The 129,382-nt window shown below is 43.6% G+C and overlaps 3 protein-coding genes across 10 annotated transcripts; 1 reads left to right on the forward strand and 2 right to left on the reverse strand.

Annotated features, from left to right (window-relative positions):
• The first annotated feature begins 36,756 nt into the window (after nt 1-36,756).
• mterf2 (mitochondrial transcription termination factor 2) lies at nt 36,757-43,610 on the forward strand. Of its 7 annotated transcripts, none has more exons than XM_060839706.1 (3): nt 36,757-36,901; nt 38,544-38,717; nt 41,366-43,610. In XM_060839706.1, exon 3 carries the CDS (start codon nt 41,410-41,412, stop codon nt 42,559-42,561), a length of 1,152 nt encoding a protein of 383 aa, XP_060695689.1. In that variant the 5' UTR covers nt 36,757-36,901; nt 38,544-38,717; nt 41,366-41,409; the 3' UTR covers nt 42,562-43,610. The 7 variants fall into 7 exon arrangements, with proteins under 7 accessions (XP_060695689.1, XP_060695686.1, XP_060695688.1 ...); XM_060839705.1 differs by lacking the exon at nt 36,757-36,901 and adding an exon at nt 37,659-38,019 and having other exon boundaries at nt 38,138-38,717; XM_060839703.1 differs by lacking the exon at nt 38,544-38,717.
• A 1,579-nt stretch (nt 43,611-45,189) lies between these two features.
• Nucleotides 45,190-61,254, reverse strand: zgc:153031. The gene is made up of 6 exons (XM_060839711.1): nt 61,033-61,254; nt 56,860-56,909; nt 50,915-51,011; nt 48,760-48,886; nt 46,935-47,050; nt 45,190-45,288 (listed from the first exon to the last, which is right to left on the reverse strand). The coding sequence occupies exons 1-6, from the start codon at nt 61,116-61,118 to the stop codon at nt 45,204-45,206; spliced, it is 561 nt and encodes a 186-aa protein (XP_060695694.1). The 5' UTR covers nt 61,119-61,254; the 3' UTR covers nt 45,190-45,203.
• A 2,353-nt stretch (nt 61,255-63,607) lies between these two features.
• On the reverse strand, nt 63,608-92,959 carry cry1b (cryptochrome circadian regulator 1b). Of its 2 annotated transcripts, XM_060839712.1 has the most exons (12): nt 92,658-92,957; nt 88,874-88,982; nt 86,974-87,116; nt 85,815-85,999; nt 82,163-82,251; nt 81,463-81,603; nt 79,666-79,977; nt 78,638-78,789; nt 75,448-75,650; nt 68,290-68,388; nt 65,725-65,828; nt 63,608-65,428 (listed from the first exon to the last, which is right to left on the reverse strand). In XM_060839712.1, exons 1-11 carry the CDS (start codon nt 92,813-92,815, stop codon nt 65,725-65,727), a joined length of 1,695 nt encoding a protein of 564 aa, XP_060695695.1. In that variant the 5' UTR covers nt 92,816-92,957; the 3' UTR covers nt 63,608-65,428. The 2 variants fall into 2 exon arrangements, with proteins under 2 accessions (XP_060695695.1, XP_060695696.1); XM_060839713.1 differs by lacking the exons at nt 65,725-65,828; nt 68,290-68,388 and having other exon boundaries at nt 92,658-92,959.
• Between the last annotated feature and the right edge of the window lie 36,423 nt (nt 92,960-129,382).

A 129,382-nucleotide genomic window follows, 5' to 3' on the forward strand; every position in this document is an offset into this window, starting at 1 on the left:
GCCCTAGGCGTCTATATAAACACACAAACTCTGGAGGCCCTAAGCATGTATATATACACATATACTCTGACAGCCCTGTGCATGTCTATAAACACACACAGACAGCACTAGGCATGTGGATATACACACACTTGGACAACCCTGGGCATGTGTATATACAGACACTCTGATGGTCTGGGTGTATGTGTATATACACACACACTCTTGACCAACGGCCTGGAGACTGGCAACGTGGAAGACTGTGTACACATTTTAACAGTTTAAGAACTGTGTGCATACAATTGTTGGATGGGGATCTGTTGTACACATTCTGACAGCGCAGGGTTTGTGTATATGCGCCCTGACAGCCTGGAGATTGTGTATACACATTCTGACAGCGCAGGGTTTGTGTATATGCACACTGACAGCCTGGAGACTGCATATACACATTCTGACAGCGCAGGGTTTGTGTATATGCACACTGACAGCCTGGAGACTGTATGTACACATTCTGACAGCCTGGGGTTTTGTGTATATGCACACTGACAGCCTGGAGACTGTATGTACACATTCTGACAGCCTGGGGTTTTGTGTATATGCACACTGACAGCCTGGAGACTGTATGTACACACTCTGACAGCCTGGGATTTGTGTATATGCACACTGACAGCCTGGAGACTGTGTGTACACAATCTGACAGCCCTGGGTTTGTGTATATGCACACTGATAGCCTGGAGACTGGGTGTACACATTCTGACAGCCCGGGGTTTGTGTATATGCACACTGACAGCCTGGAGACTGTGTGTACACAATCTGACAGCCCGGAGTTTGTGTATATGCACACTGACAGCCTGGTGACCGGGACACAGTGCCCAATTCATGTGCCCACTCTGTGAAAATATCTCTGCTCTCCAGCCTCCCCCGCTCCGGCTTCAGTCAGTGCCGGACCCTGTGACCAGGAGATGGGGAAGGGCCGGCCGGTCGGGGGCGCTGGCGACCGGGTTCTGCGAGGTTCCTGTCTCTGTGAGCCAGAGGGCAGCGGCTGGGCTATGGAGAAGAGGGTTCGAATCCCGGGCTGCGGGAACTGCTTCACTCTCCCTGTTCATTTACCAACAGGAAATAAATTCCCCGGGGGCTGGTTTATGCAGCCAGAGCCTCTGAAAAAGGAGTAACTGAAAAGAGCGAGCGACTCCCTCTTTTACAAAAAAAACCTCGGAGTTTTTTTTTGGAAGTGTGCGCAGGACCAAATACTTTAAGAACTTCAAGACACCCTCCCCTTCCCAAACACTCACCTCTCTCTGGATGAACACACTCCAGCGGTATCAGCCTCAGACTCCTTCCAAAGGATCCATTGCTCAGTCTGGGCTATATTCCTCTATATTGTTGGGATGTAAAAGGCTCCCTTCAGCTATATTCCTCTATATTGTTGGGATGTAAGAGGCTCCCTGTCTGGTAGCATCCCCTGCAACCCTGAGCTGGGGCTGGACAAGATTTGAGGATTCACCTCTCCAGCTATCCCCCTCTCTCTCCCTGCCTCCTTCCCCAGTGCACACTCGCTGTTATCAGGCAGTCACTGGAGTCTCATTCACCGCTCTCTGCAGTTTTAACACATTGCTGTGCACAGGCAGGCTAACGGCAACTTTTGCAAGCCCTGGCTCTGAACGTACACTCTGCAAGGCACGGAAAGATCCCACAGCCGCATGAGTGTTGGGGGAAGGCTATCTGTCCCCGAACAGATCTGGCTTCCTGACGTCCTGGCCCGGTATTTGTCCCAGCCTTGCATGTCATCAAAGCCTCTGGGATCCTGCTGTGCGCCGGTTCTTGGAATGGTTACAGCGCTCAAGGAGAACGTTCGGCCCATCCTCCCTGTGCCAAGTCTTACCCCTTAACCCGCTGCCAGTAACTCACTCGGTGCTGTAATCCTACACAAGGTACCCAGAACAATCCAATTCCCTTCTGACAGTGTCGATTGAACCTGCCTCCACAGGACCCTCGGACAACCCCTAACCTCTCCCTCAGGAAAGCATTTTTTTTAATTGTTGCAGGTCACCATTTCGTTTCACAAAAGAAATCTTGCAGACACTGGAATCGAAAGTAGACAGGCAGGAGGCGGGGGGGGGGGGGGGGACACAGCAAGGCAGGCAGCATCAGGAGGTGGAGAAGTCAATGTGTCGGCTATAACGAAGAGGGGTTACACCCGAAACATTGGCTTGCTGTGTCCCCCCAGCCTCCTGATGCTGCCTGCCTTGCTGTGTTCCCCCACCCTCCTGATGCTGCCTGCCTTGCTGTGTTCCTTTCCCTTCTGATGCTGTCTGTCTTGCTGCGTCCCCCCACCCTCCTGATGCTGCCTGCCTTGCTGTGTTCCCCCAGCCTCCTGATGCTGCCTGCCTTGCTGTGTTCCTTTCCCTCCTGATGCTGTCTGTCTTGCTGCGTCCCCCCACCCTCCTGATGCTGCCTGCCTTGTTATGATCCCCCAGCCTCCTGATGCTGCCTGCCTTGCTGTGTTCCCCCAGCCTCCTGAAGCTGCCTGCCTTGCTGTGTTCCCCCAGCCTCCTGATGCTGCCTGCCTTGTTATGATCCCCCACCCTCCTGATGCTGCCTGCCTTGCTGTGTTCCCCCACCCTCCTGATGCTGCCTGCCTTGCTGTGTTCCCCCAGCCTCCTGATGCTGCCTGCTTTGCTGTGTTCCCCCAGCCTCCTGATGCTGCCTGCCTTGCTGTGTTCCCCCACCCTCCTGAGGCTGCCTGACTTGCTGTGTTCCCCCAGCCTCCTGATGCTGCCTGCTTTGCTGTGTTCCCCCAGCCTCCTGATGCTGCCTGCTTTGCTGTGTTCCCCCACCCTCCTGAGGCTGCCTGACTTGCTGTGTTCCCCCAGCCTCCTGATGCTGCCTGCCTTGCTGTGTTCCCCCACCCTCCTGAGGCTGCCTGACTTGCTGTGTTCCCCCAGCCTCCTGATGCTGCCTGCCTTGCTGTGTGCCCCCTCCCTCCTGATGCTGCCTGCCTTGCTGTGTTCCCCCAGCCTCCTGATGCTGCCTGCCTTGCTGTTTCCCCCCACCCTCCTGATGCTGCCTGCCTTGCTGTGTGCCCCCTCCCTCCTGATGCTGCCTGCCTTGCTGTGTTCCCCCAGCCTCCTGATGCTGCCTGCCTTGCTGTTTCCCCCCACCCTCCTGATGCTGCCTGCCTTGCCGTGTTCCCCCAGCCTCCTGATGCTGCCTGCCTTGCTGTGTTCCCCCAGCCTCCTGATGCTGCCTGCTTTGCTGTGTTCCCCCAGCCTCCTGATGCTGCCTGCCTTGCTGTGTTCCCCCAGCCTCCTGATGCTGCCTGCTTTGCTGTGTTCCCCCAGCCTCCTGATGCTGCCTGCCTTGCTGTGTCCCCCCAGCCTCCTGATGCTGCCTGCCTTGCTGTGTTCCCCCAGCCTCCTGATGCTGCCTGCCTTGCTGTGTTCCTTTCCCTCCTGATGCTGTCTGTCTTGCTGCGTCCCCCCACCCTCCTGATGCTGCCTGCCTTGTTATGATCCCCCAGCCTCCTGATGCTGCCTGCCTTGCTGTGTTCCCCCAGCCTCCTGAAGCTGCCTGCCTTGCTGTGTTCCCCCAGCCTCCTGATGCTGCCTGCCTTGTTATGATCCCCCACCCTCCTGATGCTGCCTGCCTTGCTGTGTTCCCCCACCCTCCTGATGCTGCCTGCCTTGCTGTGTTCCCCCAGCCTCCTGATGCTGCCTGCTTTGCTGTGTTCCCCCAGCCTCCTGATGCTGCCTGCCTTGCTGTGTTCCCCCACCCTCCTGAGGCTGCCTGACTTGCTGTGTTCCCCCACCCTCCTGATGCTGCCTGCCTTGCTGTGTTCCCCCAGCCTCCTGATGCTGCCTGCTTTGCTGTGTTCCCCCACCCTCCTGAGGCTGCCTGACTTGCTGTGTTCCCCCAGCCTCCTGATGCTGCCTGCCTTGCTGTGTTCCCCCACCCTCCTGAGGCTGCCTGACTTGCTGTGTTCCCCCAGCCTCCTGATGCTGCCTGCCTTGCTGTGTGCCCCCTCCCTCCTGATGCTGCCTGCCTTGCTGTGTTCCCCCAGCCTCCTGATGCTGCCTGCCTTGCTGTTTCCCCCCACCCTCCTGATGCTGCCTGCCTTGCTGTGTGCCCCCTCCCTCCTGATGCTGCCTGCCTTGCTGTGTTCCCCCAGCCTCCTGATGCTGCCTGCCTTGCTGTTTCCCCCCACCCTCCTGATGCTGCCTGCCTTGCTGTGTTCCCCCAGCCTCCTGATGCTGCCTGCCTTGCTGTGTTCCCCCAGCCTCCTGATGCTGCCTGCTTTGCTGTGTTCCCCCAGCCTCCTGATGCTGCCTGCCTTGCTGTTTCCCCCCACCCTCCTGATGCTGCCTGCCTTGCTGTGTTCCCCCAGCCTCCTGATGCTGCCTGCCTTGCTGTGTTCCCCCACCCTCCTGAGGCTGCCTGACTTGCTGTGTTCCCCCAGTTTCCTGATGCTGCTGACCTGCTGTGTTCTTCCAGCCTCCTGTCTACTTTTTGTTCCTTTTGTCAATTATTTTAAACTTGCTCCATTTTGTTCTCAATCTTTTCACCAGTTGGGAGCAGTTTCTCCCTATTCACTCTGTCCAGGCCCCTCGTGATTTTGAACCACTCCCTCAGCTTTCCCCAGAGGAAATACAACAGTCCCATTATCTCCAGATCAGTCCTCATGACTAGAATTTCTCATCCCTGGAATCATTCTCTGAACTACTGAACCTGTTCACTTACCCCTGAGGGCCATATCTAGTTTAGTTGGGCTTCTAACAGGAAATCCAGCAGATTCCAGGATTTCTGAATTGATTAGATTCAATTGAATTCAATTTCCCCATCTGTGGGGATTCAAACTCTGGGATGTTAGCTGTAGCTACATGATCTGTCCAAATATTGGTAGCTCACATCTCAAATGGGATTTGTTCCCTCCGGCAGCAATGTGGGACTCCACACTATATAAATGAATAGGGACTAATTCTCTTTGTCCTCAACCTGCTTCAGTCTTTCTCTTCTAAATGCATACAGCTTCATATAGTGAAGTGAGCACTGTCTGTAAATTATAATGAGAAACTGTGGGGCAATGTTCAGAAAGAGTCAGGTGAAAAGAAATTGAAAGCATCCTACCTGCAGCTGCTCCTTCAGTGTAAATCTAGCAAGATCCAGCCTGCTCTTTAATACACTTGAAAATAACTCTGTTGCACAGCCTTATTAGGCATTACAAACCCCAACCATTGGCTGTCTCCCTCTCAAACACAAAATGCCTGATCACTTGAGCCTGAAAGTACAGCTCTTCCTGTCAATCAGACAGCTACCATCCAAACTAGACTTCAGGAACCTCCTCAGGTATGTATTGTCGAAAGGAATAATAATCTCTCCACTGCCACCCACTGATCCTGATCAGGATCCGACCTGCCAAAGACTCGAGCCTTTTTTTGACTCCATATGAGTGAAAATAAATCAATAGTTTGCTCAGTTTTATTTGCAAGATCTGGTTCAGATGCCATCTATTGACTTTGCAAATATGATATTGGTAACGGTGCCTTCACCCTTGTCTTGTAATAAGTCGGATCTTATTTGCACAGTTCTTTGTAACATAAAAGGAAGCTCTCTGATGGTGAGCTGACAGCACTGGTAGAATAATGATCTGCCACTCCTCTGGGAAGGTCATTGAACCCGTCAGTGGGAGTGAACCACAGGATAGAGTGGGCTTAAGCGGCAAAATCTGATCTCTCAGGAGGGTCTTCAGCAAGAGAACTGTCAACATGTATTCAAAACATATGGTATTGATGAGGTACAGGTCACATCTTCTCGTTTGGAGAAGGAACAACATATCTGCTTCCCTCAGATATCAGTTTGGTGTGCTCAGTTCTGTCGGTTGTTGTTGAACAGAGACCTTGGAGTGCAGGTTCATAACTCCTTGAAAGTGGAGTTGCAGGTTGACAGGACAGTAAAGAAGGTGTTTGGTATGCTTGCCTTTATTGGGCAGTGTATTGAGTATAAGAGTTGGGAGGTCATGTTGCGGCTCTACAGGACATTGGTTAGGCCACTTTTGGAATACTGTGTTCAATTCTGGTCTCCCTGCTATAGAAACCTGAAAAAGTTCAGAAAAGATCTAAAAGGATAATGCCAGGGTTGGAGGGTTTGAGCTATAGGGAGAGGTTGAATAAGCTGGGACTGTTTTCCCTGTAGCATCAGAGGCTGAGGGGTGACCTTCTAGAGGTTTATGAAATCATGAGGAGCCTGGAGAAGGTAAATAGACAAAGTTGTTTTCCCAGGATAGGGGAATTCAAAGCTAGAGGGCATAGGTTTAAGGTGAAAGAGGCAAGATTTAAAAGGTGCCTAAGGGGCAACTTTTCAAACAGAGGGTGGTGCGTATATGGAATGAGCTGCCAGAGGAAGTGGTGGAGGCTGCTCCAATTACAATATTTAAGAGGCATTTGGATGGCTACACGAATAGGAAGGGTTTGGAGGGATATGGGCTAAATGCTGGCACATGGGACCAGATTAGTTTAGGATACCTGGTTGGCAAGGATGAGCTGGGCATGCTGTACAACTCTATGACTATACATGGTTACATTCAATCTGATGTCCATACATCAAGTACAAAATGGCATGGATGACAGTGGTGTCATGGTAATGCACTGGCACTGGTAAATCAGAGATCCAGTGTAATGTTCTGGGATCACTGGTTGGAATTCCAGCACGGCAGCTGATGGAATTTAAATTTAATTAATAAATGTGGAATACAAGCCAATGGTCACCATGACAACCATTGCAAACCCCATCAGTAATGTCCCTTAGGGAAGAAAACTTTGCTATTCTGGCTGATATTTGAGTCACATTCCTAATGAGGGGCTTATGCCCAAAACGCTGACTGCCCTGCTCCTCGGATGCTGCCTGACCTGCTGTGCTTTTCCAGCACCACATGTTTTGACTCTGACTCTCCAGCATCTGCAATCCTCTCTGTATTTGAGTCTGACTGGCCTAATGAAAAACATTCACTTCACATTCCATGAAAGAAGAATAACAAACAAAAGGATCTGTCAAATTATATGTGTGTTAAGTATTTGGTGCAACCAGTTCATAAATCAAGCATCTTTACTCAGTCATCTCTGCTGACAGTGTTTGGACCTGATGTTGACTATAGTGTTGCTTGAAAAGAAGATTGAGAGATGCCAGTAGGGACGATAAGTTAATGAGCTCCAGCAGATGGCATCGTTTAGTGCCCCGAAATTGCAATTTTGGAGATCTGAAGTTTCAGGTGTAGTTGAAGCAGAGTATACACATCATCATTGAGGCGGTCAGCAGGTCTGGCAGCAACTGCGGACAGAGAAAACATGTCGAGAAACTAAAGAAGATTCATTGGACTCAAAACATTAACTCTGCTCCTCTCTCCTGTAGAGTTTGACCTTGCATTTTATTTCAGATTTCCACCATCCACAGTGTTGTGTTTTTATCATTGAGAGGATCTTCATTTCAAGTTGGGTGAAGGATATACCCATGGCTGATAGATTCAACTGTCTATGCAAGGAGAAAGTTAAGTAATAACTGCTGAGAACCTTGCATAGCATTTGCTGAATATCACGTGAAACATATGAGATGTGGAGGATATTACAGTTTTATAAATCTTTCTCTTTAATTATGACATCCTTTAAAACCTAAGGTGAATGCCATCATTGGTGCTCCATTCCAAGATGTTCAGTTATTTTATCAGGAACATGCTAATCCATCTAACCAGACAGAACAAGAACTGCTTGTACTAATGTGGCACCACTAAACACCCAAAGCATTTCCCAAAGATGTGATTAGACAAGAAGTATTCAAAGGGAGACTAACAACTCAGTCAGAGTGATAGATGTTAAGTGTCTCAGTGGAGGTGAGAGAATCAAAGTGAATTCAAAGGAGAGAGGGCAAGGGTGGTAAAATAGAAATAAATAAGCTATTGTTACAGGAACATATAATCATCAAATGGTTACAGCACTAAAGGAGGCCATTCTGCCTACAGTTTCTGTAGGCAGAATGGTGGCACGGTGGGCGGCACGGTGGCACAGTGGTTAGCACTGCTGCCTCACAGCGCCGGAGACCCGGGTTCAATTCCCGACTCAGGCGACTGACTGTGTGGAGTTTGCACGTTCTCCCCGTGTCAGCGTGGGTTTCCTCCGGGTGCTCCGGTTTCCTCCCACAGTCCAAAGATGTGCGGGTCAGGTGAATTGACCATGCTAAATTGCCCATAGTGTTAGGTAAGGGGTAAATGTAGGGGTATGGGTGGGTTTCGCTTCGGCGGGTCGGTGTGGACTTGTTGGGCCGAAGGGCCTGTTTCCACACTGTAAATCTAATCATAATCTAATCTATCTGTGCTGGCCCTCTGTAAGAGTAGCATGGCAGTTCCACTCCCCTGCAAATGCATTACTTTGAGATAATTATCCAATTCTCTTTCAAAAGCCTTAATTCAGGGGGTGGGAAGTAGAGCTACAGATCTGAGGATGGAGTAGCTAGTGACCAGCCAAATACAGCATTCAGAAAGTCTGTGAGGGGGGACAGACAGTTAATAGGGCAAAGTTACAGTCAGTGAGATGGGTTAAAGTGTGTCTATTTTAATGCAAGAAGTATCAGGAATAAGGGTGAGGAACTTAGAGCATGGATCTGTACTTGGTACTATGATGGTATGGCCATTATGGAGACTTGGATATCACAGAGGCAGGAATGGCTGTTGGAAGTTCCAAAAGGAATAGAGAGGGAGGGAAAAGAGATGGGGGAGTGGCATTGCTAATCAGGGATAGTATCACAGCTACAGGAAGGGAGGTCGTTGAGGAGGGTTTGTCTACAGAGGGCAGTATAGGTCAGTCAAAAACAGGAAAGGAGCAGTCACACTATTTGGAGTTTTCTACAGGCCCCCCTAATAGCAACAGAGACATGGAGGAGCAGGTTGGGAGGCAGATTTTAAACAGATGCAGAAAGAACAGGGTTGTTGTCATGGGTGACTTTAACTTCCCTATTATTGATTGGAAACTCCTCAGATCAAATAGTTGCATAGAGCAGTATTTGTCAGGTGTGTCTAGGAAGAATTCCTGACTCAATATGTAGATAGACTGACTACAGGGGAGGCCAAATTGGATTTGATGATTGGCAATGAACCAGGCCGGGTCTCAGATCTCTTGGTGGGAGAGCATTTCAGTGATGGTGATCACACAGCTTCATGACTGTTACTATAGTCATGGAGAGGGACAGGAGCAGACAGCATAGGAAAGTACTTAATTGGAGGAGGGGGAATTACAATGCTGTCAGGTTTGATTAGAGATAGTCAGCATGGCTTTGTGAGGGGCAGGTCGTGCCTCACAACCCTTATTGAATTCTTTGAGGATATGACAAAACACATTGATAAAGGTAGATCTGTGAATATGGTGTATATGGATTTTAGCAAGGCGTTTGATAAGGTTCCCCATGATAGGCTTATTCGGAAAGTAAAGACGCATGGGATACAGGGAAATGTGGCTGTCTCAATACAGAATTGGTTGGCCCATAGAAGACAGAGGGTGGTAGTAGACGAATAGTATTTAGACTGGAGCTTGGTGATCAGTGGTGTCCCGGGACCACTGCTTTTTGTGATTTTTATAAATGACTTGGATAAGGGAGTGGAAGGGTGGGTTAGTAGGTTTTCCGATGACACGAAGGTTAGTGGAGTTGTGGATAGTGTGGAGGACTGTTATAGATTGCAATAGGACATTGACAGGATACAGAACTGGGCTGATTAGTGGCAGATGAAGTTCAACCTGGAAAAGTGTGAAGTGATAATTTTGGAACATTGAATTTGAATACAGTTTACAGGGTTAAAGGCAGGATTCTTGGCAGTGTGGAGGAACAGAGGGATCTTGGGGTCCATGTCCATAGATCCCTGAAAGTTGCCACCCATATATATAGGGTTGTTAAGAAGGCATATGGTGTGTTGGCTTTCGTTAGCAAGGGGATTGAGTTTAAGAGCCACGAGGTTAGGCTGCAGCTCTGTAATGCCCTGGTTAGACCACATTTGGAATATTGCGTTCAGTTCTGGTCGTCTCCTTATAGGAAGGATGTGGAAGTTTTATAGAAGGTGCAGAAGAGATTTACCAGCATGTTGCCTGGACTGGAGGGCATGTCTTATGAAGAAAGGTTGAGGGAGCTCAGCCTTTTCTCATTGGAGCGAAGAAGGATGAGAGGTGACTTGATAGACGTGTACGAGATGTTGAGAGGAATAGATGGAGTAAGTAGTCAGAGACTTTTCCCCAGGGCAGAAATGTCTATCACAAGGGGGCATAATTTTAAGGTGATTGGAGGAAGGGTTAGGGGAGATGTCAGAGGTAGGTTCTTTACACAGAGAGTGGTGGGTGTGTGGAATAAACAGCCAGCAGTGGTTGTAGAGTCACATACATTAGGGACATTTAAGCAACTCTTGGATAGGCACATGGATGATAGTAAAATGTGTAGTATGTAGATTAGTTTGATCTTAGAGTAGGATAAAAGGTCAGCACAAGATTGAGGGCCGAAGGGCCTGTACTGTGCTGTACTGTTCTATGTTCTATGTTCAAGCTGCCTCAGGCAGTGCATTCCAGACTTTAACCATTTGTTGTGTAAGAAGGATTTTCTAAATTTGCTTTTACTTCCTTTACAAGTCACCTTTAATTAATTCCCTCTGGTTCTCAACCCTGCCGCCAATGAGAATGATGTGTCCCTGCGCTCCCTTGTGGTTTTGAATACCTCTGCCTTATTCCTTTAGTCTAAGGAGAACTGTTCCAGCCTCCCCAGTTTATCCATGCAAATGAGGTCTGACACCACTCTTATGAACCTTTTCAACATCCTTTTAAAGCCATCATACCCTTTCTAAAGATAAAAACCTAAACATTTTCAACACTGTGATTGAGTTCACACATTGAAACTTGGGTAATTCATCGTGGCCTGCGCCTTTGCAGAATGCAATTGTCCTCTCGCTGACTCAGGGAAACACAGTGATGTCAATGTTTTAAGTCAGTGGCCTTTCATCAGACACACTGTCAACTCTTTTGCCCTCTCCACAGATGCTTCCTGATCTGCTGAGTATTTCCAGTATTTTCAGATCTGCAGAAATTTCCTTTTTTTTATGGAATTTGCCTTTATGTCCTTATTCACCACATTCCCACTGACCTCCTAAGCCATGTGGGAAATATGATTGCTATTCCTGGTGCATTCCCTGTCCATTTGCTCACCAAACAGTATTCTCCTCTCATGCTGTATAAATTGGTGTTCCCATTGAGATTTGGTATTCTTGCAATTCTGTCCTTGTGTAAGATGAAACTCTTTAAGACAGTGGCTATCATTTTCAGCAATATATTTATGTTTGCTGACAATAAAACTTAACTTAAAAAAGCCAATTCACCTCCAGCATTGTTTTCTGGAATTGAAAACTAGATACCTTCTAATCAAACACTCTCATGAATCTCTTGTATAGTGTAAAGAGTGTATGAGGCATTTTTAAGAGGGAGATAAGGAAGGAAAAGAGAGGATATGAGATAGCCTAGGCAAATAAGTTAAGGATAATCTAAAGAAACTGCACAAGTACATTAGGAACAAGAGAACAGCTAGAGAGAGAGGAGGGGTCACTAAAGATCAAAGAGGTCATCTTTGTGTTGAACCCCAGGAGATGGAAGAAATATTTCACATCAGTTTTTACTGTGGAGAAAGAATTAAGGCTAGAGAACTCAGAAATAAATATTGATGCTTTGAAAACAGTTCACATTATAGAAGAGGAAGTGCTGGAGGTCTTAGGAAATATAAAGGTGGATAAATTTTCAGGATCTGATCTAGATACCCCAGCACTTTGTGTGAAGTCAGGGAGGAAATTGCGAGGCTCCTTACGGAAATATTTGCATCATCTACAAATAGGGATGAGGTGTCGGATGACTGGAGAATGGCTAATGATGTTTGTTTAAGAAGGGGTGTAAGAAGAACCTGGGAACTATAGACCTGTGAGTCTGACTTCAGTAGTGAGCACATTTTTGGAAGTAATTCTGTAAGATTGGGGATTTTTGCATTTGGAGAGGCAAGGAATGATTAGGGACAGCTAGAATGGTTTTGTGAGAGGGAAATTATATCTAACAAATGGGATTGAGTTTTTGAGGGAGTAACCAAGAAGATTGATGAGGGCAGAGCAGTAGATATTGTTTACTTGAACATTAGTAAAGCCTTTGACAAGGTTCTATGTCGTAGACTAATTAGTAAAGTTAAATCACAGGGGATTCAGGATGAGCCTGCTAGTTAGATGCAAAATTGGCTTAATGGTCCGTGACAGAGAGTGAGGGTGGAGAGTTGCTTTTCAGACTGGAGGCCTGTGATCAGCGGTGTACTACAGAGATCAGTGCACTTTTTATTGTTGTTAATATAAATGATTTAGATGAGAATATAGAAGCCATGTAAGTTTCAAACTTTAGTAAGTTTACGGATGACACCAAGGTTGGTGGTGTAGTGGACAGTGAGGAAGGTTTTCTAAGTTTACAAAGAGATCTTGATCAGTTGGGTCAATGGGCTGAAGAGTGGCAGATGGCTTTTAATTTGGATAAATGCAATGTGTTTCATTTTGGTAAAACAAATGAGCAGACTTATACAGTTAACAGTAAGGCCTTGGATATTATTGTGGAACAGAGAAACTGAGAGGTTTAGGTATATAATTCTTTGAAGTTTCATCACATGTAGATAGTGTGTTTAAGAAGGTGACTAGCTTCATTACTCAGGCCTTTGGGTTTAGGAGTTGGGATATTGGTGAAGCCTCTTCTGGAGTATTGTGTCCAGTTCTGGTCGCCCTGTTATAGGAAGAATATTATTAAGGTGGAGAGGGTTCAGAAGAGATTTATTAGGATATTGCCAGGAACGGAGGGTTTGAGTTATGGGGAGAGGCTGAATAGGCTGGAACTGTTTCCCCTGGAGTGTAGGTAATTATGTACCTTATGTAGTTTTATAAAATCACGATCAGGTGAATGGCAAGTGTCTTTTACCTGGGGTGAGGGATTCAAGATCAGGGGCACATTTTTAAGGTCAAAAGAGAGAGATTTAAAAAAGATATGAGGGGCAATTTCTTTATGTTGAGAGTACTTCGTGTGTGAAATGGATTTCCAGAGGAAGGGGTGGAATGTGGGTACAGTTACAATGCTTAAAGATGTTTGGACAAGTACATGATTAAGAAATGTTTGCAGGGCCAAGTGCCAGCAGGTGGGAGTAATTTAGTTTGCGATTCTGTTCAGGATGGACTGGTTGGACCAAAGTCTGTGAAATGTTCTGCTTTCTACAAGCTGTTACACAGGCCCCTCGGGATATTGAGTTGAGAGTGTGTTGCTGGAAAAAATACAGCAGGTCAGGCAGCATCCGAGCAGCAGGAAATCGATGTTTTGGGCCAGTGCCCTTCATCAGGATATTGAGCTTTGTTGATCATAAGCTACAGGCGATAGCTGCAGATTCAGAGCAAAGTGGCTGACTCTTAACTGCCCTCTGAGCAATTAGGTTTGGGGAATAAATGCTGGCCCAACCAATGATGCCCACATCCTGTAGATGAATAAAAAAAAGGCACAGGTTCATAGCCAGGGGAAAATCTTGGAAAGCAGTTCAGTGGTTCTTGTTTACAACAGATGCTGAGCTGATTCCTGTGATTCTTGCGCTGGTCTGAATGCTATTTCTCAATTATCCTTCTCTGAATGCTTTTGCTGGTTTACAAGAGGTACAGGGTGGTTTGGTTGCTTATAAAAGAGCTCTAACTGTTAATTAAAAGTCACAGCTGACAGTAACTCGTGATGGAAAGATAAACTTCTTTCCTTCAGGCTTGAAATGGCTTTAACTGCAGAGAATAAGAAGAGCTCCCGACATGCTGCTGGGTTGAAGGCTTCTCTCTATCTTGTCCTTCGCTTCAAGAAGTTCAGCTACCTGAGAACTAATCATGTAGTTGTTGTTAGAGAGAAAACCTTGGTCATTGGTAATTGGTCCCGAGTCCACAACCCAATGCACCATCAAAGCTCCATTTGAACAATTCTTTGGCTCCAGTTTATTTGCAACCACTACTATGATCCACAGCTGTACAAACGATCTTCACAATAAATACCAGGTAATTTGTTTTCAAGCCTTTCAGTAATCCTGGAAATCCTTGTTTTAAAACAGTTCTTTTCTCATTTCACCACACAATTAAACATATAGAGAAAAGTACAATATTTACACTTTTCATAACCTCAAGATCTGTTAATGTACTTTATAGCCAGTTAAGTAATTTTGAGATGTGGTCATGATTGCAATGTAGGAAATATGGCAGCCTATCTACACACAAATCCCATAAACAACATTATTTGGTAATGCCCAAATAATCTGCTTCCGTGATGTTAATTTTAGGATAAATATTGACCACCATGCTGCAGGTATCTCCCCCCTGTTCTGCTTCACAATAGTGCTAGGAGGTCATTCACACATACCTGAGAGGGCAGAAGAGGATATTGTTTAACATCTTATCCAAAAGACTTCACATCACAGGAAGGTGATGGCCTAGTGGCACTATTGCGAGGCTATTAATCCAGAAACCCAGGAAATCTTCTCAGGACCTGGGTTCAAATCAATATTTGAATTTGTATTCAAAAATAATCTGGAATTAAGAGTCTAATGAGGACCATGAAACCATTGCTGATTATCGGGAAGGAAGAACCCATCTGGTTCACTCATGCCTTTTAGGGAAGAAAATCGGCTGGGTCTACTGTGACTCCAGACCCACAACAATGTGGTTGGTTCTTAACTATCCTTAGGGCAATTAGGGATGGGTGATAAATGCTGGTGCAGCTAATGATGTCCACATCCCGTGAGTGAATTTAAAAAGATCTGACAGTGCAATACTCCGTCATTATTGACCATGTAACTGTAGAGTGCTCCTTCAATACTGATCCTTCAACAGTACAGCACTCTTTCAACACTGATCCTCCAACAATGTAGTTCTCCCTCAGCATTGACACCAGAACAGTGCAGCACTCCCCCAGTAGTGACCCTGACAAATGAGCCAGCTGACAGGTCATGGAAACAGAAGCAAGAGATACTGAGACCTGCAAAACTGTCCAGACTCAGTACCACAAGCATGACTGTTGTGAGAAATGTCCACAGCTGGTTCTGCTAGGATCTTCTCTGGGCATACTTGCTGCCACCAAACCTTCTGGTAATGAAACTCTAAGAGACTTACTAGTATTAAGTGGTGAAGGATTAACCACTAATAAGTTTTTGGCAAAGGAGCCACATACTTAAGTATGTGACCTATTATATCTTCCCTTCAGTCAAAGATGTTTTTGGGATAAATATTGGTCACCATGCTGCAGACATCTCCCCCCGTTCTGCTTCACAATAGTGCTACAGGGTCATTCACACCTACCTGAGAGGGTAGAAGACGATATTGTTAGCAATTAAAGTTCAACCAAAACAATGTCTTCAAACAAAACAATTTCAAGTGCAAGTGATGCAGGAAACCTTTGTGAGACTTACGATAGGGGTGGCATGGTGGCTCAGTGGTTAGCACTGCTGCCTCACTGTACTAGGGTCCCAGGTTCAATTCCAGTCTCGGGTGACTGCCTGTGTGGAGTTTGCACATTCTCCCTGTGTCTGCGTGGGGTTCTTCTGGGTGCTCCAAAGATGTGCAGGTCAGGTAAATTGTCCATAGTGTTAGGTGCATTAGTCAGGGGACAATGGGTCTGGGTGGGTTACTCTTCGGAGGGTCGGTGTGGACTTGTTGAGCCAAAGGGCCTGTTTCCACACTGTAGGGAATCTAATCTGAAGATTTTATAAATTGCAGAAGAGTTAATGTTTTAGTTTGAGATGAAATGTTCTTGGTTAATTCAAAATGTTAACTCTGTTCCTCTGTCCGCAAACCCTGCCAAACCTGCTGAACAAATTCCATCATTTTCTGACTTAGTTTCAGCTTTCCAGCATCTGCTGTAATTAATTTCATGTTATTAGAAATGTCTTCTCTCTCTCGATATCATTTAACACGTACTGAAGGTACTGATTATCAAGAGCTCTTGACTCCTATTCTTAACATTTCATTATTCCTTTTTCATTACCTTAAATGCAGGACCTGATGTACTGATGGAGCAGCATATTTTGCATAGACGATTGTAGCAATAATTCTGTAAATCTCAGATTTTAAAATCACAGTTCTCCCCTTTCCCATGACTCCCTGTTCAAACTTCACCCATTTCAAAATATTTACCCAGCAACTGAATATCTCCCTTTACAAATACTGGCACCGTGGAGGTTTCGCACAAAGATAAATTTAATGTTTGAGAAGCTGCAGCGAAATGCCATTTGCTATGTGCTTTGAAATAAACCACGCTTGGTCTAATCAGACGTTCAATGGGCAATCTGTTCACTGTGGTACCACTAGAGATTTTTCTTCATGTGTTTACACTGTTTCGTGACACAGAAATTGTCTTTATTGTATTCTGATTTATCAGCCTGTTAATCTCTCTTGCTCACAACCAGAGTGCAGAGCATTACTCTCACGGTGTAATCACATGAAAATCTGTTTGTTCAGACAGTGAGAGGTCAGCTTTCAGTGTTAATAGGGCCAATTATAGAACACTGGGCTGGCAGCAGACTGGATCGATGTCTTGGGAATTCTAACTGCCTTGTATTAATAATCTGATTATTGGAAGGCAATGAGTAAAAAAAACTATAATGAGTCCCTGAGCAAATTTAAATTGAAAGCTCCTGCATTTGTAAGAATTTTTCAGCCCTACCTTATAATAAGGAATCAGAAAACATAATGCCATTACGTGTCTGTGCATTGACACTGGGAGCATTGAGCCTTTTCTACTGAGGTGATCTTATTGAGTAAAAGACTAATACCTACACTGACAACATAGGACAGACCAGTTATTGTATCTCATTCTCCAAAGCTGGACAAGATTTAAGGAGAGAAAAATGCTTAATATTTCAGATTAATGACCTTGCTTCATTTTGAAATAAAGTTAACTCCATTTATTACACCTTTGTTTTTTAGTATTCAGCAGGTTGTGCTGTATTAATAATTAAATAACAGGAAATAACCGCAGTGAGTAATACACCTCCTGACTCCCCAAAACCTGTACACCATCTACAAGGCACAAGGCAGGAGTGTGATGGAATATTCCCCACTTGCTTGGATTGGTGCAGCTCCAACAACACTCAATAATCTTGAAACTACATCCAGGACAAAGCAGCCCCCTTGATTGGCATCACATGCAGAGGCATCCATTCCCTCCACCACTGATTCTCAGTAGCAGCAGTGTGTACTATCGACAAGATGCACTACAGAAATTTTCCAAAGAAATTCAAACAACACCTTCCAAACGCATGACCACTTCCATCCAGGAGAGAGCCAGGACATACATAGGAACACCACCATCTGCAGTCTCCCCTCCAAACCACTTACCATTCTGACCTAGAGTCATAGAGGTGTTCAGCACAAAAACAGACTGTTCAGTCCAACTCGTCCATGCCGACCAGGTATCCTAAATTAACCCAGTCCCATCTGCCAGCATTTTGCCCATATCCCTCTAAACCCTTCCTATTCATATACTTATCCAGGTACCTTTTCGATGTTGTAATTGTACCAACCTTCACCACTTTCCCTGGCAGCTCATTCCATTCACACACCACCCTCTGTGAGAAAAAGTTGCCCCCTGACATCCATTTTAAATCTTTGCCCTCTCACCCTAAACCTATGCCCTTTAGCTTTGGACTCCCCTACCCTGGGAAAAGACTTTAGCTATTCTTCCTAACCATGACCCTCATGATTTTATAAACCTCTATAAGGTCACTCCTCAGCCTCCGATGCTCCAGGGAAAACAGCACTAAATTAATCAGCCTCTCTGTGTAGCTCAAATCCTCCAACCCTGGCAACAGTCTTGTAAATCTTTTCTGAACCTTTTCAAGTTTCACAATATCCTTTCTACAGCAGGGAGACCAGAATTGAATGTAGTGTTCCAAAAGTGGGGCATAAAGTGCCTTTTCTTCTCTGGTGCTGGGTCAAATCCTGGAATTCCCTCCCTAAGGCCATTGTGGCTACAGCAGCTGGACTGCAGCAGTTCAAGAAGGAGCTGACCACTGGCTTCTCAAGGGGAACTAGGACAGACAATAAATGCTGGCCTGCCAGGAACACCCATGTCCCATGAGTGAATTAAAAAAAATTGAAGAAACTCAGCAGGTCTGTCAGCATCCACGGGTAGAGAAATGGTGTTAATGTTTCAAATCTGATATGACTCCTCTTCGGCACTGGAGCATGCTGCTCATAAAGCAAATTTTTTTTTTTTAAAATGAGAACAGCTTATGAGTCTGAATGACAGCTCCATTGACAGTCCTTGGCAGACACAGGGATGGGATTGAAAACACTATCATCTTCACCATCCAACAAACAGTATCTTGCTGAACATACTGCCCAATCCCTTCAACATGTCTTGCTTTCTTTAGTCACTGGTACTAACCCCAATCCCATCTGAAGACAGCAGCTCAATGGTAATGTCCCTGGCTAATAACCAGTGGCTCAGATTACTACTGTGAGTACATGGGGTAAAAAATGTGGTCTGCAGATGCTGGAGATCACAGTTGAAAATGTGTTGCTGGTCAAAGCACAGCAGGCCAGGCAGCATCTCAGGAATAAGGAATTCGACGTTTCGAGCATAAGCCCTTCATCAGGAATGAGAGAGAGTAGCCAAGCAGGCTAAGATAAAAGGTAGGGAGGAGGGACTTGGGGGAGGGGCGATGGAGGTGGGATAGGTGGAAGGAGGTCAAGGTGAGGGTGATAGGCCGGAGTGGGGTGGGGGCGGAGAGGTCAGGAAGGAGATTGCAGGTTAGGAGGGCGGTGCTGAGTTGAGGGAACCGACTGAGACAAGGTGGGGGGAGGGGAAATGAGGAAACTGGAGAAATCTGAATTCATACCTTGTGGTTGGAGGGTTCCCAGGCGGAAGATGAGGCGCTCCTCCTCCAGCCGTCGTGTTGTTATGTTCTGCCGGTGGAGGAGTCCAAGGACCTGCATGTCCTCAGTGGAGTGGGAGGGAGAGTTAAAGTGTTGAGCCACGGGGTGGTTGAGTTGGTTGGTCCGGGCGGCCCAGAGGTGTTCTCTGAAGCGTTCCGCAAGTAAGCAGCCTGTCTCCCCAATATAGAGGAGGCCACATCGGGTGCAGCGGATGCAATAGATGATGTGTGTGGAGGTACAGGTGAACTTGTGGCGGATATGGAAGGATCCCTTGGGGCCTTGGAGGGAAGTGAGTGTGGAGGTGTGGGCGCAAGTTTTACATTTCCTGCGGTCGCAGGGGAAAGTGCCGGGGATGGAGGTTGGGTTGGTGGGGGGTGTGGATCTGACGAGGGAGTCACGAAGGGAGTGGTCCTTGCGCAACGCTGATAGGGGAGGGGAGGGAAATATATCCTTGGTGGTGGGGTCCGTTTGGAGGTGGCGGAAATGACGGCGGATGATACGTTGTATGCGGAGGTTGGTGGGGTGGTAGGTGAGAACCAGTGGGGTTCTGTCTTGGTGGTGGTTGGAGGAGCGGGGCTCAAGGGCGGAGGAGCGGGAAGTGGAGGAGATGCGGTGGAGGGCATCGTCGATCACGTCTGGGGGGAATCTGCGGTCCTTGAAGAAGGAGGCCATCTGGGCTGTGCGGTGTTGGAACTGGTCCTCCTGGGAACAGATGCGGCGGAGACGAAGGAATTGGGAATATGGGATGGAGTTTTTGCAGGGGGCAGGGTGGGAGGAGGTGTAGTCCAGGTAGCTGTGGGAATCAGTCGGTTTATAGTAGATGTCTGTGTTGAGTCGGTCGCCCGAGATAGAGATGGAAAGGCCTAGGAAGGGGAGGGAGGAGTCTGAGACAGTCCAGGTGAATTTAAGGTCGGGATGGAAGGTATTAATAAAGTTGATGAACTGTTCAACTTCCTCGTGGGAGCACGAGGCAGCGCCGACACAGTCATCGATGTAGCGGAGGAAAAGGTGGGGGGTGGTGCCAGTGTAGTTGCGGAAGATGGACTGTTCCACATATCCTACGAAGAGGCAGGCATAGCTGGGGCCCATGCGGGTGCCCATGGCAACTCCTTTAGTTTGGAGGAAGTGGGAGGATTGAAAAGAGAAGTTATTCAGGGTGAGGACCAGTTCAGTCAGTCGAAGGAGGGTGTCAGTGGAAGGGTACTGGTTGGTGCGGCGGGAAAGGAAGAAGCGGAGGGCTTTGAGTCCTTCGTGATGGGGGGTGGAGGTGTACAGAGACTGGATGTCCATAGTGAAAATAAGGCGTTGGGGACTGGGGAAGCGAAAATCCTGGAGGAGGTGGAGGGCGTGGGTGGTGTCCCGAACGTAGGTGGGGAGTTCTTGGACTAAAGGGGACAGGACCGTGTCAAGGTCTTGGACTAAAGGGGACAGGACCGTGTCGAGGTCTTGGAGTACCCTTCCACTGACACCCTCCTTCGACTGACTGAACTGGTCCTCACCCTGAATAACTTCTCTTTTCAATCCTCCCACTTCCTCCAAACTAAAGGAGTTGCCATGGGCACCCGCATGGGCCCCAGCTATGCCTGCCTCTTCGTAGGATATGTGGAACAGTCCATCTTCCGCAACTACACTGGCACCACCCCCCACCTTTTCCTCCGCTACATCGATGACTGTGTCGGCGCTGCCTCGTGCTCCCACGAGGAAGTTGAACAGTTCATCAACTTTATTAATACCTTCCATCCCGACCTTAAATTCACCTGGACTGTCTCAGACTCCTCCCTCCCCTTCCTAGGCCTTTCCATCTCTATCTCGGGCGACCGACTCAACACAGACATCTACTATAAACCGACTGACTCCCACAGCTACCTGGACTACACCTCCTCCCACCCTGCCCCCTGCAAAAACTCCATCCCATATTCCCAATTCCTTTGTCTCCGCCGCATCTGTTCCCAGGAGGACCAGTTCCAACACCGCACAGCCCAGATGGCCTCCTTCTTCAAGGACCGCAGATTCCCCCCAGACGTGATCGACGATGCCCTCCACCGCATCTCCTCCACTTCCCGCTCCTCCGCCCTTGAGCCCCGCTCCTCCAACCACCACCAAGACAGAACCCCACTGGTTCTCACCTACCACCCCACCAACCTCCGCATACAACGTATCATCCGCCGTCATTTCCGCCACCTCCAAACGGACCCCACCACCAAGGATATATTTCCCTCCCCTCCCCTATCAGCGTTGCGCAAGGACCACTCCCTTCGTGACTCCCTCGTCAGATCCACACCCCCCACCAACCCAACCTCCATCCCCGGCACTTTCCCCTGCGACCGCAGGAAATGTAAAACTTGCGCCCACACCTCCACACTCACTTCCCTCCAAGGCCCCAAGGGATCCTTCCATATCCCGCCACAAGTTCACCTGTACCTCCACACACATCATCTATTGCATCCGCTGCACCCGATGTGGCCTCCTCTATATTGGGGAGACAGGCCGCTTACTTGCGGAACGCTTCAGAGAACACCTCTGGGCCGCCCGGACCAACCAACCCAACCACCCCGTGGCTCAACACTTTAACTCTCCCTCCCACTCCACTGAGGACATGCAGGTCCTTGGACTCCTCCACCGGCAGAACATAACAACACGACGGCTGGAGGAGGAGCGCCTCATCTTCCGCCTGGGAACCCTCCAACCACAAGGTATGAATTCAGATTTCTCCAGTTTCCTCATTTCCCCTCCCCCCACCTTGTCTCAGTCGGTTCCCTCAACTCAGCACCGCCCTCCTAACCTGCAATCTCCTTCCTGACCTCTCCGCCCCCACCCCACTCCGGCCTATCACCCTCACCTTGACCTCCTTCCACCTATCCCACCTCCATCGCCCCTCCCCCAAGTCCCTCCTCCCTACCTTTTATCTTAGCCTGCTTGGCTACTCTCTCTCATTCCTGATGAAGGGCTTATGCTCGAAACGTCGAATTCCTTATTCCTGAGATGCTGCCTGGCCTGCTGTGCTTTGACCAGCAACACATTTTCAACTGTGAGTACATGGGCCTAGATTCCACCATTGCAACATGTGAAATGTAATATTATAATACAATATATTTTAATGGAGTTAGTGACAAAGTCAGGTTCATGCAGCTTGTGGAATTCATGTAATAAATCTGGAACTGATGCTTAGTCTCACTATTGATCATTAAAATGTAACTATCATGGTCATAAAAACCAATCTGGTTCACTAATATCCTTTAAGGAAGGAAATCTACTGTCCTTACCTGGTCTGGTCTGCGTTGACTCCACACCCACAACCGTATGGTGGATTCTAACTGTCCTCTGAAATAGCCTTAATTTTGTAACAATCTCCTCTGAATGACGTTTTCTGGATCAACACCTCCAGATATTCAACTCAAAAATCAAGACTGCCACTCTCAGTGTTGAAGGAGTGCTGCACTGTCAGCAGTGTTGGACAGATGACCCATTTACCTTCGCTGCTGGACAGAAAGAATCCCAGAATGCTATTTTCAAGAAGAGTTGCCCATGCTGTTCTGAGCAAAACAACTGTCCTCCCAAAAATAAACAGATAATCTAGTCATTAGCATATTGGTGTTTATGGGGGCTTTCAAATTGGCTGACCTATTTCTTATATGACAGCAGTTGCTACACTACCTGTTGGCTGGAGAGGACGTTGTGCTGTCCATGGTCTTTAAAAGGGCTGTAGAAATGCATCTACAGAATACGATAAGGAGCAGATGCTCTACTGGGTTAATATGAGCGGTGTTTTTGATGGTTGACCCTGGAGGTGAACATGATGTTCAGTAACAATGAGAACAAGCTTCGGTGAAGCTGTTAGGTCACTTAGCTCAAATTAGCTCTCATCAAATTGTCTCCTACTATAAAGGAACAATGATATCTCTGACTAAACAGAAGAATTAAAAGGGATCCTGCTGCAGCTTTGGAAAGCTGGGCATACATGATGTGCCCTGGATTTGGAAGCAGATTGAAGTCTTTGCTGTTTTGATATAGCACTTTGGCAGATCCTTTTAATAGCATACATGCACAACAAAAACAGCTTGCATTTATGTAGCAACTTTAAAATGTCCCAAGGTACATTACTGGAGCTTCATTGGATAAAATTTACACAAAACCAAATATTGAATAGAACATAGGACATAGAACAATACAGCACAGAACAGGCCCTTCAGCCCATGATGTTGTGCCGGACATTTGTCCTAGCTTAAGCACCTATCCATGTACCTATCCAATTGCTGCTTAAAGGTCACCAATGATTCTGACTCTGCCACTCCCACAGGCAGCGCATTCCATGCCCCCACCACTCTCTGGGTAAAGAACCTACCCCTTACATCCCCCCTATACCTTCCACCCTTCACCTTAAATTTATGTCCCCTTGTAACACTCTGTTGTACCCAGGGAAAAAGTCTCTGACTGTCTACTCTATCTATTCCCCTGATCATCTTATAAACCTCTATCAAATCACCCTTCATCCTTCGCTGTTCCAATGAGAAAAGGCCTAGCACTCTCAACCTATCCTCGTACGACCTATTCTTCATTCCAGGCAACATCCTGGTAAGTCTCCTCTGCACCCTCTCCAAAGCTTCCACATCTTTCCTAAAATGAGGCAACCAGAACTGCACACAGTACTCCAAATATGGCCTTACCAAGGTCCTATACAGCTGCAACATCACCTCGCAACTCTTGAATTCAATCCCTCTGCTAATGAATGCTAATACACCATAGGCCTTCTTACAAGCTCTATCCATCTGAGTGGCAACTTTCAAAGAGCTATGAACATAGACCCCAAGATCCCTCTGCTCCCCCACCTTACTAAGAACCCTACCATTAACCCTGTATTCCGCATTCTTATTTGTCCTTCCAAAATGGACAACCTCACACTTGACAGGGTTGAACTCCATCTGCCACTCTTCAGTCCAGCTTTGCATCATATCTAAGTGCCTTTGCAGTCGACAACAGCTCTCCTCGCTATCCACAATTCCACCAATCTTCATATCGTCTGCAAATTTACTGACCCACCCTTCGACTCCCTCTTCCAAGTCATTAATAAAAATTACAAACAGCAGAAGACCCAGAACTGATCCCTGTGGAACACCACTTGTAACTGGGCTCCAGGCTGAATATTTACCATTTACCACCACTCTCTGACTTCCATCAGTTAGCCAGTTCTCTATCCAACTGGCCAAACTTCCCACTATCCCATGCCTCCTGACTTTCCGCATAAGCCTACCATGGGGAACCTTATCAAATGCCTTACTAAAATCCATGTACACTATATCCACTGCTCTACCCTCATCCACATGCTTGGTCACCTCCTCAAAGAATTCAATAAGACTTGTAAGACAAGACCTACCCCTCACAAATCCGTGCTGGCTATCCCTAATCAAGCAGTGTCTTTCCAGATACTCATAAATCCTATCCCTCAGTACCCTCTCCATTACTTCGCCTACCACTGAAGTAAGACTAACTGGCCTGTAATTCCCAGGGTTATCCCTATTCCCTTTTTTGACCGGGGCACAACATTCGCCACTCTCCAGTCCCCTGGTACCACCCCCGTTGACAGTGAAGACGAAAAGATCATTGCCAATGGCTCTGCAATTTCCTCTCTTGCTTCCCACATAATCCTAGGATATATCCCGTCAGGCCCGGGGGACTTGTCTATCCTCACGTTGTTCAAAATGCCCAACACATCTTTCTTCCTAACAAGTATTTCCTCTAGCTTACCAGTCTGTTTCATACTCTCTTCTTCAACAATACGGTCCCTCTCATTTGTAAATACTGAAGAAAAGTACTCATTCAAGACCTCTCCTATCTCTTCTGACTCAATACACAGTCTCCCACTACTGTCCTTGATCGGACCTACACTCATTCTCGTCATTCTCATGTTTCTCACATACGCATAAAAGGCTTTGGCCTTGATCCTACCCGCCAAAGATTTTTCATGCCCTCTCTGAGCTCTCCTAATCCCTTTCTTCAGCTCCCTCCTGGCTATTCTGTATCCCCCCAGTGCTCTGTCTGAAACTTGTTTCCTCAACCTTATGTAAGCCTCCTTCTTCCTCCTTACAAGACATTCAACCTCCCTTGTCAACCAAGGTTCCCTCACATGGCCATCTCTTTCCTGCCTGACAGGTACATACATATCAAGGACACGTCGTATCTGTTCCCTGAAAAAGTTCCACATTTCAACGACATCCTTCCCTGACAGCCTATGCTCCCAACTTATGCTCCTCAGATCCTGTCTTGCAGCATCGTATTTACCCCTCCCCCAATTGTAAAACCTACCCTGTTGCACGCACCTCTCTCTCTCTCTCTCTCCATAACCAAGGTGAAAGTCACAGAATTGTGGTCACCATCACCAAAATGTTCACCCACTAACAAGCCCATCACTTGTCCTGGTTCGTTACCAAGTACTAAATCCAATATGGCCTCCCCTCTGGTCGGACAATCTACATACTGAGTTAGAAAAGCTTCCTGGACACACTGCACAAACACCACCCCATCCAATCTACTTGATCTAAAGAGCTTCCAATCAATATTTGGGAAGTTGAAATTGCCCATGACTACTACCCTGTGGCTTCTGCACCTTTCCAAAATCTGTTTCCCAATCTGTTTCTCCACATCTCTGCTGCTATTGGGGAGCCTATAGTAAACACTCAACAAGGTGACTGCTCCTTTCCTATTTCTGACTTCAGCCCATACTACCTCCAAAGGCAGATCCCCCTCGAACTGCCTTTCTGCAGCCGTTCTAATTGGCAACACCAACCCCCCCTCCTTTTTTACCACCCTCCCTAATCTTACTGAAACATCTGTAACCAGGAACCTCCAACACCCATTCCTGTCCCTCTTCTATCCACGTTTCCGTGATGGCCACAACATTGTAGTCCCAAGTACCAATCCACGCCTGAAGTTCACCCACCTTATTTCTGATACTCCTTGCATTGAAGTATACACACTTGAGCCCATCTCTGTGTCCGCAAGTATTCCCTGTTAGTGCTACCTTCTCCACAGCCTCCCTATGTTCTTGGACATCCTGAAAACAGCTAACCTACTTGCTGGACTACAAGTCCGGATCCCATTCTCCCTGCCAAATTAGTTTAAACTCCCCCCAAAGAGTGCTAGCAAACCTACCTCCCAGGATATTGGTGCCCTTCTGGTTCAGGTGCAACCCGTCCTGCTTGTACAGGTCCCACCTTCCCCAGAATGCAGTCCAATTGGTCCAAATACCTGAAGCTCTCCCTCCTACACCATCCTTGCAGCCACGTGTTCAACTGCACTCTTCCCTATTCCTTGCCTCACTGTCCCGTGGCACCGGCAGCGACTCAGAGATGACAACTCTGTCCGTCCTAGCTTTTAGCTTCCAACCTAACTCCCTGAGCTCCTGAATGACCTCCCCACCCCTCTTCCTACCTATGTCATTGGTGCCAATGTGCATCACGACTTCTGGCTGCACACCGTCCCCCTTAAGGATTCTGAAGACCATGTCCAAGACGTCTCGGGCCCTGGCACCCGGGAGGCAACAAACCATCCGAGAGTCTCGCCCATGACCACAGAACCGCCTGTCTGTCCCTCTAACTATAGAGTCTCCTATAACTAGCGCTCTCCTCCTCTCCCCCTTTCCCTTCTGGGCCTCAGAGCCGGACCTCGTGCCAGAGACCCGGTCACTGCAGCTTACCCCTGCCAGGCCGTCCCCCCCAACAGTATCCAAAGCAGTATACTTATTGTTGAGGGGAACGACCACAGGGGATCCCTGCACTGCCTGCTTCCTCCCCTTCCCACCTCTAACTGTTACCCAGCTACCTCTGTTCTCTGGCGTAACTATGTCCCTGTAGCTTCTATCTATCACCCTCTCGAATAATTCTCAGTTCGTCCAACTCCAGCTCCAGTTCCCTAACGTGGTCTGTGAGGAGCTGGAGCTGGCTGCACTTCCTGCAGGTGAAGTCGGCAGGAGTATCGGTGGTCACCCCTACCTCAAACATCCTGCAGGAGGGACATTCCACTGCCTGTACTGCCATAACCCTACACTTAGTCTCCAAAACAAGAACACTAAGTAGCTGACCTGTTCAGCCGACTGAGTCCTTTTTTTTAGGTTAGAGGAGGAGGGAGGATGGGAGACACTACACGTGTAGTGTCTCCGGTTCCTTCTCCAATCAAACTTCTTACCTTCCCAGAAGACTCTGTTGATGACTTCCAGGTTCCCATTCCTAGTTGAAAAAAAAACACAGACTGCGAAAAGAAAAACGTTAATTTAAACTGGTCTCCGCATACCTTCCGACTCCCCTCTCTTTGCGCCCGTTGTAGCACTGAATGGAGAGTTTTTTAAGGATGGAATTACAGAGTTTAGGGCCCAGATAGCTAAAGTCTAGTGCACAGCAACAATGGACCAAAGTTCCTTTGATAGCACTTTCCATGGTGGCTTAGTGGTTAGCACTGCTGCCTCACAGCACCAGGGTCCCAGTTTCAATTCCAGCCTCAGGTGACTGTCTGTGTGGAGTTTGCACATTCTCCCCATGTCTGTGTGGATTTCCTCTGGTGCTCTAGTTTCCTCCCACAGTCCAAAGATGTGCAGGTCAGGTGAATCAGCCGTGCGAAATTGCCCGTTGTGTTAGGTGCATTAGTCAGAGGGAAATGGGACTGGGTGGGTTACTCACCGGAGGGTCGGTGTGGACTTGTTGAGCCGAAGGGCCTGTTTCCACACTGTGAGGAATCTGATCTCACAACCTCTTCCATCTAGAAGAACAAGGGCAGTAGATACATAGGAATGCAAGTTCCCTTCCAAGCCACTCACCACTTGGAAATATACTGCTGTTCCTTCACTGTCAGAGTCAAAATCCAGGAACTCCCTCCCTAATAGCACTGTGGGTATGCCTGCATCCCATGGACTGCAGCAGTTCATGAAGCCAGCTCACCACCATGTTCTCCAGAACAGTTACAAGCAATTTATGCTGGCCTTGTCAATAACAAATAAAAAAAATTGCTGGCTCTATGTTCAGATTCCAATACTTAAGCAATCACTTTCTGTAGCGCACTTCTTTTCAGAGCGTTGAAGATTAAAGTTCCGATGGAATATTCCAGAATGACACTATCTGGAGCCGAGAGGTTAGGCCTAAATTCAACTCAACATGGATGGAAAAAGTGGAAAGATCCTTCTGTCTGTAAGGAAGTCATTGGTTCATGAGGATTCCAAAGATATTTGAATTACAAAGTACGGACTTTGTGGTCATCAAATACTAATGTCCTTAAATCACAGAAGTAGACCATTTAGCCTATCATGTCCCAATAATGATCATGCTCTTCACTGTTTAACAGACCAAGAGCCATGTAGTAAATTAGGCAGGACAATACTTTTAGAAGTTTATAATTTTTTTTGTTATGGCATGTGCCTTTAAGAAGGATTTATTTTGTCATGTTTCTTTTGAAAACAAGTGTTGTAAACTTGGAGCTGAACTGTCTATTAAGAATTTGGAACAATAGAAGCAGCATGAAGGGGTGGGGCCAAGCTCCCACAGAACCAGGGATTTTAGTTTTAGTTTTTAACTGTTGATCGGGTTCTGAAGCTGGATGTGGAAGCTTTTATACATCTCTCTGTTACAGCTAAAAGCTGAGGTTCTCTTCCTGCTGCTAGAATTGCATGTTAGACAGTCTATTTTACTGAATGTGCATTTGCCAATGGTGGGTTTATGGGATGTTACTATATTGGAGCAATTGCTGTTTAGTAGTTAAATAGTCCATTATTCTGTTCAGTTTTCCAATAGAGTTAACTTATTCCAATTCTTCTTTCTTTAGCTTCTATTTTGACTGTAGTGTAATAGAAGATAGGGACAATAAGGAAGGGAGCGGAATCAAAGTAATGTTGGAGGGGGAGATAATACACTCCTTCCCTTGCCACTGCACCCCTCCCCCCACCACCACTGGTATCCACCCCTCCATTTTGAGGGCAAGGAACCCAGTTCTGAAATACAAAGGCTAATCGTCCAATCCAATGAGTGTCAACCATTTCAAACAACTCTGGGGCTGTCCCATTTGACACTAAAATCAACTTACGTTAATACCACTGAAATTCAAAAGCCTCTTCCCATCTGATTCAATGAACATTTGGGTGGCACAGTGGCACAGCGGTTAGCACTGCTGCCTTGCAGCGCCAGAGACCTGGGTTCAATTCCCACCTCAGGCAACTGTCTGTGTGGAGTTTGCACATTGTCTGCGTGGGTTTTCTCCGGGTGCTCCTGTTCCCTCCCACAGTCCAAAGATGTGCAGGTTAGGTGAATTGGCCATGCTAAATTGCCTGTAGTGTTAGGTGAAGGGGAATAGGTCTGGGTGGGTTGCTCTTTGGAGGGTCAGTGTGGATTTGTTGGGCCGAAGGGCCTGTTTCCAAACTGTAAGTAGTCTATACATATCCTTCCATTTATTTCTCCTTGTGTATTTATGTAACTTCACCTTAAATACCTCTATGATATTCAACTCAACCACTCCTCATGGTAGTGAAATCTATATTCTCACTACACCTTTGAGAATGGATATATTTATTTTCCTGATTTCCCTATCGGATTAATTTGTGACAATTGTACATTCCGGACTTTTTAAAAATATTCAACCTATTTTTCCTAATCAATCTGGTCAGAGATGTTATTATACATTGCTGGACCAGGTGTGATTTGAACTTGTTTCAGGGTAGGGAACCTAGCACTGTGACACAGGAGGGCCCTGGTCTAATCTACAACTGGAATCACCTGCTAACCTACCAAACTATTTCATGTCTTAAAGGTCTTTAGAATAAAGTGCCCAAAGCAGTTATTTTATTAATTAAATCCTCTCAATATCATTATAATAAATCATTTTTGCACATTCTCTTGATATCCAGTGGAGACCATCGTTGTTCACAGTACTCCATAGGCAGCCCATTTGATGTTCAATTCATGCTCAACGTAACTATCCTGGTCAATTCCTCCACAATCCTTTAGCAAGGAGAACTTCCTTATAATTTATAAGCTTATTCAAAATTTGTTTCTATATGAAGTCTCATTGTATAGAATCATCATAAAAATTAACTCTCGTGCTGTATAAAGTTCCTTTATTTGTTTACTAGCTTCCAAATCTTTTCCTGTGAAAATTATACCATAATAAATGTACGCATGGTCACCTTAGTGCTCAGTGTATAGAAAATTGTGGCAGAGCATGAATTTGACGCAAGCACTGGAGTCAGATGCCAGGTTGAGATCCCAATTATTTATAAATTTTGTAACTTGTGCTCTAATCAGGCCACAAGTGCGAGACTGCGAGTCTCTCAGCAGAAGTGAAGAAACACTGAGGCTGTGCAAAACTCAGTCTGAAATCAATTAATCAAATATTCAGAAGGATAATCTAGGAGTGTGGAATGAGTCATTTGAGTGTTCGCATAATGCAGCCTGCACCCCCAGCAGGAGAGTTTTGTTGCAAACCATAAACTGTGAGCTGACAATGTTGCTCCCTGCTGCATATTCTACCATTTAATTGCCAATACTGCAAACCCTAATGTTACAAAATACGTCATCTCCTGTTGCAATGTCAATCAAGAATTGTCAAAAACAAGTATCGGAGGATGATAATTATGTGTAATTATATTTATGGAACTCTGTCTGTAATTATATTAAAACCTAAACGATTTTTGTTCACAGGATGAGAGCATTGCTGGGTATTTCTCATTTCTAATTACCCTGGAGAGGGTGGCGGTGAGTTGCCTTCTTGAACCACTGCAGCAAATGGAGTATGGACACTTACAGTGCTGTTTGGGAGGAAGCTGCAGGAATTTAACCCAGTGACACACAAGGAATGGTGATGTACTTCCAAAACAGGATGGTAAGTAATTCAAAAGTGAACTTGCAGGTGGTGATGTTCCCAAATACCAGTTGCCCTTGTTTTCCTAGGTAGTACTGGTTGTGGATTTGAAGGATGCTTTAAAGGACCTTTGGTGAATTTCTGCAGTGCATTTTGTGAGTCATATACACTGCTGCGATTGAGTGATGTTGGAGAGAGTGACTATTGAAGGTGCTAATCAAGCAGTTGCTTTGTCCTGGATGGTGTCAAGCTTCTTGAGTGCTGTTGGAGCTGCATTCATCCAGGCAAGTGGAGAGTATTCCATCACATTCCTGCTTTGTAACTTGTAGCAAGTGGACAGGTTTTGAGGATCCAGGAGGTGAGTTACTCACCACAAAATTCACAGCCTCTGACTTGCTGTTCCATATTTAATTCCTGATATTTAATTGGCTGATCCAGTTCAATTTCTGATGGATGACATACCCCAGCGTGTTGCAGTGCTGGTAACACCATCAAATGTCAAAGGGAGATTATTAGACTCTCTCTTGCTTGAGATGGTCATTACCTAGCACATTACTTATTGCACTCCTTCCTTTAACATTTCTCACTTTGTTTAAATATGCAGACAATATATTGGAATTCAAGAAAACCTGAATCAATTGTAAAACGTCATTATTTTCAAATGTAGCACCAAATTCATTGATTGGTGAACAGTGAGAAGTTAGGATTCTTTGAAGCTGTGATCCTGGAGGGCTGTAATCCTTGGTGCGAGACTTTTTGGAATAAAAGCTTGCAGTTATTCTAATAAATTATAAGATATCTAGCATAGAACTATCTAAAGTTTTATATATTGAAAAATCCCTCAACTTTCACCAACACACTAAGATTAATGTCTGTTTAATACTCCTCCCTATTCAGTTTTTGCTGCCATGTTATCTATAGGAACATTTCAAACCATGAATTTTGAAAACAAAACACTGCAATTTCTTTTAGTGTCAAAACCCCTGTTTATCCATTAGTCACAGGCAATTCTGTGACCTTTTTTAAAACTTCATTCAAAGTTCAATATTTTTCTTTGGACATAGCGAAACATTTGTTTTTGGAAAATGTATTATGGTAAATGACAACATTGTAAAGCTCCAGATAAATATGATTTTCCTTCCTTTAAATTCAAGGGGTGCCCAGAGCACCATCTAGTGAGCAAATCAGCCCAGTGTCCGAACTGCCTATCTGCACTGAGTCAGTCTCCTTCATATCCATTACTGACAGGGGTGTTCACTCTATGAATCTTTCAGCAATTATTAATGCGACAGGAGGTACTAAAGGAAAATAAATCATACAGACTGAAAGAGACAGACGCAACATGGGTTATAGTTAGATTTATTGCTGGCTGCAAACACATCAGCCAAACTCTTCCAACGTTTGAATCTGGTTTTAGACATGGGCTTAAATTACATTGCAGGGTCACTGAGGACTATGGGCAACCAGAACTGAACCATTCACAGAGAAAATAGTGGAGTCGGTATAGGGGAGCCACGTATTGAATAGTTTTCCTATAATGACGTTAATGTTTCATAACTCTCCAGGAGACTTTGCCCATTTCTCTTAACTTAATTGATAAACAAAAATCTGAGATTTTAAAATTTAAAAATGTTCTAAGCTTATTGCCATTCATAGAAGATAATTTCAATTTTAATGAAGCTCTTGTGTGTGGAAATGTTTCTCAGTTTTACTCCAAACTTTTAGCCAATACTAAACTTTCCTCTGGCAGATTTGGTGCAACAGGAAAAAAAGCACCTTTATATAGCACCTTTCATAACTAAAACCTTAGGACATCCTAATCCTCATCATCATTCAAGACAAAGCGACTTACTTGATTGGAACGACATCCTCTCCCATTTTTGTCAATAGACTCTTGGGGTTTGCTGTTTGAGGTGAGTTGGAGTCAGTTAATCCTGAAGTTAATTCTTAATTTGAACTGGTCTAACAGTTTTCCAGGTCTTTTCTGATTATCCATAGAAAGATACAGAGGTGTTTAAATGTAAAGTTCCTCTTTGTCAATGGCAAGCAAGATTTTTAGACCTCTTTTCGCAAAGCTCAAATGAGGAGAAGTTTTTTTTCATTCACAGAGTGGTGCTCCTGTGGAATTCACTACTGTAGAAAGTGGTTGAGGCCAAAATGTTATGTATTTTCAAGAAAGAGGCAGATATTGGTCTTGGGGCTAAAGGGATCAATGGATATGGAGAGTGAGTGGGACTTGGGTATTGACGTCAATGATCGTAATAAATGGTGGAGTAGGCAAGAGGGGTCAAACTCCTGTTCCTATATTCTAATTTATATAATCTTTCACCTGATCTGTAAATTAGAACTGCATACATTGTTTGAATGGCTGTAGTTCAATAAAGCTGTCCCAGGATGCCCAATTCATAATGATATTTCTGCTTTCCAAGTCTGCACCTTGAAGACTTTGATGATGAGCCATATGGAGAAAGTGAGGTCTGCAGATGCTGGAGATCAGAGCAGGAAGGGCTTATGCCCGAAACATCGAATCTCCTGTTCCTTGGATGCTGCCTGACCTGCTGCGCTTTTCCAGCAACACATTTTCAGCTGATGAGCCATATGCCCTGGATTTCTTGTCGGCATAAGTTAATAACTGCTCATCTTTAAGAACAAAGACTCTGTAGTCGCTGTTCTGAGACCTGTTACTGATGTAATCACTGTCAGGAACAGAGTGTACTCGCCTTTCATCTTCTATATAGCACTACACTTGCTTTGCGCTGCAGCATAAAATTGCACAACAACTTTTCTAATTTATTTAGTTTCATTAAGGTTATCTTAGAACTTTTTTTTAGCTTTGAAATAATATGCTTTCATTGAAAATAACTTGGCTTTTTTTTGGTTGTTAACACCCTATCACACAGCTTTGTACAGTCGTCTGTCATCAACTGAAATTGATGCTGCTTAATCATGAGAGAATCTCTATTTGCCTGAATTCACTATTGAGGAGAAAGTGAGGACTGCAAATGCTGGAGATCAGAGCTGAAAATGTGTTGCTGGAAAAGCGCAGCAGGTCAGGCAGCATCCAAAGAGCAGGCTTTGGATGCTGCCTGACCTGCTGCACTTTTCTAGCCACAGATTTTCAGCTCTGAATTCACTATTGTCCAAAACTGTTGTCTAGTTGGCCTTTGATTAGGTTTTTAAATATCTACCACCAGGATGGTCACCACTGGTATCCTGGTGTGAGTTTGCCTCTACAGGCTGTTATACCTGATGCAGCAATGCTTATCATACATCTTTTACAATAAGAAATTGCATGTGGATTTGATGTGATACATGGTAACTGCAGGAAGTATGTTTCTGATGACTGGGGAGTGCAGAACCAAGCATAGGCCATTTAGGTCTGAGATAAGGAGAGGTTTTTTTCACCCAGATAGTGGTGGGCCTGTGTAATTTCCAGCCACAAAAAACATTGAGGCCTAAAACATTGACTATTTTTGAGAGGGAGTTAGATATGCTTCTTAAGGATCAAGGAGAAAGCAGGAACATGGTACTGAGTTGGATGATCAGCTACAATCAAATTAAATGGTGGACCAAACTTTGAAGGGTTGAATGACCTATTGCTCCCATTTCTATCCTTCTATGTTCATGGTACTGAAGAATGCAACAGATATTTATTACAGCTAACTAATGTGTACAAACATTACATGCCTCAGACACAAGATTGTATGACCTAGCCTTGGTTACTTCCATCAGAGTGCCATGCTTCAAATGAATCAAGACAAGGGGAATACAAGACTGTTATCATGCAATTATGTCATGAGCATATGTCTTAAAGGTACACTGAGACATAACAGAGCAGTCCTGTGGTTGTTAAAGCTGCCACACCAATGCAAGTTCTGCTTTTAATGCCATCAATCAGAGATTCTCTCAAGGAAATTTTTAAACATAGGCTACAGGACTGAAGTATGAGGAGAGGTTGAATCAGTTAGGATTATATTCGCTAGACTTTGAGGGATCTCATAAAATTCTATAAAATTCTCACAGGAATATACAGGATAGACACAGGAAGGATGATCCCGCTGACAGAAGACTCCAGAACCAGGGGCCAGAGTCCACTGTGATGGGGTAAACCATTTAGGACTCAGATGAGGAGTAATCTCTTCTCCCAGAAAGTGCTGAACCTGTGGAATTCACTACCAAAGAAAGTGGTCCAGGCTACAATATTGTATGCTTTCAAGGAGTTAGCTATAGCACTCAGTGCTAAACGCATCAAATGAGACGGAGAAAGCAGAAGCAGTCTATTGAGTTTGGTGATCAGCACTGATCATGATAAATTGTGTAGCAGGCTCAAAGAGCCAAATGGCCTACTCTTGCTCCTATTTCCCATGCTTCTATGTAAACCACTATTTGTTCCCATACCAGCGTTTGTTAATGCCCACCAGCTACCTCTTTCTACCCTACCTGAGAGCAAAGGAATCTCTGAGACCTGGGATATTTGTCACAGTATGGGAAGGTGCCAGGAACTCAGAGGGAATCTTAACCCATCAAGGCTGAGCCACAACAGGGACCAAAAGATGAATCTACTCCCTGATCTTGTTAGGTTACTTAGGTTTGTCTTTACAAGATGGAGCAGTTATGCTCAGGCCCAGGTCTCATTGGAGACGGAGCATCAGTGTCCACCAATACTCGTCACGCCTTTACGGAGACAGGGGCACCACAGGGATGAAGTGCTTTATTACCCCTCAACTCTATTTTGATTTTATCCTTAACCAGTCCTGTCACTTTTTTCACATAAGCATTATCCATATTGGGCTTTGTTGTAACTGATTCCCTGGTCACATGGGGGTTTGCCTGGTGGTGGGAAATATTGAATAAAATCTTTTTGCACATGGTGCCTTTTCATTGAGTCGCTGCACATTATCCATATTGGGCTTTGTTGTAACTGATTCCCTGGTCACATGGGGGTTTGCCTGGTGGTGGGAAATATTGAATAAAATCTTTTTGCACATGGTGCATTTTCATTGAGTCGCTGCACATACACACACAGACACAACACGGGTGTTGTGGGGAGCAAACAAATACTGCTGTGCTGTGGGAGTGGAGGGGGGGAGGAAAGGCAATTGAGGGCGCAGGACACCAGCCGTTCACAATTTACAGCGATTTCAGATAAAACAACCGAATTCAAACAGAAATTCCACACCCCATAGGGCTCACCAAGACTGAAAGGAGTTACATTCCAGGGGATGGGGCTTCAGTTCAAGATTATTACATCCCTGGAGGTGGGGCTTCAGTTCAAGATTATTACATCCCTGGAGGTGGGGCTTCAGTTCAAGGTGATTACATTCCAGGGGCGGGGTTTCAGTTCAAGTTTATTACATCCCTGGAGGTGGGGCTTCAGTTCAAGGTGATTACATTCCAGGGGCGGGGTTTCAGTTCAAGTTTATTACATCCCTGGAGGTGGGGCTTCAGTTCAAGTTTATTACATTCCTGGAGGTGGGGCTTCAGTTCAAGGTTATTACATTCCGGGGGCGGGGCTTCAGTTCAATGTTGTCACATTCTAAGGGGCGGGGCTTCAGTTCAAGTTGCTACATTCCACAGGAGCGTGTCGACTGACAGCGGGCGGGATATATGAAGGCGGGGCCACACTGGTTGGGGCTATAACTGGAGATGGATTGCATTTTGGGGATAGGGGACTATAAATCTGAGCGGGGCGATAGTCGGGGGGTGGGGGAAGGTGGAAAGAGACTTGGGCTGGTGAGGTAAAGCAGGGTAGATCGTGTATAACAACAAAAGCGGAACTTGTTAGAAAAGCTCAGCAAATCTGGCAGCATCTGTGGAGGGAAATCAGAGTAAACGTTTCGGGTTCTTAGAATTGCTGCCGGATCTGCTGAGCTTTTCCAGCAAGTTCTGTTTTTGTTTCTGGCTTACAGCATCAACAGGTCTTTCGGATAGCGTAGGGGCGGAGCTCCAGTCTAGGGGGCGTGGCTACAGGCCAGGGGGTGGGGCTGCAGGCCAAACGCGGGGCTCCGGCCGCACTGTCAGGGGCGGGCAAGTGCTCCGGATGGGAAAAGAGTTGAAGGAGCGGGGCGTAGATAAATACTGGAACCGGGTTCAAGGCGGCCTCCGTGAAGGGTGCGGCGCTTTCAGGTACTGAGGGAGGGCTACAGGGAAACGTGTGTCCGAGTGTGTGGATGGGTTTGTGCGGGGCTGGGCCTGAGCGACAGGAATGAGAGCTGTGCCCCTCCACGGCCATAGGGGCGGGGCTACAGTGAGGGGGTGTGGCTGTTATTCCGTCACCAGAGGGGGCGGGGTTACAGTGAGGGGGTGTGGCTGTTCCGTCACCAGAGGGAGTGGGGTTACACTGGGGCGGGGCTACAGTGAGGGGGTGTGGCTGTTATTCCGTCACCAGAGGGAGCGGGGTTACACTGGGGCGGGGCTACAGTGAGGGAGTGTGGCTGTTATTCCGTCACCAGAGGGAGCGGGGTTACACTGGGGCGGGGCTACAGTGAGGGGGTGTGGCTGTTATTCCGTCACCAGAGGGAGCGGGGTTACACTGTGGGGCGGAGCTTACAGTGAGGGGGTGTGGCTGTTATTCCGTCACCAGAGGGAGCGGGGTTACACTGGGGCGGAGCTTACAGTGAGGGGGTGTGGCTGTTATTCCGTCACCAGAGGGAGCGGGGTTACACTGTGGGGCGGGGTTTTGATAATTGGATCCCCTGGAGGGCGGGGTTAAAGTGGGGGCGGGTTTCGGGATTGGCCTGTTCACCTCCCCGCAGAGTTGGGGGCGGAGAGAGGATGGGGCCCTCCCATTGGCCGGTTTCGGGAGAAGGTAGGGCCTGGAAGCCCGCTGCAGTGATGGGACGGGGCGGGTACATTAACAGCCTGCGACCTGGAAGCAGAGCCCTGGGGATCCGGGAGCGGCTGTTTGGTTGAAGGTTCACTTTTGAAACCCCAGAGTGGGCAAGGGGCAGCAGTGTCCACATAGTCATCCCTTGGGGAAGCTAATATGGAATCTGCAGCACCTCTCAAATCAGAGCATTGGAGAGATGTGTGAGGCAGCACTTAGGCCTCAGCTGGAGTAGTTGTGTTAGGATCAGGGAGAATGTGAGCTAGTGCTTCTCAAACCTCTTCCAAACAGTGTCAGTGAGACCTCTGAGAACGGGGCATAGTGGAGCATCTGTGTGGGAATAAAACAGGAAGTGGCTTTTACAATTACAACATTTAAAGATACAATTACAACATTTTAAAGACATCAAGATGAGTAGGTATGGTTTAGAGGGTTTTGGGCCAAGGGCTGGCAAATGGGGCTGGATCAGATTGGGATGTCTAATCCGGGCAGATGAGTTGGACTGAAGAGTTTTCTTCCGTGCTGTATGATTCCAGGAATCTAAATAGCATTGGTGGGCTATGACTCGGACATTATTGCAAGGATCTGTACTTGGAACACAGCTGTGATGGAGAATTGCAGACCAAAAGGAATATTTCAAATCTTGCGTAAGATACAAAGCTTATCAGAAATGTGCACTATGAGGAAGATGTAAAGCGATTTGGGGAGGATTTGCATAGATACAATTGGGCAAGAATGTGACAGTATATAATGTGGAAAAATGTCGAGGTTATCCACTTTGGTAGGAAGAACAGATACAGAGTTTTTTATTGGTTAAAAGTTGGAAAGTGTAGATGTAGGATGGGGTATTTGGGTGTCCTTGCAAAATAAATCAATGAAGGCTAACACGCAGATGCAGTAAGTTATTGAGAAGGCTAATGGAACATTAATTTTTATCACAAGAGGTTTTGACTACAGCGTTAGTGAAGACTTGCTTCAATTGTATGGGAGCTGAAAATGTGTTGCTGGAAAAGCACAGCAGGTCGGGCAGCATCCAAGGAGCAGGAGAATCGACGTTTCGGGCATGAGCCCTTCTTCAGGAATGAGGAAAGTGTGTCCAGCAGACTAAGTTAAAAGGTAGGGAGGAGGTACTTAGGGGAGGAGTGTTGTAAGGTGAGGGTGATAGGCTGGAGTGGGGGTGGGGGCGGAGAGGTCAGGAAGAAGATTGTAGGTTAGGAAGGCGGTGCTGACTTCGAGGTATTTGACTGAGACAAAGTGAGGGGAAGGGAAATGAGGAAACTGGAGGAATCTGAGTTCATCCCTTGTGGTTAGAGGGTTCCTAGGCAGAGGATGAGGCACTCTTCCTCCAGCCGTCGTGTTGCTATGGTCTGGTGAAGGAGAAGTCCAAGGACCTGCATGTCCTTGGTGGAGTGGAAGTGGGAGGGGGAGTTGAAGTGTTGAGCCACGGGGTGGTTGTGTTGGTTGGTCCAGGTGTTCCAGAAGTGTTCTCTGAAACGTTCCGCAAATAGGCAGCCTGTCTCCCCAATATAGAGGAGGCCACATCGGGTGCAGCGGATGCAGTAAATGATGTGTGTGAAGGTGCAGGTGAATTTGTGGCAGATATGGAAGGATTCCTTGGGGCCTTGGAGGGAAGTAAGGGGGGAGATGTGGGCGCAAGTTTTGCATTTCTTGTGGTTGCAGGGGAAGATGCCAGGAGTGGAGGTTGGGTTGGTGGGGGGTGCGGACCTGACGATGGAGTCACGGAGGGAGTGGTCTTTTCAGAACGCTGATAGGGGAGGGGAGGGAAATATATCTCTGGTGGTGGGGTCCGTTTGGAGGTGGTGGCAATGACGACAGATGATACGATGTATATGGAGGTTGGTGGGGTGGTAGGTGAGGACCAGTGGGGTTCTGTCCTGGTGGCGATTGGAGCGGTGGGGTTCAAGGGCGGAGGAGCAGGAAGTGGAGGAGATGCGGTGGAGGGCATCGTCGATCATGTCTGGGGGGAAATTGCGGTCTTTGAAGAAGGAGACCATTTGGGTTGTATGGTATTGAAACTGGTCCTCCTGGGAGTAGATGCGGCAGAGACAAAGGAATTGGGAATATGGGATGGCGTTTTTATAGGGGGCAGGGTGGGAGGAGGTGTAGTCTAGGTAGCTGTGGGAGTCGGTCGGTTTATAGTAAATGTTCGTGTTGATTCGGTCGTCCGAGATAGAAATGGAAAGGTCTAGGAAGGGGAGGGAGGAGCCTGAGACGGTCCAGGTAAATTTGAGGTCGGGGTGGCAGGTGTTAGTAAAGTGGATGGACTGTTCAACCTCCTCGTAGGAGCACGAGGCAGCACCGATACAGTCATCGATGTAGCAGAGGAAAAGGTGGGGGGTGGTGCCAGTGTAGCTGCGGAAGATGGACTGTTCCACATATCCTACGAAGAGGCAGGCATAGCTGGGGCCCATGCGGGTGCCCATGGCAACTCCTTTGGTTTGGAGGAAATGGGAGGATTGGCAAGAGAAGTTGAATGGGAGCTTGGTTAGACCATACCTTGAGTATTGTACGTTTTGATTTCCTTTTTTGTTTCAGGGAAGATATTACTCTTAGTGAGTGCAACAAAGGATTACTAAACTTATGTCCAGGGATGGTGGGACTGTCCAATGAAGAGAGAGAGAGAGGGCAAACTGGAACTGTATTCTCTAGAATTTCAAAGAATGAAAGGTGATCTCATTGAAAACTACAAAGTACTTAAAGCGATAGGGTAAATGCAGATAAGATATTTCCACTGTTTGGTGAGTCTAGAATCAGGGGCGCAATTTAACAATAAGGGGGATGTCATTAATGACGTTTTTTTCAACTCTGAGGGTTATGAATCTTTGAGCTTCCAAAACACTGTGGACCACAGAATTTAGAATATATTCATAAATTAAAGTTAAAAAATGTTTGAATATCAGAGGCATAAAAGGTTATGGCGACAGTGCATTCATATGTAGATCAGTCAAGATCGTATTAAATGGGGTAGAGCAAGCTCAATGGGTTGAATGGCCTACTCTTGATCCTATATTATATGTTAGAATTCCTCAACAGTCATCATTCCATGGACCTCACAGCCCCACTTTGGATCTTGACCCCTACTTTCAGAAGCTCTAAGTTGAAGGCTTCAGAAAGAACGCTGAAAGGATTCATAAGACAGTTCCAGGTGTGAGAAACTTCAGTTATGAAGATAGACAGAAGAGGTTGGCACTGTTTTCCTTGCAGAAGAGAGGTTAAGGGGAGTTTTGACAGATATTCTAAGCCATGAGCAATTTGGACAGAATAAATAAAGGGAACCTGTTTCCACAGGTTGGAAGGATTGTGAACAAGAGGGTTACAGATTGAAAACATTGCTTAAGAAGCAGTAAAAACACAAGGAAACAATTTGCAGACGGCAAGAATCATTCCAGGATCTGGAATACACAACCTGAGAACATGGTGGGGACAGGTCCAACTCTGGCTTTCAAAATAGAATAATATAACTACCTGAAGGAAAAGAAAGTGTGGTGTTGACAGAGAGAGGAGAGGGACTAACTGGGGTGCTCTTGCTGAGAGCTGGCAGAGGCTGGATAGGCCGAATAGTTTCTTTAAGTGCTATAACCATTCTCGAATCACCTTATATTGGTGCCCTCTGGTTGCCAGCCCTTCTGTCATTGGCAATGTTCTCTGTATTTACTCTATCAAAACTAATCATTATTTTAAACACTTCAAATGTGCTGTCATAACTTGTGCGGTCATAGCTTTCACTGTTAGCTTTCCTTCAGTCCAAGGTGATATGGAAATGTTCAGATCCAGATCTCTCTAGAAGATGTTTCGATTAGGATTGTTATACAGTGGACGGTGTGGAGAACATTGGTTTCCTTCAGTCCTATGCAGCCAAGGAATGTACAGAGGCTGCCTTCAGTTCACAGCCTCCAGTGCACAGCGAAAGGAAAACAGACAGGCTGTGGAGAGTCTGAAGCAGCTGTCAGTGGACGTCGCGAGGATTCGTCAGCTGAAAAACTGGGTCTTGCTTGTGAACGAGGTTTATGTCTATGAAACTGTCAGCATTTTAAAGGAAATAGGAGTTGAGGGGAAGAAGGTAGCCCTCATTTTGGAACGATATCCTGAGGCCATCCTCTGCAAGCCAGCAGAAATCAGAGCCCAGCAGGAGTTATGGGGCAGATTGTGTACTAATCAGAAGGAACTGGCAAGAATTATTGAGCGCTTCCCAGAATCATTCTTTACAATAAAAAACCACAAGAATCAACAGGACAATATCAAATATTTCCAAGCATTAAACATGAATAACAGGATCATCAGTCGCTTGCTGGTCAGTTCTCCCCAGACTTTCTGTACTGGTGTGGATCAGAACAGGGCTGTGATTGAGAATTTACAGCAGACCTACCTTCAGCTGGGTGGTAAACAGGCTGACATGAGGATCTGGTTAATGAAACTGCTGAGCCAAAATCCTTTCATTTTGTTGAAACCTCCAAACTTGGTGTGTGAAAACTTGACCTTTCTGCGATCCTTAGGCTTCAGCAGTGCTGAACTCCTAAAGCTCATCTCCAAGCTCAAAGGGTTGATAGCCGAGCTATCCCCCAGTACTATGGAGAAAAGCAGTGCATTCTGTCGACAGTCATTGCAGTGCACTGATGAGGGATTGAAGAGCATCTTCACGAGCTGCCCGGCCTTACTGTACTTCTCGGCTCCCATATTGGAGGAGCGCCTCACTGCCATTTTGCGGGAAGGGTTTTCAGTGGAGCAGGTCAGAGCGAGCCCTACCGTTCTCGAGCTGTCTCCACAGATTGTGCACCGTCGCATAAAGAGGCTGGTCTCTTTAGGGTATGATGTGAAAAGAGACAGCCTGGAACTGCTCACAGGAACCAAGAAGGATTTTGAAGTCAGTTGTGGGAAGATGAACTGGAGGAAAGAGAGACCCTTGTTTAACCCAGTGGCTCACTTGAGCATTGAGGACTAAACGGCCAGTAAGTACCAGGGTGTGTCAACCCAAGATGTGCCCTGAAGCTGGAACATAGGAGCAGGTATGTAGGATGTTCAGCCCTGGAGCCTGCTGTAGCATTCAGTAACATCACAGCTATTCTGATTGTGGCCTCAATAACATTTTCCTGACTGCCCCGACTCTCTTGTCTACCAGTCTCTCTTTGCGATGTTGCGGTTCGTATTGTATTTAGGTTTTGCACATGCTGAATATGAGATTTCAGCCAGAGACAGATTGGAGTATTTAAAATGATTGGCTGATTCAATTTGGGCAACTAGGGAAAAGAGTAATGTATTCACCTAAAAGGTCAGGGAAATCTGAAATTCTGCATACAGCTCCCCAACTCAGAAAATATAAAACAAAACAAAACGTTGGCCACGTGCAAATAGGTGCAGATCAGTCATGGTCTAATTGAGGAGTGAAACAGGAGGCCATTTGATATCTCAAAACTGTTATGTGCCAGTTGTTAATAATTTTTCATAAATAAATCCATCAAGCTCATGGTTACTTTTCCTGTCAGTCTTCTTACAAGAAGGAATAGATATGGATATTCATTGCAAGATCTGATTCTGCCAGTGGACAACACTTTCTGAACAATCCAGAGTGTATCATTAGCTACATTAACAACTCATTCCAATTGAGCCTGTGGCTCAGTGATGTTTAATAAAAGTGATACGCTTTCATAGGAAGGGGCCCGTGCACTACAAAAAAAAGGAATATAGTCAATCCTTTTTTTTGAGTTACTCACAAGCCCGAGTCCTACCATGACACCCAAATCTCCCTTACCCTTTAGAATTCTGAGGTCATTCTCTGTTTAAATAATAGTGCTTTGTACACTGTACAAAGTGATAACTTTATATATGCCCACATTATTCTCCATCAGCCAGATTTTTGCCCACTCACTCAACATATGTACATCTACAACCTCCTTACATCTTCCTCACATCATACCTTCTGACTTGTCTTGGTGTCAATGATTGGTTTCAATAATCTTGGAAAATTAATGTAACAAAACTTGCTTTGATTAAATGACCATCTTGGAATTTGTTGAAATTCCTGTTAATTTGTGTACTGTCTTTCTGATAGTTCCAGCTGTGCCAAATATTGAATTTAGTTTCAAATCCCACAAATATTCTCTGGGGAACCAAAGTCCATCTCTGTGTTGACCGACAACACTGCCCTAGCTGTGAACATGGCAAAGTAGAAGGAGCAAACAGTGTTCTAGTTCTATGAGAGGTTCCTGAGAGTGTAATACTGAGCTATTGATCGGTTGAAAGTTTGGACTGCTGCCAAGATCATCTTTAAATTATTGAGAACATGATTGCAGTGCACCATGTCATTGTTTGGATGCATTCCTATCGTCGTCGTTTAACCATTAACTTGAGCTAGACGCATCCCGATAACATGCTCTTCATGCCTCCTCTTAAGACTTCGCTGTTTTTCTCTCAACTCTTGGCCAAAATGTATCCCTTAACCAACATGAAACAGATGATTTGGTCACCTATATCATTGCTAGGTGTATATTACAACAGTGACTACATTTACTTCATTGGCTTTAAAGCACTTTTGAGTGTCCCGAGAAGATCTGCTAGGGAAGTGTAACATTTCTTTCATTAAAAAAAGTTTGAGCAGGAATAGGGCATCTGTCCCTTCAAGCATGCTCACTATTCAATAAGATCATAGTTGGAGCTGCAGTGTTCACTTTCACAATTCTGCCGAAGACCTAAAGAAACTACAGAGAGTTGTGAATGCAGCCCAGTCCATCACAAAAAAAAACACGTTTCTTCCACTGACTCCGTCTATACTTACCACTGCCTCGGGAAAGCAGCCAACATAATCAAATACCCCTCTCATCCCAGTTATACTCCCTTCCACCTGGTTCCATTGGGCAGAAGATACAAAAGTTTGAAAAAAAGTACCAACAGATTTATATCCCCCTCACTACTGCCATACCCATATTCCTCAGTATCCATGTTGTGTGTGTAGGTGCAAGACACAGTGGAATCCTCTGTTTATATTGGTCAGCCAGGTCTTCCTGATTAAAGTTGAGAGTGGGGTGCTGGAAAAGCACAGCAGGTCAGGCAGAATCGACGTTTTGGGCAAGAGCCCTCCATCAGGAATAAGACTTGTGAGCCAAGAGGATGGAGAGATAAATGGGAGGGGGTTGGGGCTGGGGGAAAAGTAGCTGAGAGTGTGATATGTAGACAGAGGTGAGGGTAATGGTGATAGTTTGGAGTGGATAGTTGGGAAGGAAGATGGACAGGTCATGAGGGCGGTGCCAAGTTGGAAGGTTGGAACTGGGATAAGGTAAGGGGGAGGGGGAATGAAGAAACTGGTGAAATCCACATTGATGCCGTGTAGTTGGAAGGTCCCAAGGCAGAAGATGAGGTGTTCTTTGGGTGTCAGGTAGTTAGGGAGTGGCGATGGAGGAGGCCCAGGACCTGCATGTCCTCGGCAGAGTGGGAGCAGGGAGTTGAAGTGTTTGGCTACAGGACAGTGGGGTTGGTTGGTGCAGGTGTCCTGGAGATGTGTCCCAGGTTAACAACCCCAATCAAGAATCTTGTAATCAAGAAGATCCACCTGTTTCCAATCACTACACACACAAAGTTTAATATTGAGATTTATTCTTTACAAACCTTTTGAAAGACTTGGAATTTATATTTGATGCCATTTTCCTCTTGGATGTCACTTGGAACTCCAGGAAACCTAAACACAAAAGTATACATGAAAAGCCATGGACCTCTATGAACATAATCAGCAACACTGATGATCACTTCCTGTAAACCACAAGGCAAATAATGAGGGAATGAAATGGTATCAGGGCAAACAAGAACATAGAATTCAGGCAGCAATTAGATTAGCCATGATCTTATCCAATGATCTATTCTGCTCCTAATCTACATGTTCTTAGCTGTATTCCAGTATTTTTCTGAACTAATTACCATAGACTCTTCCGCTATCAAAAAGGCAGATCTTAAAGGAATCTTTTGAAGGTCAGAGATTTGAAGGAATTTTAGGGTAGAATCTCAGAGTGTGGAGACAAGATGGCTGAACTCCCTTTTCACTGAAAGTAAATGGGAGGAAGGAGAGGGGAGAAAGGCCTCTGAAAATGGAGGTACTTTGAACAGGAATTCCATGCAATGGAGAATACCTTTGATATGGTGGTGGGAACTCAAAGATGGTGAGAGAGCCCATTTAGCCCAATCATCCACAGAAACCTTCCCTGGGGATTTTTCCAAGGCTTTCCTTGATCAACCGTAATCTTGGCAGAAGATTTGTGGAAGCCCTTTGACAGCATGTATCTGGGCTTTGCATCAAAGTTCTCACAGCCAAATGGGAGGAGACCGCAGGAAATTCTCAATATAATGACCACCAGCCCCACATGGGACCTAAGCACATCTTAACATAAGCCTAATACCTGCCTTATCTTGAATGTGTACCTGTGTTCCATTATCCTACTAGCTGAACCTGCCCTTGTGAGGATTAACCTTCACTATGAGAGACCTGCCTCAATTATATCCATGAGCCAAATTATTTACTCTCTCCTCTTCCCTCCATCTTTGACAGAGGAACTAATCTCACTTTCCCAGTCTCTCCCAACCCCAGAAAGTAAGTTTTCAAAGTATTCCCGAAGACCCAACTGTGATAGTTAATTGAGGGGCTGCCAGTGAAACTACTGTACGGAATATCCTTCAACAAATAGGGAATGTGCCTTGATCAGTCCACTCGCATTTGAGACAGTGTTGTCCTGACTCGTCCATCAATCTCTTTCAGCCTCTCCTACAGGTAGTTCCAAATCATTCATTCTTTGTGAATCATCATCTGCATTCTGGAAAAACAGCCTTAGCATCAATGCCTTTAGTTCTCGTATACCCTGGGACAGCCTGTGAGAGACTGATCCACGAAGACTGAAGGATGATTCTGAGGGATTTCAGTAGGTGAGCCAACAGAGTGATAATGTTGTGATTCAACACATTAAAATGTCAAAAACGAAAACAGAAGTTGCTGGGAAAGCTCAGCAGATCTGACAGCATCTGTGAAGAGAAATCAGAATTGACATTTTGGGTCCAGCAATCCTTCCTCAGAGATCATTAAATGGCAGCTAACCTCAATCCCCACCCATTCCAGTTTTTAAATTCCCAAGACAACCCCCCACTGACCCTCCCTCTCATGTTGAAACCACCTCCTTCTGCTAGTTCTCACAGACTCCCCACTCACAGTGACCAGAATCTACCTACACCCCCCCCCCCCCCCCATCCCATCATAACCCCTACCCCCAGATCTTCATTTCTGAAGATCTGGTGACCCCTGACCTGGAACATTTCTGCTAAAACAAAGATTTTGATGCTCACTCATCAAGCAGCTTAAACATGTCCCAGTCGAACTTTGGGAAGAAAGTGTCACAGTTGAATTCAGCCATGACGTGTGTGAGGTAGATCCGATCACAGTTTGGATGCTTCATGGCCTCCTGTGAACAGAAAGAGAAAATTGATTAGTGGCTTTGCAACCTTTTTATTCTTTCCTGAAACATGGGCTAAATTTTTGTTGGCCATCCCTAATTACCCTTGAATCGAGAGGATCGCCAGCCCCTTTCAGAGGGCAGTTAAGAGTCAACCACATTGCTGGGGAGTCACACATAGACCAGTCCAAACAACGGCAGCAAGTTTCCTTCCCTAAAAGGTATTGGTGTACTAGTCAGACTAGCTTTTAATTCCAGCTCTATTCATGGATTTCAGATGTCACCTCCTGTTGTGGAAAGATTTGTACCCTTGTCTCCAGGGCGTTAGCCTGGGCTTCAGCATTACCGGATCAGTGAAACTGCTACTACATCATCATATCCCCTAACAGCACAGGATCTTTTAAAGGGCCTTTACAATGGTTACTGTAACATATATAAAGAGAGCTTCCTTCACCTGGAGCAAATTACTCAATGACATGTTGAGTAATTCCTGATTATACAGCAGGAAACAATTGCTCACGATAGCACAACACTACACAACGTAAAAGATCAACTTCAAACCAGCTCCACCTGTTTGCCTGGGACGATTGGGCACAGGTTTATATTGCAGGGAATTATTAGGACCAGGTTAATGATCTTAATTTGTTTTGGATTCCAGTTAGAGATTGCAGGGACCACATACTCCTGCGATGAAAACTATAGGCAGGTAAATGTAAAGAATGGGGTAGGTAGGATTGATTGGAAAACTACAATACATTCTGACTCCAATGGAAGGAGCGTACCATCTTTCTCTTGTCCCACTACTCTATGGGCCACACATTTAATTGTTTTACCCAATTCTCAATAAGGTCAATTGTATGCTTTCACTAGATTTAAAATAAGGGAATTCATCAACCATGTTTCTTCAATCAACTCAAAATTATTGATGAATCAAAAAACAAATCATATTCAGTGAAGTTGCAAAAACTGGATAACCCAGTTTGTAATGTGAAATTACAAACGATTAAATATTCCCTTCACAAACACACACAACCAGTAAAGGAACAGAATGATTTCTCTATGCAGAGTCATTTGGCCAATATGTCTTAGTTCTTGAAGTTAAAAGGATAAGATGTGGAGTATTTAGATGTTGTATGAGAAGGTGGATAGGGTTTCTTTCATTGCACCTCAAGGAGACAGCCCTGTCTAGTTTCAGTCTCCCTACCTAAGAAAGAGCATGCAGAGGGAGTGCAATAACGATTCATTTTCTGCTATGTGGTGATTATCCAAAAAGAAGAGATTGAGTAGATGCAGCTGTATTCATTAAAACTCAGAGAAGCGATCACATTGAAACTTCTGAAATTCTTAAGGAGTTTACCACATGTCAGCATATTCAAAATCTATCAACATTGTCCTTGCAGTTCGTAGTAATTTCAAGTTTTCTGGGGTCTGCAAATTTTGAAATGATTCCCTTTACTCAAGCCTAGATTTATTCAATACAAGAAGTTCACAGTTTTGTAGAACAAAAAGAGGGCAGTTGTATGTAAATAGACCAGCTTATCATCAGAGTTTACACGTTTCTCCAGGGTGCGGAGAAAGCACTGGTTTCCGTGCAAATCCCATATAACATGATGGTGTCATCACCCCAAAGAGCAGGAGGGCAACTAAGCTGCAGAACTCTGACACAACTCGATGTGATAAACACTGACTAATATTTCAAACACTTTTCACAGCTTTACCTCAAAGGGTTTGACGCCACCTATAACCCATATAGTTTCAATCTCTTCACTTAGAGGTGGCTCTGAAGCAAGTTGAATAGCACTGGGCAGATCCCGGCAGAGATAGTCTGCATTCTCAGGCACTGAACTGATCAAGAAAAAAGTCAAAGTCACTCATGTTCCTGGATACATATATAAAACTTCTAAATTTAAATCACTGTCGAGCATTCACCTGCTCTAAAATAAATGCCACATAGGATTTTGCTGTCAGTATTCATTTCTTTGATCAATGAACAAAGAATTAAGTAGAAGATGCTTTAGTCTCAGAAGCTCTGGAGAATTAAAGGCTTTTTTTTCTTTCAATTAGCAAGGAGATATAAGCTGGTTTTATTTTTGAAAGTAATGTTCGTAATCAAAACAAAACTTTGCTCTCAGAGGAGGTGAGTTACTGAAGCTCATCAGGACAGATGCAAAAATATCAAATTTCAAAGGTAGAACAATTTATATGGCATGAGAAAGGATGCTGATTGAGAATTTTGAGTATCGCCAATAAATTCTTTTGGAATGTGTTTTATCCTCTATAGTTTAGGTTCTTCCTAGACAGCATCCAAATTCAATTGTTCAATATGCAGGCTGTCTGAGCTCGTACAGTATCATCGGTTAGGGGCAACCTCTGGTTCCAAGTTGGCATTTGCTGATGATGAGTCGGCCAATCCAATCCAATGGACTGCCTCGATCGATCAGAGCAGCTCCATCTTCAGCAGACCTCTTAAATAGATTTGATCTTTCATAAAATAAAGAGTTGCCTGTCCATCATTGCGGAGGGAAAGCCCCAGTACCAGGTGGTTCACCACACATTATGGAAGGGAGAGTGAATATGTAAAACCTTGTTGGTGCCAGGACCAGGCAGGTTTTGGCCTCACTGGGATGCGGCTTGACATCCACTAACCCCTCGCCCCACCTTACAAATCTGCCAACAGCATTTGGTTAAAAACAAATACGTTGGAGATAGTTCAGAGACATTTACTAGGCTAATACTTGGAATGGGGCACATTGACTATGAGGAAATATTGGGCAGACGTTGGAGAGATAGAGGCAACTTGACTGAAACATACAAAATCCTGAACGGTCTTGACAGGGTGGATGTAGAGAAGATGTGGAAGAATTTTAGAACTAAGGGTCACTGTTTAAAAACCTGTTTGAGAGAGAGAGATTAGGTAAGATTTTTGCCTCAGGGGGTCATGACACTTTGGAGCTCTCTCCCTGAAAAGCTGGTTGAAGCAAAGACCTTGAATAGTTTTAAGAAAGAGGTTGATAGATTCTTGATAAGCAAGAGACTTAAAGATTATTGGGAGAAGGAATACAGATTTGAAGTTACGATCAGATCAGGCGTGACGGTATTGAATGGCAAAGCAGTCTGATGGGTCCAAATAGTCTATTCCTGCACCTTATCCATATGTTCGTAAATGAACCAGCTGCTGGTTAAACATTGCCAGCCCTCCGTACCTGCAAACAAGATCTACTAGCAATAGCAACACATCGACCAATTTACATAGAGCTATCCTTTCCAACTTTTGTCCCAGTTCTCCCTTCAAGTTTCCCTCACTATGGGACTGGGGAGAGCCTGCCCAATGGGTAGAGTTCATCTCATTCAAAACCTATCCTTGTAGGACTGCAATTGGGGCCATAATAACGTCAGACTCCCTGATAGTTCAGAATGCTAGCTGAACATGGGAGGCAATCCTGTGTATGAGGGTAATCCCTGATACAGAGCAGTTCACCCATTAGTTAAGTCCATGTTAAATGTCAATTTCTTGGGATTGTCCTCTGAATGGCAGCCAATTTAGGAAGATAAAGTTTGGTTATTATATCAAAAGGTGATGACAGTCTGACCCATAGCCCCAATTTTCATCATTTTGCATCTTAAAAATGGCTCCTATTTTGCACTTGGAATTTAGGGCCAGACATCCAGTGGATGTCCAAGAGCTTTGACAAGGAAAGAAAAGTTAGTAATGGGCTGTTGTGTTACTACTGAGGAGAAAGTAGGTAACATTTTAACCAATTAACAATACAATCCTTTAAGAACATAGCTTGCTAGCTTTTCAGGGCTCACACTTCACCTTTGGACTTCCCAGGAAAGAGAATGAAGATTGGATCCTTGCCTCGTACAACTTACCACAATGTTCTGCTTAAAACAACACAATAGCAGTTTGGCAAAGATAAACTGTCCTTGATGGCACTCCCTTTACCACAGATGATGAGGTTCTTCTTGCCTGAAATTGAAATAATGTAAAATGACATCCACACTCTACATTTCAATCAAGTCAACAGTTTAATTTAGAATGACAGAAAGATCACAGAACCTTCATTCAGCTCATCATGTTTATACAAACTCCCTCCAACACAACTAGTCCTACACCCTACCATTACCTGCCCTGCAATTTCTCTCCCTTCAGGAGTTACTTCAATCATCTTTTGAAAGCCATCACATCATCTTCCTTCACCAAACTCTCAGGCAATGCATTCCAGACTTTAATCGCTTGTTTGTACAAACATTTTTTCTCATGTGTCCCCTTGCTTCTTCTGCCACTCAGGCGGCACGGTGGCACAGTGGTTAGCACTGCTGCCTCACAGCGCCAGAGACCCGGGTTCAATTCCCGACTCAGGCAACTGACTGTGTGGAGTTTGCACATTCTCCCCGTGTCTGCGTGGGTTTCCTCCGGGTACTCCGGTTTCCTCCCACAGTCCAAAGATGTGCGGGTCAGGTGAATTGGCCATGCTAAATTGCCCGTAATGTTAGGTAAGGGGTAAATGTAGGGGTATGGGTGGGTTGCGCTTTGGCGGGTCGGTGTGGACTTGTTGGGCTGAAGGGCCTGTTTCCACACTGTAAGTCTAATCTAATCTTAACTCAGTGCCCTCTGATTCTCAATCCTCCAGCCAATGGGAGCATTTGTTTTCTATCTGCTCCGTCTAGACCCCTCATGATTAAGACTACAAGACCACAAGATGGAGGAGTAGAAATTGACCAATCAGTCCATTCAGACTTCTCTGCCATTCACATGAGATCTCGAGCAGTCTGCTAATCCTCAACTCCACTTGCTTGCCTTATTCTCATTACACTTTATTTCCTTTCTGATTAAGAACCTGTCAATTTCAGCCTTGAATATACTTTAATGATCCAATCTTGACAGCTTTCTGTGGCAAATGAACATGTCGATTAAATTGCCTCTCACCTTTCTTTGAGATGCACAGCCCCAAGATTCTCCAATCTATCCACTTGAGTCTTTCATTCCTGGAGACACTCTTCTGTGTCCTCTCTGAAACCTTTACAACCTTCCTGAAGTGTGATTCCCAAAATTGGACACAATACCCCAGTTGAGGCATAAACAAGAGTTTTATAAAGGTTCCCCATAATCTGTTTACTTTTACACACTGTGTCCCTATTTATGAAGTGCAGGATGCTATAGACATTACTAATTGCCCTGCTTTCCTCAATGATTTAATGCCCATAGTCCAGTTGTTAATTGGTTTGAGGTGTTCCTACTTGTCATCTCAGCCTATCAACCCTGCTGTAGAATCTGCACCTAACAACCCCACCACTATGTAGCTGACTACTTCGACTCCCCCTCCCACTCCACCAAGGCCGTACAAGTCCTGGGCCTCCTCCACTGCCAAATCCAAGCCACCCAATGCCTGGAAGAAGAGGATTTCAAGACCCTCCAACCACATGGGATCAATGTTGATTTCACCAGTTTCCTCATCTCTCCTCCCCCCACCTCATCAGAGATCCAAACCTCCAACTTGGCACCATGCTCTTGAACTGTCCATCTTCCTTCTCACCCATCTGCTCCACCTTCCCCTCTGACCTATCACTATCACCCCCCCACCTGCATCTACCTGTTGCCTTCCCAGCTACCATCCCCTCATCCCTGCCCTCCTATTTATCTCTCAGCCCCCCCTTGGCCCCCACCCCACTCCCCACATTCCTGATGAAAGGAATATGCCCGAAACATGACTCTCCTGCTCCTTGAATGCTGCCTGACCTGCTATGCTTTTCCAGCGCCCATATGTTTTGACTCTCCTCTCTCTGCTGTAGAATAGCCTATTACTACCCTTCTGTTCCTCATCAAAGTTCTGGAAAACAATGGCACTTCCTGAATCCCCGGCTGCTGTTCTAAACTCCAAGTGTATTGTAGCAGCTATTTCAGAGGAAGTTTGGATTAAAGTTGGAGAAAATAGGTCAGATGGTCATCACCCTTTTGATGTGTTAATAACTTTTGACCACTACCTTCTAGAAAAGGACAAGGGCAGCAAACACATTGGAACACTAACACCACCTGCAAGTTCCCCTCCAAGCCACTCATCATCCTGACTTGGAATTATATCTCCATTCCTTCAATGTCACTGACTCAAAATTCTGGAACTCCCTCCTAATCAGCATTGTGGGCGTCCCTCTACACCAAGTCCTTTAGCAGTTGAAGTAGACAGCTCACTGCCACCTTCTCAAGAGTCAAGTGGATGTTCTGGTCCAGCCAGTGAAGGCTACAATTCCTCAATGAATTAGAAAAAACATTTTACCTTCTCAGTTTGGAGAGGAGTCTAAAAATGTCGAAGCTTAGTATGAACTCAAACAATGGGTGAATGTCTTCAGGGATAATCCTGTGCTCTGACACCCGTTTTAGAATTGTATCCTTTGTTTTATGTTTCCTTTCCTTGTTCCTCCTTTCATAAGGAGTCATTGCATTCCTCTGTATTAAATTTCATCTTCCACATGTCCTCTCATTCCACTATCTGGTCTCTGCCTTCTTGAACTCTATCAGTATCCTGCTCATGGGTTCTCAATGCTTCCAAATTTTGTGTCACCTGCAAATCATGAAATTACATCTTGTACACACAAATCTAGGTTATTAATATAGATCAGCACGTCAGTGGACCTAATACCTATTCCTGGGGATCCCCACTATAAGCATTCCTCTTATCCAAAACAGTCTTTCCTTTACACAACGTTGTATCCATGCTGCCAACCATTATTCCACAGGTCCACTTTGTTGATACACAGCACTATCAAATGCTTTTTGGAAATGCAGATACAAAACAATCACAATCACATCAACTTCATTATCCTCATCAGTCCTTCCAGTTAATTGTAAAACTCAATCAAATTAGTTCAACACATTTTACCCTTACCAAACCTTTGCTGGGTTTCCTTAATTAATTCACATTCGTCCGAGGGATGGTGAGTTTGTTCACTACTAAAAACTTTATACACTAACTTGCCAGCAGTTGCTGGATTTATCCTTACACCTTTTTGTGGGAGGCGGTTGTGTATTCATCATGTAGCAATCCAGAGGTGAATACTCTGAGGATAAAGGTTCGATTTTCACCATGGCTTGTGGCAGAAAATAAATTCAGTAAATCTAAAATTTAAAAGTGGCTGGTGATTGTCATAAAAGCCTATCTGGCTCACTAAGGCCCCTCAGGGAATAAAATCCAAATTCAATCTGATCTACAGGGAGTTTGAACTCACAGAAATTCCTGCATTATGAAGGATTCTCCTTCACAGCTTTTCCCCTTGCCTGAGGTGTGATGACCCTCATATTAAATCACCACCAGTCATCTCTCTCTCTCTCTCTCTCTCTAATGAAAGAGTAAGACTATGGTGACTTTACCTTTGAGTAACTAGCCTCCTATGGTAGTTGCCGCATGGTCATTGGCCAAGAGTATTCAGACAAGTGATTGCCGGAGTAAGTGACCTGTCCCTTGAAACAAAATAAAACGACAAGTCAGCAGGGGCAGAGAGTAGTTCTCTTGGGCAACCCTTGGTGGTGGTGGTGGTCCTTATCAGGGAGCTGAAAAATGTGTTGCTGGAAAAGCGGAGCAGGTCAGGCAGCATCTAAGGAGCAGGAGAATTAACGTTTTGGGCATAAGCCCTGCCTTGTCCAGACAGAAGATTGTCCAGTAGTGGAGAAGGCAACCCAGGGAAGAGTTCCTAACATTTCAGCCAGAAAACAGGATGCTGCCTTCAAAACTTTCATGAAACCAACACGTTCTATGCCAACAGTCTGTTTGTCCTCTGGTATCAATGAACCATTGATAATTATCTTGGTCATATACTTTGACTAATCAGTGGCATGATGGCTCAGTGGTTAGCAGAGCTGCCTCACTTCATTGAGTGTCTGTGCGGAGTTTGCATGTACTCTCCGTGTCTGGTTTCCACCAGGTGCTCTGGTTTCCTCTCACAATCCAAAGATGTGTAATGTAGGTGGATTGGCCATGTTAAATTGCCGATATGTTCAGGGATGTGCAGGCTAGGTGATCAGCCATATGAAGTGCAGGGTTACATGGATAGGGCAGGGGGATGGATTGGTGTGGATCTGCTGGGTCAAATGGTCTCTTTCTATACTGTATGAATTCTATGATATTCTGTGATAGTTAATGCATTCTATCTAAACAAACTCAATAAACTATCCGAAAACTGCTTACAAATGGCCAGCTGTCTATATTAGGTAACTGTGACCATGAAAATCTCAAATTCAACAGTACTTCCTCATGAATAACTTTGTGGTCCCTAATCAGTTCCATCCTCCTTTCAACTGCTTTTTCAATATTTATATTTATCGTTTGGATTCTTTTTCATTTTAGCTGACAGTCCCCTTTTCTACCTGCTCTTTGTCTATTTCTTATTTTTCATTGCCCGTTGAACTTACAGCATTCAGCCTGATTCTCACTGTTATTATCAACTTGGTATATATCACATACATCTTCTTTTGTGTTTTGTATGACTCTCTCTCTCTCTCGCTGAGGGAGCTCTGGTTTTATTTACCCTTTCTAGCCACATTGTGGGAATGTATTTAGTGTGGCACAGTGGTTAGCACAGCTGCCTCACAGGGTCATGGACCCAGATTCAATTCCACCTAGGGTGACTGTTTGCGTGGAGTTTGCAAGTTCTGTCTGTATCTGTGTGGATTTCCTCCCAACAATCCAAAGATGAGTTGGACCAAAGGTTCTGTTTCCATGCTGTACATCTCTTTGACTCTGTGTGCAGGCTAGGTGGATTGGCCATACTAAATTGCCCTTGGTGTCTGGTTAGGTAGGTTAGCAATGGGAAAATGCAAGGTTACAGGGTAGGGTGGGATGCTCTTTTGAGGGTCAGTGTGGATTCAATGAGCTGAATGGTCTGCTTCCACACTGTAAGGATTCTATGATATATCATTGCTAGACCTGAATGATCTCCTCCCTTTTTTAAGAGGCAGCTCGTTGTTCCAAATCCATTTTGCTTGTCATCTTTGATCCCATGGAACAAATAAGAAAAAGCCATTCTAGAACATTCTCAACAGTCTGAGAGATGATGATTCAAAGATGTTAAATAATTTGCATCATGAAACTGAATGTTACTTTTACATTAGATTACAGTGTAGAAAGAGGCCCTTTGGCCCAACAAATTAACACTGACCCTCCAAAGAGCAACTCACCCAGACCCATTCCCCTACATTTACCCCTTCACCCAACACTACAGGCAATTTAGCATGGCCAGTTCACCTAACCTGCACATTTTTGGACTGTGGGAGGAAACCGGAGCACCCAGAGGAAACCCAAGCAGACAGGTGCCTGAGGCGGGAATTGAACCCGGGTCTCTGGCACTGTGAGGCAGCAGTGCTAACCACTGTGCCAGCGTGCTGCCCAGTTTGTAAAGTTGCTGAACTGGTTACCTGGTTTGTTTATAGAATGAACTGTCAGAGCAAGTGGTAGATGCAGGTACAGTTACAACATTTAAAAGACATTTGGACAGGTACATGAATAGGACAGGTTTGGATGGATATGGACCAATACAGGCAAATGGGGCTAGTTTAGTTTGGGAAACCTGGTGAGCATGGATGAGTTAGACCAAAGGATTTATTTCCATGCTGTCCATCTCTAACAACTATGAATCTAGAAGAAGTTGTCAGCATTCACCAATTCTCTAATGTCAGACACCAGCTGGGAATATTTCACCTGCAGTTTCTATCCTTCAGCTCAGCTTTGTTTACTGGGGGAAATTATTTTTATTCCAAACTAATTAAACTATCACTTGTACAAGGAATAAATAAGGAATAAGGAGTCTCGGCATGTATCGTCACATACCTGGTTCAGAGACAGTAGTTATCTTCGAAAGAAAGTAATTAAGTTCATTCCTGCAGAACAGAATCCACAATATAATGAACACTCATGATAGAATGGACAGGATCTTAAACCCATTGAAGATAATCTCGGGTCAGAACAATCTCTGGGTCTTGATCCCACACTTGCAATCTGCATATCTCCAGCATGACTTTATAGTTCCCCAATCAGCCCCTTTGAGCCTTAAATATTTACACTGGCTAACCTGGTGAAACCTAGTTAGTACAAAAAATTCCTATCAAAACAACATCATTGGGAATGGCAGCAATTCGTGGCAACAGTTTACCAGGTTGAGACACCCATGAACTGCCAGTGATGTTAGACCCATGTATATTTTTAGAACAAAGACTAGAAAATGGAAGTTTCAGATAATGTCTGGGATATGGGGTGTTTACTACATGACTTTGGAACTTTTGGGTCAAAAGTACAACTCTGTTTTGGTTCACTTACCATTTACAAAAAGTTGAGTACTTTGGAAAAACAGAAATGTTCAGAGAGACAAGATAAATTCTGAAATTATTGGAAGAATCATGAGTTGAAGGTTGCCTAGCAACAGGTTTGGACTGTTTGTTCCTGTCTTGCCATAGACTGGGGAGGAGTGTAGTTGAAAGGAGACTGTCAAGAGAAGCTGAAAAAAACTCTCACAATTGTGGAGAGGTTTTTAAGGAAGCAGGGCTTCCCTTTTGCTCTGTGAGAAAAGGGAAACACTCATTGGGCTCTGAAAATTGACCTCCTAACTCAATAAAAAGACTAGCTCTAATTGATCAGCTACTTGAAAGGAAGATCTTCCATTGGCCTATCTTGTCAACAGAAACCAAAAGAATTGTAGTCATCTCATTCCACCCTTAATTCACAGGATTCTTTTTTGCACAACTTTACCCATCCATAACATCTCTGTGGAGGTGTGTACCCTATCTATACTAATGTGTGCATGTTTAGATTTAATTGAGGATGTAATTTAAGTTACATAACAGTAGTCATTAATTGCTTTTGCCATTTTTATACAGCAAGTTTGTTTATAATAAATAAGTTTTCATGTTTACTGATAAACCCTGGTGGGAGACTCTGCTTTTATCCTTCATAACACTAAAAGTAAAGCAATGCAACCATCTTAGTGATTTAATAAGACATTTACACTATGTAATGTTTCATGGAATAGTGGGGCTTGATTACTAGTGCACTCTTCCCATCAGTACTTAACAATAACTTCAGACTAGCATCATGCTAGGAAGAACAAGACACTGACAATGAAGGAAGCAACTAACAATGACATGGTAGCTCAGTGGTTAGTACTGCTGTCTCTCAGTGCGAGACACCTGGGTTTGATTCCAGCCTTAGGTGACTGTCTGTGTGGAGCACATTCTTCCCATGTCTATGTAGATTTCCTCCAGGTGCTTTGGTTTCCTCCCACAATCCAAAGGTGTTCAAGTTTGGTGAATTGGCCATTGTGTTCAGGGATGTGTAGGTTAGGTGCATTAGTCAGGGTTACATGTAAAGTAATATGATAGGAGAATGAGTTTGGGTGGGATACTCTTCGGAGGGTCAGTGTAGACTTGTTGGGCCAAAGGGCCAATTCCCATACTGTAGGGATTCTATGTATGTTAAAAACTGGTTTTAAACTGAACACTGACAACATGATCCAAACATTGGGAAGACATCAGATATGATACTTGATATAGCATTTAAACAAATTCATTTCCAGCACTCTGAAAATATGATCTTCAGGATACACTTATTTCCAACAGCATGATGGTGAATGTTAGTAACATTTAATTCTGCCCAGCCACAGGGGAGGGGAGTTTGCAAGGTTTTCAATAGGTCACTCAGGACAGTTTATGAGTCACTGAAGAGACATGCTAGCATTACAGGCAAGAAATGTGATTGGAGAGAGAGAGAGAGAAAACAGACTCTATGTTAAGAATGCTGCAGTGAGCTGTATTTGCGGACAATTGAACCATATGGATTCTGTGTGGGGGATTCAATGAGGAGTTAACAGCAGGGTTTTTTTTACAAAAAAAGGCAATCATTCAAAGGATGTAGGTGTCTCTGGCTAGGCCAGCATTTATTGCCCATCGCTAATTACCCAAAGCACAGTTAAAAGTTAACCACATTGCTGTGGCTTTGAAGTGACACGTAACCAGAGCAGGTAAGGGCAGTCAGTGCCGTTCCTCAAACAGGTATTAACGAACCAGATGGGTTTTGGAAACCAGTTAGTTGGCTCTGTGCTGTTAGAAATTGTCCTAGGAATCAGTAGGCAGCTAAGTCTTGGAGTCCAAATTCAGAAGAGGTCTAAGAGAACTAAAATAAAATGAGAATGTTGTTGACTCTGTATATGGGGAAACTAATGAAGGGGTTGAAAGAGGAATGTGAACATTAATACTTCAGGGCATTGGAGGGAGTTGGAATTGAAAAGCTCACAATGAGACAAGTTTGAAGTTCAGGAGAAAACCGAGGGTTAGGACCAACTCAGTGATGTTATCTGTTGACGAAAAGCTGGAGTTACATTATGAATGAACAGTAAAGTACAGAATTAGAGTGCAGAGGAGTGTAAACCCAGGAAAGGAGACCAGACTGAGAACAGTCATCAAGGCAATCCATGACAGAACACCTAATGAGACTAGCAGATTGGGAAAAATGAAAAATTGTGATCCCTTATGAAGTTTAATGAGATTTGGTGATTCAATTCTGTTATTAGTTTGAGGGGTAGGTAGTTGCTAAGACAAAATGTCACCAACACATTTGACGTGGGGTGTTGGCTCACAGTCTAACACCCCCATATTTACCACGTTAATTCTGGCTGTTATAAACAAGTTGTTCATGTATTATTGTTTTGTTGGTATCAAAGTTTATTGTTGTTTGTTTAAAACTGTGGAACGTGTGACTTGTTCTCACATGTTAGTGGTCCCTAACAAGATAACATAAATTGGGCAATCTGGACTGGGATCATAATAGATAGCAACACGTGTATACAGTACTGTCGCCAGATTCTGTTTGAGTTGAGAATGTATTTGGTCCAAGCCCTGACACCCTCGCAGTATTACCATCAAATTCACTTTGGTGGGAACAGTTAGAGTGTTGACAGTGAAGGAGTAAAAGTGCAACTTTATCAGAAAAAAGGTTTACAACCAATCATGCAGAGAACAGTTTTAAGAAAAGTGCACAGACTTTACATAGGTCATGCTGCTGGTCAGACCAGTTTTGGAATACTATGTTCAATTCTGGTCTCCCTGCTATAGGAAGGATGTTGTTAAACTTGAAAAGGTTCAGAAAAGACTTACAAGGATGTTGACAGTGTTGGAGAGTTTGAGCTATAGGGAGAGGCTGAATAGACTGGGACTATTTTCCCTCAAGTGTCAGAAGCTGAGGTGACCATATAAAATCATGAGGGGCATAGATAAAGTGAATAGCCAAAGTCTTTTCTCAAGGGTTGTGGAGTCCAAAATGAGAGGGCATAAGTTTAGAGAGTGAGGGGGGAAAGATTTAAAAAGAGACCCAAGTACCAACTTTTTCACGCAGAGGGTGGTGCAGGTGTGGAATGGCAGCTAGTGGAAGTGGTGGAGGCCGGTACAATTACAACATTTAAAAGGCATCTGGATGGGTATACGAATAAGAAGGGTTTAGAGGGATAGGAACCAAATGTTGGCAAATGAGACTAGATCAGTTTAGGATATCGCGTTGGCACAGAAGAGTTGGACCAAAGGGTCTGTTTCCCTGCTGTGCAGCTCTATGGCTCTTCTTAAGGCAGTAAAATAGCATTACATGTGTTTCTTTCAAGATAAAGTGCCAACATTTGATAACATTAACAGTCGCATCAAAGACTATTACATTCCAATGCAAAGAGAGAATGAGTTCAAGCTTTAATCTGCAAAGTCCAAATTCCTCATTCTGATTGATGATTCCCCTCCCGGGAGGCCACAGTGGGGTTAATATTAAAGCTCATTATGGGACGTAAAATTTCTTTAACATTTCCAGAAAACATTATCTACTCTGACAATTCCCTCCATATCCAATTCTAAAAGCCCATGAAACACGTCTCTTCCCCCTCCCTCCCTCCCCCACTCCCACTGTATGGATGCAGTGGAGATATAGAATAACAGTATCAGAACATTTAGGTTGGTTGTAGCAATGAAAACTCACGGTAGGAGCCAGGGCAAGTTTCCAGAAATGCCAATCCCCATGTTACGATCAGCTGCCGCAATTAAATGCAAAGGTTTGTGATCCATTCTGATCTCACGGGCGAGAAAACTGGACACCGAGTCAGGGTATGCCTGCCCGGACCAGAGAATCAGCAAGTGCAGAGTCTAACTACGCTTCACTGAAAGCTGCAGCTCGACCCAAAAATTGCGTGAATCATTGTTTTCTTCCGCAGAGAGGGTGTGGTCTTGATTGTCACGTCTACTTTTCCGTTTCACTTTAAAACGCCCGGAAAGTTGAACGTGGATAATTGGGATATAAATCTGGTCCCTGCCAAAGACCCTGCCTTGGCAGCAATCTGATTCAGACATGTTAATGACACCTTGAGGGTAGGTAAGACTTAAAGCTGGATCTTCTGGACCAGAGATAAGGACGCTGCCACTACGCCACAAAACCCTTAAAATGCGATGAGATTGACTTGTTGCGAGTGTGTTAACGCTTTATTGTAGAATCAGATCAGTTAAGATTACTGCGCAAGATCGTTTTTTTTAAAGCAACCCGTTTGGAAGATGAAAGGTAGCATGAAACCAGGATTTCCTTTTTAATAGGCCGTCACTTTCATCCACTATGAAACGTCAAATCTTTCCAGGGTGGTAAAATCGTATCAATTTTTCTAAAGCCTGTTTATCCTTGTTATGATATCCATGCGATCATCTACTTCACTATAGGCAATTTAAGTTGAAAGCGAAGGATATTAAGGCCTGAATTTTCAGTATGGGGAAGAGTTTTAGTGAAATAAACATGTTTATTCGGTTTCTCTCTCCATAGGTTCTGCCAGACCTGTTTCTTGAGAAAGCTCTGAACTTATTCCAAATTATCTGGTTTCCAGATAGTGGAGATGTACAGTATGTTAGAAGTCCCATTGAGTATAGTCTAAGAAGTGCTGACTATGTGGGAACTGCTCAGGAAGCTGAAACCTACCGAGCAATTACGGAGCATCTCGGAGAGTGAGGCATTGGAGGATTTCAAATCTCTTACTTTATAGTTAGCCAGGAAACTTTACAGGATTAAAATCTTCTCCAGCTCCTCACTAACAATAAAACTGACTTTCCAATCCCAGCTGCAGACACTCAATTCCCCTCTGATCATACCTCACTTGCTCCTACGCCTAGGCACTTGACCCACCCAACCCACCACCTATACCACTTTACACATTTGGCACCTGACTGCTCCAGCTGCCATCCTAGCCCCTCACCCATTCGCTAGCCACTATACCTCCACATTTGCCTTTTCTCAGCAGCTACCAAAGTGGCTGAGAGAACTTTAAACACATTACCTCTGGAGACACAGACATAAAAAGCAGAAATGTTAGGGCCGACAATGCTGATCTCAGCCGTATAGATTCCTGGTTAGTTTCCCATGATAGAGGCATCCTAGACAGGCCAGACCCAGATGCCTGGCCGTAAAATTCACTGACAAGTGAACAATCTTCAATAGGATTCGCAGCAGTTGGATACATGTGTGAGTACCTTCTAATTAGTCGTCCATTTCTTGCTGATACTACAGCTGATGTTGATCTTGTGCCAATAGTTCAGCCACAAGCACCAACCAACTGCAAAATTTGAGCCATTTATAAATTGCTTCCTTTTTAAGTGATCTTTTAAGTGTGAATTAGTTGTGTCCCTTGGGGGCACGCTTGTAATTTGGGTTGAATTCACTGGGAATAAATCTTCTAGTGGGAGAATAGAACAATTCTGGTCCCTGATGCAGCAGTCTTGAGGAGGTTGAATTGAGCTCACTCCAGTTGCATTCCATGCACGGTGCTGCTAGGGAAGAAACCCCAGGTCACGAGGGAGGTGTGGAAGTAATTTGGGGAATTGCTGTAATACATCCTATTCTGGTGAACCAATAATAACGTCGATTGAGCCCATTTGTTCTCCTAGGTTGCCGAACTTTTGTCCATTGTAGCTGGGACTTGTCCCAAAAAGTAGAAAATACTCCATCAAACTACCAACTTGAACCTTGTACACCACAGATCAATGTGACCTTGTAGATCACATGCCTGCAAATATCATCAGACCCAACCACGGCATAATCGGAGAAAATTGCTTGGAACACTGTCAATTTTATATCTCTTCAGCTATTTATAGTATGAATACTATAATTCATATGGTATTTAAAATTAAATTAGGAGAAAGTGAGGTGCTAGAAATCAGAGTCAAAATGTGTGGTGCTGAAAAGCACAGCCCATCAGGCAGCATCAGGAGGCGCAAGAGAGTCAACACTTCGAGCATAAGATCTTCAAGATATTTGAAAAAACCTCTATTGAATAGCTCTACTGTGATATCTTAATTAAATATGTATGTAAAAATTAAAATCTTTAACATAGACAGGACTGGTTTCATGTTCACAATTGCAGAATTTTAGTTCGTTTTTAATTCCCCATTTCCGAGTCTTCTCTCCTAATACCCTTCCACGTGGCCTACCATACTGGCCCAACCCCAATTTGGCTACAAGTGAACATTTAAAAAAAACACAATTAATGCATATGAACAGAGAACAAACGAACAGAAACAAACACTTTAGTATAATATTTTATTCAATTTAAAAATAAACATTTTCCAGTTACTGGAACAGCTGGAGAAACTCAGCAGGTATTGTGGAGAAGGGTCACCGGATGTAAACTGATAACTTTCTAAGATGCCACCAGACCTGCTGAGTTTCTCCAGCAATGTCTGTTTTTGTTTCGGATTTCCAGCATCCACAGTTCTTTATACATTATTTTCCAGCTTGTGTTTTGACAGTTTCACCAGGTGCAACACAAATATTTAAAAGACAAAGACAGTGAGGGTCTGTGTTCACCCTATGCACAGTTGGAGAGTTAGTGTGCATTATAGCATAATTTTCATATATAGACCGAGTGCTATCTGAATACTCCCCCTCTCAATCTATCCACTCTCACTGAATTGACAAACTTCCTGTCTGACAATTAGTCATAGAGGTGTCTAATCTTTCCAATCAAGGAAATGGGTAGGAAGTGGGACAAATTGCGCAAAATCAATGTACAAGTACAATAAAGTACAGTGGAATGTTTTACTGCATTGAACATGCTATATAAATGCAAACAGCAGCTGCTATTCAGTTAGCTAAATCCATGTTTAATGCAAGCAATTGTGATTATACATTTCTTCTCCTTGATCTTTTAAACAAAGATGTTCCTACGAGTTTCATGAACCACTGTAAGACTCGTACAGGGGTCAAAAGCCTACACAGCTTGTGGCCTGTCATTTTCCTAAAATGTCCAAATAATAAACAGAGAATGAGCTTGCCATCCAATTAAGGACACTGGACAGACTCAGAAATAGAGGGCGAATGGAATATTATCTCTGCAATATTTTTAAAAATCATAAATAGAGGACCAGCAGGTGAGCCACCAGCCTATCACTTCAGCTACATCCAGATTTTCAGGGAGGCATCCAAACTTGCCAGTATTGGTGTGTTGCTGTATCTCCCCCACCAAACTTTGCTGTTAGGCATCTGCTTTCAGTTGACTGGATGATCTTCCACCACTTCACAAACCTGGAGGGCCATCTGGACAATTGCAGTCATCCTCTAACAGCAGGCCTTTATAGACCTTGACCGGAGTGAACTGACTGCCCACTGTATGTGGAGAGGCAGTTCACAGAATGTGACATGTTGCTCAAGGCTAAGTGGGAATATCTGCATATATCTGCTTGTCTCCGCTCCTGAGTGGAGTTAGAGATCTAGCCCTGTATTTCCTGCATTGAACTCCTATGGCAAGTATTTACAGCATGTCATACAATTTTGTGTAAGTTTATACTGACTGGTGGATACTCAATGCTTTCATGTGAATACCAGCCAAGTGCTGGCTAGTTTCAATTAAAAAAATGCCAGCCAGTTGGACCTAATTGAAGTAGGCGGGGGAAACACAGGCAGGAGTGGGTCAGTTATAAGACCCAATGTGAAAAAAGGAACCAAAGCATTTCCCAATCAAATACTCTACTTGCAGCATCACTTTTAAAAAGAAATTACAGAATTTAATGCTAAATTATTTAAATATTGTTTATGAATATATTATAAAAATAGATGTCTATAACTAAACATGCCATCAATAATTCAGTGTTTAACTTCAGAAATTCGAATTAAATATTTACAGCAGGATTTAATATGACCTTTCACTCCAATCTTCCGACAATACATTTTTGTCAAATTGACTCAAACATTTATAGAATGTATTTCCCAATCTTTCCTTCCCATATTTCAGATAAAGTTTTTCTTAAAAATAAAAAAAGGTCCAGGTTGCTCAATGTGTACTCTAACCTTTCCCTCTTGTAATTCGTCCTTGTATTCTTTTATTTTTCCCTTGTTTCCAAGTGCACTGAAAGAAAAATAAACATGGAATTTACCAATGTGTCCAGCTCAACTGTTCATTTTGCCCTAAAGGACATCTGAAAGTAATTTCTAAAATATTTAATCCAGAACTTTAATTCCTTTATTAGATTTTACAATAGACATTCCAATGGTTACATGAACAAAGAGATATTGGAATAGGCTGGGAAAAGCTATGGCCACATGCCAATAAAGAAGGTAAAACACCTTAATGAACCTAATGGTCTCTCATCTGTCATTTGTGCCTAAAAATGACTTGTATTAAGTGTGCCTGGATGTCCTTACCTAGTCATTGATTTGCCTCTGACTTTTGGGCTCCACTCTTGGTATTCCTTCACCAAGACTGGGCTGTTTTCCGGAGCTTAGGCTGCTAACCAAGAAACTCTTGCCTGAAATAAAAGATCACCAGTGATGTCAGCTAAAATCAAGCCTACTTTAAAATGGACAAAATGTCCTTTCAGTACAATGCTTGTATGTTTATAAAATAAAACACTGAACAAGCTACAAATCTCTGTAATGCGGATGCTGGTCCCTTGTGCATTCTTAGTCAGTGGAGTGATCGGCTGCACACACACCGGGTATTATATTCTATTCTGTTATATTTTGTACAGCTAGCTACAGGAAACGGTGTTGAAAAAAAAAGCATCACTAAAAGGAACAGATTTATTTAAATTTTAACGTGAATGCATACATTTATTTCATGGCATTAGGTAAATAGGGAAGTGGCAACATAATTCAATTAACTTGCACATCACTTAAAATCAGAAAACATTAATCCAGCCAGTTGAAGTTTAATGGATATATTTTTAGATAGATTCTTTACATTTTTGAAATCTATTTTAAATTTGCTTTAATTTGTTGACAAACTTGTGTTCTCTGTTGGATGACAATAAACAAGCTCATTCTTCATTAAATGTCAGTTCCCTACACTCCTCCCTACAATCTTTCCCAGTTTAGAAAATAGTCTACACCTCTGATCCTAGTAAAAATGCATAACCTCACACTTCAACTTGTATTCCATCTGTCCTCTTTTTATAGTTGTCCCTTTACCTGTTGTGCCTGAAGTTAGATTCCTTACATTTCCATGCTTGGTCCTAATACTTAGATTAGATTCCCTATAGTGTGGAAGTAGGCCACACCTACCCTCTGAAGAGCAACCCAACCACCCATTCCCCTGACTAATGCACCTAATATTTTGGGCAATTTAGCATGGCCAATTCACCTCATCTGCATATTTTACTCTGACTGTGGGAGGAAACCAGAGCACCCCGAGGAAACCCATGCAGACATGGGGAGAACGTGCAAACTCCAAACAGACAGTTGCCTGAGGCGGGAATTGAACCCGAGTCCCTGGCGCTGTGAGGCAGCAGTGCTAACCACTGAGCCACCATGTTGTTCTGGAAACTTAAACCTTTGCTGAGCCCTCTCCCATCCCCTTTAACTCTTTTCATAAATTTCTATGCAACTGAACCAATCAATACCTAAAGGGTTTATGCCCGAAACGTAGATTCTCCTGCTCCTCGGATGCTGCCTGGCCTGCTACGTTTTTCCAGCACGACATTTTTCAACAACTGAACCAACCCCGTCAATATTTAGATTAAATTCCTACCCACAGCCCTAGTTATTCAGAAATATTCTGGTACCAGAGTGACTCAGGTGGAACCAGTCCCATTGGAACAGCTCTCTCCTTCCCCTGACTATACAATCACAAGTTAAACTACATTGCTCTTTTCTCCCCCATCTTGATTGGCTCCCTGCATTAAGGTGCTACGGTCAGCCTCCCTACAGCCCCAACTCTCATCCTCTCAGAACAAGAAGCTCAAAAGCTGTTGGACAAGTTCAAGGGCTTAGCCTCCTTCAGCACTACCTCAACCATCCTCACTCATAGCCACACCCTCCTGGTCAATTTGAAATAGTTAATCCAAGGGTGTGACTGCTTCCTGAAACACAGCATTCAGGTAACTCTCCCCCTCCCTCTGTTGCAGTGTTTGAAGCTTTGAGCCAGAGTTCTTCAAGTAACCACTGCCACAGATGTGTTACTATGAACCACATCGGGGTCTACCAGCTCCTACATCATACATAGTTTACTTCCAAATTGAAGCTATAATAGTTACCCAAATTAGCAGCTTTCACCAACCAATGAATGGTTTACCTCTGATTTAACCGTTGTGCTAGGTCCTGACAGCAGGCTTCAAAGATCATATAAGAAACCTTATAAGTTATGAATCAAAAATGAGCAAAGATCATGTCCTTCTCCTCTGCACTGAATTCCCATATGGCCAAATTCCCTAAACTATATATTCACCCAGGCTATGTTTCACTCTTGATGGGATCCCTCCTTCCTGACTGTTAGAAGTTTAGTCCCACCTGCTCCAGATGGTGGAGATACCATGGCTGAACAGATTGATTAAAAATATCTAAAATAAGTCCATTAGATGACAGTGACAGGAATGAGGAATGGAAAACCTGGTTGGCCTTGCCAGCTGCCTAAGCACAAGCCATCACTCCACCTTGCACAGTGAACTACAACAGGATTGTTTTTTTTTTAAAGTAACTTGTAAATGATCATAAACCAAAAAAGGATTGGAACTGGGGTAGCCACATTCCCTTTTAAAGTTAACTCTAATTCTCTCTTCACAGATGCGGTCAGACCTGCTGAGTGTATCTGGCACTGCATATCTCTGGCACTTTGTGTCTCTTTCAGATTTCTAGCACATGCAGTATTTTGCTTATAAATAAAGATTATACATGATTATACAACAGAGTGTACCAAGAGAACCTGAATACACGTCTATCTGTAAAACTGCAGCTTCACCTTTCACATTGCTTCCCCATTCCAAAAGCATCTACCTGTTGTTATGCTACTACATCCATGTGTGCTCCCTCCTTGTGAATATTCCGTAGGTCCGGCACTTGTATTAGGGTTAGAAGGCACAGAAGCAAGAAGACCTAAAAGCAAGGTAAACTTTCATAAACAAAAGTTACCATTTATCAAATTGCTGCATAATTTGCAATGTTAGGATAGCAGATGTTTTTTTGTAATTTGTATTCCGCTAAAGACTGGCATTTCATTTATTGCAACACATTACTTATAGTCAGTTGGTTTTCTGTATATTCTATGTAACTGCTCTGTTAACAAACAGAACATTTTTTTTATTGAAGACCAACACTAGATATTGTTGAAAGAAAACTAAGAGTACAAACTTGTTCTCATGATAAATGTGATCCCAGCCTTTGTACTTTATTCTCATTTTTAAATATTTAGATATATCTAAAACTGATCTATCTTGCGGGACCATCTTCAGTCTCAAACAGAAAATATGCTGCACATCACACTGACAGGGCAGAACTGCATTATGCAAGCCGGATCGCATGGTGTGTTGCCTGCCCGGTGCCAGGGTGTGGGACATCTCCGACCGGCTTGAAAGTATATTGGAGTTGGAGGGGGAGGATCCAGTTGTTGTGGTCCACACTGGGACTAACAACATAGGCAAAGTTAGGGTGGAGGACCTGTTTGGGGATTATCAAGTACTAAGAAGGAAATTGAAGTACAGGTCCTCAAGGGTCATAATCTCTGGATTACTGCCCGAGCCACGTGCCAATTGGCATAGGGATAAGAAAATTAGGGAAGTAAACACGTGGCTAAGGGATTGGTGTGGGAAAGAGGGATTCCATTTCATGGGGCTTTGGCATCAGTTTTGGAATTGGGGGCATCTGTACCGTTGGGACGGTCTCCACCTAAATCGATCTGGTACCAATGTTCTAGCGAAGAGGATAAATAGGGTGGTCAGTAGGACTTTAAACTTCTGAGTTGGGGGGGAGGGGGACTGAGGAAGGAAAGTGATAGCGACAGGGAGTATGGAGTTAAATGGAAAGACAAGCAGGAGGATAGCATGTATGCAGGTAGATTTAACCTTGAGGCAGATTAGGAATGCAACAAAAAGGAAAGATAACCTAGGACATCTTATGACTTCCAATATCTCTAATGATAAGAATGTTAGCATTAAGGCACTTTACCTGAATGCTCATAGCATTCGTAACAAAGTAGATGAACTAACGGCACAGATCATTGTGAATGATTATGATGTGGTAGGCATCACAGACACATGGTTGCAGGGGGTTCAGGACTGGCAGTTAAACATCCAAGGATTTACAACTTATCAAAAAGACAGGGAGGTGGGCAGAGGGGGCGAGATGGCCTTGTTAGTTAAGAACAAAATTAAATCTATGGCACTGAATGACATAGGGTCGGATGATGTGAAGTCTGTGTGGGTGGGATTGAGGAACCACAAAAGGCAAAAAAAAACCATAATGGGAGTTATGTACAGACCTCCTAACAGTGGTCAGGACCAGAGGCACAACACGTACTGAGAAATAGAAAAGGCATGCCAGAAAGGCAAGGTCACGGTGATCATGGGAGACTTCAATATGCAGGTGGACTGGGTAAATAATGTTGCCAGTGGATCCAAAGAAAGGGAATTCTTGGAATACTTACAGGATGACTTTTTGGAACAGCTGGTCATGGAGCCAACAAGGGAGCAGGCTATTTTGGACCTAGTGCTATGTGACGAACCAGACTTTATAAAAGATCTTAAAGTAAGGGAACACTTAGGAAGCAGCGATCATAATATGGTAGAGTTCAGTCTGCAGTTTGAAAGAGAGAAGGCAAAATTTGATGTAATGGTGTTACAGTTAAACAAAGGTAATTATGAGGGCATGAGAGAGGAACTGACAAAAATCAACTGGAAGCAGAGCCTAGCAGGGAAGACAGAGCAAAAATGGCAGGAGTTTGTGGGTATAATTGAGGACACTGTACAGAGGTTCATCCCCAAGAAAAGAAAGATTATCCGGGGAGGGATTAGACAGCCATGGCTGACAAAGGAAGTCAGGAAATGTATCAAAGAAAAAGAGAGATCCTATAAAGTGGCCAAGAGCAGTGGGAAATCAGAAGATTGGGAAGGCTACAAAAACAAACAGAGGATAACAAAGAGAGAAATAAGGAAGGAGAAGATCAAATATGAAGGTAGGCTAGCCAGGAATATTAGAAATGATAGTAAAAGTTTTTTTCAATACATAAGAAACAAACGACAGGCAAAAGTAGACATTGGGCCACTTCAAACTGATGCTGGAAGGCTAGTGATGGGAGATAAGGAAATAGCTGGAGAACTTGGTAAGTAATTTGCGTCAGTCTTCACAGTGGAAGACAGGAGTAATATCCCAACAATTAAAAGGGAGTCAGGGGGCTGAGTTGAGTATGGTTACCATTACAAAAGAAATAGTGCTACAAAAGCTAAAAGGTCTTAAAATTGACAAATCTCCTGGCCCCGATGGGCTACATCCGAGAGTTCTGAGGGAGGTGGCTGAGGAAATAGCGGAGGCGTTGGTTGAGATCTTTCAAAAGTCACTGGAGTCAGGGAAAGTCGCGGATGATTAGAAGACCGCTGTTGTAACCCCGACACCACCCACGCCCTCCACCTCCTCCAGGATTTTCGCTTCCCCGGTCCCCAACGCCTTATTTTCACTATGGACATCCAGTCCCTGTACACCTCCATCCCCCATCACGAAGGACTCAAAGCCCTCCGCTTCTTCCTTTCCCGCCGCACTAACCAGTACCCTTCCACTGACACCCTCCTTCGACTGACTGAACTGGTCCTCACCCTGAATAACTTCTCTTTTCAATCCTCCCACTTCCTCCAAACTAAAGGAGTTGCCATGGGCACCCGCATGGGCCCCAGCTATGCCTGCCTCTTCGTAGGATATGTGGAACAGTCCATCTTCCGCAACTACACTGGCACCACCCCCCACCTTTTCCTCCGCTACATCGATGACTGTATCGGCGCTGCCTCGTGCTCCCACGAGGAGGTTGAACAGTTCATCAACTTTACTAACACCTTCCATCCCGACCTGAAATTCACCTGGACTGTCTCAGACTCCTCCCTCCCCTTCCTAGACCTTTCCATTTCTATCTCGGGCGACCGACTCAACACAGACATCTATTATAAACCGACTGACTCCCACAGCTACCTGGACTACACCTCCTCCCACCCTGCCCCCTGTAAAAACGCCATCCCATATTCCCAATTCCTTCGTCTCCGCCGCATCTGCTCCCAGGAGGACCAATTCCAACACCGCACAACCCAGATGGCCTCCTTCTTCAAGGACCGCAGATTCCCCCCAGACGTGATCGACGATGCCCTCCACCGCATCTCCTCCACTTCCCGCTCCTCCGCCCTTGAGCCCCGCTCCTCCAACCGCCACCAAGACAGAACCCCACTGGTTCTCACCTACCACCCCACCAACCTGCGCATACAACGTATTATCCGCCGCCATTTCCGCCACCTCCAAACGGACCCCACCACCAAGGATATATTTCCCTCCCCTCCCCTATCAGCGTTCCGCAAGGACCACTCCCTTCGTGACTCCCTTGTCAGATCCACACCCCCCACCAACCCAACCTCCACCCCCGGCACCTTCCCCTGCAACCGCAGGAAATGTAAAACTTGCGCCCACACCTCCACACTCACTTCCCTCCAAGGCCCCAAGGGATCCTTCCATATCCGCCACAAGTTCACCTGTACCTCCACACACATCATCTATTGCATCCGCTGCACCCGATGTGGCCTCCTCTATATTGGGGAGACAGGCCGCTTACTTGCGGAACGCTTCAGAGAACACCTCTGGGCCGCCCGAACCAATCAACCCAATCACCCCGTGGCTCAACACTTTAACTCCCCCTCCCACTCCACCGAGGACATGCAGGTCCTTGGACTCCTCCACCGGCAGAACACAACTACACGACGGCTGGAGGAGGAGCGCCTCATCTTCCGCCTGGGAACCCTCCAACCACAAGGTATGAATTCAGATTTCTCCAGTTTCCTCATTTCCCCTCCCCCCACCTTGTCTCAGTCGGTTCCCTCAACTCAGCACCGCCCTCCTAACCTGCAATCCTCTTCCTGACCTCTCCGCCCCCACCCCACTCCGGCCTATCACCCTCACCTTGACCTCCTTCCACCTATCCCACCTCCATCGCCCCTCCCCCTAGTCCCTCCTCCCTACCTTTTATCTCAGCCTGCTTGGCTCTCTCTCTCTTATTCCTGATGAAGGGCTTATGCTCGAAACGTCGAATTCTCTATTCCTGAGATGCTGCCTAACCTGCTGTGCTTTGACCAGCAACACATTTGCAGCAAGAAAGGATCAGGTCAAAAGATGAAAAATTATAGGCCAATTAGCCTAACCTCGGTTGTTGGTAAAATTCTAGAATCCATCGTTAAGGGTGAGGTTTCTAAATTCTTGGAAGAGCAGGGTCGGATTAGAACAAGTCAACATGGATTTAGTAAGGGGAGGTCATGCCTGACAAACCTGTTAGAATTCTTTGAAGAGGTGACAAGTAGGTTAGAGCAGGGAAACCCAGTGCATGTGGTCTATCTAGACTTCCAAAAGGCCTTTGATAAGGTGCCACACGGGAAGCTGCTGAGTAAGGTGAGGGCCCATGGTGTTCGAGGTGAGCTACTGGCATGGATTGAGCATTGGCTGTCTGAGTTGGCAGAGAGTTGGGATAAAAGGTTCTTTTTCGGAATGGCAGCCGGTGACAAGCAGAGTCCCACAGTGTTCAGTATTGGGGCCGCAGCTGTTCAAGTTATATATTAATGATCTGGATGATGGGACTGGGGGCATTCTAGCGAAGTTTGCCAATGATACGAAGATAAGTGGACAGGCAGGTAGTACAGAGGAAATGGGGAGGCTGCAAAAGGACCTAGACAGTTTGGGACAGTGGTCCAGGAAATGGCTGATGAAGTTCAATGTGAGCAAATGCAAGGTCTTGCACTTTGGAAAAAAGAATATAAGCATGGACTACTTTCTAAACGGTGAGAAAATTCATAAAGCCAAATACAAAGGGATCTGGGAGTGCTAGTCGAGGATTCTCTCAAGGTAAACATGCAGGTTGAATCCATGATTAAGAAAGCGAATGCAATATTGCCATTTATCTCAAGAGGGTTGGAATATAAAAGCAGCGATGTGCTACTGAGACTTTATAAAGCTCTGGTTAGTCCCCATTTGGAGTACTGTGTCCAGTTTTGGTCCCCACACCTCAGGAAGGACATACTGGCACTGGAGCATGTCCAGCAGAGATTCACATGGATGATCCCTGGAATGGTAGGTCTAACATACGAGGAACGGCTGAGGATCCTGGGATTGTACTCATTGGAGTTTAGAAGGTTAAAAGGGAGATCCAATAGAAACTTACAAGATAATACATGGCTTGGAAAGGGTGGATGCTAAGAAATTGTTTCCGTTAGGCGAGGAGACTAGGACCCGTGGGCAGAGTCTTAAAATTAGAGGGGGTCAATTCAGAACAGAAATGTGGAGACATTTCTTCAGCCAGAGTGTGGTGGGCCTGTGGAATTCATTGCCGGGAGTGCAGTGGAGGCCGGGATGCTAAATGTCTCCAAGGCAGAGATTGATATGTTGTCACAACGAATTAAGGGCTAAGGGGAGAGTGTGGGTAAGTGGAGTTGAAATGCCCATCAGCCATGATTAAATGGCAGAGTGGACTCAATGGGCTGAATGGCCTTACTTCCACTCCTATGTCTTATGGTCTTATGTAACAAGTTACATAAATGAACACTCTCCCTTTAGGATAGTTGGCCTTGAGGATATGCCTACATTGCTCAACATGGCATACCTGTTCCTGAATGGAATTAAAAACCCTGTATAGTTTGTCATAGAACACACAATGGAGCCCAGAAGTCCTCATATGGCCTGAGGAATGGCTAGTGCAGCACAATGTGCAAAGCATGCTTCATGCTTCCTAGTAAAATATACAGACCAAAAAAGGTAATTAATCTATTTTTTTTAAATTAGTAATAGTCAAAGTGAAGACATTTTCATGGTAAGAATGAATCCAGGCACCAGTCAAAGCTAGCTAGTTAGTTAGATAAATAAAATATATATACACAGATAAATTCAGACATTGCTAGTAATCATTCCCTTTTCAAAAAAAAGGCCCAAACAGGAAAGCAGAATGGGAAGAGGACCTTTGGGCACCAGTAGGTTTTCCCAACAAATAATAGCAGTGGAAAGGAATACAATGTCACTCAATTTCCAGGTTGTTACTCAGAAGGAGTCTTCCCTAGCACTTTGGGATCACAAATGTCAAAAAGACATACCCAGTCAGGAGAACACATCATTACGAAAGACCAACAACTTGAAGTGGACAAAATAAGAAACAAACAGCAACATCACATTCTAAATCAAATAGGGTTACTAATGGTGGGTCTAAACAGTGAGCTGACTCAGTATGATAAGATGTCCTCACAAATATCTTGAGAGATTTGAAAACAAGTACTCTAATTTACATGTGACCAGATTAATCACCACTATTCTCAAAGGAAATTGAATCAAGATTCAATTTGCAAACATTGGGAAAATCAGTTTATAAAAAGTAAGGTAGACTGAAATTATTGACTGAGGATCAATGCTGGTGTTTAGTTTCAGATCAGGGTGAGGCCAATATCCACAGATATGTTTCAAGCAGAATACAAGTTTCGGCTACTTCTTCTATTTGCCTGTAGTATGGTCTGTGGATGATACAAAGCTAGTATGGTGTCTCATAAAGATAACTTATGTTTAGTGATTGCCCTGAAGTGATTTGGTGGAAGCTGCCTACTTCCAGTGAATTATTTCACTTGACACCAGACAGGAAGTTTGGCATCAGATCAGACAAATGCTTCTCAATGTCAGAAGGAAAAATAGCCTCTAAGTTAATGAATTCAAGGTACCTAATCAGAAACAAGGCATTGAAATGGCTGTTTGCTAATTTAAACAGGTTGTTCACTCAACCAAACTCACTCATCAAGCAGCAATGAACCCCTATCTTCAATCATACTATTGCCTTCTTTACAAAGCTTTCTTCAAGTCTCGAGTCTTTTATCTGTAGATTGCTGCATTACTGCTTAACATTAAAGAGAAAAAAAACTATAATTTAAGAAAAGTTATTTCTCCCCTCACCCAGGCCTCTGTAGCGAGAAAACTGCTGGTAGATTTGTTTCATTCGTTCAATATTCAGGCGACTGGCTTCAGCATGGTTCACCATGGGTTTTGGATAATGAACACCAATGATGCATTTTGCAGCTTTCTGTACACTCTCTGGAGCATTCCAAGGATCATAAATATGTTTGGCAGGGAAACCTCTGAGGACTGGCAGATATCTCCTAAAAATACAACCAGGACATGCACTCAGTAGAACACCATCATCCATACATCTTATTTATCATAAACTGTACATTAACATGAAACTTAAAAAAAAAATGATGATTCAGATATAATTCTAAAAAGTTGTACTTCAGAAAAAAAAAGCCATATATATTTGAGTCATGATCAACTTTATGTCCAGGTCAACCCAAAGTTTAAGATAAAAACATCTTACCACTAAGTTAACTCACCTAGGTGCAAAGCATACTTATTGGTAACATTCAGGAATCACACAACACCAGGTTATAGTCCAACAGGCTGATTTGAAATCATAAGCTTTCGGAGTGCTGCTTCTTCATCAGGTGAAGTGTCATCTGGTGTCATGTGACTTCTGACTTTGTCCACCCCAGTCCAACCCCACAACTCCACATCAAGCTATAATCCAAACAGCACATCATTGAAGCTGGTTGATCAGCTCATTGCATCTACACAAGCCAATACGCAAGTGTGTGTCAGGGCTACCATTTCTGTTACATGTGGCTTTCCTTTTGCTCTGATTTTATGCCAGGTCAGCAGGTATAATTTCTGACCTGGCAATTCTGCAATACCAAAATGATCAGAGGAGAGATTCCAATCCTTTGAAATTATGACTCAAAGTCAATCTTACTTTTTGGCTTAAAGCTTAATCGTAAAAACAGGATTATATGGAGAACAGTTTGTGCGTTATAGGTTTGTTCTTCCCGGTTGAAAACAGATTATTTTCCCACATACAATCAAAAGGGAGAGATATCAAACATTAGTTAATTCACAAATCAGCTACGATAGCCACTTTTAAAACTACAGTGGAGGAGAAAATTACAGATGGCTGGTAAGGTTACAAGTATTTGTCAATGATCACGAGCACAAGAGTTATGGTATAATGGAAGGTAGCATTTAAGACTATACAATGAAGAGATAGAGCAAGGACAAAAAAGGCAATGAAATTAAAAGGATAGATAAGTGAAGATGAAAATAAAAATGAAATAGTCAGATGTCCAGCAGGGAAACAGACCCCTTCACTCCAACCCGCCCATGCCGACCAGGTATCCCAACCCAATCTAGTCCCACCTGCCAGCACCCAGCCCATATCCCTCCAAACCCTTCCTATTCACATACCCATCCAGATGCCTTTTAAAATGTTGCAATTGTACCAGCCTCCACCACTTCCACTGGCAGCTCATTCCATACATGTACCACCCTCAGTGTGAAAAAGTTGCCCCTTAGGTCTCTTTTATATCTTTCCCCTCTCACCCTAAACCTATGCCTTCTACTTCTGGACTCCTTGACTCCAGGGAAGAGATTTTATCTATTTATCCAATCCCATGCCTCTCCTGATTTCATAAACCTCTATAAGGTCATCCCTCAACCTCCAACACTCCAGGGAAAACAGCCCTAGCCTATTCAACCTCTCCCTATAGCTCAAATCATCAAACCCTGGCAACATCTTTGTAAATCTTTTCTGAACCCTTTCAAGTCTCACAACACGTTCTCCCCGTGTCTGCGTGGGTTTCCTCCGGGTGCTCCGGTTTCCTCCCACAGTCCAAAGATGTGCGGGTCAGGTGAATTGGCCAAGCTAAATTGCCCGTAGTGTTAGGTAAGGGGTAAATGTAGGGGTATGGGTGGGTTGCGCTTCGGCGGGTCGGTGTGGACTTGTTGGGCCGAAGGGCCTGTTTTCACACTGTAAGTCTAATCTAATCTAATCTAATCAAACATCCTTCCGATAGGAAGGAGACCAGAACTGTACGCAATATTTCAACAATGGCCTAACCAACGTCCTGTAAACCCGCAACATGACCTCCCAACTCTTGTACTCAACACTCTGACCAATAAAGGAAAGCATACCAAACGCCTTCCTATCTACCTGCAACTCCACTTTCAAGGAGCTATGGACCAGCAATCTAAGGTCTCTTTATTCAGCAACACTCCCCAGGAACTTCTCATTAAGTGTAGACATCCTGCTAAGTTTTGCTTTCCCAAAATGCAGCATCTCACATTTATCTAAATTAAACTCCATCTGTCACTACTCAGCCCATTGGCCCATCTGATCAAGATCCCATTGTAATCTGAGGTAACCTTCTTTGCTGCTCACTACACTTCCAATTTAGGTGTCATCTGCAAAGTTACTAACTATACCTCTTATTGCTTACATCCAAAATCATTTATATGAATGACGAAAAATAGTGGACCCAGCACCGATCCTTGTGGCACTCCACTGTTCACAGGCTTCCAGTCTGAAAAGCTACCCTCTACCACCACCCTCTGTCTTCTACCTTTGAGCCAGTTCTGTACCCAAATGGGCTAGTTCTCCTTGTATTCCACGAGATCTAACCTTAGTAACCAGTCTCTAATGGGGAAGCTTGTTGAATGCCTTACTGAAGTCCATGTGGATCACATCTACTGCTCTGCTTTCATCAATCCTCTTTGTTACTTCTTCAAAAAGCTCAATCAGTGTGTGAGATATGAGTTGCCATGCACTAAGCCATGTTGACTATCCCTAATCAGTCCTTGTCTTTCCAAATGCACAACATCCTCTCCCTCAGGATTTCCTCCAACAACTTGCCCACCACTGATGTCAGGCACGCTGGTCTATTAGTTCCCTGGCTTGTCCTTACCACCTTTCTTAAACCGTGGCACCACGTTAGCCAACCTCCAGTCTTCTGGCATCTCACCTTGAGGATGAGAAGTCACTCAGTTGAAGCCTAGAGGGGTAAACCTGGGGGGAAATGGATAATAATTGGAATTTTATAGAACACAAAAAGGTGGTTAAGTTATGAAGAGATCAAAGTGACTGACTTGTTGATAAGGGCCCTACTACTACCCCTGGGTTGGGTACAGAAAGTTGGCAAGTGTTAAACAAGCAGGGACACTTTGATAAGGGCACCACGAGCCAAGCTTCAGTATAAATGTGAATGTGATACAGGGAGCACACGTATCTTTCTATCTCCATAACAGATAATCTATTAAGTACCTGATATAATCTCCATTGGGGTCAGTTCTACGTCCAAAACCCACAGGACAGTAGCAATGAAAAAACTGTTGGAAGAAGGAGCTGCAGGACAGCCACATCCAACTTCCAGCATTTACACTCCAGTCAGCATCCAGTAATAACTCTTCAAATACCTATAAAAACAACAAGCATGACAATGAACAATTAAATCTGGAGCAGTAACACAATAGTTTGTTCTGGAATTCTTGTAATGTAGTATTAAAAAGACCCTTGAAATCCCAAGAGTAAAGTTTACAAATTTGTGCTCCTAATATAGAGATGTGTGCGCTAGATACATAGTAATTGATTTGGCCACAGAATCAAACTGCTCATTAATATTCTGAGTTCTGCATCAGGACAAAGAATTTGTTATTTTCAGTCTAACTTATGTGAAACTTTAGAAATACCAGTATTTAGAAAAACCAGGTTTTCAAAATTATTAACTCCATCAAAGTGAATGTGTCTTCAGTTTCAGCGACCTCCTACTTGAATTGGTTTCCCAATCAAATATTTTTGCATAACTCATTGAATGTCTTGATGATGTGAGCCAATGAGAGAGTAGTGGGGAATTGCTGAAAGAGAAAGACGACCATGCAAGATGTGAACTAAGCTACAAATGCAGATAAGGTTACTGCATGTAAAACTGCGACAGCTAGGCTGTAATGTCCCACATGGTCAAAATACCCTGGCAACATTCACTTGCTGATTTTACACTTGAAAAATCATGACACCAGGGCAAAACACTTGATTACCACTGCCCAGAAAGACAAGTTTCAACAAGAAATATACAGCTTGCAGCAGAAAAAAAAATGAAATACACAAAATAAATGTGAGATGACTGTGCAAGCAGTCAGTATAGTAAATCCCAAGTTGCTTTAGGCAAAGCATCTTGACAGATCATTCATGGGTAACAGTGCATGGCTATAATGTGAGCAGTGACGTCAGCTGTAACAAAAAGGACAACGCAGACTGGGAAATCTATCTTAACAATTCAACCATAATTCAGTCACCTTCATTCCTTCTTCCCAGCTAATCCAGAGATCACCTCTGGTTAAGAAGCAAGCTACTGCATGACGGGCTAAGTGATGGATCCATCCTTCCTGACGCAGCTGTGTCATTATTGCATCGATCCAAGGAAATCCTGTTCTTCCTTCTGCCCATTTAGCCAGAGCCTCAGGATTCCGGTCCCATGGAACCTGGACACAAATCGAATTTCCCTCCATTTTATCAAACCTAGGGTTGTTCGTAGCTGCTGCATAGAAGAATTCACGCCACAACAGCTGCCCATAAAGGGATAGTGGTGGAGTGCTGTTTTTCTTCACCTGTTGAAAAAGGAGGGAAAGTTCTCACCATATACATCATAGTAAGCGAACAATGTATATGTTGATAATTTCACTATAGGCACAGTACATCTGGGTAAAATCAATTACAGGTGCCATGAATGAAGGAAATGGTTACTTTTATTTTCTCATATCGTGGGAACAAAGTCAACTAATATCCCTTTTAGTTTTCTGCTCAGGTATCCCTTGAATGCCAGCATCCCTGTAGTAGGAGTCAGATCAGAGATTGATTTTATTCCCATTTGCAAACTTCATGCAATTTTGAGAATCCTCTGATTTTTAAGACTCTTAACTTATTTTCAGATGCTTCACTGCCAACAAAAAGATCTGTAAGCACTCTAGTGCATACTTGCTAACTCCTACAAAGAAAAAAATATATTTTTTGTTGCACTTACTGCATAATTCCAACGTCAGGTTTATACAGAAGTAAACATTACATTTGATTCCATTGATGGAAGAATCACTAGCGACTAAGACAAAAGACTGCCAAGAAGCCGTCATGTACAACATCCTGTGAATTATAATCTTCAATGACAGCTCTTCGGCGAGTCTGATTGTCTCAAATTCAGCAGCACTTCTGATATAGAAAGCTGCCAATGACAGGTAACTGGTCTGTTGGTATTCCTTCTCCACTTTCCGTGAAGTAACAGGAAAAGTAAGAAATCAGAATAGTATTGTGTATACTTGCAGCAATACATTGGGTGAGTCAAGTATGAAAGAATATATCTTAATCCATCAAGGTTGCCATACCAGAAGCTACTTTCATTTTCTTCACTTAAGAGTCTGTACACGTTATAATTAATCAACTCATGCAAGGATAGAGGCAGAGTAACCAGCTATCAGGAAATAGACAGGAAAGTCATTATCAAAGTCATATCCTAGTTCAAAGAACATCACAGTGATGCACTGTGAACTAAGCTTCCTCTATGCAAAAGATTGGATTTGATTTATTACTGTCACATGCTAAGATACAGTGAAAAATACTGTTTTTCATGCTTACCAGGCAATTCATACTTTACATAAGTACAGAGTAATAGAACAATATGCAGATCATCATTTTACAACCACGGAAGATGCAGAGAAAGATCAACTCTAATATTAGAGAGATCCACTGATAAGTCTGGTAACAGTGGGGAAGAAGCTGTTGTAAAGCTGTTGGTACATTTCCAATTTCTTTGTATAATATTAGCCTAATAGTGGTTTAGCCTTTAAACTTCAGCCAGCTCTGCCTGATTCCATTATGTATTAACATCAGGAATACTACTAAAGAGAAAAAGCTACCAAGTTGCTTCTCCAGAATATAAAATAGCCCCAGAAGCTGAAAAAGTATGGAACTTCATTATTGCAGTCTGTAAAAATAACAGCTTAACAGACTTCATACCTCCCATCATACTTCAGGGTTGAAAAATTGTACCAATTATTTTGTGCACTTCATAGCTAATTCTGCTGCATCCTTAAAATCCATACCTTCTTGTACAAGTCAGTTAGCTTAAAATAAAAGAGGCGACATGACAAACAACCAAATCGCAGGTATGGACTTAGCCCAGTAGGGCTTGCAAGAAGTGAAGTGGAGCTCATTCGTGGTCTTTCAAAGTTTGCAACCCAAGCCTGAAAAAGAAAAAGAACAAAATTGCAAAGACGTGAAACAAACCTACTGATTAAGTTTTTATCTTGAAGTAATGCAAAGTATACTCAATTCATCTGTTCTAGGAGATACAGATAAAATATATTAAATCCATTCACACAAAATAGTTGATCATTTTAGAGTACTACAGCAATATTTTCAATCTATGTCTAGAAGATTGTCTGCAAAATGTTAGTAACATTTCCAGTGATATCTTCAGAAAAGTGGGCCAATGCCTCACTGTCAAAGAAAGTATTTTATTAACCTACAGCAACAGCAATAATGGACCAATAAGTCAACAAACAGAAGGTAAGCTGACAAATCTAATGATCCAGTACAGATCTACTTCTGCACTTAAGTAGCAACCATCTGATAACTAAGGCTATTAACAGAGCATACAAAATGTGTAATGTTATAGATTCAAACAATGTACAACCAAAAGGGATTCCAAATATATTCACTGAAAAATTCTTCAGCATTTTCAATATTCTATCCCTAGCTTTTATTGATCCAATTTTCCTTTTACAACAGATTTCTTCTTACTTTTCTCTCCAAATGTCTTTCTAATCTTGCAAGAGCCTCTGTTTCACCACCTGGCCACACAGCTGAAGACAGCCCTTCTGTATCAAAGCCTAAGAATAGAAAAGCAGGATTAAAAGTTATCTCCTACTGTAGAGATAAGCAGATAAAAGAAGAATCTCCAGGAGTCCTCCCCAGTGTCACACAGACCTAGCTTTGATCTTCAGTCTCTGCTGATTTCGGACTTGATAGGATTAGATTCACAATTCATTTCTCATCACCTCCAGAATAATAATGAATTTGAGGAAAAAAGGTCATGATGCCAGCTCACAAACTAGGGATTGTTAGTGGAAAGATATGCTAGGGAATCGATCAAACTCAGGTTTGATGTTCCTGCAGTTGTAGTCAGTTACATTCACCATTGCTACTAACATGATAACTACTTAGGTGAGGTTGAGGGAGTCAGGTCATGGAACCTAAGAAATGTACGAGTAAATCTAAGTTGATAAGGTTAATGTGCTCATATGATTTGGTAATACAAGTCTAATTGTTAAGTGAGTTAACACTACAAAATTTAGCAATGAGAGAAGACGGCGATTTGTAACTTAAAGAAAAGTCATATTAGACTCAAAACGGTAACATGTTCTCGCCATGGATGCTGCCATATCCAAATATTATCTGCAATTTGTTTTTACTGCTGATTTCCAGAATATTTTACTTTATATTTTAACACAAACTTTATTAATTGATTACATATTGTATGGATACGTCACAGAAATTGATTATAAATGTCAATGGGTATCTTAAATGAAATCGATCATTGACCTGGTTACTGCAAAGACACATTGCTGAAGTTAATACAATGAGAATTCCTTACATATTCTTGAAGACGACATTTGGTGTACTTTCCTTTATTGGTCAGAGTATTGAGTACAGGAGTTGGGAAGTCATGTTGCTGATGTAAAGGACATTGGTTAGGCCACTTTTGGAATATTGCGTGTAGTTCTGGTCTCCTTCCTATCAGAAGGATGTTGTGAAACTTGCAAGGGTTCAGAAAAATTTACAAGCATGTTGCCAAGGTTGGAGAATTTGAGCTATACGGAGAGATTGAATAGGCTGGGGCTATTTTCTCTGGAGCATTGGAGGCTGAGGAGTGACCTCAAAGGTTTACAAACTTATGAGGAGCATGGATAGGATAAATAGACAAAGACTTTTCCCTGAGGTGGGGGAATCCAGAATTAGAGGGCATAGGTTTAGGGTGAGAGAGAAAAGATATAAAAGAGACCTAAGGGGCAACTTTTTCATGCAGAGGGTTGTACGTGTATGGAATGAGCTGCCAGAGGAAGTGGTGGATGCTAGTAAAATTGCAACATTTAAAAGGCATTTGGACGGGTAAATGAATAGGAAAGGTTTGGAGGGATATGGAGTGGGTGCTGGCAGGTGGGACCAGATTGGGTTGGGATATCTGGTCGGCATGGACAAGTTGGACCGAAGGGTCTGTTTCTGTGCTATATATCTCTATGACTCTAAAAGATAACGACTTCCTCAGGGAAAAATTTGGAAGCACTGTAAATGGGTGACACAGTAGTCCAGTGGTTAGCACTGCTGCCTCACAGCACCAGGGACCCAGGTTCGATTCCAGCCTCGGGCAACTGTCTGTGTTAAGTTTGCACATTGCTCTGGTTTCCTCCCACAGTCCAAAGATGTGCAGGTTAGGTGAATTGGCCAATCTAAATTGCCCATAGTGTTCAAGGATGTGCAGTTTAGATGCATTAGTCAGGGGCAAATGTAGAATAGAGTAATGGGGAATGGGTCTGGTTGGGTTACTCTTTGGAGGGTCAGTATGGACTTGTTGGGTTAAATGGCATGTTTTCACACTAGGGATTCTATGATCCACTAATTCTCATCTTGATCAAAGCAGATTAAATCAGACTCAGTAATGATTTAATTCTGCCAAATTTAAATACTGTAAGCTTGAGTAGGGATGTTAAGAGGTCAATGCGAAAACAAGCCGAAATAAAGCTCGGTAGCTGCACGTAGAGATCACACGAGGTTTCTTTCCTGATCACCTACTGAGGGTACCACTGAGGTATGTACACACACACATATACATACATACCTTGATGAAGGTAATATGATGTACACTGGCTCCAAAAAATCATCTGATACAGCACTGCACAACAGACTTGTGAGCAAAGTTTACCTCATGAAAATTAAGTACTAACATGGATACAAAATGGTGAATTGGCCATTCTAAATTGCCCATAGTGTTTGGCTGTTTAGTCAGAGGGAAATGGGTCTGGGTGGGTTACTCTTCGGAGAGTCGGTGTGGACTCATTGGGCCAAAGGACCTGTTTTCACACTGCAGGGAATCTAATCTAAAAAATCTAAAATTGACTGAATGATAAGCAGTAACATTTAATAGATATTTTTCAGGCTGAAAGGAGTATTTTAGTGGAGTTCCTCTGAGATCAGTATTAGGACACTTGTTTTTCCTGATTTAGATTAATGATCTAATTCTGAGATTGCAGGATACAAATTGCACACAAATATAAATTTGGAAACATTGTAAACAGTGAGGTCAGTGTAAAATGTCAAAAGAACATTGACAAGTTGGTGGAATGGACAAATAGGTGGCAGATGAAGTTTAATACAGAAGTGCGAGGTCATACACTTTTGTAGGAAGAACATGAAGTGACAGTATAGCATAAAGGATATTGCACTAAAGGGTGTTCGGAGTAGAGACACCAGATTGTTTGTGCATAAGTCAATAAAGGTAACAGGACAGGTGGAGAGCACAGTTAATAAAGCATATAGCTTCATTCATAGTGTCATGGGTACAAGAACAAAGAGGCTATATTGAATTTGCGTAAGACACTGATTAGACCTCAGCAGGAGTATTGTGAACAATGTGGATATCATATTTAAGTACATGACATATTGGAAAGAACGCAAAAGAGATTTATGACCATATTTTGTGAATGAGAAACTTTGTTTACGAGGATAGATCTGACAGGCTGGAATTGTTTCTATTAAAAGAGTTGAAGGATAACAGGAGATTTGATCAAAATTTGAGGGATCTGGACAGATAGGGAGAAACTATTCCCACTCAAAAGGATCTGTGAATGCACAGATTTAAAAGAGATTTGCAAATAAAGATAAATCAATCAATGTTTAAAAAAAAAAGTTTCACATAATGAATTGGTCAGGTCTGGAACATACTGCCAGGAAGTGAGGGCAGATTCAACATGACCCATTTAAGAGGGCACGAGACGCATTATGTGGCAAGAGCAGGAGAACGACAGCAAGACATGATTCTTATTTTGTGATCCAGTGCAAAAATAATGGGCCAAATTGCCTCCTTTTGTACACGAAGAATTCTGGGATGTTGTGCTGTCCAAAAGTGAACAAAATCTTCTAGTTGAGGCAGAATCAGTACATGACACCACAGTGACAATATGCAAAAACCAACACAATGGCCTTCTCATTTTCCACAGTTCTGTATCATCCTTTGCTTAACATTATTTGTCCAATTTCCTCTTATAAATTTTAATTGTGGTTTTCAGTCAAATGTTAGATCAAAATAAATGTTACTCCAAACAGTTATAATTTAGTCTAAACTCTTCAGGGATCACAACTGGCTGGAAATCAGTTATGAAATACTTTTGGCTCATACCCAATTCTTCGAGAGATGGAACTCCATATTTGTCATCATGGTCATCAAAGACAGGCGTTGTACATTTTCCCATGTCCTCAGCTGTGATTGTTTCCACAGGAATTTCTATAGACTCCATTCGACTAATAAGTGTCTGGAAATGTTTGTATGTTAGAGGAGGCTGCCCACCATTGTGCTCTATAATCCTGTCAAAAGAAACCAGTTCATCAATTAATTAGAACTTCTGTTCTGTACCATTAATTCATATCACACATAGAAAATAATTAAATCTCAGTTTTTAAACAAATTCACATCATTTAATAATTTACATAGACTTTTGTGTTTGAAAAAACTTAAATTGTGAAGTTTAAGGGAAGTACTTCTAGCACTGGAGAAATCAACCTATGCTATTTGTTGCTAAGCATTGACGATAAGGTTATTAGTGGCCATTTGAGAATATGCCTGCCATTTTCTGAAGTCAATAAGGAGCCACTCAAAATAGTATCCAGTTATTCAAAACGGTAACAAAGTCAAAGACAAGTTCTATGTACCACTACTCTGCACTGTTTCTATTATGAGAAACTGCAAACTAGCAATGTAATTCCTCCAGTAGCATTCTACGTCAACTACCACACACTACAAGTGAATCACTTTACCCTTGTAAAAATCTACAAAATGATTCATACACATATACCAATTCTCTGAATTGGTATTAATGTTTGGATAAGATAATAACAGACACAAGGCTAACACTTCATATAATGAGCTAGCTGTGAGAGTGTCTAGAAATGCTTGCATATTAGAGGTCGGTGTGTCATGGTCACTTTCTATTGGAATATGTTTTAAGGAATTGCAACAATATCAAATTGAGCAAGAACTTCATGATATTTTTCAATGCAGATTCAAAATAAGTGGAAAGTTCTATTTGAAGATCTGAAGATTTACAATCCAATAATCAATCTTCATTTATAAGTTTTCAGTTTTTTAAACAAGATTTAATGTTTTATTAGCGATGTCAATGACAGCTTCTGAACAAAAGCTGACAAATTCAAGAAATGAAACAGTCATATTCAATAGATCTCTTAAATTGACTTCTTGTTTTCAAAAAATGTTTCTTACACTAGGTCAATTACATAACCGGAACCATATGAGCAAACTTGCAGTCATTTAAAAACCTTACATGTCCAAATCATACAACGTGTGTGAAATCCGCACAATCACTTCTACGCCTGCCTCAATGGCCAACTTCTTGATAGCTGCATCTCGCTCCTTGCTAAAGGGTTCAGAGTCATATTCAAAGGTAAGACGGGAAATATTCCATTCCTAAAGGAGATTTAAATAATGAAAACTGTTAGCTTGATATTTTTGTAACAGTTGAGGTTTTGTTTCAGTGCTCAGCTGGATTTACTCACTTCCCTGGGGCAGTTATTACTTATATTACAAGGTATACATTGGAACTTCTAAAAAAAAAATCAAAAATAAAAGCAAATATACTTTAAAAAGGAGGAAGGAGAGTATTTGGGAGTATGTGGCAAGGTTGGAGACTGAGAATTGCATCCGGCTTGGCAATTAGTGAAGCTTCACAGCTGTCAGACAGAAAAATTACACAAAAGCTCTGGAGATTGGGTTTCACTGGAAAAATAAACAAGCAGTGCATGATAACGGTGACAATGGCAGGTCTAACATCTAGTTTCACTTGCAGCTGCAGAGTTAAGAAATAAAATGATTGCCAGAAACTACAGAAGAGGACAACATTTGATTTTTGAGCCTGATCAGTAAATAAGTGACTTATCAAACTTCTAAATCTTAACCTTTTTTTTGTAAATCTGTAATCGTGATCAAGGTGAGGCATAGTTTTTCATTGTTATGTTTATACTGTGATTAGTCTCTTGATTGTCTTGTATTATTAAGGATAGGGGGCTGGCCTGTCAAAACTTAAAAGCTAACCTGTGCCTTGAAAATATTAGTGCAGCAAAAAAAAAACCAAATCCCAATTTCCTCATATGCTGTTTAGGACATATTAATAAAAGACTAGGTTCGGAACCAGCAGAAAATAACTGCTCAAACTATTACTTTACATCAGGTTACTTTCCGAAATTGGAAAACTGTACAAATGGGTGTCCTGATTAATGCAAACAGTTCAAGAATATTCTAGGAGAAAGTGAGGTCTGCAGATGCTGGAGATCAGAGCTGAAAATGTGTTGCTGGAAAAGCGCAGCAGGTCAGGCAGCATCCAAGGAACAGGAAATTCGACGTTTCGGGCATAAGCCCGATTCCTGAAGAAGGGCTTATGCCCGAAACATCGAATTTCCTGTTCCTTGGATGCTGCCTGACCTGCTGCGCTTTTCCAGCAACACATTTTCAGCTCTGATCTCCAGCATCTGCAGACCTCACTTTCTCCTCCAAGAATATTCTAGCCCAACAATGTAAGAAGCTTTCTGAAAGACTTTTCAAATATGGTTATAAAAGACAGAACACTGTGGCTATTAGTGTATATTTGTATGACTTTTGAAAGGACGAAGTGTTTGCAAGCAAAGAAAATTTCTTAACTCACGTTGACGTTATGATAAAGCCTAACTAAGTAATGTATTAATACCAAATTTTGGAAGGTATCTTTCCATATTAAAAGCTATCCAATGAAAATGAGGCTTCAGGTTTCTTACACAATTGCTAAGCACTTGATTCTTAACAAATATTGGCAAAAACCGCCACGTGAAGCAGCTTCCTACATTAACCTGAAAGTGATAATTCAGAGCTGGATGGTCTTTGTACAAAATCTGAGCTGTTTTTGGTCCATTGAGTTGCCTCGTGGATTATTGCTATTTTGTGTTGAGGATGGTTCTATAAAAATCATTAGGTAATGTAGAATATTGAGTAACCATTGTACCCGAGCTAGATATATTCATTTACATGATATTATATGATTGCCCATTGAGAGAATAAATGCAGACATGGGCCAAATATCCTCTTTCTGTAACAATTTTGTGATTCTGTATAGGTTTACAAACAATGAAGCATTTCAATTGTTGAAGAGTATGAAATAAAATAAAACTAAACAAAACGAAATGCAAAGTTCACACCTTAAACAATCTGGGAAAAACGTCAGCTGGTTGACCACGTACGACAAATAAGCGAGAGTTTAATTTCCGCAAATTGGCATCAAGATCTTCAAGGCACTGGAGCAGAAATCTGGAGTTCGGAGAAAAATGCAACATTACTTCAATATATTCCATTAATGGCTTATTTATCCTAGTTCTAAAAGGTTCGAAACTCATGCCATATCTTTGCACAATACTTGGCAAATAATCCGTCTTGGAGAATAAATCATGGTCTCCATGATGATTTCCAAACAGCTAGACTATGCTCTGCAGTTGATTTCTGCTCCTAAAGGATACAATGCTTTCAATGGATTGTTAACCCAGTTCTGAAATGCACTTCAGTAAATACGGACAAGCCACGCATGACTGCAGCTGGTAACCTACAAACTGGCATTACAATTGAGGCCATGAACCAATATGCAATTTAATAATCAAGGGAATAAAAGTGACATCAACATTCTTAACACTTGTTCCACTTGCCACAATTTTGACCGAAAGAGCTATAACATAGCTGTAAGTATATTGCCCCACAAAGGAGAAAAAGACATTAAGTAAAATAAAGTGATAGAAACTAGCAACTGAGAACTGGAATTTCACATCCACCATGAGAGTGAGTGCTAGAACCAAGATCTAAAATTTAAAATTTAAAAAGTTAAATTCTGTAGATGCTGGCCACCTGAATTAAGAATAGAAAATGCTGAAAACACACAGTAGGACTTGCAGCATCTATGAAGAGAGAGAAAGCGAGATTAAATTTTAAGCCAATGACCTTTCTTCAGGACTGAAAGACCTCGTATTAACAAAAAAAGATAAATCAGGTAATAACAGATCAGACAAGTTAATTTCTGTGGTGTGGAGACTTCTACATACCATCACTGGGGCCTTAATTTGTGAGGGGCATGGGTTTAATCAACAATTGCCAATGTTGATTGGTTAAAAGAACATTCTATTCTACAAACTGCGTGGAGTCTTTCAATGAAGGAATGGATAGGCTGGATAAAGCTATTACAGTTGATATTCTTTCAGCAACTTAGACAGTTGACATAAAGTGCCATATAATAGACTATAGAATTAAAGCACATGGAATTAAAGGGAGAGTACAGACAGAAAAGCAGTTAAGGGACAGAAAGCACACAGCACTGGTGAATGGTAAGCATTCAGATACAATGAACTTTTGTAGGGTATAAGTTCAAAATTTTTAGATGATACAAATGCTGGAAATGAAGTACTTGGAGGCATAGATATTAACTAAACTCAAGTGAATGTTAGCATTGGTGAAATGGGCAAACACATGAAAGACAATGCTGAGGAAGGGTCACCGGACCTGAAACGCCAACTGATTTCTTTTCACAGATGGTGGCAGACCTACTGAGCTTTTCCAGCAATTTCTGTTTTTGTTTGAGACACATGACTGATGTCATTTAACTATGATGAACTGTATTTTGATGGCAAAAAAAAACAGATCTTCAGGAAAATCTAGAGAGACCTGGCAGAGTATGGATGTAAATCTTTGATAATGAAGATTGAGAAGGCTGGGAAAAGAAAACTGTCTTATATGCAGAGGCATAGAATAGAAAGCAAAAAAGTTATGGTAAACCTAAATAAAGCACTGATTCAGTCTCCACTGGAGTATTTTGCCCGGATAGAATCACAAAGTTTAAGGCACACCTGGCTCAAGTGTCTGCATCAACCAACGCCACCCAGCCCAATCACACTTTCTATCATTTGCTTTCTCTGCCTGTGGGTTTATTGCACTTGAGATGCATAATCAGACAGTTTTTAAATGGAGAGTGTATTTCTGTCTGGATTACCTGCGGACACCTTACGGGCTCATGCAGTGAGGCCATATGGGTAGAGCTCAGCAATAAGAAGGGTGCAATCACTTTGTACTATAGACATCCTAAAGGCTAGCAGATGATAAAGGAACAGATATGGGGACAGATTATGGAAAATGTAAAAACAGAAGGGTTGCTGTGGTGGGTGATTTTAACTTCCCCTATATTGACTGGGAGTCAGTGCCAGAGGCTTGGATGGGGGGCGGGGGGGATTTCTTAGGTGCATTCAGGACAATTTTTTTGAAACAAGCCAGCATTTATTGCCCATTCCTAATTGCCCCAGAGGACTGTGGGTCAGGAATCACATGTAGGCCAGACCAGGTAAGGACCAGAATTTCTTTCCCTAAAGAACATTATCAAACCAGATGAATTGTTCCCAACAATTGACAATGAATTCATAGCCTCTTAATTCCAGGTTTTTATTGAATTCAAATTTCACGATCTTCCACGGTGGGATTCAAATCCGTACAATACCTGGTCTCTGACTTAATAGTCCAGCATTAATACCACTATGCCTTCATCTCTCCCATGTGTAAACAATGGACAGGTTTTCAGGCGGTGAGTTAGTCACTGCAATCTTACTAACCTCTGACCTGCTCTTGCAGTCATGGCATTTACATGGCTAGTTCAGTTCAAACTACTGAGAATATGTTTTAGAAAGTACAGTTCCAATGTAAAAATGGTCAGTGATCACCTGCAAATGCACATTTGCAACCATGATATCACATTAGCACAAAGGGAAATTTTAAACATATTACAAAATTCAAGATGACAGTAACAATTATAATAAGCTTGTAAGCTTCTTTGCAAATCTCATTTCTAGCCTGTTCTTTGTACAAGTGCAGAGTGACATTAGAATAGTAATTCAGAGGTCATTAGAAGACACAGAGGTCATTAAAAGCACCAATCTGCAAAGAAATTTACAATCTGATATAAATGTTACTGTGTTTTCCTGACATTTACAACAGATTTAAAATTTGATGCAAGGTTGCTTGTTTCCTACTTGGAATGGAATTTGACGTAATAAAGGAAATTTTTTTTCGGCTACATTCAGTCAGGTGGATTTCTCTCACCTTTCACACTGGTTGTATCTAATGTTTCATTTCCAATACATCCAACCTGTACCCTTGCCTTGTTCGACTTCCCTAAATACACACCCTCACTCCTCTTCCCCATAGCTTAAATTTTATTTATCACTGGTTTATCCACCTGACCTGTCCATTAATATCTTCCAGTTCTGGGCACCACAAATAAAGGAGGACATGAGGGACTTTTGAAGTAAGATTGAACAGTTTGGGCTTATACTGTCTGGAATTTAGAAGAATGAGAAGAGATCAAATTGAGGTGTTCAAGACAATAAAAAGTGTGGATAAAATAGACATGGGAGCAGATGCTACCTCCTGTGGGACATTCTCGGACGAAGTGTCATTGCCTTAGGATAAGGGGTAACAAATTTAAAACAAACAGTTGAGGAGAAACTACTTCTCCCAAAGGGTTGTGAATCAGTGGAATTCACTGCCCCAAAGTGTGGTGGATAGTGAGGGATGGGGGCAGTTCCAGGCTGCCACAGAAGGAAACGACGCCGTCCTCATGGCAACACTCAGCAGCCAAGCACGTCAGCGGCGCCCCTACAGTCGCCAAGGTAACCCCTTTGACGGTCCCGCAGTCGCCATGGTAACGCCTGTAACCCGACAGTCATCACGTTGATCCCTACAGTCGCCACGGTAACCACCCCACCCCCCCCTGCAGTCGCCACGGTAACCCCCAGACTGCCCCCCCCCGCAGTCGCCATGGTAACCCCCGACGCCCCTCCCCCCCGCTTTCGCCATGGTAACCCCAGACGGCCCCGTGGAGTCGCCACGGTAACCCCAGACGCACCCCCCCCCCGCTTTCGCCACGGTAAACGGCAAGTCACTCTCGATTTAACTCACCTCCACCGGTTGATGCCCACACTGGACGAACCAGCGAACCAGGGGTCGACGATGTAGACGCAGCGGATAGTCTCCGAACCCACCAGAGCCTCCAGCAACGCCGGGTTGTCGTGGAGCCGGAGCCCCTTCCGAAACCAGTGGATCGAGTGGCCACCCATGAATTAAAATCAAACGTGCGGCTCGACAGGGGTGTTCCCGCCAGCGATCGCGAGCAGGTTCGGCGATGACAATCTAACTGCGCGCACCAACCTCCTCCCCAACAAACAAAACTGTCAGACAGCTCGCGCGGACAGCCACGTGCCAGCCCCGCCCACAGCACTATCTCATTGGACTGGGCATGGGCACGTCATCAAACCCTCACGTGTCGCAGTGGTACCGTCAATCCCGGCCCCACCTCTTCCCGTGGGTCCACCCCCGTGATTGGTCGCTAGCCCTGGGAGAAATTCCCCGGATGGGCCGGACGAGAGTGCGCAGGCGCAGTCGGATGTGTGTCCTGTTTGTGGATGGTGTGGAGGTGTCTTAGTGCTTAGATCATATGACTTACAGTTGGCCCTTCAGCCCATCAAGTCCACACCGACCCATTCCCTTACATTTACCCCTTCACCCAACCCTACGGGCAATTTAGCGTGGCCAATTCACCTAACTTGCACATTTTTGGACTGGTCTGGGTTGGATAAAGTCAGAAGTCACATGGCACTAGATTATAGTCCAACGGGTTTATTTGAAAATCACAAGCCTTCGTAGCGTTTCTCCTTCGTCAGGTGAAGCCTCAGGGTTAGGAAAAGGGACTTTTTTTTTGGATTGCGTTCCCTCGACTTCTCACCCATTTACAAGATTGAAGTGGTGCTGGAAAAGCACAGCAGGTCAGGCAGTATCTAAGGAGCAGGAGCATCCAGGGTGGAGAGGTAAATGAGAGGGGGGTGGGACAAGGTAGCAAAGAGTACTATAGGTGAATGGAGGTGGGGAGGAAGATGATAGGTCAGCGAGGAAGCTGGAGCAGATAGGTGGGAAGGAAGATTGACAGGACAGGTCAGGAGAACGGTGCTGAGCTGGCAGGTTGGAACTGGGGTACGGTGGGGGAAGGGGAAATGAGGAAACTGGTGAAGTTCACATTGATGCCCTGGGGTTGAAGTGTTCCAAGGCGGAAGATGAGGCATTCTTCCTCCAGGTGGTGGGTGAGTGGTGATCAAGGAGGCCCAGGACCTGCATGTCCTTGGCAGAGTGGGGGGAGGTGGAATTGAAACGTTTGGCCATAAAGCGGTGTGGTTGATTGGTGCAGGTGTCCTGGAGATTTTCCCTGAAGCACTCTGTGAGGCGGTGTCCAGTCTCCCCAATGTAGAGGAGACTGCATTGGGAGCAACGGATACAGTAAATGACATTGCAAGTGAAATTTTGATGGATGTTGAAGGCTCCTTTGGGGCCTTAGATGGAGGTGAGGAGGGGGTTTTGGTGCAGGTTTTGCAATTCCAGTGGTGGCAGGGGAAGATGCCAGGAGGGGAGGGTGGGTTGGGGCGCATGGCCCTTCCCAGGTAGTCATGGAGGGGAATGTTTTTTGTGGAAAGTGGATAGGGGTTGGGAGGGAAATATATCCCTGGTGGTGGGGTCTGTTTGAAGGTAGCAGAAATGTCGGTGGATGATGTAGTTCATGCGGAGATTGGTGGGATGGAAGGTGAGGACTGGGGGGTTCTGTCCTTGTTGCGGTTGGAGGGGTAGGGTGTGGATGAGACACATTGGAGGTCATCTTCAACTATATGGGAGGGTGGATTACAGTCTTTAAAGAAGGAGGCCTGCTGGTGTGTTCTGTGGTGGAACTGATCCTCCTGGGAGCAGATATGGCAGAGGCGGAGGAATGGGAATATGGAGTAACATTTTTGATGAGCTAGGTTGGGAAGAGATGTATTCCAGATAGCTGTGGGAGTCGGTGGGTTTGTAAAAAAAATTTCACCCATTTGAAACTTGAAAGGGTTAGGAAAAGATTTACAAGGATGTTGCCAGGGTTGGAGGATTTGAACTATAGGGAGAGGCTGAACAGGCTAGGGATGTTTTCCCTGGAGCATTGGTGGCTGAGGGGTGACCTTATAGTCGTTTACAAAGTTATGAGGGGCGTGAATAGGTTAAATAGGCAAAGTCTTTTCCCTGGGGTCAGGGAGTCCAGAACTAAAGGGCATAGGTTTAGGGTGAGAGGGAAAAGATGTAAAAGAGACCTATGGGGCAACACACAGGGTGGTATGTGTATGAAATGAGCTGCCACAGGAAGTGGTGGAGGCCAGTACAATTGCAACATTTAAGAGACATTTCGATCGATATATGAATAGGAAGGGTTTGGATGGATATGGGTTAGTTGCTGATAGGTGGGACTAGATTGGGTTGGGATATCTGGTCGGCATGGACGGGTTGGACCGAAGGGTCTGTTTCCATGCTGTACATCTCTATGACTCTATCCCACATCCCTTCTCGCATCTGCCTCAGTGTCCAACATTGCTCGCTGATTCCCTTGTGCCTTTTATCCATCATTCCACCTGCCTCTGTGTCCAGCCCATCCCCATCCATCAGCTACACTTATTGATCTTGGCAACACACCAGGAGGCTGTTTGACCTGTCATGTTCATGCTAGTCAACACGGATCTGACTGCCAATCTCTTTTCCGACTCTTGGTCTATAACCCTGGGGGCTCTAAAAATGCACATTGATCATAAATTTGAGTTCCCTCCCCAAACAACCTTAAAGATGCTTATTAAAACTTAGCTCATTGACCAAGCTCTTATTTATCTGCCCAAATATCTCCTTATGTATCTGATATGTTGATGTCTTAATATAATTTTATATATAATTTCCTTGTAAAGTAGTTTGAGTTGTTTTGTTACATTAAGGGCATTTGTGGATGCACGTTGAGCAAGAGAATTCTAGTGTATTTTCTAACTTTTACACCCCATTCAACCAACACTACCAATCATTCATCTCATGATTGCTGTAGGATGCTGTATGAAAAGAACTGTCATGACTACTGACAGTTACCTTACTACAAAAGAAATTCCATTGGCTAGAAGTTCTTTGGGATATCTTGAGTCTGTGAAAATCACTAAATATAGTTGTTAGTATTTTATAGACAAACATTAACTATTTTTCAAAAGTTTTAAGACATTATAGAATACAATTACACACTAACAACATACTCAAAACACCAACAATCTCAAATTGAACTCCTGCATCCTAATCTTTATCAAGACTTGGATTTGCATGTGTACATTCAGTTAATGTTGTCATAATGTTGAGTACAACTGAGCATGACTTCAGAATTGTGACTGAGAGTAACATTGCAATATAAACCAACAAAACTTACAATTTGTGCTAGAATGCAGAGTGATCACATATATCCATGAGAGAGGTCAGAGATATGACTGATGTTGCCCGTGAGAGACAGCCTAAACACCATCATTCAGTTCTGTCATCCAGTATCAAGATTGTGAAAGCTTAGTCTTGAGATCTGGCCTGAAGCTGGGAGCACTGCCAAGGAGCACAACCTCTCCTTGGATTCTTCACTGTGGAGGATTTTCTGAGGCACATACCCTATAGTCCAGAGTGCATTTTTTCTCATGATCAAGATATCCCAAAGCAATTTTCCACCAATGAATTAAAAATAAAGAAACAACTGGTATTTATGTGATGCCTCAGGAGAGTGGGAAGAAGTATCGAAAGCTGACCATATGGCTGTTCACTTTTGTTAATTCCCTATAGGCCAATATTCACCAAGAAATACAACTGATATGGAAGAGTTATGGGTGCTGTCCCACTGTACACAGTGACGAGTTAAAACTGAAGCTATTTTGATCATGTTCCCTGGAGCCTGCTGCCTTGCAACACAGTTTTCTGCTTGTAAAATCTTGTTCTACCTTCAAATTGATTTGCAGCAAAAAAGCACTAGGGGGAGTAGAGGGCCAGCAGTTACTTCATATCACTTGAGAAAAATCATCCTGCCCATCTTAACCCGTGTATCCCAAAGTCTGATATATTATAGAGGGGTCAAAGGATCTTCATTAGATTGGCTAGGAATTCATTCTGACTATCAGCATGATATTTAACAATTTAGCACTGCTGCCTCTAATAGAATAACCCTGGGGGCTGTGACAATGCACATTGGAAGGTGATGGCCTTGTGGTATTATCCATAGACTATAAATCCAGAAATTTAGCTCATGTTCCGAGAACCAGGGTTTGAATCCTGCTAAGGCAAGCAGTGGAACTTGAACCAAAAAAACCATTGCCAATTGTGGAAAGAAGCCCATCTGATTCATTAAAGTTCTTCAGAGAAGGAAATCTGTCACCCTCACCAGGTCTAGCCTATACATGGCTTCAGGCCTATACATGGCTCCAGACCCATACTTGAGAATGTGGTGCTGGAAAAGCAAGGCAGACCAAGCACCATCCAAGGAGTGGGGGAATTGACGTTTCGGGCATAAGCCCTTCATCAAGATTGCTCCTCAGCTGCTGCCTAAACTGCAGTGCTTTTCCAGCACCATACTCTCGACTCTGATCTGCAGCATCCCTGCAGTCCTCACTTTCTCCTCCAGATCCATAGTGAAGTGGTTGACTCTCAGATCCCTCTGAAATGGCTTAGCAAGTCATTTAGTTTTATCAACTTACAAATTAAATGGAAGCTGATGGATCACGTAAGTAACAATCTAGGCACTGGAAAAGACAATGGTGGAAATTGCCCTGTTGACCCTGCAAAGTCCTTCCTACACCTGGGCGCTACTGCCAAAATTGGGAGAGTCGTCTCACAGACTGTCAGGCTGTTGCTCGGCTATACTCCTACTCATGGAATCATGCCTTACAATGTCCCCATCGCCACCATCACTATCCCTGAATAGTGTAGGTGGCAGCACAGTGTACAGTCGGGAGAGAGCTGCCCTGGGAGTCCTCAACGTTGACTCCGGACCCCATGAAGTCTCATCACTTCATGTTAAACTTGGGCAAGGAAACCTCCTGTTGATTATAACATACTGTCCTTCTTTGGCTGATGAATTAGTACTTTTCCATGTTCAGCAACGTTTGGAGGAAGCATTGAGGGTAGCAAAGGTGCAAAATGTAGTATGGATGGGACACTTATATATTGATCAGGTTGGCAAGTCCTGGAAGTCATAGCTGCTAGACTGCGATGGCAGCAGGTGGTGAGGGTACAAGGAAGAGAAACATCCTTAACAGTTTGCCAAATGTAGATGTATCTGTGTATGACAATATTGGTAAGAATGACCACCTCACAGCTTTTGTGGAAATGAAGGTCCGCCTTCACATTGAGAAAAATCTCCATAGTGTTGTGTGGAATAATCACTGTGCTAAATGGGACAGACTTTGAACAGATCTAGCAAATCAAGACTGGGCATCCATTAGGCACTGTTTTCAACAACAGCAGTATTGCACTCCAGCACTGTAGTGATTGGAATAAGGTCAATTAGGTAGACCTCATAGAATATACCTCCTTGATCGGAGCTGTTAATCTGGTCAAATCAGGGAGCCTTGGATGGGAGTGTCAAATGTTCTGTTCACTCTGAGAGCTGGCTGTGAGGGAGCTAGAGCTGCTTCAGTGTCAAGAACTCTCCACCTGTAAATAAATGGTGGCTTGGATAGGATACTACCTTCTGTGAATGTATTTAAAGCACAATATGAAACCTCATGGCCCACTGAACCATTGCCATCAAGCCAACGGATCAACCCTGGCTCAGTGGAGAGTACAGGAGGGCATGCCAGGAGTAACACCAGGCATACCTGAAGATGAGGTGTCAACCTGGTGAAGCTACCAAACAGGGTTGCTTGCATGCCAAAACAGCATAATCAGTGAGTGATAAACAGTGCTAAATGATCACACAACCAATAGATCAGATATAAGCTCTGCAGTCTTACCACAACCAGTCGGGCATGGTGGGGGACAATTAAACAGCTCACTGGAGGAGAAGGCTCCACAAATATCCCCATCATCAATGATGGAAAAGCCTAGCACACCAGTGCAAAAGATAACGCTGCAGTTTTCGCAGCAATCTTCAGTCAGAAGTGCTGTGTGGATGATCAATCTCAGCCTCCTCCAATGGTCTCCAGTGTTAGAGATACCAGTCTTCAGACAAGTCGGTTCACTCAACTTGGTTGAAGACACTGGATACTGCAAATATGATTGACCCTGACAACATTCTGGCATTAAATACTGAAGTCTTATGCTCCAGAACTTGCCTCTCCTCTTGCCAAATTCTTCCAGTAGAGTTACAGCAATGGCATCTGCCTAACAATGTGGAAGATTGCCCAGGTACGTCCTGTACACAAAAAGCAGGACAAATTCAACCAGGCCAATTACTCTTGATCATCAATAAAGTGATGGAAAGTGTTATCATCAGGAATGCTGTCAAGCAGCACCTGCTCACCAATAACCTGTTCACTGACAACCAGTTTGGGTTCCATCAGAGCCACACAACTCCTGACCTCATTACAGCCTTGCTTTAATCATGGACAGAAGAGCTGAATTCCAGGGGTGAGATGAGAGTGACAGACCTTGACATCGAGGCTGTTTTTAACTGAGTGATGCATCAAGGAGCCCTAGCAAAGCTAGAATCAAGGGGAATCTGGGGGTGAACTCTCCACTGGTTAGAGTCAGACCTGGCACATAGGAAGATGGCTGTGTTTGTTGGAAGTTAGTCATCTCAGTTCCAGGACATCTCTGCAAGAGGTCTTCAGGGTAGTGTCCTCGGCCTAAATATCTTCAGCTGCTTCATCAATGGTCTTCCCTCGATGATAACGTCAGGATGGAGATATTTGATGATGATTGTATAGCATTCAGTACCATTTGCAATACCTCCGATATTGCAGAAGTCGATGTTCAAATGGACAAAATCTGGTGAATATCCATGCTTAGGCTGACAAGTGCAGATCTAACAACACGCAAGAAACTTTACAATCTCCAGGGCAAAGTAGCCCGCTTGATTGGCACCAAATCCATTCATTCCCCCCACCAATGCACAGTAGTAGCAGTGTAGACTATCTACAAGACGAACTGCAGAAATTCACCAAGCCTCCTTAGATAGCACCTTTGAAACTCACAACCACTTCCAAACAGAAAAACAAAGGAGCAGATACATGGAAACATCACCACCTGAAAGTTCCCTTCCAAGCCATTCATCATCCTAATTTGGAAATGTATCAAGGTTCCTTCACTGTCGCTGGTTCAAAATCCTGGAATTCCCTCCCGAAGGGCATTATGAATCTACCTACAGCACATGAACTGCAGCTTTCAACCTTCACTCTTTCAAGGGGGATAAAAACAATCTATTGAATCTTATCTCATTGTTCAGACCCTTCAATCAGACAATCTTTTTCCCCATCTGCCCTTATTTATCATCTGCTTAAACCCCTTCTCCATCCTACCCAACTCCTCATTCATTGTTCCTTGTCCCTAACTTATTCTTTCCCATTTCCACCCCTCTTAGTTGACAGATCAGTTCTCCCTTGCTAATTCTCCTCCCTCACTCCATCTCATCCTCTACTCTTACTTGCTGAGTTTCACCCTCATAAATCCCTCCCCAGTACCTGTTAATCTTTAGTTACCTTGATCATAAATTTGAGTTCCCTCCCCAAACAACCTTAAAGATGCTTATTAAAACTTAGCTCATTGACCAAGCTCTTATTTATCTGCCTGAATATTTCCTTAAGTGTCTGATATGTTGATGTCTTAATATAATTTTATATATAATTTCCTTGTAAAGTAGTTTGAGTTGTTTTATTACATTAAGGGCATTTGTGGATGCACGTTGAGCAAGAGAATTCTAGTGTATTTTCTAACTTTTACACCCCATTCAACCAACACTACCAATCATTCATCTCATGATTGCTGTAGGATGCTGTATGAAAAGAACTGTCATGACTACTGACAGTTACCTTACTACAAAAGAAATTCCACTGACTAGAAGTTCTTTGGGATATCTTGAGTCTGTGAAAATCACTAAATATAGTTGTTAGTATTTTATAGACAAACATTAACTATTTTTCAAAAGTTTTAAGACATTATAGAATACAATTACACACTAACAATATACTCAAAACACCAACAATCTCAAATTGAACTCCTGCATCCTAATCTTTATCAAGACTTGGATTTGCATGTGTACATTCAGTTAATGGTGTCATAATGTTGAGTACAACTGAGCATGACTTCAGAAATGTGACTGAGAGTAGTAACATTGCAATATAACCAACAAAACTTACAATTTGTGCCAGAATGCAGAGTGATCACATATATCCATGAGAGAGGTCAGAGATATGACTGATGTTGCCCGTGAGAGACAGCCTAAACACCATCATTCAGTTCTGCCATCCAGTATCAAGATTGTGAAAGCTTAGTCTTGAGATCTGGCCTGAAACTGGGAGCACTGCCAAGGAGCACAACCTCTCCTTGGATTCTTCACTGTGGAGGATTTTCTGAGGTACATACCCTATAGTCCAGAGTACATTTTTTCTCATGATCAAGATATCCCAAAGCAATTTTCCACCAATGAATTAAAAATAAAGAAACAACTTGTATTTATGTGATGCCTCAGGAGAGTGGGAAGAAGTATCGAAAGCTGACCATATGGCTGTTCACTTTTGTTAATTCCCTATAGGCCAATATTCACCAAGAAATACAACTGATATGCAAGAGTCATGGGTGCTGTCCCACTATGCACAGTGACTAGTTAAAACTGAAGCTATTTTGATCATGTTCCTTGGAGCCTGCTGCCTTGCAACATAGTTTCCTGCCTGTAAAATCTTGTTCTACCTTCAAATTGATTTGCAGCAAAAAAGCACTAGGGGGAGTAGAGGGCCAGCAGTTACTTCATATCACTTGAGAAAAATCATCCTGCCCATCTTAACCCGTGTATCCCAAAGTCTGATATATTATAGAGGGGTCAAAGGATCTTCATTAGATTGGCTAGGAATTCATTCTGACTATCAGCATGATATTTAACAATTTAGCACTGCTGCCCCTAATAGAATACAAACACAATCCATAAATAATTTTATTAAAAAAGCATCAGTCACTTGTCTCACAAAAAGTCTTTTGATAAAGACCAGATAACTTGCTTTTCAGTGACGATAGTTGAGAAATAAATATTAGCCAGGATACTTGGTAGTTCCTTACCTACCCTTCTTTAAATAGAACCATGAGATAGTATATGTCTCTGTAGAAGACCAGATGAGGTTATGGGCCAGATTATTCTTTTGTATTGTATCACTGTCATTGGCACGTACCACTGTCAACCACTTCTGTGAATCAGGGAATCACCTACCAACCTTTACACATATTGCAAGCATTCAATGAAAGATACCTGTCCCTATGGGGAGAAGTTAGTTTAGAGGTAATATCACTGAACTATTACTCCAGAGGTCCAGGCTATTCTTCCGTGAGCATGAGTTCAAATATCAACACAGCAGCTGATGGAAAGTAAAGTAAATTAATAAAATCTGGAATCTAGAGCTAGTCTCAGTAATAAAATAAAACAGAAATTGCAGGAAAGATTCAGCAGGTCTGGCAGTATCTATGGAGAGGAAACAGAGTAAATATTCTTCAGAATGGTCACTGGACCCGAAACATTAAATCTGCTTTAATCTTTAGATTAGATTAGATTACTTACAGTGTGGAAACAGGCCCTTCGGCCCAACAAGTTCACACCGACCCGCCGAAGCGCAACCCACCCATACCCCTACATTTCACCCCTTACCTAACACTACGGGCAACTTAGCATGGCCAATTCACCTGACCCGCACATCTTTGTGACTGTGGGAGGAAACCGGAGCACCCGGAGGAAACCCACGCAGACACGGGGAGAACGTGCAAACTCCACACAGTCTGTCGCCTGAGTCGGGAATTGAACCCGGGTCTACAGGCGCTGTGAGGCAGCAGTGCTAACCACTGTGCCACCGTGCCGCCCACAGATGCTGCCAGAGCTGCTGAAGTTTTTCCAGCAATTCCAGTTTTGTTTCTGAATTACAGCAGCTACAGTTCTTTGATTTTTTGTTGTCTAATCACAGAGATGGTGGCCACGAAAGTACTCTCAGTGTTTGTTTAAAACCCACATGATTCTCTAATCACTATTAGAGAAGGAATTCTGCCATTCTTACATGGTCTGGTTTGCATGTGACTCCAGACAACAATAGCGTGATTGAAATGGCCGAGCAAGCCATTCAGTTCAAGGGCAATTACGAATGAGCAACAAATGCTGGCCTTCCTGGTGATTCCCTCCCATATTCCCATGACAGAAAAATAAATTAGATTGGTGGCTGGTTTATCAACACAGTCAATGCAAATATATGAGCCATATTCTGAGGAGGTAGCAGTAGTGTTGCTCTTCTGTGTAACTGTTTTAGGTTGTGCGAGAGTTTAGCCTGCCAGTAAGGTCTGGGAAAGGAAGTTTACAATAAAGATCCTTACTCATTTCAGTTTGATTTAAATGATCCCATAGCATAATATGCAGAACATACGCTTTTAATGCCACTAATATGGACTAGGGTTAAAGTATCTCTGGCCCAAATGATCCTCCAAATGTAAAAGTGAATACAATAAATAGACATATCACTCAAGCTTTTTATCCTGCACTCATCAGGACAAATACAAGGTATGTCCTTTACAAAAAAATGTGGGGCAAATCCAACCCAGCCAATTACCCCATCAGTCCACTCTTGATCATCAGTATAGTGATGGAAGGTGTCATCAACAATGCTGTCAAGCAGCACTAAGTTTAGGTTCCATCAGAGCCACTCAGCTCCTGACCTCATTACAGCCTTGGTTCAAACATGGTGAAAAGAGCTGAGTTCCAGAGGTGAGGTGAGAATGACAACCCTTGATATCAAGATCATTGACCAGAAATTCAACTGGACTCACCAAATAAATACAGTGACTCCAAGAGGTCAGAGGTGAGGAATACTGTTGTGAGTAATTCACATTCTGACTCCCCAAAGCCTGGCCACTATCTACAAGGCAAAAGTTTGAAGTGTCTTGGAATACTCCCCACCTGCCTGGATTAGTGCAGCTCCAACAACACTTGAGAAGCTTGACACCATCCAGGGAAAAGCAACCCATTTGATTGGCATGACATCCACAAACATCTATCCTCCTCCACTGATACTCAGTCGCAATTGTGTCTGCAAGACACAACTATGTACAAGATGTGTTGCAGAAATTCACTAAAGATCCTTAAACATCACCTTCCAAACTCACAACCACTATCATACAGAAGGACAAAGGAGCAGATACATGGGAACACCACCACCTTCAAGTTCTCCTCCAAGCCACTCACCATCCTGAGTTGGAAATATATCATTATTCCCTCCCTGTCAGAATCCTGAAATTCTGTCCTTAATGGCATTGGGGGTCAGGTCACAGCAGATGGACTGCAGCGGTTCAAGAAGGCAGCTCACTACCACTTCGCTAGGCCAAGTAGGGATGGGCAATAAATGCTGGCCAGCAAATGACACTCAAATCCCACCAATGAATAAAACAAAACTTTCAACTGATCACAACAGTTTAATCAATAGGGAACACCTCGGCTAATCAGATCAGCTGGTCAACTAATCAACTTCCTTCTCTTCCATTGTATAAATTGCGTTGATTGTTTGAAAGTTGGAATTATTTTGTTTATCCTGATGAAGGCAAGATGAAAAGCTACAATAATGTGCCTGTTTTTAGCAATACTGAAGTTCTGCATTACTGAACCACTGTCAGTAAAGGTGTTACCTACAGAATTGTAATTGTACAGTTAAGGCTTTCAGAGACCAGTAGAGTTTTCGTAATATGACAGGCTCGTTAAAGAGCCACCTATCACATCTCCATCGCCCCTCCCCCAAGTCCCTCCTCCCTACCTTTTATCTTAGCCTGCCTGGCACACTCTTCTCATTCCTGATGAAGGGCTTATGCCCGAAACGTCGAATTTCCTATTCCTTGGATGCTGCCTAACCTGCTGTGCTTTAACCAGCAACACATTTTCAACTGTGATCTCCAGCATCTGCAGACCTCATTTTTTACTCGTTAAAGAATCAGTTTCATCTTATAAATTTGTTTCTATCCATCTGGCAAAGATTCATTGTTCATCTTAGGAGATAGATAGAGGTCATTCTGTAAGTACATTTGGTTTTAATCCGTTTTTTTAATCTAAGATTTTATACCTAGGTACCTGTACCTGTGAATGGCAACATTGTAAACTTTTCACTGTACTCCTATATCCCTGTGCTTGAGTACATGTGACAGTAAAATGTAATTCTAATTTGAATTACTTTTATCCATTTGTGTTTTGAAGATAGGGCAGCACGGTGGCTCGGTGGTTAGCACTGCTGCCTCACAGCACCAGGGTCCCAGGGTCGATTCTGGCTTCAGGCGACTGTCTGTGTGGAGTTTGCACATTCTCCCCGTGTCTGCCTGGGTTTCCTCATGCAGGCCAGGTGAATTAGCCATGTAAATTGCCCATAGTGTTTGGTGCATTAGTTAGAGGGAAAATGGGACTGGGTGGGTGGCTCTTCGGAGGGTCGGTGTGAACTTGTGGGCTGAAGAGCCTGTTTCCACACTGTAGGGAATCTAATCTTTAAAAAAAATCTAATTAGAGGCAACCTTATTGAAACATAGAAGGTTTGACAAGGTAGATATGGAACGTTTGTTTCATCTTGTGCAAGAGTCTAGGATCGGAGGTTGTTATCTCAGAGTATATAGTCATCCATTTAAGATAGCGATGAGGAGGACTTTTTCTGTCAGAGCTGGTGAATCTGTGGAATCCTCTACCACAAAGGACACTTGAGATTTGGTCATTACATATATTTTAGACTGATATTGACTGATTTCTAAAAATTAAGAAAATAAAGGGTTATGAGGATGAAGCAGGAAAGTGGACTTGAGGATTATCAGATGAGCCACAATCTCATTGAATTGCAGAGGGAACTTGATGGGCTGAATAGCCTACTTCTGTTCCTAAATCTTATGGTCTTAATGAGACAGGTTTTCTAAGCTTAGTCAAAAAAACATTCATTATTGTGTGAGATAGCTATGAACATATGTACAATTGAACATATGAAATCGCAGCAGAAGTAGATCGATGGCCCCTCAAGCCTACGCTGCCACTCAATAAGATCATTGCGGGTTTGTTTGTGTTTCAAGCACCACATTCCCATCTACTCTGGTAACTTATTATTCCCTTGTCTACCAAATATCTTTTACCTCTGTCTTAAAAATTTTAAATGACCCCATTTCCACTTCCATCTGAGGCAAAGATTTCCAAAATTGCATTACCATCTAAGAAAAAAACATTTCTCCTCACCTTTGTACTAAAAGGGCAACCTGTAATTCAACCAGTGCTCTACTGTTCTCAAGTGTTCAATGGGAGGAAATGTCCTTTCCATATTGACCTTGTCAAAACCATTGGGGATCTCATAAGCTCACCCCTCACTCTTCTAAACTCGAGGGAAAATAAATAAAGACTGTCCAACGTATCCTCATAAAAGCTACACATTCCAGGTATCAATCTAATAAACCTCCTTTGATGGTAGGCTGTTTCTGCCTTCACAAGCACAATGTCTTTCAATAGCCTGTTTGTTACTGGCCCTAAAAAGGAAATTTCTACTGTTCATTTGTGTTTCTTGACTATAGGTCTACACAATGGAAGGAAACGAGATTCCAGAAGGATGATTTTTAAGCTCTGTCCTGTAAATGCTGGTTGAGATTTTCCAGAATTGTAGCCAACTTGTATGATGTGATTGGTGGCATCAATGCTTTAGTTCCAGCACAGTTTTAAAAGATAATGGACAATAGACAATAGGTGCAGGAGTAGGCCATTCAGCCCTTTGAGCCTGCACCGCCATTCAATATGATCATGGCTGATCATTCCTAAGCAGTATCCGTTTCCTGCCTTATCTCCATAACCCCTGATTCCACTATCTTTGAGAGCTCTATCCAACTCTTTCTTAAATGAATCCAGACACTGGGCCTCCACTGCCCTCTGGGGCAGAGCATTCCACACAGCCACCACTCTCTGGGTGAAGAAGTTTCTCCTCATCTCTATCCTAAATGGTCTACCCCGTATTTTTAAGCTGTGTCCTCTGGTTTGGCACTCACCCATCAGCAGAAACATGTTTCCTGCTGCCAGAGTGTCCAATCCTTTTATAATCTTATATGTCTCACTCATAACCCCTCTCAGTCTTCTAAACTCAAGGGTATACAAGCCCAGTCACTTCAGTCTTTCAGTGTAAGATAATCCCTCCATTCCAGGAATTGACCTTGTGAACCTACGCTGCACTCCCTCAATAGCCAGAATGTCTTTCCTCAATGTATTTGGAGACCAGAACTGCACTCAGCACTCCAGATGTGGTCTCACCAGGGCCCTGTACAGCTGCAGAAGTACCTCTTTGCTTCTATACTCAATCCATCTTGTTATGAAGGCCAGCATGCTATTAGCCTTCTTCACTACCTGCTGGACCTGCATGCTTGCCTTCATTGACTGGTGTACAAGAACACCCAGATCTCTCTGTACTACCCCTTTACCTAAATTAATTCCATTGAGGTAGTAATCTGCCTTCCTGTTCTTGCCACCAAAGTGGATAACCATACATTTATCCACATTAAACTGCATCTGCCATGCATCTGACCACGCACCTAACTTGTCCCCGTCACCCTGTAATCTCCTAACATCCTCATCACATTTCACCCTGCCACCCAGCTTTGTATCATCAGCAAATTTGCTAATGTTATTGCTGATACCATCTTCTATATCATAGCTCTTAAAACAATTTATGATTACTGTTCATGTCTTATCAACATGTAAATTGTAATTCCTTAGGTATTATTTGGAAAATGGCCCTGTTATTCATTTTAACTACCTCATATTCCTTGGAGAAATATTTATACCTTTGCAAGGGCCAACTGAAGCATCATTTATCTTAAGCAGAAAAAGTGTGAAATGAAAAGTTACAATAATCAATCAAGTTTCTGTGATAATTGCAACAGAGGGCAGAGCAGCTTCTCAAATTTCATGACAATTCTTCACCATTTTGAATGTCACAGATAGCGTGGGGTCACTGTAATGTATCATTACTCAGTGCAACCCCTAAAGCAAATCAAAAGGATAAAGATATTGTGTTTCTAAATTTTATACAAATACTTTGTGTAGGGATCATTGATGTAACTATTCAGAATTCACATGTACCTGCCCAGCAAGACACCCAGCTTTTCAACAGAGGAATGTCCATTTCCATATCAAACAACTAACTTGCATTTTGTATAACAATTCTCGTTCAGTCCCAAAGTGCTTTACAGCACAATGTCTGAAAATCAAAAAGGGAGGCCACCTAGCTCATTGTGCTTGTTCAGCTATTCAGTGAGGTTGTGCTGATCTATAATAAAACCTGTTGCTACATATATCTTAACAATTTTGGTTAACAAATTTCTATCAAACCCAAATTTAAAATTAACATTTGATTGAGCACCAATTACCATTTGCAGAAGACAGTTCCAAATTTCCATCCTTCTTGTGTTATTTTCTAATTTCAGTCTTGAAAAACTTAGCTCTAGTATCAGACAACATTCCATGGTTCTCGACTTGTCAACTAGTGGTAATAGTTTCTCTTTGTCTACACTATCTGTTCTTTGTAATATTGTATCACTTCTTAAGCTTGTCAATTCCAGGAAATACACCTTTGTTTGAATAATTGTTCCTTAGAATTTAACACTTGGAGTGTGGATATTGTGTAAGGATTTTGTCCCACTCCCTCCAGAACCAATCTACCCCTTTGAATGTGTGAAGCCCAGAACTGCACAGATTACTCTACAGGACTTTCCCATCCGATGCACAAATTTTATCCCTGTGTATTCTATTATTCTAGATATTAAGGTCAGCTTTCCATTTGCTATTTACTGAACAAATAGACATGTTGCTGAAGCTTCTCATCTTGCATTTATCAGGACAAACGTGAAAATGCCAAATTTCAAATGATCACAACTTATGCTATGAGGAAAAGAATGCTGATTAGTTGGAAAGTCAAGATTGGCCGAGGTGTTACCATGGAGAAAGCTATATGAAAGTACAGGCTCCTCAAGCTCTGGAGTGGTTCAAATCAGTTCAGTTTCTCCAGTAATTTCAGTTTGTGTTGAAAATATTCCTTGAATTTACAGGTCCCGGCCTGTGATTGTATGTCTCTTCTATCAAACATGAATTAGCCACATTACAAGTTTGATGGATTATCTTAAACTGGTTGTTAGTGCAAGCATGAGCAAACTCATTAATTTTTAAATTATTCTCTGCACCTGTTCATGGCCTTTTTGAAATTGTTTTTGATTGTTGAACTTACAAACCTCTTCGGACCTTTAAAGTTTATACTTTATCATCATTTGAAAAGCATCCTGTTCTTTTTTTTAGGTCCAGAGTGGATGGTCACATATTTGCTTACACTGAAATCCACTTCCCACAGTTTTGCCTACTCCCTCAGTATCTCTTTGTAATATTATGCTTCCGTCTGCATTGCTTACAACGCTACTTATCTTTGTGTCATCAGCAAATTTGGATATGGCGCAACATTGTAATTGGTGGAGGTGGGGAAATCACATTTGACAGGCAGATGTTTGAGGTGAGGAATGCTTAGAACAAGGTCGGCTGCACTGGGGAAAGGCAGAAATGTTGTGAAATAGTAAGAAACATTCGTTTGGCTCATCTCAGGTTTGAGTCGGATACTGAAACTTGATTCTTCTGGGAGAAACAGCTGGATGTTTCAATTAGATTGGACCCAAAGTCATCTGGAAACAATGTTTATGATACTTTCACAAGACTGCAAATGGAAAAGGGATCTCCTGTATCAAAACAATTCAAAGGACAAAACTTAAAGTTATATACATACTATAAGGTATCACTGCTATATTATTGCTTATGAAATAAAGACAACTGGACAGTTTTACCCTGCTCTCAAAACTGCTAAAGCAAAACAACAAGTAGTTTCAAAAACAGGAACTGGGGAATGTAGTTTGGGGGGTGGGTGCTTGAGCGTAACTCCACATCTGGCATCTGGGAACCTTTTAAAAGCCAGTTGAATGGGCTGCAAAGGAGGTTAATTCAGATAAATGCGAGGTACCGCATTTTGGGAAAGCAAATCTTAGCAGGACTTATACACTTAATGGTAAGGTCCTAGGGAGTGTTGCTGAACAAAGGGACCTTGGAGTGTAGGTTCATAGCTTCTTGAAAGTGGAGTTGCAGGTAGATAGGATAGTGAAGAAGGCATTTGGTATGCTTTCCTTTATTGGTCAGAGTATTGGGTATAAGAGTTGGAGGTCATGTTGCGGCTGTACAGGACATTGGTTAGGCCACTGTTGGGATATTGCGTGCAATTCTGGTCTCCTTCCTATCGGAAAGATGTTGTGAAACTTGAAAGGGTTCAGAAAAAGATTTACAAGGATGTTGCCAGGGTTGCAGGTTTTGAACTATAGGGAGAGGCTGAACAGACTGGGGCTGTTTTCCCTGGAGCGTCGGAGGCTGAGGGGTGACCTTATAGAGGTTTACAAAATTATGAGGGGCATGGATAGGGCAAATAGGCAAAGTCTTTTCCCTGGGGTTGGGGAGTCCAGAACTATACGGCATAGGTTTAGGGTGAGAGGGGAAAGATATAAAAGAGACCTGAGGGGCAACTTATTCACACAGATGGTGGTACATGTGTGGAATGAGCTGCCATAGGAAGTGGTGGAGGCTGGTACAATTGCAACATTTAAAGGGCATTTGGATGGGTATATGAATAGGAAGAGTTTGGATATGGTCCGGGTGCTGGCAGATGGGACTAGATTGGGTTGGGATATCTGTTCGGCATGGTCGGGGTGGGACTGAAGGGTCTGTTTCCATGCTGTGCATCTCTATGACTCTATGATTAGCGTTCAGGACCAGCACGTTCCTGTGAAAATGAAAGATAAGAGCGACAAGATTTGGAAACCTTGGATGACAAGAGAAATTGAAAGCTCATTCAAAAAGAAAAAAGAGGTATGCGAGTTTTAGGAAACTGAAGACAGATTGAGCCCTGGAAGAATACAAAGATAGCTGGAAAGAACTTAAACAAGGAAGTAGGAGGGCTAAAAGGGGCCAAGAAATGTCTTTTGGCATACAATTCTTACCTATTTAGGGAGCAAGAGGGTAGCTAGGGAAAGGATGAGTCCATTCAAGGACAAAGGAAGGAGTTTGTGTGTGGAGCCAGAGAAAGTGGGTGAAATCATTAAAGGATACTATGCATCAGTATTCACAAAGGAGAAGAACATGGTGGATGGTGAGTTTCAGGAAGGATATTCTTGAGCAAGTCAAAATGAAAAAGGAGGAGGTGTAGGGTGTTTTTGGAAAGCATTAAGTTAGACAAGTTCCCAGGAGCTGATGGGATCTATCTCAGGAGATAGGTGAGAAAATTGCTGGGGCCTTGTACGAAATCTTTGTATCTACTTCAGCCACAGGAGAAGTCCCAGAGGACTGAAGAATAGCTAGCTGAAGGGCAACATGAATAATACAGGAAATTATAGGCCGCTGAGAAACACCAATAGTAGAGAAATTATTGGAGAAGATTCTTTGAGACGGGTTTTAACCACATTTGGAAATATTTGACCTATTAACGATAGGCAGCGCAGCTTTGTGTAGGGAAGGTCATGTCTCACAAACTTGATTGAGTTCCATGAGGAAGTGACAAAGATGACTGCTAAGGGCAGGGTGTGGATGTTGTCTATATGGACTTTAGCAAGCCTTTGACAAGGTCCATTATGGCAGGCTGATACAGAAGGGGAAGTCAAATGGGATCCGCAGTGAGCTGGTAAGATAGATACAGATCTGGCTTAGTCTTAGAAGACAGAGAGTAATGATGGATGCAAGGGTTTCTGACTGGAGATCTGTGACCAGTGCTGTTTTGCAGGGATCAGTGATGGGATCCCTGTTATGTGTAATATATTTAAATGATTTGTCATAGATTGTAGGTGGCCTGATTAATAAGTATGCAGATGATACAAGTTAGCGGAGCTGTGGATAGTAAAGGGGTTTGTCAGAGAATACTGTAAGATATATGTAGGCTGGAGACTTAGTGGAGAAATGGCAGATGGCGCTTAATCCAGATAAATATGAAATTATGCACTTTGGAAAATTTGAAACAGGAGAGAGGTATGTGGTAAATGGCAGAACCTTTAGCAGCATCAACATGCAGAGGGATCTAATCATACAGGTGCACAGTTCTCTGAAAGTGACAATACAAGCAGCTAAGGTGGTCAAGAAGGCACAATGGAATGCTTGTCTTCATTAGTTCGGCCATTGAGTATAACAATTGGCAAGTCATGTTGCAGCTGTATAGAACTTTAGTTAGTCCACATCTGGAATATTTCATACAGTTCTGGTTGCCCCATATCAAAAGGAGCTTTGGAGAGGATACAGAAGTGGTTGATCAGAATGTTGCCTGGTTTGGAGGGTATTAGTTATGAGGAGAAATTGGACAAACTTAGTTTGTTTCACTCGAACCTCAGAGGCTGAGGGGTGAGCTGATAGAAGTTCACAAAGTTACAAAAGGCATATGAGAGTGGATCGACGGAGACTTTTTTCTTTATGGTATAAATGTTAATTACTAACAGGCATAGGTTTAAGGTAAAAGGGGCTAAGTTTAAAGAAGATGAGAGAAGTAAATATTTTTACACAGAGGGTGTTAAGTGTTTGGAATGTACTGCCAGAGAAGATGTAGGAGGCAGATTTAATAGCAACATTTAAAACGCATCTTGACAGATACATAATTAGGCAGAGAATGGAAGGATACAGACTGTGCAGAGGCAAGTGGTTCTTAGTTGAGTCATAGAGTCATAGAGACCTGTAGGTCCAACCTGTCCACGCTGACCAGATATCCCAGCCCAATGTAGTCCCACCTGCCAGCAACTGGCCCATTATCCCTCCAAACCCTTCCTATTCATCTACCCATCCAGGTATCTTTTAAATGTTGCAATTGTACCAGCCTTCACCACTTCCTCTGGCAGCTCATTCCATACACTTGCCACACTCTGCATGAAAAAGTTGCCCCTTAGGTCTCTTTTATATCTTTCTCCTCTCACCCTAAACCTATACCCTCTAGTTCTGGATTCCCCCAACCCTGGGTAAAGACTTTGTTTATTTATCCTATCTGTACCCCTCATGATTTCATAAACCTCTATACGGTCACCCCTCAGCCTCCGATCCTCCATGGAAAACAGTTCTAGCCTATTCAACCTCTCCCTATAGCTCAAGTCCTCCAACCCTGGCAACATCCTGGTAAATCTTTTCTGAACTGTTTCAAGTTTCACAGTTGAGAAAGGCATTCTGTGTCAGTGCAGTCTTGGTAGGCTGAGGGCCTGTTCCTGTGCTGTACTTCATTTTTGTTCAAAACACAAAATTTAAACAACTTGTCCTAATTTTTAATAATGGTAATAAATTTTATGCATCTCTATGGACTCCCAAAACGTGTTTGATAAAGTATCACATAACAGACTTGCCAACATTGTTGAAGTCCATAGAATAAAAGGGACAATGGCAGCACAGAGACAAAGTTGACTGAGTTATAGGAAGCAGAAGTGGAGAAAGGTTGTTTTTGAACTGGAAGGAATTCAATGGACAATGCAATGTCAGTTTGAGATAATTTCCTCTGTTAACATATATTAATGACTTAGATTTGGCAGTAGAGTGCACTATTTGAATTCTTGCAAATGATTTGGAAGTTTAGTGAACTGTGAAAGGATAGATCTGAAGTGCTTGGTCTAACTGCAGTGATTGGAATGAGGTCAGTCAGATAGATCTCATAGAATATGAGTTCCCTGATTGGGACTGTTAACCTGGTCCAATCAGAGCGCTCTGACTGACAGACATAAACAGCAATGTCATGGGTTCTGGTCACTCCCTAAGCCATTTGCATCAGTGTCACAACATGATGTACATGTAAATAAAGGGTGACGTAATGACGGCATACTGGCCCCTATGGAGCTATGTCACTAACATTTGCTTACATTGAGATGTACTATCCATTCAATCTACCAATATCTCATTGTAATATCATGCCTCTATCTACATTGCTTACAATGCTGCTTATCTTGATGTCGTCAGTGAATTTGGACATGACATCAAACAGGCTGTACTTTGTTGACGCAGGAAGAACAATTTGACCAATAGAGTCTTTAGGAGTTAAACAGCCAGAACAGAGTTGGCAGGCCGAGAGAAAAAGGACATGGGCAAACGATATTGTCGTGACAAGTTCAAATCCCATTATAGAAACTGGTGAAATTGAATTCAATAACTAAAATATGAAATTGGAAACTAGCCTCAGTAAGGGTAACCCTGCCACTGATTGCTGTAACACCCATTGCGTTCTCTAATGTCTTTTTTTTTATATAGATATTTTTATTAGAAATTTAACATTTTAACAAATTTACAAAAATAAACAAAACTCTCAAGTACAAACATTGATATAGAAATAAATCTTAAATATACAATAATCAAAATTTAACAAAAGAAAAATACCGAGAGAGAAAAAACAAAACTCAATTTACTACTAATCTAACCTACAATTAGCCAGAGTGTATAATTGAGTCACTTACATCTTTCAAATAAGAGAAAATGAGAGAAAAAAAGAAGAAGTGGGGGGAAAAAAAAACCCCAACGGTTAACATAGAAGTTGGATATTGAAATACTTGCTCGGAATGTGTTAACATCATATATAACAAAACCCGTATTCGTGTGGGATTCCTCTCCCAAGGGGCCCCGGACCAGCCATGTTTGTAATCTCAATTAAATAGAAACCCTTGTTAGGATAGCCAAAATATCTATGTAAAAGGGCTGCCATATTTTATAAAATAATTCGGTCTTTCGGTGCACCATATTTATAAGGAAGTCAAGGGGAATACATTCCATGATTAATCTGGGCCAATTTAAAAATCCAGGGGAACCTTCAGCCACCCAGCTTACCAAAATATTTTTCCTTATATTGAAAGAGAGAACAGAAAATAATCTCTTCCTATTTGACATTCCAGGTGCACCACTTAACCGACTGATCAACCATAATCAACCGGGTAAATCCGAGACCCCCCGGGAGGGGAAACCCTATCTAAAACATCCCGAGCATAGAGCATATAGAATTTACAAAAATAAAGGTTCTCTAATACACTCATAACAGTATAATAAAAAGGAAACTATTTCTAAATAATAATAAAAAAACATATTTGAATGGAGATTATCCCCCTTGTTCCCAGGGGTATCACTTCTTTTCCAACGGTCCATCATATCCTCTCCCAACCAGTGCCCCACCCTTGACCCAGGCGCTCCTAAATAGGATGAGGAGAATTCAGATATAATACAGAGCTAGAGTTAACAGTGAGCACCCTACCCCCACCGCCCCCACCCACACCTGAGTATATTTGGCAGTATTAATACCATGTATAAACATATATAACTATAAAATTACAACTTCAACAAATCATAATTAAATATAATAATATAAAATAGCAAGGGAAAATAACCCCGCTCCTAGAGACAAAAGTAAAATAGAATAAGGTAACCACCTCTCCCCACCAACATTAACTAAACCCCCCGGCTTATATATATATACACATACATGCATACACACATATGTACATACATACATACATACGTATAATAATAAAATAAAAGAACCCTAAGGGGGGGGAGAAAATCGTTAAATGGAGAGCAAATAAATAATTCCCTCTCCCCCCCCCCCCAAGATAATAATAAACAGTAAGATAAGGAAAAGAAAAAGGTGGGGGGATATAAATCAGAGTGGGGAAAAGGCAAGCCAACATACATTGTCTCTTACGATTTATTTAAGAGAGTCCAAAAATTCCTTAGCCTTTTCTGGAGATCTGAAATTATACCCGGATTCTTCATGGTTAAAACATAGCGTCACTGGGTAGTGTAAGGAGTATTGAATATTTAAGTCCCTTAAACACTTCTTCACCTCATCGAACGCCTTCCTCCTTCGAGCCAGAGCCGGGGAGAAGTCCTGAAATAACATGATCTTGGATCCTTTATAGATCATGGCTTTGGGATCTTTTCCAAGATTTCTAGAGGCATCTAGGAGTATCTGCCTCTCCCTATAGCTCTGCAGCCGGAACAGGACCGGGCGTGGGCGCTGGTTCGAGCCAGGCCCGCGTATTGCGACCCGGTAGGCCCATTCTACCCACACCTAGCCTGATCCAGCCTCCAGATCCAAAAATTGTGGCAACCACTGTTCCAGGAATGCTGTGAGCTGACCTTTCTCTACCCGTTCGGGAAGGCCCAGCAAACGAATATTTTTTCGGCGACCTCGATTATCGAGGTCGTCGATGTAATTCTCTAAGGTCCGGACTCGCTCTTTGAGAGTCCGGACCTGATCCGTGGCCGATTGAGCTGCAGTCTCGGAGGTCGCGGCCTTTAACTTCGCCCCTCCGACTTGGCGCTCGAGTTCCTGGATGTCTCGGCCGTGCTTCTGCAGCTCAGCCGCGAGTGAGTCCCATCGATTTCAGGACTCCTCGATAAATGCGTCGATCTTCGCGTCCAGTTTGGTGATCATCTCCACAAGGCTTGTTATTGTCGGTAAGTCCCCCGGGGCGGCTATGGACGCCTCAGCTGCAGCTGAAGAGGGTGGGGGAGGGGTTCTTGCTTGCTGAGAGCTGTAGGCTCTCCTCCCTTTAGTCATTTTTCCTAAGAGATTAGATTATTTAAATTTAATACTAACACTACCACACAACTAATTATATTAAATAAAATCTTTTTTAGATGATTTGGTGAGTGTGGTGGGGGTGGGTGATCCACTTTGCCCAAGTCTTGGGAGGAGCACTGTAGACTCAGACTTGCTGAGTCGCCGCCATCTTGAGTCCCCCTCTAATGTCTTTTAAGGAGGTAACTCTTTAGTTCTTCTGTGGTCTGGCTTACATGGAACACTAGAGCCACAGCAATGTGGTTGACTCTTAACTGCCCTCTGAAACAGTTGAGGAAGGCACACAGTGCAAGGTCACTTTAAGTCACGCAGCATAGAAACAGACTCATCAGCCAACCTTTCTATGCTGACCAGGTTTCCGAAACTGAGCTCTGCACCATTCTGTACATGCGCTGATGTCAGTGAAATCTCTGCGGTGTTCTGTACATGCGCTGATGTCAGTGAAGTCTCTGCACCATTCTGTACATGCGCCGATGTCAGTGAAGTCTCTGCGGTGTTCTGTACATGCGCTGATGTCAGTGAAGTCTCTGCACCATTCTGTACATGCGCCGATGTAATTGAAGTCTCTGTGCCGTTCTGTACATGTGCCAATGTCAGTGATGTCTCTGTGCCATTCTGTATATGCGCCGATGTAATTGAAGTCTCTGTGCCGTTCTGTACATGCGCCGATGTCAGTGAAATCTCTGCGTCTATCTGTGCATGTGCCAATGTCAATGAATTCTCCACACCGTTCTGTACATGTGCCATTGTGAGTGAAGTCTCTGTGGTGTTTTGTACATACGCCGATGTCAATGCAGTTTCTGTACATTTCTGCGCATGCACAAATGTCATTGAAGTCCCACGCTGTTCTGTACATGCACCGATGTCTGCACCGGTCAGTACATGCACCAATGTCAGTGAAGACTTTGCGTTGTTCTGTACATGCGCCAATGTTAGTGAAGTCTCTGCACCATTCTGTACATAAGCCAATGGCACTAAAGTCTCTGTAGTGTTCTGAACATGCGCCAATGTCAGTGAAATCTCTGTGCCGTTCTGTATATGCACCGATGGCACTGAAGTCTCTGCGCCGTTCTGTACATAAGCTGATGTCAGTGAAATCTCTGCGGTGTTCTCTACATGCGCCAATGCCAGTGAAGTCTCTGCACCGTTCTGTAAATGCATCATTGTGAGTGGAATCTCTGCGGTGTTCTGTACATGCGCTGATGTCAGTGCAGTTTCTGTATCTTTCTGTACTTGCGCCGATGTCAGCGAAATCTCTGCGGTGTTCTGTGCATGTGCTGATGACAGTAAAGTGTCTGCACCGTTCTGTACATGTGCCGATGTCAGTGAAATCTCTGTGCCGTTCTGTAAATGCATCGTTGTGAGTGTAATCTCTGCGGTGTTCTGTACATGTGCTGATGTCAGTGAAGTCTCTGCGCCGTTCTGTGCATTAACCGATGGCACTGAAGCCTCTGCGGTGTTTTGTACATGCGCCGATGTCAGTGAAGTCTCTGTGCCGTTCTGTATATGTGTCGATGTCAGTGAAATCTCTGCGTCTATCTGTGCATGTGCCAATGCCAATGAATACTCTACATCGTTCTGTACATGTGCCATTGTGAGTGTAGTCTCTGTACCTTTCTGCGCATGCACAGATGTCATTGAAGTCCCACACTGTTCTGTACATGCGCCGATGTCTGCACCGTTCAGTACAGGCGCTGATGTCAGTGAAGACTTTGCATTGTTCTGTACATGCGCCGGTGTCAGTGAAATCTCTGCGCCGTTCTGTATATGCACCGATATCACTGAAGTCTCTGCGCCATTCTGTATAAGCACCAATGGCACTGAAGTCTCTGCGCTGTTCTGTGCATAAGCTGATAGTCAGTGAAGTCTCTGTGCCGTTCTGTACATGCGCCAATGTCAGTGAATTCTCAGCACCGTTCTGTACATGCGCCATTATGAGTGTAGTCTCTGTGGTGTTTTGTACAAACGCTGATGTCAGTGCAGTTTCTGTACCTTTCTGTACGTGCACAGAATTCATTGAAGTCCCACGCTGTTCTGTGCATGCGCCGATGTCAGTGAAGTCTCTGCGGTGCTCTGTGCATGCGCCGATGTCAGTGAAGTGTCTGTGCTGTTGTGTGCATGTACTGATGGCACTGAAGTCTCTGTGGTGTTCTGCACATGCGCCGATGTCAGTGAAGTCTCTGCACCATTCTGTACATAAGCCGATGGCACTGAAATCTCTGCGGTGTTCTGTACATGCGCTGATGTCAGTGAAATCTCTGTGGTGTTCTGTACATGCGCCAATGTCAGTGATGGCTCTGTGCCGTTCTGTACATGTGTCTCTGTGATGTTCTGTGCACAAAACCGATGTCAGTGAAGTCTCTGTGCCGTCCTGTACATGCATTGTTGTGAGTGTAGTCTCTGTGGTGTTTTGTGCATGTGCTGATGTTAGTGCAGTTTCTGTACCTTTCTGTGCGTGCGCCGAAGTCACTGAAGTCCCACGGTGTTCTGTGCATGCACCGATGTTAGTGAAGTATCTGTGCTGTTCTGTAAATGCGCCAATGTCAGTGAAGTCTCTGCGCCATTCTGTGCATAAGCCAATGGCACTAAAGTCTCTGCGGTGTTCTGTACATGCGCCGATGTCAGCGAAATCTCTGTGGTGTTCTATGCATGTGCTGAAGTCTGTGAAGCCTCTGCACCGTTCTGTACATGTGCCGATGTCAGTGAAGTCTCTGCGGTCTTCTATACATGTGCCGATGTCAGTGAAGTCTCTGCACTGTTCTGTAAATGCATCGTTGTGAGTGTAATCTCTGCGGTGTTCTGTACATGCGCTGATGTCAGTGAAGTTTCTGTATCTTTCTGTACGTGCGCCGATGTCAGTGAAGTCTCTGCGCTGTTCTGTGCATAAGCCAATGGCAGTAAAGTCTCTGCGGTGTTCTGTATATGTGCCGGTGTCAGTGAAATCTCTGCGCCGTTCTGTATATGCACCGATGGCACTGAAGTCTCTGCGCCGTTCTGTGCATAAGCTGATGTCAGTGAAATCTCTGCGGTGTTCTGTACATGTGCCGAAGTCTGTGAAGCCTCTGCACCGTTCTGTACATGCGCCGATGTCAGTGAAGTCTCTGCACCATTCTGTGCATAAACCAATGGCACTGACATCTCTGTGGTGTTCTGTACTTGCGCTGATGTCAGTGAAATCTCTGTGCCGTTCTGTGCATGTGCTGATGTCAGTAAAGTGTCTGCACCGTTCTGTACATGCACCGATGTCACTGATGTGTCTGCACCATTCTGTACATGCGCCGATGTCAGTGAAGTCTCTGCGCCGTTCTGTATAAGCACCGATATCACTGAAGTCTCTGCGCCGTTCTGTGCATGCGCCATTATGAGTGTAGTCTCTGTGGTGTTTTGTACAAGCGCTGATGTCAATGCAGTTTCTGTACCTTTCTGTACGTGCGCAGAATTCATTGAAGTCCCACGCTGTTCTGTGCATGCACCGATGTCAGTGAAGTCTCTGCGCCGTTCTGTACATGCGCCGATGTCAGTGAAGTCTCTGCTGTGATCTGTACATGTGCCGATGTCAGTGAAGTGTCTGTGCCGTTCTGTACATGCGCCGATGTCAGTGAAATCCCTGCGGTGTTCTGTACATGCGCCGATGTCAGTGAATTCTCTGCAGCGTTCTGTACATGCGCCAATGTCAGTGATGTCTCTGTGCCGTTGTGTGCATGTGCTGATGGCAGTGAAGCCTCTGCGCCATTCTGTGCATAAACTGATGGCACTGAAGTCTCTGCGGTGTTCTGTACATGCTCCAATGTCAGTGAAGTCTCTGCAATGTTCTTTGCATGCGCCTATGTTAGTGAAGTCTCTGTGCTGTTCTGTGCATAAACTGATGGCTCTGATGTCTCTGTGGTGTTCTGTACATGCGCCGATGTCAGTGAAGTCTCTGCACCATTCTGTGCATAAGCCAATGGCACTGAGATCTCTGCGGTGTTCTGTACATGCGCTGATGTCAGTGATGGCTCTGTGCCATTCTGTACATGCGTCTCTGTGATGTTCTGTACAAAAAACTGATGTCAGTGAAGTCTCTGTGCCGTTCTGTACATGCGCCGATGTCAGTGAAGTCTCTGCGGTGTTTTGTACATGCGCTGATGTCAGTGAATTCTCACCACCGTTCTGTACATGCATCGTTGTGAGTGTAGTCTCTGTGATGTTTTGTGCATGCGCTGATGTTAGTGCAGTTTCTGTACCTTTCTGTGCGTGCGCCGAAGTCATTGAAGTCCCACGGTGTTCTGTGCATGCACCGATGTTAGTGAAGTATCTGTGCTGTTCTGTAAATGCGCCGATGTCAGTTAAGTCTCTGCGCCATTCAGTGCATGCGCCAATGTCAGTTAAGTCTCTGCATCGTTCTATGCATGCGCCAATGGCAATGAAGACTCTGCGCCGTTTGATGCATGCACCGATGTCAGTGAAGTCTCTGCGGTGCTCTGTGCATGCACTGATGTCAGTGACGTCTGCACCGTTCTGTGCATGCGCCGATGTCAGTGAAGTCTGTGTGCCATTCTGTGCATAAGCCAATGGCACTGAAATCTCTGCAGTGTTCTGTATATGCGCCACTGTCAGTGAAATCTCTGTGGTGTTGTGTCCATTAACCGATGGCACTGAAGTGTCTGCGGTGTTCTGTGCATGCATCGATGTCAGTGAAGTCTCTGTGCCATTCCGTGCATGCGCTGAAGTCAGTGAAGTCTCCGCAGTGATCTTTTCACATGTCGATGTCAGTGAAATCTCTGTGCTGTTCTGTGCATGCGCCAATGTCAGTGAAATCTCTGTGCCGTTCTGTACATGCGCCAATGTCAGTGAAATCTCAGTGCTGTTTGGTGCACGCGCCAATGTCAATGAAGGCTCTGGGTGTTCTGTGCATGCGCCGATGTCAGTGAGGATTCTGTACATGCGCCAATGTCAGTGAAATCTCAGTGCTGTTTGGTGCACGCGCCAATGTCAATGAAGGCTCTGGGTGTTCTGTGCATGCGCCACTGTCAGTGAGGATCCTGTGCATGCGCCGATGTCAGTGACGTCTGCACCATTCTCTACATGTGCTGATGTCAGTGATGGCTCTGTGATGTTCTGCGCATGCACCGATGTCAGTGAAGTCTGTATGCCATTCTGTGCATAAGCCGATGGCACTGAAATCTCTGCGGTGTTCTGTACATGCGCCGGTGTCAGTGAAATCTCTGTGCCGTTCTGTACATGCGCCGATGTCAGTGAAGCGTCTGCGGTGTTCTGTGCTTGCACCGATGTCAGTGAAGTCTCTATGCCGTTCTGTACATGCACCGTTGTGAGTGTAGTCTCTGCGGTGTTTTGTACATGCGCTGATGTTAGTGCAGTTTCTGTACCTTTCTGTGCGTGCGCCGATGTCAGTGAAGTCCCACGCTGTTCTGTGCATGCACCGATGTCAGTGAAGTATCTGTGCTGTTCTGTAAATGCGCCGATGTCAGTTACGTCTCTGTGCCATTCAGTGCATGCTCCAATGTCAATGAAATCTCTGCGGTGTTCTGTGCATGCGCCAATGTCAGTGAGGACTCTGTGCATGCGCCAATGTCAGTGACGTCTCTGTGCTGTTCTGTGCATGCGCCGATGTCAGTGACGTCTCTGTGCTATTCTGTGCATTAACCGGTGGCACTGAAGTCACTGCGGTGTTCTGTGCATGCACCGATGGCAGTGAAGTCTCTGCGCCGTTCTGTGCATTAACCGGTGGCACTGAAGTCACTGCAGTGTTCTGTGCATGCGCCGATGTCAGTGAGGACACTGTACATGCGCCGATGTCAGTGTTGTCTCTGTGCCATTCTGTCCATGCGCTGATGTCAATGAAGTCTCGGCGGTGTTCTGTGCTTGCACCGATGGCAGTGAATTCTCAGCACCGTTCTGTACATGCACCGATGTGAGTGAAGTCTCTGTGGTGTTTGGTACATGCGCCGATGTCAGTGCAGTTTCTGTACCTTTCTGTGCGTGCGCCGAAGTTATTGAAGTCCCACGTTGTTCTGTGCATGCACCGATGTTAGTGAAGTATCTGTGCTGTTCTGTAAATGCGCCAATGTCAGTTAAGTCTCTGCGCCATTCAGTGCATGCGCCGATGGCAGTTAAGTCTCTGCATCGTTCTATCCATGCGCCGATGTCAATGAAGACTCTGCACCGTTTGATGCATGCACCAATGTCAGTGAAGTCTCTGCACTGTTCGGTACATGTACTGATGTCTCTGTACCGTTCCATACATGTGCCGATGTCAGTGAAATGTCTGCGCCATGCTGTGCATTAACCGATGACACAGAAGTCTCTGCGGTGTGCTGTACATGCGCCGATATCAGTGAAGTCTCTGCAGTATTCTGTACTTGCGCCGATGTCAGTGAAGTCTCTGCGATGTTCTTTACATGCGCTGATGTCAGTGAAGTGTCTGTGCCATTCTGTACATGTACCAATGTCAGTGAGGTCTCTGCAATGTTCTTTACATGCACCGATCTCAGTGAAGTCTCTGTGCAATTGAGTGCATGCGCCTATGTCAGTGAAATCTCTGTGCCATTCTGTACAGGCGCCGATGTCAGTGAAATCTCTGCAGTATTCTGTACTTGCGCTGATGTCAGTGAAGTCTCTGCGATATTCTTTACATGCGCTGATGTCAGTGAAGTGTCTGTGCCATTCTGTACATGTGCCAATGTCAGTGAGGTCTCTTTGCCGTTCTGTACATAGACCGTTGTGAGTGAAGTCTCTGTGGTGTTTTGTACATGTACATGTCAGTGCAGTTTCTGTACCTTGCTGTGCGTGCGGCAAATTCATTGAAGTCCCACGGTGTTCTGTGCATGCACCGATTTTAGTGAAGTCTCTGTGTCATTCTATGCATGTGCCAATGTCAGTGAAGTCTCTGCACCGTTCTGTGCCTGCACCAATATCAGTGAAGTGTCGGTGCTATTCTGTGCATGTGCTGATGTCAGTGAAGACTCTGCACCGTACTGTACATGCGCCGATGTCAGTGAAATCTCTGTGGTGTTCTGTACATGAGCCAATGTCTGTGAAGTCTTTGTGTCATTCTGTGCATGCACCGATGTCAGCTGCCATCCAAACATATGAGAGGTGTGGTACTATACTTTGAGCAGCTTCATCAAAAAAATTATACTGATGAAACAATGATGAAATTATCCTGATGAATATTCATTGCTCTCTATCTGAGACAAGTATATTCTTGTATGATTCCTGCAGGACTGCCTTGCTCGCATACAGACCATTTGCCTTTCTAATTTGTTGTTGTACCTGTGTATCACGCAATCTACTCCGAGAACATGCCCCTGCATTTTTGGCAAAAAAACGGATAATGACAAGAATGTTAGCAAGAAGTGTCCTGGTGATACAAATGCGGGTGGTGAATGCAAAAGAAAGGCTAAAACACTGGGAGAGAAGCTAGGTGTCACAAAGTATTTTGAGCATAAGGAGAGAACATATGATTAAGCATGCTTACCAGCAATGTGGGAATCCATTCACGCACCACTAGTGGCAATGCTGAACAGGTTAAAGGAAGCTGTATTGCTGGGATATGTCTGAGTGCTATCAAATCTGTGGGGTCATGGCCAAAGGAACTTGAGGAAGTGGAGAGGTTTCTAAGTATTTGGATAGAAGGGCAAATAAAAAAAGTGATCTGGGACAACTTTTCTCACCATGAAAGAGAAAACCTTATTCGCTTATGGACATCTAAAAAAAAATGCTCAAAATCCTGTGCCTGGCTAGTGCTCGCATTGGGTGGTTTGCTGGTTTTAAGAACCGATATGCATTCCATAATGTGCAATTGATTTTGTGAACTTGGCTGTGCAGACAAGGAGCGTGCGCTGGCATTTCCTCTCGTAGTCCAACTCGTTAAAGGATATGAACCATCAGAGAGGCTCCCAAAGATCAAAGAGCATTGTGTTGCCCTTGCAAAGCAGGTTGGCTTTGAAGAAGTGGAAAGTGAGGATATTGAAGCACTGCTTGAGTCCCACTGTGAAGTCCTCTCCACAGCTGATCTACAACAGCTTGTCGCTGAGGGCAAGTGGTAGCTGAAGATGAAAATGATGAAATCCAGGATGCAACACTACTTCTCTTTTGACTTCTGTCTGAGGGAAATCGAGAGGCAGTTGCAGCCCTTTGAGGACAACCATAACCACGCAGAACGCAGCTGAGTAGCAGTTTGTTCAATAAGGTATCATCTGGCACCCTAAGAACAGCTCCTTCAAGACAGAAGAAAAACAGCGAAACAGCATAAGTTGGATATCTTGTATAAACCAACCCCCAAGAAACAGTCAGAAGACAATCAACCACAGCCCAATCCTGATGAAGGGCTTTTGCCCGAAACATTGACATTCTTGCTCCTCGGATGCTGTTGTGCTTTTCCAGCACCACTCTAATCAACCACAGCCATCCACTTCTGCAACTACAATTGCACTTAATGGTGGTGACCCTCTGTCAGTGCATTAACCATATTTCTTCAATGTAACATGTTAAATTTACTTATATTTTGTAAATAAATATGATTTAACCCTTCATTCAGTACCATACATTTTCTTAGGCTTTTAGGTGATTTTAAAGCAACTGTGAGTAATGTTTTTTGCTGATCTGCCCTAACCCCACTTTTCCCATAGGCTTCATTATTTCTATTAAGTGATTTTCTCTTATGCGAGGTTCTGCTGAAACGTAGTCATGGAAGAACTACCTGTACATTCTTGAGCAGACTGTATGCAGGCTAGAAGCCATAGTCATAGGGGATTCTATTGTGAGGGGAGTAAACAAGCGGTTCTGTGGCCGTAAATGGGACTCCTGGATGGTATGTTGCCTCCCAGGTGCTCAGGTCAGGGATGTCACTGATCAGCTACAGAGCATTCTAAAAGGGGAGGGTAAACAGCCAGTTGTCTTGGTGTACATAGGCAGCAATGATATAAGTAAAAAATGAGATGAGGTCCTGAAAGAAGAATTCAGGGAGCTAGGAGAGAAGTTAAAGAGGTGGACCTCAAAGGTAGTGATCTCGGGATTACTACCAGTGCCACGTGCTAGCCAGCATAAAAATGAAAAAATCAGCAAGATGAACACGTGGCTTGAGAGACAATGTAGGAGGGAGGGGTTCAGATTTGTTGGACATTGGTACCGGTTCTGGAGAAGGTGGGACTATTACAAAATGGACGGTCTACACCTGAACCAGACCGGAACCAATGTCCTTGGGGGAGTTTTTGCTACTGCTGCTGGGGAGGTTTTAAACTAATGTGGCAGGGGACTGGGAACCAGAAAAGAAAACAAGTAGGCAGTGAGGTGGAAACTGGAGACGTAAGAGTTATGAAGATAGCATTAATAAAGGGAAGAGTAGGCAGAGAGCAGATGAGCGCGAAAGAACTGGTGGCCTGAAATGCATCTACTTTAATCCAAGGAGTATAACATGTAAGGCAGGTGAACTCTGGGCTTGGATTGATGCCTGGGATTGCAATCACAGAGACTTGGTTGAAGGAAAGGCACGATGATTGGCAACTAAATGTTCCAGAATATAGATGCTTCAGACAGGACAGGGAGTGAAGTGAGGCATTATGGGTGGAGCTGAGAAATAAGAAGGGTGCAGTTACATTGCTGGGACCGTATTACAGGCCTCCCAACAGTGAACGTGAGGTAGAAGAACAAATAGGTAAACAGATTATGGAAAGATGTTGAGGCAATAGGGTAGTGGTGATGGTAGATTTTAACTTTCCCAGCATTGACTGGGATACACTTAGCGTCAGAGGCCTGGATGGAGTAGAATTTGTAAGAAGCATCCAGGAGAGTTTTCTAGAGCAGCATGTCAATATTGGACCTGATACTGGGGAACGAGCCAGGGCAGGTGGTGGAAGTTGCAGTTGGGGATTTCTTTGGGAATAGTGACTACAATTCTGTAAGTTTTAGAATACTCGTAGATAAAGAAGAGAGTGGTCCTAATGGAAGAATACTAAACTGGGCCAAGGCCAATTATATCAAAATTAGGCAGGAGCTTGGATTGGACACAGCTATTTGAAGGGAAGTCCACATTTAATATGTGGGAGGTTTTTAGAGATAGGTTAAAGATAGTGCAGAATAAGCCTGTCCCATTGAAGGCAAAGGATAGGAAGGGCAAGGTTCGTGAACTGTAGGTGACAGGAGAAATTGTACGACTAGCCAAGAGGAAAAGGGAAGCGTGCATAAGGTCAAGGCAGCTAAGAACAGAACGGGCCCTGGAGGAATATCGGAAGAGTAGGGCAAGTCTTAAACAAGGAATCAAATGGGCTAAAAGGGGTCATGAAATAGCAGAATTAAGGAGAATCCCAAAGCATTTATTCTTATATAAGAAGCAAGCGGGTAACTACAGAAAGGATTGGTATACCAAAGGATAATGAAGGAAGGCCGAGTATCGAACCTGCATGAATGGGTGAGAGTCTGAATAATTACTTTGCATCAGTGTTCACTGAGGAGAGGAACATGGTGAATGTTGAGATTAGAGATAGAAATTTGATTAGTCTGGATCACGTTGACATAAGTAGGGAAGATATGTTGGATAGGCTAGAGGTTATTAAGGTGGACAAATTCCCAGGACCGGATGGGATCTATCCCAGGTTCCTGAGGGAGGCGGGAGAGGGAATAGCTGGGGCCCTGACAGATATCTTTGTGGCATTCTTAAGTACAGATGAGGTGCTGGAGGACTGGAGGGTTGCTCATGTTGTCCCCCTGTACAAGAAGGGAGTAGGGATATTCTGGGTAACTACAAACTAGTCAGCCTGACATCGGTGGTGGGAAAGTTGCAAGAGAGGGTACTGAGGGATAGGATCTATTTATATTTAGAAAAGAATGAGCTTATCCATGATAAGCAACATGGTTTTGTGCGGGGGAGGTCATGCCTTATTAATTTAATAGAGTTCTTCGAGGAAGTGGCCAAGATGATAGATGAAGGAAAGGCTGTTGTTGTCATATACATGGACTTTAGTAAGGTGTTTGATAAGGTTCCCCATGGTAGACTAATGGAGAAAGTGAAATCACGTGGTGTGCAGGGTGTTCTAGCTAGGTGGATAAACAACTGGATACAGAGAATAGTAGTCAAAGGGAGTTTCTCAAAATGGAGAAAGGTGACCAGTGGTGTACCACAGGGATCAGTGCTGGGGCCATTGTTGTTTGTAATATATATAAATGATCCGGAAGAGGGCACTGATAGTATGATCAGCAAGTTTGCAGATGACACAAAGATTGGTGGAGTACCAGAAAGCATAAGGGGCTTTCAGAGCCTGCAAGAGGACATAGGTAGACTGGAGAGTTGGGCGGAAAAGTGGCAGATGGATTTCAATCCAGACAAATGTGAGGTGATGCACTTAGGCATCTAGAGTGAATTATACAATGAACAGAAGAGCCTTGGGAATAGTTGATGGACAGTGAGATCTGAGAGTGCAGGTCCATTGTACCCTGAAGGTTGCTGCACAGGCGGATAAAGTGGTCAAGAAGGCATATAGTATGCTTGCCTTAATTGGGTGGGGTATTGAGTATAAGAGCTGGTAAGTCATGTTAAAATTGTACAAGACATTGGTTCGGCCGCATTTAGAATATTGTGTGCAGTTCTGATCGCCACATTACCAAAAGGATGTGGACACTTTGGAGAGGGTGCAGAGAAGGTTTACGAGGATGTTGCCTGGTATGGAAGGTGCTAGCTATGAAGAGAGGTTGAGGAGGTTAGGTTTATTTTCATTAGAAAAAAGGAGATTGAGGGGGGGCCTGATTGAAGTTTACAAAATCATGAAGGGTATAGACAGGGTGGATAGAGACAAGCTTTTTCCAGGGTGAAGGATTCCATAACGAGAGGTCACACTTTCAAGGTGAGAGGTGGAAAGTTTAAGAGGGATACATGCGGCAAGTACTTCACACAGAGGATGGTGGGGGATGTTTGGAACGCGTTGCCAGTAGAGGTGGTTGAGGCAGGCATGGTAGATTCATTTAAGATGCGTCTGGACAGATGCATGTGAAGGTGGAGAGCAGAGAGATACAGATGTTTAGGAATTGGTTGGCAGGTTGAGACAGTAGATTTGGATTGGCTTCGGCTTGGAGGGCCGAAGGGCCTGTTCCTGGGCTGTAAACTTTCTTTGTTCTTTGTTCTTTAAATTAATCAATGTAAATATTCAAATGAATGTAGGTAAATCAGTCCAAATTTACACACTATCAGGGACAGATAGGAACATGCAGTACACTCTGGCAAATTGCAATGTTTGGATAAGAGCATACATTACAGACTTCAATAATTATAAATGTCCCAGTGCTCATTGCTATTCGAACTGCAAGATCCAAGCCAATTCTGGACATCATATTTCATTAAGGCATTAAAGGCAGTATTGAAAAGATTTATTGGAATGGTAGCAGGGATGAGGAACAGTTACATGCAGAAATTGGAGAAGCTTCAATTGTTGTCCTCAGAGAAGAGAAGATTGACATTAGATTTGATGGATGTTCAAAAACATAGATTGGTAGAAAATGTCCTTGATGGAAAGGTCAAGGAATGAAGAATACTAATATAAGATGAATAGCAAAAAATCTCAATGGTGACATGAAGAACAACTTCTGGCGTAGTGAGTGGTTTTAGTCTGGACACTGCCTAACAGTGTGGTAAATGAATGGGCTCAATCACTGGCTTTCAAATAAAAATTGGGTAAGCAACCACAGAGGTAACCTTCACAGGCTACAGCGTAAAATGGAAAAATGTAACTAATTAATTTCTTCTTGCAGAGTGCTGGCATGCACTTGGTAGTCCAAATGGCCTTCTTTTGTGCTGTAACTATTCTGTAATCCAAAAACTAAGCTAAAATACAAATAAAACTGAAACATTTTCTGAGTGATTACATTTGCACATACAGGATATTGGAGTGTATCGGGGAGTAATGGTGGGGATGAAGAGTGTGTTACAAGTTACAACACCGAAGATCTTCTCGCATGTCACCCTGAGTTAGTTGAACTGAAATATGGAAACTTAATTCATGTCACAATGCGCATCACAGGGAAGTAACACAC

Source organism: Hemiscyllium ocellatum, chromosome 19 (genome assembly GCF_020745735.1).
Source record: "Hemiscyllium ocellatum isolate sHemOce1 chromosome 19, sHemOce1.pat.X.cur, whole genome shotgun sequence".
NCBI classification, from domain to species: Eukaryota; Metazoa; Chordata; class Chondrichthyes; order Orectolobiformes; family Hemiscylliidae; genus Hemiscyllium; species Hemiscyllium ocellatum.

Coding starts and splice junctions, on each gene's coding strand:
- mterf2 (XM_060839706.1), top strand. CDS start 41,410: ATGTTTCGATTAGGATTGTTATACAGTGGACGGTGTGGAGAACATTGG.
- zgc:153031 (XM_060839711.1), bottom strand. CDS start 61,118: ATGGATCACAAACCTTTGCATTTAATTGCGGCAGCTGATCGTAACATG. Junction 51,012..56,859: donor AACTACTGTCTCTGAACCAG/GTATGTGACGAT, acceptor TTTCAATTTCAG/GCAAGAAGAACCTCATCATC. Junction 47,051..48,759: donor GTGGCGTCAAACCCTTTGAG/GTAAAGCTGTGA, acceptor TTCTGTTCACAG/GAGGCCATGAAGCATCCAAA.
- cry1b (XM_060839712.1), bottom strand. CDS start 92,815: ATGGGTGGCCACTCGATCCACTGGTTTCGGAAGGGGCTCCGGCTCCAC. Junction 88,983..92,657: donor GTGGGCATCAACCGGTGGAG/GTGAGTTAAATC, acceptor TCCGAACTCCAG/ATTTCTGCTCCAGTGCCTTG. Junction 81,604..82,162: donor AAAGACATTTGGAGAGAAAA/GTAAGAAGAAAT, acceptor TTTCTTTTTCAG/GCTTGGGTTGCAAACTTTGA.